The 138,396-nt window shown below is 50.5% G+C and overlaps 2 protein-coding genes across 6 annotated transcripts; both read right to left on the bottom strand.

The window, feature by feature from the left end:
* Positions 1-16,741: 16,741 nt before the first annotated feature.
* On the bottom strand, positions 16,742-87,225 carry PHKA1 (phosphorylase kinase regulatory subunit alpha 1). Of its 5 annotated transcripts, XM_038416581.2 has the most exons (33): positions 86,782-87,218; positions 80,704-80,862; positions 75,312-75,359; positions 73,636-73,804; positions 70,933-71,015; positions 68,993-69,073; positions 67,642-67,740; positions 66,255-66,401; positions 63,810-63,863; positions 61,627-61,749; positions 60,567-60,662; positions 58,128-58,235; positions 56,979-57,057; positions 55,843-55,977; positions 52,070-52,179; positions 49,616-49,760; positions 43,810-43,888; positions 41,923-42,098; positions 38,135-38,296; positions 32,747-32,841; positions 31,880-32,019; positions 30,643-30,799; positions 29,971-30,050; positions 29,485-29,563; positions 29,233-29,362; positions 26,725-26,826; positions 25,983-26,098; positions 23,911-23,949; positions 22,317-22,361; positions 21,352-21,522; positions 20,148-20,201; positions 17,651-17,851; positions 16,742-17,187 (listed from the first exon to the last, which is right to left on the bottom strand). In XM_038416581.2, the coding sequence occupies exons 1-33, from the start codon at positions 86,857-86,859 to the stop codon at positions 17,014-17,016; spliced, it is 3,714 nt and encodes a 1,237-aa protein (XP_038272509.1). In that variant the 5' UTR covers positions 86,860-87,218; the 3' UTR covers positions 16,742-17,013. The 5 variants fall into 5 exon arrangements, with proteins under 5 accessions (XP_038272509.1, XP_038272510.1, XP_043348945.1 ...); XM_038416582.2 differs by lacking the exon at positions 23,911-23,949; XM_043493010.1 differs by lacking the exon at positions 38,135-38,296.
* A 30,297-nt stretch (positions 87,226-117,522) lies between these two features.
* On the bottom strand, positions 117,523-123,795 carry BMP15 (bone morphogenetic protein 15). Its single transcript, XM_038415133.2, has 2 exons — positions 122,952-123,795; positions 117,523-120,201 (listed from the first exon to the last, which is right to left on the bottom strand). Exons 1-2 carry the CDS (start codon positions 123,295-123,297, stop codon positions 119,345-119,347), a joined length of 1,203 nt encoding a protein of 400 aa, XP_038271061.1. The 5' UTR covers positions 123,298-123,795; the 3' UTR covers positions 117,523-119,344.
* Positions 123,796-138,396: the final 14,601 nt, after the last annotated feature.

The raw sequence follows: 138,396 nt of genomic DNA, 5'->3' as shown, positions 1-138,396 counted from the left end.
TCCAACCAGAGCTTTGTCAAGCCAGGCCTTAAAAACGTATAAGGATGGAGATTCCACCACCTCCCTAGTAACCCATTCCAGTGCTTCACCACCCTCCTAGTGAAAGAGTGTTTCCTAATATACAACCTAGACCGCCCCCAATGCAACTTGAAACCATTACTCCTTGTTCTGTCATCTACCACTGAGAACAGCTGAGCTCCATCCTCTTTGGAAACCCCCTTCAGGTGGTTGAAGGCTGCTATCAAATCCCCCCTCACTTTTCTCTTCTGCAGACTAAAACAAGACCAGTTCCTTTAGCCTCTCCTCATAAGTCATGTGCCCCAGGCACCTGATCATTTTTGTTGCCCTCCACTGGACTCTCTCCAATTTGTCCGCATCCTTTCTGTAGTGGGGGACCCAAAACTGGATGCAATACTCCAGATGTGACCTCACCAGTGCCGAACAGAGTGGAACGATCACGTATCTCGATCTGTTGGCAATGCTCCTACTTATACAGCTCAATATGCTGTGAGCCTTCTTGGCAACAAGGGCACACTGCTGACTCATATCCAGTTTCTCATCCACTGTAATCCCCAGGTCCTTTTCTGCAGAACTTCTGCTTAGCCAGTCGGTCCCCAGCTTGTAGCAGTGCATGGGATTCTTCTGTCCTAAGTGCAGGACTCTGCAATTTTCCTTGTTGAACCTCATCAGATTTCTTTTGGCCCAAACCTCTAATTTATCTAGGTCACTCTGGACCCTATCCCTACCATCCAGCATATCTACCTCTCCCCCCATCTTAGTGTTATCTGCGAGCTTGCTGAGGGTGCAATCCATCCCATCATCCAGATCATTAATAAAGATGTTTAAACAAACCAGTCCCAGGACCGACGCCTGGGGCACTCCACTTGATACCGGCTGCCAACTAGATATTGAGCTGTTGATCAGTACCCGTTGAGCCCAACAATCTAGCCAGCTTTCTATCCACCTTTTAGTCCATTTATCCAATCCATATTTTTTTAACTTGCTGGCAAGAATACTGTGGGAGACTGTATCAAAAGCGTTGCTAAAGTCAAGATGTATCACTTCTCTGCTTTCCCCATATCCACAGAGCCAGTTATCTCATCATAGAACGCAATCAGGTTGGTGAGGCATGACTTTGCCTTGGTAAACAGCCATGTTGACTGTTCCTGATCACCTTTCTCTCTCCAACTGCTTCAGAATGGTTTCCTTGAGGACTTGCTCCATGAGTGATACATCTTCTGGCAGTTGCAAATTTAGGAACACCCACAGCATGAGGTTGTGTCCCCGTCCATCCTGGCTAATAGTCACTCAGTGACCTATGTTCCATGAACTTATCTACTTCTTTTTTGGCCTTCACGACATCCCCTGGCAATAAGTGCCACAGGTTGACTGTATTGTTTGAAGAAGTACTTCCTTTTGTTTTTTTTAAACTGCTATTAATTTCATTAGGTGACCCCCGGTTCCTGTGGTATGTGAAGGGATAAATAACACTTCCTTATTCACCTATTCCAAACCAGTCATGACTTTATAGACCTCTGTCATGTGCCCCCTTACTCATCTGTTTTCTAAACTGAACAATCCCAGTCTTTTAATCTCTCCTTGTATAGAAGTTGTTCCATATCTCTAACCATTTTTGTTGCCCTTCTCTGTATGTTTTCCAACTCTAATGCATCTTTTTTTATATGGGGCCACCAGAACTGCATGCAGTATTCAAGGTGTGAGCACACCAAGGATGTATATAGAGCAGTGCCCCACGTTACCCATAATGGAATCTGTCCACCCCCTGCCCCACCCCAGGAGTCAGGGCCAGGAGCGGAGCTGCGGCCAGGACTGGGGTTGGGAACTGGGGCTGGAGCCGGGGTTGGGGCCAGAGCAGTGGGTTCTGTGTCCAGGAGTGAAGCCGGAGCTGAAGCTGGGGCCAGGAGTGGGGCCAATGCCAGGTGCCCTAGAGGGAGTGAACCTAACAGGTAATGATCAAGTGATCTCTCTCCTGCCATCCATCTCCACCCTCTGACAAACAGAGGCTGGGGATACCATTCCTTACCCATCCTGGCTAATAGCCATTAATGGACTTAACCTCCATGAATTTATCTAGTTCTCTTTTAAACCCTGTTATAGTCCTAGCCTTCACAACCTCCTCAGGCAAGGAGATCCACAGGTTGACTGTGCGCTGTGTGAAGAACAACTTCCTTTTATTTGTTTTAAACCTGCTGTCCATTAATTTTATTTGGTGGCCCCTAGTTCTTATATTATGGGAACAAGTAAATAACTTTTTCTTATTCACTTTCTCCACATCACTCATGATTTTATATACCTCTATCACATTCCCTCTTAGTCTCCTCTTTTCCAAGCTGAAAAGTCCTAGTCTCTTTAATCTTTCCTCAGATGGACCCGTTCCAAACCCCTAATCATTTTAGTTGCCCTTCTCTGAACCTTTTCTAACGCTAGTATATCTTTTTTGAGATGAGGAGACCACATCTGTATGCAGTATTCAAGATGTGGGCATACCATGGATTTATATAAAGGCAATAAGATATTTTTTGTCTTATTCTCTATCCCTTTTTTTAATGATTCCTAACATCCTGTTCACTTTTTTGACTGCCCTGCACACTGCATGGACGTCTTCAGAGAACTGTCCATGATGACTCCAAGATCTTTCCTGATTAGTTTAGCTACATTAGTTCCCATCATATTGTATGTATAGTTGGGGTTATTTTTTCCAATGTGCATTACTTTACATTTATCCACATTAAATTTCATTTGCCATTTTGTTGCCTAATCACTTAGTTTTGTGAGATTTTTTGAAGTTCTTCACAGTCTGCTTTGGTCTTAACTATCTTGAGCAGTTTAGTATTGTCTGCAAACTTTGCCACCTCACTGTTTCCCCCTTTCTCCAGATCATTTATGAATAGGTTGAATAGGATTGGTCCTAGGACTGACTCTTTGAGGAACACCACTAGTTACCCCCTCCATTCTGAAAATTTACCATTTATTCCTGTCCTTTGTTCCCTGTCTTTTAACCAGTTCTCAATCCATGAAAGGATCTTCCCTCTTATCCCATGACAGCTTAATTTACATAAGAGCCTTTGGCGAGGGACCTTGTCAAAGGCTTTCTGGAAATCTAAGTACACTATGTCCACGTTTGTTGACCCCTTCAAAGAACTCTAATAGATTACAGAGTGGTAGCTGTGTTAGTCTGTATCAGCAAAAAAAACCCATGAATACTTGTGGCACCTTAGAGACTAACAAATTTATTTGGGCATAAGCTTTTATAGCCCACGAAAGCTTATGCCCAAATAAATTTGTTAATCTCTAAGTACTCCTCTTAGTACTCCTCTAATAGATTAGTAAAACATGATCTCCCTTTACAGAAACCATGTTGACTTTTGACCAACAATTTATGTTCTTCTATGTGTCTGACAATTTTATTTTTTACTATTGTTTCAACTAATTTGCCCAGTACTGACGTTAGATTTATTGGTCTGTAATTGCTGGGATCACCTCTAGAGCCCTTTTAAAATATTGGCGTTACGTTAGCAATCTTCTAGTGAGTGGGTACAGAAGCAGATTTAAAGGATAGGTTACAAATCATAGTTAATAGTTCTGCAATTTCACATTTGAGTTCTTTCAGAACTCTTGGGTGAATGCCATCTGGCCCCGGTGACTTGTTACTGTTAATTTTATCAATTAATTCCAAAACTTCCTCTAATTACCCTTGAATCTGTGACAATTCTTCAGATTTGTCAGATTCCTTGAGGACCTGCTCCATGATTTGTTTTAAACCTGCTTCCTATTGAAAAAATGGCAGATGAAATGCAATGTTGATAAATGCAAAATAATGTACATTGAAAAACATCATCCCAACTATACACCTCTACCCGAATATAATGTGGTCCTCGGGAGCCAAAAAATCTTACCGCATTATATTGAACTTGCTGTGGCCTCAAGCATTTCCGTTATTAATAGTCAGTTCCCGCCCCCTGACTGACCCCTCAGAACCTCTGACCCATCCAACCCTGTGCCCCCACTCCTTGTCCCGACTGCCCCGACTCCTATCCTGACAGGCTCTCCGGGGCTCCCAAGCCCTATCCAATGCCCCCGTCCCCTGACCACCCCGCCCCCAGAACCTCTGAACCATCCAACCCCCCCTGCTCCCTGTCCCCTGACCGCCCCCCAAGACCCTCGGCCCCTTATCCAACCCCTCGGCCCCAGCCTGGCACCCTTAACACACCGCTCAGAGCAGCATGTCGGAGCCTGATGCACTGATCCACCGGAGTGCGCAGCCCTGCCCCCCAGTGCTCTGCTTTACCGCGTTATATCCAAATTCCCGTTATATTGGGGTAGAGGTGTACATACAAAATGATGAAGTCTAAATTAGCTGCTACGACTCAAGAAAAGAGATCTTGGAGGCATTATGGAAAACATCCACTCAATGTGCAGCAGCATTAAAAAGAAAGCTAACAATGTTAGGAACCATTATGAAAGAGAGAGCCATTAAGATGGAAAATATAATGCCTCTATATCAGTGGTCCTCAAACTGTGGGACATGCCCCCCTAAGTGGTCATAGAGGAATGTTCGGGGGGTGTGGTGGGGCCCAGGCCAGCCCCCACAGGGACTGGGGAGGAAGCACCACCTAGCCTCACTCTGCCCCCAGCTCCGCTCTGGCCCCGCCTTCAGCCGCGGCCCCAGCCATGGCTCCGCTCCCAGCAGCGGCCTCAGCCACAGTTCCAGCCTCGGGCCCTGACTTTCAGACTCGGTAGACAGGATACTGGGCTGGATAGACCTTTGCTCTCACCCAGTATGGCCATTTTTTATTCTTATGAATCAGTTTTGAAGCACTTAGAGGAGAAGAAAGCGATCAGGAACAGACAGCATGGATTCACCAAGGGCAAGTCATGCCTGACTAACCTAATTGCCTTCTTGATGAGATAACTGGCTCTGTGGATGAGAAGAAAGCAGTGAACATGTTATTCCTTGACTTTAGCAAAGCTTCTGATACGGTCTCCCACAGTATTCTTGCCAGCAAGTTAAAGAAGTATGGACTGGATGAATGGACGATAAGGTGGCTAGAAAGCTGGCTAGATTGTTGGGCTCAACAGGTAGTGATCAATGGCTCCATGTCTAGTTGGCAGCCGGTATCAAGTGCAGTGCCCCAAGGATCGGTCCTGGGGCCAGTTTTGTTCAACATCTTTATTAATGATCTGGATGATGGGATAGATTGCACCCTCAGCAAGTTTGCAGATGACACTAAACTGGGAGGAGTAGATATGCTGGAGGGTAGAGATAGGATACGGAGGGACCCAGACAAATTAGAGGATTGGGCCAAAAGAAATCTGATGAGGTTCAACAAGGACAAGTGCAGACTCCTGCACTTAGGACAGAAAAATCCCATACACTGCTACAGGCTGGGGACCGACTGGCTAAGAAGTTCTGCAGAAAAGGACCTGGGGTTACAGTGGACGAGAAGCTGGATATGAGTCAACAGTGTGCCCTTGTTGCCAAGAAGAGTCATGGCATTTTGGGCTGTATAGTAGGAGCATTGCCAACAGATCAAGAGACATGATCATTCCCCTCTATTTGGCATTGGTGAGGCCTCATCTGGAGTACTGTGTCCAATTTTGGGCCCCACACTACAAGAAGGATGTGGAAAAATTGGAAAGAGTCCAGCAGAGGGCAACAAAAATGATTAGGGGGCTGGAGCACATGATTTATGAGGAGAGGCTGAGGGAACTGGGATTATTTAGTCTGCAGAAGAGAAGAATGAGAGGGGATTTGATAGATGCTTTCAACTACATGAAAGGGGCTTCCTAAGAAGCTGGATCTAGACTGTTTTCAGTGGTACCAGATGACAGAACAAGGAGTAATGGTCTCAAGTTGCAGTGGGGGAGGTAGGTTGGATATTAGGAAAAAGTTTTTCACTAGGAGGGTGGTGAAGCACAGCAATGGGTTACCTAGGGAGGTGGTGGAATCTCCTTCCTTAGAGATTTTCAAGGTCAGGCTTGACAAAGCCCTGGCTGGGATGATTTAGTTGGGGATTGGTCCTGCTTTGAGCAGGGGGTTGAACTAGGTGACCTCCTGAGGTCCCTTCCAACCATGATATTCTATAATTCTATGAAACAAAAGGAAGTATTTTTTCATATAACAGCCAACCTGTGGCACTCCTTGCCAGAGGATGCATGCAGGCCAAGACTATAGCAGGGGTAAAAAAAGAACTAGATAAATTCATGGGGGATAGGTCCATCAATGGCTATTAGCCAGGATAGGCAGGGATGGCGTCCCTAGCTTCTTTGCCAGAAGCTGGGAATGGGCAATATGGAGTGGATCACTTGATGATGACCTGTTCTGTTCATTCCCTCCAGGGCACACATACTAGATGGACCTTTGGTCTGATGCAGTATGCCATTCTTCTGTTGCCCAGTCACCCTGTTTTGTGAGATCTGAAATTCTTCGCAGTCATCTTTGGACTTAAATATCTTGAGTAATTTTGTATCATCTGAAAACTTGGCCACCTCATTGTTTACCCCTCTTTTCCAGCTCATTTATAATATGTTGAACAGCACAAGTCCTACTACAGTTCCTCAAGGGACCCCATTATTTACCTCTCTCTACTGTGAAAACTTGACAATTTATTCCTACCCTTTGTTTCCTGTCTTTTAACCAGTTACTGAGCCATGAGAGAACCTTCCTTCTTATCCCAAGACTGCTTACTTTGCTTAAGAGCTTTAGGTGAGGGACCTTGTCAAAGGCTTCCTGAAAGTCCAAGGATGCTTAAATTTCCCAACACTTCTTCTGCAGTTCTAGATTGGTGAATGAGTCCTGGCTCAGCTGGTAAATAGCCTATGTCAGCAGTATGAACATCCCATTCTCTCATTTTCACTGCTCTAACTGGTGTGACTTCATTCACTTCAATTGAGTTACAACACTGCAAGAGACAGAACTGGGTAAAGCTGTAAGTTTGGGGGTGTTTGGTTCTGCTGGATGAAAGGTGCTTCATGCACCTATCTGGTTCTGGTGCTAGTCTAATCAGGTCCTCAACTCGCTGGGACAAAGCTATTGCAGCAACTGCTTCTACATGTGCTGCTCACTTCAGTGTTGCTAACTCTCACCAGTTCAGTCAGGGTCTTATGATATTTGGTCTTTTTCTTGAAATCACAGCTTCTGGAGTCACTGAATTATGTGAAGATTCATAGATTTTAAAGCCAGAACAGAACAGCATGATCATAGAACTATAGAATATCAGGTTTGGAAGGGACCTCAGGAGGTCATCTAGTTCAACCCCCTGCTCAAAGCAGGACCAATCCCCAACTAAATCATCCCAGACAGGGCTTTGTCAAGCCTGACCTTAGAAACCTCAAAGGAAGGAGATTCCCTCACCTCCCTAGGTAACCCATTCCAGTGCTTCACCACCCTCCTAGTGAAAAAGTTTTTCCTAATATCCAACCAAAACCTCCCCCACTGCAACTTGAGACCATTACTCCTTGTTCTGTCATCTGCTACCACTGAGAACAGTCTAGATCCATCCTCTTTGGAACCCCCTTTCAGGTAGTTGAAAGCATCTATCAAATCCCCCCTCATTCTTCTCTTCTGCAGACTAAACAATCCCAGTTCCCTCAGCTTCTCCTCATAAGTCACGTGTTCCAGTCCCCTAATCATCTAGTCTGAGCCCCTGCTTACCACAGGCCAAAGAAATCCAGTCAATTCCTGCATCAAGCCCATTACTTCGGGTGGAAGTATAATTCACCCTTTACGAATGATAGCTCAGCTGGATTTAAGATAGCAGGTGATGGAGAATCCCTCATAGCTCCACCTCAGTTTTTTCTAATAGCTAAATTCCCCTTGCTCTTCAAAATATGTGCCTCTCTCAGTTTCTCATTATGCCTTTCTTTGGTGGATTGAAGAGCCCTCTACAAGCAGAAATCTCTTCACCACATTGGCACTTGTCAACTATGAACAAGTCAAGCCTTAGTTTTCAGTGGGATATATTAACTAGAGGGAGATGATGGCTTTTGTTAGAATTCAGAAAAGAACATTTCAAGCTCTCTTGCTCAAACAAGTTTGAAAATGGTTTCAGAGTGGTAGCTATGTTAGTCTTGATCAGCAAAAAGAATGAGGAGTACTTGTGGCACGTTAGAGACTAACAAATGTATTTGGGCATTAGCTTTTGTGGGCTAAAACACACTTCATCAGATGCATGCAGTGGAAAATACGGTAGGAAGATATATATATATACACACACACACACACACACACACACAAACAGAACCTGAAAAAATGGGAGTTGCTATACCAATTCTAACAAGACTACACAATTAAGGTGGGCTCTTAGCAGCAGGAGGAAAAAAAAAACTTTTGTAGTGAAGCAGGGTGGCCCATTTCAAACAGTTGACAAGGTGTGAGTAACAGTAGGGGAAAAATTAGCATGGGGAAATAGTTTTTAGTTTGTGTAATGACCCATCCACTCCCAGTCTTTATTCAAGCCTAATTTAATGGTGTCCAGTTTGCAAATTAATTCCAGCTCTGCAGTTTCTCATTGGAGTCTGTTTCTGAAGTTTTTTTGTTGAAGAATTGCAACTTTTAGGTCTGTAATTGAGTGTCCACGGAGATTGAAGTGTTCTCCGACTGGTTTTTGAATGTTATAATTCTTGATGTGTCCATTTATTCTTTTATGTAGGGACTGTCCCGTTTGGCCAATGTACATGGCAGAGGGGCAGTGCTAGCAAACTAAAAACTATTTCTCCCTGCTAATTTTCCCCCTACTATTACTCACACTTTGTCAATGGTTTTGAATGGGCCATCCTGATTATCACTACAAAAGTTTTTTCTCCTGCTAATAGCCCACCTTAATTGATTAGTCTCATTAGAGGTGGTATGGCAAGCCCTATTTTTTCATGGTGTGTGTGTGCACGCGTACGTACTGTATTTTTCACACCATGCATCGGATGAAGTGGGTTTTAGCTGACAAAAGCTTATGCCCAAATAAATTTGTTAGGCTCCAAGGTGCCCCAAGGACTCCTCATTCTTTACGTTTGAAAATATGACTCAGTCTCTACAGAGAACCACCACCATTTAAAAAAAAAAAAAAAAAAAAAGCATGTGATTTTAAAACCGAGATTGTGAATTTTGGGGCCTGACTCACTTTTAGGTCTGGCTGAAAGTGATACTGTTACACAAATTATAATCGCTCACTGTTGGCCTGCCCCCCTCCCCAACCTGTTGTCTCTTAGGGATCGACTTTTTGTCAGACTAGCATACAGCACCTGGCATAATAGGGCCCTGATCCTTGAGAAGTTCTAGGCCCTACCCCAATACAAACACTAGTAACAGGAATCTGGCTGATGAATTAGGTATGCTGCTCTTACCCTAGCTAAACTTGCCTGTGGCTACAGTGGCCTCTGGTTAAAATACACAAATATAGACATCAGAAGCCTCTACTGAGCCCATGGGGGCTGGGACGGAGTTGCACAGCACCTAGCACAAAGAAGCCCCAGTCAGACTTTCACCCTAGGCTCTTACAGTAATACACATAAACCACCCTCCACCCCTCAAAGCTGCAAACTCCCATTTGTCCCAAGCTATTACTTTTGGCCAGAGCCTGTAGCTCTACCTCAGCAGTAGCCATCCCCGCCCCCAACTCAGACTACAGGGGAGCTGTACGAGTAGGAAGCTCAGTCACTCTCCCCCATGCAGCTCGCTCACCAATGACCAGAAATGAAAACACAGGCGTGTTGAAAATGGAGGCATTTTATTCTAGCTTTTCAGACTTCAGTCAAGTTTTGCCTTTTTTTGTTTTATTAGAAAAAAAAAAAAGACTAATGTTTACGTGCATCTCAGCCCTCACACCCTGAAAACAAAGGTGAGATCTAGGAAATGGAGCTTGAAAATGTTACATGGCTAAGTAAGAGAGTGCAACTGCGTTACAGTCAGTAAATCATCGAAGTGGAGTGCAGCAAGCAACCTTGCACTGGAACACCCTATCTACCTATTCAACTGGGTATTACCTAGCCTCAGCTGGGTTTACAAGGCTTTAGCGCTTCATGCCCGCTATGGAGGTGCAGCTCAGCCCCTGCTCTCTAGGCAGGCACTCTCCAAAAGGAAATTTTAAGAGGAACCCTCCCCACCAATAAAAATGCAGCTAAACAGAAGCCCCACAGCAGGAGATCTGATTCCTGGCATCCCACAATGGGAGCCTCATTGCCAGTGTGTATTAGGTACCAAGTACCTCAAACTCTGCCTTCAGCAGTGGCTGTGCAGCACTTTCCCCTTGCAAAGGGAACACAGGGTTTTACATATACATGTTGTTCTTCAACCCCAATCTTACAGTGGGCCATTAGTTCGTCAGTCCCAGACCTTCAGTGGGCTTGGATCAGAAGCTATGAAGCCAAGATGATGGTGGTGGGATAGACAGTTCAGACCCCATCTGATTTTTGACATAGCCCCTATCAGTGATGGGGATTGAATCTAGGACCTCCAGATCTTAATGCAGGAGTGCAGCCAAGGAGCTTGTACTAGTTTCATCCCCACCCACCCACGGACAGCCAATGGTGTTCTGTCCCTTTCTACTGGTGGCCAGGCCACATTGAGTGCCTACTGGCTTATTAACTATGTGGCCTGGCCACCAGTAGAAAGGGACAGAGCACCGTTGGCTGTCCGTGGGTGGGTGGGGATGAAACTAGTACAAGCTCCTTGGCTGCACTCCTGCATAAAGATCCAGAGGTCCCAGATTCAATCCCCATCACTGATACCCCATCTGAGGCAGTCAGTGTTGTATTTGCAAATGTTAGACCACCAGTACATGGAGGGTTCCTGCTGTATTGCTAGAGGACACAGTAAGCCATGGTACTATACTGTGGTCATCCTGCATATAGAACCATTTCAAATGGGAGAGGCTCCCCCTTCTACATTCACTGTAACCTTTTATAGTGGGTAAAAATCTGACACTACGAGAAGTTGGTTTTTGATCATTACATTCTCTGATCACCCCTAGAGCAGCCTGTATAGTGCATACAACTTTGAAAGGAACTTGTCGTGCATAAAGGAGAACCAGCCATGTCTATGGCATTCAGGATCATTTTCTGACAGACAATTAGAAAGCACCAGGTAGGCTATGGCCTAAGTGTAACATAAGCTTTTACTTCCCTGTTTGAGGTTATTTTATTATGTGAAGAGGGTGGGGGGGGGGTAGGTGGTTTCTGGGCAGTGCAGATGCCCTAGCCTCCCTTTCCATGGAGCTGTAGGGAACCCCTATTGCGCACACAGCGCTAACACCCATGATCTCAGATGTTCTGACGTTATTAAGAGATCAGATGGAGTTCGTTTGTGGCTGGGGGGCTGTGGGAGGAAAGAAGTTAAGAGGGAAAAAAGAATTTGACCACCTAGGAGATTTTCCTAGTGTTGTGTCCGTGCAATGAGGACAATGCACCCAATGCCTCCAGGGAGCATACATTTTGTTAAAGGCAAAGAAATGAAGACATCAGTTACTGAACACACACAGGAAAACCATTTCACTCTATTAGCCACAATGCTGCCTTAGGAGAAGGCTCTGGTGAAGCCAGCAGAGAAATCCACACCCTGCAAGAGATGTTTATTCATGCACTGACCTGGTTTGTGCGGCACTGACCTACTTTGCAGAGGATTTAGCCTGTTAGATTAGGAAAGATCTAGTGCAGATTCATATGGTACTTTAAACTCCCAAAGAGCTCTGCAGCAGATACCATCACTAAGTGGTGAAACTCAGGATCTGGAGTCAGCAGCCAGCTCTCAGAGAGGTGAACACACCCCACCCAGGTACTGGGGATGCAAGGGAGGACCAGTGCCATCATGGTCCGCTGCAGTGACCAGGAAGCAGTTAATTTACTGCTGGTTTCACCTGCAGAGATGAAAGGGAATGGGATGGGATGGGATGCAGATCTCACACCCACCAAGAAGGTTTAGCTACAGCTGAGAGCTCTAACAGCCCCGAAGGGTTACACCTGCAGGGGGTCACACTTGGGGAAGAACCTAAAATGGGCTAATGACAGGTTTCAGAGTAGCAGCCGTGTTAGTCTGTATTTGCAAAAAGAAAAGGAGTACTTGTGGCACCTTAGAGACTAACAAATTTATTAGAGCATAAGCTTTTGTAAGCTACAGCTCACTTCATCGGATGCATCCGATGAAGTGAGCTGTAGCTCACGAAAGCTTATGCTCTAATAAATTTGTTAGTCTCTAAGGTGCCACAAGTACTCCTTTTCTTTTTGCAAAATGGGCTAAGAACTCATGCCAGGGTGGACCCTTTCTCCAGGTAGATTCCAGACTGTGGAATGTGAGGGCTGCTGAAAGCCAGGCAGGGGCTGGGCAGAAGTGGCTGGGTTTGTATTTTAGCTGGTGTTAGGTTTTGCTGAGGGGCTCCTGAGGGAAGCCCAGAGTCACTGCTCTGGAAAACGAGAGCCTGAAGAAGAGCCTGCAGGGCAGAAGACGTGTGCATTGACATTATTCTATCAGGTAAGATTTGTCTGGGACACAGATACCCCGGAAGAGGTGGAACTATAGCATGGCCTGGCCAGAGGACCACGGCCCCACTGCAACAGACCACTGAAGTCTGGGGGCGGGGAGGGGAAGAGTGAGGCCAACTCGCTGAAATGCCAGGTCACGCCACAAGGGGGTGCTCCAGGATGGTATGTCTGCAATAGAACACAGAGCATACGAGCAGCCTGATCAGCCTCTGAAATAGGGCCAGAGGGACGGCCCGGAATTTGGAAAGGGAAAGAAGAGTGGGGCTGGCACATCCGTTGGCAGTGGCCCAGCGACAGCTGCAGATGGCTGCGCTACAATCAGCAGCAATGGCACACTCAGGTGCTACTCCTACAACTAGGACAACCAGCAGGAAGCACCATTTGCCACCCAACAGCTGTGGCACGAGGCTCAATACAAGCAGCAAGAAGCAGCTGGGCCCAGGGGCTCTGGGAAGTCCAGCTGGGCCAAGGGAGCACAAGTCAGGACAGTTGGTCCTTGGTTTGATGAAGCCAGGGGAGACATTCCAGCATGGCCAGCTGGAGGGATCAGCCTGGGCAGCCCCATGATGCCCTTTGTGACAGGATTCAGAGTAGCAGCCGTGTTAGTCTGTATTCGCAAAAAGAAAAGGAGTACTTGTGGCACCTTAGAGACCAACAAATTTATTTGAGCATAAGCTTTCGTGAGCTACAGCTCACTTCATGAAGTGAGCTGTAGCTCACGAAAGCTTATGCTCAAATAAATTTGTTGGTCTCTAAGGTGCCACAAGTACTCCTTTTCTTTTTGTGACAGGAGAGGCTCAGGCTGCATACTGCGATGCAAGGCAGAACTGGCTGGCAAAGACTGCCATTTTGAACAGGCTAGGACTGACTCTAGCAGCGTATCAGCTCCAGTTCTGGAGCCAGCCCTCCCGGGGGGGGGGGGGAATCTCTGCCACAAGTAGTTGCACAACGCTTGCAGGATCTCGCATCCTGGTGGCTGTGCCTTAATCAGCTCAGTGGAAAAGAAAGAGTCATGGACCATGTGGTCCTGCAGCAATTTCTACAGCTCCTGCCCTGAGGGATCCGAAGTGGGGTAAGATGTTTCTGGCCTCTATCAGTAGGCGAGATGAGAGCAGGCCAAAGCCTAGAGTTGCCAACCTGCCAGCATTGTCCTGGAGTCACCAGGAATTAGAGATTGTCATGTGATGAAACCTCCAGAAATACATCCAATCAAAATTGGCAACCCTACCAAAGCCTGTTTTGAAGCCGAGAGGGCCAAGCCTGAACGATGAGCCAGACTAGGAGTGTCCCAACAGGGGAGACAGGTGGATGAGATGCTTCAATGGGGGAGTTACCAGGAAACTGGGGACGTTTTCTCAAGGGCACTCCAGATCTACCGGCTTTCCGGTTAGTCCCTCAGTCAAACAGAGCTCCTCTGGGGGCAGCCAAGTAAGTCAGTGCAGCAAGCCAGGATGCTTTAGGAGGGACTGACATTGATGGAGCACAGATAAATTAATTATTACACTGAAGTTTGTGGAGCAGGGTCCTCCCTGGATAAGGTTAAAAAGCTACCACACGCAGGGCTACCTAAGGAGGAGGAGTGGCAGTAGATGTCTTGGTGGGTTCAGGGTGTGGACAAACGCTGGGCTGAGGAAATGTGGACCAAACACCTGCCAGTGCACATCTCATGTCCAGGAAGACGGGAGGGGGGGATTCCCACGACCGACTAGGGCTGGAGGTACGGAGTGAGGAGTGGCATATACAGGCTGGAGCAGTCAAGACTCTTCCTCAGCCTGAGATCCTGGGGAGGGATTGGTGGGAATTCCCAACCCTGGTACAGAAGATGATGATGCAAAGGAAGGGAAGGGCTAGGGTGAATGAAGAGCTGCAGCACAGGACCGCTGAGGCTGGGGAGGACTCAAAGATTAACTGATCTTTAACTATTCATGGTTAATAGTCCCAATGGCCTGTGATGGGATGTTAGATGGGGTGGGATCTGAGTTACTACAGAGAATTCTTTCCTGGGTATCTGGCAGGTGAATCTTGTCCACATGATCAGGGATCAGCTGATCACCATATCTGGGGTCGGGAAGGAATTTTCCTCCAGGATAGATTGGCAGAGGCCCTGGGAGTTTTTCGCCTTCCTCTGCAGCATGGGGCACGGGTCACTTACTGGAGGATTCTCTGCACCTTGAAGTCTTTAAACCATGATTTGAGGACTTCAATAGCTCAGACATAGGTGAGAGGTTTATTGCAGGAGTGGGTGGGTGAGATTCTGTGGCCTGCATTGTGCAGGAGGTCAGACTAGATGATCATAATGGTCCCTTCTGACCTTAATATCTATGACTCTATGGTAGAAACCCAGCTGGAGGCTGCTGAAGGAGGCCAGCCAGCAGCCATGAGTCACCTGGAGATTCTGCCTGGCCAGCTGAAAGCCTATAAGTGACAGCTGGTGGAAACAGGCACTGCCTGGAAAGAGGCGATGGCCCAAGTGGCCAGACAAGAACCAGCCTAGGCGAAGGCAGGGGCAGAACATTGGAAGCAGCAGCAACAGCTGGGGTGGAAGCAGGTTTCCCTCTGGGCTGAGATGAGCACAAGGGAGAGGAGCCCACATGAGAGGCTGAATAGCCTGCAGCGGGGACTCTGACACTGCCTCAAATAAAATGGGGGAAGTGCTGGTGACTACCTACTCTTAGCAGCTTGCAGGGGGCTAGGTGAAAAGACTGAGGCCCTTACTGCAGAGGCACTGAACAGGACAGAGTGCAAACATATGGTCGCAGTGGCAGAGAACGTGCAAAAGAAGCTGCTGGCATCGGAGCAGGCGCTGTGAAAGGGAAAATTGCTCTGGGAAGCCTTGAAGGGTAGGGACTGTCTGCTCCTGACAACGAGTGAGTGTGAGGAGGAGCTGGACACCCTGTGTGCCCAGGTCCTGCACCTCAGAGGTGGAAACCATCTGTACCATGGTAGACACAGCCTTGAGGGGATGCATAAGCCACACCCCACTACAAAGGGGCCTCACTGTGTTACAACTGCAGGGGGGCCAGGCTGGAGGAAGAGGAGGTCAGTGCCACAGAGGGAGGGAGAGCCAGGAGAGGTTGTCTGGAGGCCCTCTCTGCAGGAGCCGGGCAGGAGTATGGGGGGGAAAGGGCCAGGAGTGGAGTTCATGCTTGTGGTGGGCCTTGGAAAGGGGGCAGGACTCCAGGGAGGCAGCCCTTGGGGGGGTTGCTGTTGGGTAGAAGAACGGAGCACCAGGGAAAACCTAACCTGGCTACAAGCTCAAGCTGGGGCTGGGCAGAAGTTGCTAGGTTTGTATGTCAGTTGGTGTTTGGGTTTTGCTGAGGGGTTCTGGGGGGAAGCCCAGAGTCATTGCTCTGGCAAACAAGTGAGACTGGAGAGGAGGCTGGGGGTGGAAGACTTGTTCATTGCCTGTATTCTGTCAGATAGGATTTATTGGTGACACCGATACCCCACATGAGGAGGAGCAACAGAGCAGCCTGGGCAGAGGGCCATGTTCCCACTGAAGTCCTGATGAGAGGAGAGAGACGGAGTCACCAAAATGCCACCCCAGGCCACAAGGGGTACTCCAGGAGGGTGAGTCGACAATAGGCCCGATTGGCAGGAACACAGCACGTCAAAGCCTGGCTGAACATGGTGTAGGATGGGGCTGGAGAGCCAGCCAAAAGTGCCTAGAATCAGCACTCTCTTTCACGGATCCCAGCTGATGGGGGAGTGGTTCAGGGTCTCAATACACCTGCCTTCTAAAGTGACTCTGCCTGGTTTATGAAAGCTTCACAGCTCTGGAGGGCAGAAGAGCAGAGAGGTCCAGACTGCACTGTGGGAAGAAGCCTGTGGGACTAACAGGGGCAGAGCACAGGGACTAGGTTTGGGTTGCTCAGCAAGTTAATGCCAGCATGGTCTGCTTGGGGCCCATGCCCCTATGACAACAGAGTAAGCTACCATTCAGTTTGTAAAACCCTCCTTCAAAATTCCACACACATTGGGGCTAGAGCAGCAAGAACCTGTTCAAAACCCAAAACACAATGGAGGGAAACCAGTGAGGTGAGACCAGCCTGAGTGCTACAGCGTGCATCTGCAGAGCCCTCCCCCATTCACCTCATGGAGTGAAACCCACCCCAAGCGCTGACTTGTAACACACATACAGATACCCCATACCCAAGCAGGGATCAGATCCCGGGACCCTCAGCAGAGGCCTCTCCCATGTGAGCCCGGTCCTGGATTCAGTGCCAGGGAAGAGCTGGGATGGCTGTATGCAAAACACAGCCATGGTTTAATCACACAAACATGCTCTCCTGAAACATCACTTGGCGTCAGCAGAGAGACACGCCCCCTGCTGAGAACAGCTATTGCAAGCAGGGTGTTTTTTTCCCCAGGGTGACGCTAGGAGATGGTAGGTTCCACCCCTGAATTCAACAAGTTGTCGTGGCATGGAGACAGTCTACCAGCAAGCCAGCTTAACGCCTGCCACTGATTCCTAAAAGGTAACCCAAGGCAGTTTGTAAACTCCAGCTGCAAGCCCAGATGGGTCTATTGCATGGTGCAGCCACTGCTGGGGAGGAACTCCTCCACATACGTTGCCACTGCTCTGGAGAGGTAGGTCATGGTGCCAAACCTGCCACTAGGGGCACTGTCATATAGCAAGGTACAGATGCCTGTCGCAGGATCCTTCTCCAGCATGTTGTCATCAGCGCCCAGTGCTTTCTGTGTGGGTGAGGAGTGGGGAAAAGGAGAGAAGGGAGTTATCAGCCACCTGTTCACCCCCAAGTGCCACATCACTTCCACCCCACACCCCCAGCCAATCCTGCCTACACTCCAGCAGCAAGCACCACCAGCACCCCCATTTCTACTGCCCAAACCCTGCCGCCGCCACCACCACCACCTCCTCCTCCTCTCCACCCTCATCACCATTGCTAGAAATATGTCCTGGATTTCGGGGAATCTGGTCACTCCTTGGAGGTGACATGTAAAATCACTCAACCATCAGGGCTTGAGTCTCAAATGGACCCTCAGCAGAAGCCTTTGACTGCACTGCTGCTGCAAGTTCTCTGTGCCATGACCCATGTGCTAAGGAATGTACGACATGCACGCTTGCCACCACAGCTCCATACAGTCCAAGGCCAGGTTCATCTCACTCATTCCCTCTGGCAGAGGGCAGGTTCCGTACCTGTTCTTCACAGAATAAGTCATTTGCTATGTGCACAATCTTTTCCACTGCAATGATGCCCCCAATGCTGTGTATTTCCACATCTGCCAGCATGGTCAGGACAAGGATGGCTTCTACCAGGAGCTGCCTGTATTCTGGCTGCGGGACACGGTTTAAGACTGACTCCACATGGACTGAAAACTTGATCTCCCCAGGAGTCATCTGTGAGAAACAAAAGCCTATTAATACACATGCAGGTGTCTCCCATGTTCCAGTGAACCCCACAATACTCACAGCACACACCCAGCCCAACACCCACAATCTAGCGCTTTGTAGCATTTCATAGCAGGCAGCAAATTGATCAGTATCCTTAGCCCCATTGTGTAGATGGATGAACAGAAGCACAGACAGAGAATGCCTTGCCCAGGGTTCCCCAGCAAGTCAGTGGGATTGAACCTAGGAGCCTGCATTCCGAGCACCTCCCTCCATAAGGGACGTGCCGGTGCAGGGGCAATGTACTGACAGAACAACTGGTTGACTGAGGCTGGTGGGGCCCTTGAGTTCAGGAGCTCTGAAGATCGTGCTTCACCGAGTACTCTTGGGGGAATACTATGTTACTGCGTGCATGCATAATTAATGAGCCATGCATATTTTTAATTTTTTGCTTAGAAAAAAGCTTCTGCTGAAATGTTGCTGCAGTTCTGCATTTTGCCCACCAGAGGACACTGTGGCAATAGAACAAAGCAGCAGCTCCCAGCCGGCAAGGGAAAGAGAGCCTTCAGTGTCTTCTTCGTGCCTGTCAGGCCAGGAGACAGGATCTATGGGGAGACAGACAGCATCGGGTGCTGGGGGCGGGGGCAGGTAGGGGCTCTTAAGGGCTAGTGATGGTGGACAGACTGAGGCAGGGGCTGAATGGGAGTGGAAGCACAGAGCCAGAGGAGGGAGGGGGGTGCAGGCCCACATGGTGATGGGAGCTGGGGTGCAGAGCTACATAGGGTCAGAGGAGTAGCTAGGAGGGGGCACAGAGATACATGGGGATGGGGTGCAGGGCCACATGAGGATGGATTGGAGTGGGTGTCTGAGTGGGGGTGGAGAGACATGTGGACAGGGGGTACAAAGATACATAAGGGTGCAGGAACACATGGGGACAGGGGCAGATGTGCCTGACCGAATGGGAGAGGCTAGGGGTCAGCCAGGGTCTGCATGAGGAAGCTCCCTAACAATCCCTCCCCACCCCCGCAAAAAACTTGTTCCATACTTTTCCCACCCATACCCAACAACCCTCCAGGCTTTTTCCCAGCAATTTACTTCCCTCTCACTCAGCTCCTCCATTACCCCTGAATCCCACAAGCCTGTCCCCTGCTTCTGAGGGGTGTGGGAAATATGGTTGTGTGTTGTAGTTTAAATGAATTACTACTCAGAATTCTGTATTAATATGCCTAGTAAGGAATCTATGTCAAAAAACACATCCTGAATCTTTTTTGTTGTCTGTATTGTTACAGACCTACTTGCTGACAGGTATTTTGAAATAAATGACCAAAAATAATTGAAACTGGTGTGATTATATTGTGTTATATTGACAAATAAAATATGCAGAATTGTGCAGAATTTTAAAATATTGTGTGCAGAATTTTAAATTTTTTGGCACAGAAGTAACAGAGCAGCCAGCCACAATGTGGGAGAAGCAGCCATCATTGCAGACTGGTCTGGCTCACGACATGGCAAAGCCACTCAACATTCTGCTCTGTACCTGAGAGCAGGTGCTTGACCAGCCCAGAGGCTCAGCACTGTTGAGAGTTGCTGGGCCTTCTTTCACCCACATGGGGAAAACAGCCATCGAGATCCTGCTGCTCCACAGTCAAGAGGGGGAAGAAGCAGCGAGACACTCTCACCAACCAGGAGGGGGAACAGTCAGAGAAGTGGGCAGGGGATCGTTTAGAGCCCCGATGATGGGATGGCAGGGGAAAGGGAGAAGAGCTGATGTGCTGGGAGAGTCAGGCCCTGTTTAGACCTCCCTGGAGATAAAAGGAGATGGGCAGGGAGGGAGAATAAGAGCTTTATTATGCAAATAGTTGCAGGGTGGGGAGATAAGTGAGAGAGAAGCAGAGTGGTAGCAACACCTATGTTACAGCTACCTGATGCTTCTCATTCTAACCATTCTCAACTGCTTTGCAAACTCTGACAAACATCATTCTCCAAGCTGACCTTTCCACGCATGTTCTCTGTCTGAGCCAGATTTATTTTGGGGGTTGGGAGGAAGAGGAGGACAATGGAGTTAGAACAAAGACAGTCTGGCTCTTTGAGAATAAGGCTGGGGAAAAGGACAGTTTTGTCAGAAGTAAAATAATCATTCTAAGTCTTTTGGTATGGGCAGCCTTAATTCTGGCACATCCTAACCTTGGAACACCTGACTGCCTGAATTTGCAATCTTAACACTTTGACACTATTTCTCACACACACTTCCCCATGGATCTACCCTCATAAGGTCAATTGATACCCCCGCCCCCAAAGCTCTTACCTCTTTGGTTGTTGAGGCTGGAAGGACAAAGCCCTCCACAGAGAGGCCATGGCACTGCAGAATAAGACCAAGGGTTAGAGGTTGCAGCCCAGACAGGCCGCTGTTCACTATCCTGGATTCCCCCTCCCTCCAACCCCCCTGAATGGCATATTTAAAATCCAGCAAGCCAATAATTGCATTTTTCATTCACCACGCAGAGCGTGCAGCCTTGAGAAATGCAGTTAGCACACAGATGTGGCAGACACATGGTAAAGTTCAGGCCTTTTCTACATGGTAAGGGGACCTGAAACAATAATTGCAGTAGTAACTCACCCCCTAGCTATTTCAGTTGAAGTCTGGACATGGGCACACACTGTGTACAAATGCCTTCATATCATCTTAGTTAAACTGGATTAGTTCTCCCAAGAAACAGGCTTTTTACTGAAGGATAAAGCCCTTTTACTGAAAGTGAGTGTCCAGACCCAGACATCCAGCAGAATGACAAAGGGGTGGATTGCAACAGTCCCTTTGCTTCCATTTACTATGTAGACAAGCCCCAAGTTTGGTGCCATATGTCTCACATCTGTGCCTTGCTGTATGACTGCACCTCTAGTTGTCAGTTTGGTACCATTACCTACCTCTCCAGACTGGCAGCTAAGTCTGTGCAGGAATTCCTCCCCAGCACCGCCTGCACCAGGCAGTAAACCCATCTGGGCTTCTAGCTGCACTTTAAAATCAGCAGAGGCGCAAATCTGGGCTGTCCTGGCTAATGCAGGGGGCCACATGTGCCCCTGCAGCCCCTGAACAAGAGAGAGTCACAAACTGCTTCCCTCTGTCAGCACAGAGATGAAATGGGCCTTTTACACCTATGCAGCCCTGGGAACAGAATTTAGCTGCAAAGCCAGCCAACAGGGTGGGGCTCCCAGCAGTAATAAAAAGCACCTTGCTTTATGGGGTCCAAACCTGGCTTTTGTCACAGAGCTCCCAAGCAAACTCTGGAAACCAGCATGGCTAGCAGCTATTGGAATAGGCCCTCCAAGGCAGAGGTAGGGTAGTTGCTCAGCTGGCTAGAACACAGAATGATGAGGTGTGTGTGCTGCTGGTGGATCGTCCCCATGATGTGAAAACACTGGCCAAGGGGAGCCAGGTGCATGCATGTGCGCTCACGCACTTACACACACAGGCGTGGAAGGGACAGCTGAATGGCAGCATGAGACCATCTCACCTTCTGCAGGATTTTCCAGACCTTCTGGTAGAACCCCACCGGGACCCTGTTGAGAGCTCCGTCCAGCCGCCTTCTCCGCTGCCACTGGCCATGGCGGCCATCTCTGGAGACCTGCTCTTCCAGCATGCTAGCAAAGGATCCTCCAGCAGGCAAGTAGGAGTTTCCAGAACTCTGAGGACAAAACAGTTACAGTGAAGGCAACAGGACCAGGATGAAGCACTAGAGAGAGCACCTCCCTAGCTTGCGGAGCTCTAACTGCAGAGAAGCACTTGGCCATGTTCCCCCTGGGCTGTAATCTCAACAGCTCTCAAGTTACACAAGAAGGATCAGGCAGGGCTAGTACCTGAAGGGAAGACCAAGGAACACAATTCAGTAGAGGACACTTCCTCTCCCAACCAGCATTAACCAATGTCCTAATATGGGCTAGGACACACAGAATGCTGTCTGATGAGACAAAGCCACAGATCCCCTGGCAATCTCTGCCCAAGTCAGGGCATTAGCCCAGGGCCCTGGGGACAATCCAGAGTGGATTACATTCCACCTTTCTAGAGCCCCTGAGTTGCATCTGGAGATGGGATTCTCCATTTCCACAGCTGGCCTTGTGGAAATGGAGAATCCCACCTTGACTTCTGTTCCACCATCAAGCTTGGGCTGGGGAGACTGACCAGACGGCACCATTTCCTCCTGGCCTGCTTCCTCAGGAGAGCTACATTAGCCCCAAGTGTCAAAGCCTGCCTTGAAAAAGTCTTCTCAAGTGGCTGTGTGCCTAACTTGTGCTTAATGCTGCTGTAGCTAGCTTCCTGTCCTAAATGGTTGTATAGCTTTCCTAGCCACTGCTAATGGGCTACTGTATTCCACTCCAGAGGTGGCTGCATTCCACCCCAGGGTGAAGAGATTCCTGCCTCTTGCTAGCAAAATGCTCTGGAACAGACACATTGCATGTGTAAACGTAAGATGCACATTACCAGAGGAGATCCTGAATCCATCTCCAGAGAGTGGAAGCCACAAGACTAGAGAGGAGAAGAGAGACAGTCAAAGCCTGATAGGATGGAGCAGGCAGCAGAAGCATTAGCAGAAGCATGCACAAAGCTTGGTGTCATTCATTCAGTGTCTATCCCAGGTGATTGTGGCTAGCCAGAGACTTTAGAGCCAGTTTAGGAAGATGCACCACAGAGTTTCACATTAAACCAAAGCCGGAAGAGAGGCAGGAACATTCCAGGGCAGGAGATTAAAGAGCCAGGTGGATGCCTGGAGAGGCTGGTTAAACAGTTTAGCATTTACAAGGTGACACACTGCACAGTGTGAAATCCAAGGAGCTGGGCTCCCCTTTCAGAATTACCGTGCCAGACTGTGGCTTTAGGACACAGTAGCTACACTGTCAGCCCCTCAGCCTGGTTAGAATCTAGTGCGGAGCGGGTGGTCCTGGAGGTTTAGATCTACTCAGGCACAGAGGCTTACAGTACCCAGCTAGAGGCCATTTAAGGTAGGGCCTGGAAAGAGCCAGTGAGCTCACCACATCAACACTGCAGCAGTAGCTAGCCCATCCCAGAGTGACAGCCCGGGAGTGGGCAGGAGGCAGCAGGGGATTCAGAGGGAGCCATGTTCCCTACTGCTCTATCAGGCAGCTGGGAAGGGAGAGCAGAAGTCAATTTGCCTGGTGGGATTATTTGACAGGAGTCCTGCAGTGTGATTAGGGGCTGTACTGCATTCTACAGCACAAGGTACAATCTGGCTGTTGGGCACAGCGCAGTTAGCTACAGGACATGCTGCCTACTTAGCTTCACTGCAGGCTCCTGACCCAGTGTGTTCTAGCAAGTTAAACATCCGTGGTTATGCAGACAGGCCCAGTCTGTCCCACAGCATGGAACAAAGCACCATCATTTGGATTCTGTTCTGTGTCTCCCCATCCCTTCTCCACCTGTGGACCAGGCCTGCGTTGCTAAAACAGCTGGTTAAGACTAGTGGTCTTCTCTAGCAAAGATTATCTCCTGGAGGGGTCCTGGGAAGAGCTTTGAGAAGAAAAGCTGGACAGAAGCCTACTGAGTGCTCCTCACCGTTGATTCTCCAGCACTGCGTACTATGGCATGTCCATTGTTCCTATTCCTCTCCCAGCCCCACCAGGACCTGAGCACACTGACCGCTGGCCAGAGAACCACAGGAGTTCCCAGACTGTGTCCCAGAATGGCAATGCTATTAGACTGGGGCAGAGAGACCCAACACTGGATCCCATCTGCTCTTCACAGCTTCCCAGGCCACAAGTCACCACCAGCCGAGGACTAGAGCTCAGGGAACACAAGACACGGTCACAACCCCACCCAAGAGCCTCTTGCTCACAGAACTGGACTGTAGTTTGCTGGTTGGTCCTTCAAGCGACCCAACTGTAGCTTACAGTTCCTCCAGCTGGAGAGCAGAGCCCCAAACCCTAAGCTGTCAGAGGGGAAGCCAGCTCACTTGCTATGGCTTGAAACAAGCCCATTAGCTCATGCATGCTCAGAAGCTTTCTGGGTGTGCAAGGTTGCCGAGTAAGCTAAGGCTTGAAGAGAACATTGGTGGTTTCACCTTACTGTCCCTCAGAGACTGCCTACGTTTATCCAGTTGCTGAAAGATAAAAAGGAGATCACGATACAGACAATGTGACTGGGGCAGCAATACAGATATGCTGCATTCCACAGCCCAAGGAAGAGTCTGGCTGGTGACCATAGTGCAGTTAGCTATATAACTTACACCTTCTGTTCCCTTTCACCTCCTTCACGCCAAGGCCTGCGTCTCTGTCTAAGGTACTTCTACGGCCCTCCTCAGAACGGCTCCATCGCTAATCACAGGGCAGGGCCATATCCCCATTGTATACGTGGGAACTGTGTGATTTGCTCTGGCAGAGCAGGGAATGGAATCTGGGTGTCCCGTGGCTCAGTGCCCTAACCACTGAACCACCCTTCCTCTTACGAGCCTAGCTTTACCGCCAGTCCTCATGGCTTTTCCACTTACACTCAAAGAGCAGACTCTTGCCTCAGAACCACCTGCATGTTTGCTCGTTTGGTTTCTCCTCTTAATCCAAGGATCTATCTGCATGGGAAAGGCCATCCAGGGGTTTGCATTGACAAGCTTATTTCAGTTTAACTTAATTCTGTTCCCAGCCAGCTTAAGCTAAACTGAAATCCACAGGTGTGTGAATGCACACACCAGTGCACTTAACATTGGTCCAGATTCACACCTCGAGCTAACCTGGCTTTCCACACAAACAAGCCCTACAACAGAGTCACCAGCAGAGCACATGTTATGTGCTGTCCCCACCCTTCGTGGCATTCTGCTCGCACAGGAGCACAGCAAGCTGCCAGGCTGCTGAGTGCAGAGTTACACAAAAGACAGATACACCACAGGTTTCACAGTGAAATATACCCCAGGATGTAGGATTCCTAGTTTTCTTTATACCTTGGATGCAATGCTGGAGCCAAGGGCCCAGGGAGACGCAGGATTAAAGAGTAGCCCTGGAAATGTCTGCTCAGTGACTCTATTACTGCCATCTCAAAGGAATCCTAAGCTTGACTCAGCAGCCCACTAGCAAGCATGCAGGGGAAGGTACAGGAGTGGGCCTGCAGAGTCAGGTGGACAAGGAGAAACCCAGACGCTTTTCTGGAGAGCTACCAGAGCACACCGGGAACAAGTGTCCGCACGATGCTACATGCTAGCTACTGGGAATTTCCTGCCAATGGTGGTGATAAAGCCCTGATCCTCTCACTACAGAAGGGTAGTCCCCACTCCTGCCAGTTGAGCTAAGAGGAGAAACTCTCAGTAGCTGTTAGCACAGAGATGAACAAACTAAGGGGCGTGGGCCACATCTGGCCCATGGATCCATCCTGCCTGGCCCTTGAGCTCCTGACCGAGGAGGATAGCCCCTGGCCCCTCCCCCGCTGTTGCCCCTCCCCTGCAGCCAAGCCGCTGTGTGGGCTGGACTCTGGGCAGCAGGGCTGCCTGCTCATGCAGGGTAGCGTGGCAGGCTCTGGCCGGGCAGCGAAGTGACCAGACATACTGCTCTGAGTGGCATGGTAAAGGGGCCGGGGTCAGGGGGTTGGATAAGGGGCAGGGGGTCCTGAGGGGCAGTCAGGGGACAGGGAACAAGGGGGCAGTTGGATAGGGCAGAGGTTCTGGGGGGGTGGTTAGGGGCAGGGGTCCCAGGAGGGGGCAGTCAGGGGACAAGGGGGGGGTTGGATGGGTTGGAAGTTTTGAGGGGGGGCAGGCAGGGGGCAGGGGCCAGGCTGTTTGGGGAGGCACAGCCTTCCCTACCCAGCCCTCCATGCAGTTTCGCACCCCGATGTGGCCCTCGGGCCAAAAAGTTTGCCCAACCCTGTGTTAGCAGGACAGGGCCCATGACAGCTGGGTAGTTCTCATCCCATCCAGCGGAGGGGTGCACACATGCTTTGCTACTATACAGCTTCTCCACCTATTGCCTTCTGAAACGCAAGCAAAATCAATATACCAATAAAATCAGTCAGCCCCTGCCCAAAGCCCATCCCACAGCTACCCACAATCAGTGTCCTCCACAGCCACACCCAGTACTCCAGCCGGCTCACACATAGCTCAATCCCAACCCCCTCAACATCCCAGCCTCTTTCCACACACCCCCCAACACACACCTGTTTGATCTCACTCTTCAACTTCACTATCCCAGCTCGCTCCGTTTTAGTCGCTCCGACGGCGCCAACCTCACGGATGGAAATAGCAGGGGTTAGGGCTGAATCAACAGAACGCACTGCAAGGGAGGAGGGGACAGGCATGGTCAGAATTCACTGCCAGGGCTCCAAGGACACAGACTCAGCGACAGTCAGGGCACCTCGTGCTCCCAAGGCACTCCTTATAGCACCTCCAGCAAGCAGGACCTGGGGTGCCCCTGCTTTAACCTTTTCAGAAGCCCAGAACTACAGGAACTATTGCCATGGAAGGAGAAGTTTCCTCTATCACCAGTAGCTGTCCTATCATCCCTGACTGACGCCCGCTCCACGCACTGGCAGGACCTGTCTGTTTCAGCACCAAATGAGGGGTGGAGTTATTTTAATACTGAATTCTGGACTGGGCTCAGACATACGCCTGTATGTGTTCAGGCAGCCCGAACTGCAATAGACAATGAGGATGAACGACCAGGATCTCTCAGGATGCCAACAGCCATGGCACTGGTGTGTGAAGGACATCGCAGCCCTGAATAAGTTATAGTAAGATGCACGTGCCTGGGACATCAGAGGAATGGACATCTCCGAGTTGCTGGAAATGAGACTAAGGCCAGACCAGAGTGTGGTTATGGTGCAGTTTCATCTCCAAGATCATTCAGCATCATTTTAGAGGCAGCCACTTCAAGATTTCAGCTTAATCAGACAGACTCACCGCTCTTCTCCACTCCAAACTCCTTGCCAGAGAGAATGTGGTGTAGAAGATTCTTCATATCTGAAGGACTGAGGTTCATCAAGCTCTCGGTAGCTTCTTCAGCTAGAGATCAGAGATTAATTGTAAGAGACATTAACAACAAGGTCACCTCCTTCCCCTCCCAATCTACATCATTAGTGGAGAAGGGAGGATTCTTAGAGGAAATTCTAGTAAGAGGTTCCTGGCTCAAGGGGCACAAGTGAATCTAGGTGTTTCCATACATTAGTTGCACACCAGGATTTATTAATGAAGCACTCGAGTTCTCATCCTGCTCTGCCTCCCCAGAAGAGAACAGATATGGCTAAGCGATACTGTCAGCCTGATAACCAGTTGATTACAGATATAGGAGGGAAGAATGGTGCAGATGCTATACTTGCCTCACAGCCCCTGTCCAAATCAAATCACTCCCCTCTCCTCCCCTCTCCCTCTCCCCCAATCACTGTGCAAAAAGTCCACAAAACCATCCGGGAAACAGACTATGCTGTGAAATGTGCACATGCTTAGAGAAACCTGTTCTTTTGGGATCAGTCTATCCAAGGTACTTATATGGCCTCCATTACCTCTGAGCACCTCATAATTTTTATTGTATTTTCCCCACAACAAACCTGTGAAGTAGACTATTTTCCCCATTCTACAGATGGGGAACTGAGGCACAGAAAGACTAAGGGCATATCTACATTACAGGGACTATAGCAGCACAGCTACAGCACTGTAGCTATGTCGGCATAAACCCATAGCATAGGCGTAATCTACAGTAAGGGAATGGCTTTTCCATGCCTGTAGGACCACCTCCTCCCCGAGTCACTAGGTGGATGGAAGCATTCTTCTGTCGACCTCGCTATATCTTTGCTGGAGGTTAGGTTGGAATCGGTATGGCACTCAGGGGGTTGGATTTTTTCACACCTCTGAATGATGTAGCTTTGTCAACCTAAAATTTAAGTGTAGATCTAGCCCAAGTGACTTGCCCAGGGTCACACACAGTCTGTGGCACAGCAGGAATTGAACCCGGTTCTCTGAAGTCCCGCACCCTGGCCTACGCTCTGGGCCAGGGGTACGTGTACCTCCGGGGGTACATAGAGTTCTTCCAGGGGGTACCTCAACTCATCTAGAGATTTTCCTAGTTTTACAACAGGCTACATAAAAAGCACTAGCGAAGTCAGTACTAACTAAAATTTCATACAGATAATGACTTGTTTATACTGCTCTATATGCTATACGCTGAAATGTAAGTACAATATTTATATTCCAATCGACTGATTTTATAATTACATGGTAAAAAATGAGAAAGTCAAATTTTTCAGTAACAATGTACTGTGACACTTTCGTATTTTTCTGTCTGATTTTGTAAGCAAGTAGATTTTAAGTGCGGTGAAACTTGGGGATACACAAGACAAATCAGACTCCTGAAGGGGGTACAGTAGTCTGGAAAGGTTGAGAGCCACTGCTCTGTGTTGTCCCTCCATTCTGGTCTTCGGCATTTCCTTGTAAACTTGCAGGGCCAATAGTTTCCTAATCCAAGCGTAACTTAGGCTGACTGAGTCCCTTCAAAGTGAGGAACAGTTTCACACCACCCCAAAAATCAAACAAAGCTGTCCTCACACCCCAATCTCTCTCAGGATCCCAACACGCTAGCTGAATGCACAGTGAGGATTTAGACCTGTTTGAGCAGGTAGCCAAGTTTTTAAAACAGAAAAGGAAAAAAAAAAAAAAAGGTAACAAAATGGCCGAGCTGGTGAGCAGGGACTTGCTATATTTTTAGTACCATCAAGCACTTAGTGACTCTACTAGCATCCGATGAAGTGAGCTGTAGCTCACGAAAGCTTATGCTCTAATAAATTTGTTAGTCTCTAAGGTGCCACAAGTACTCCTTTTCTTTTTGCGAATACAGACTAACACGGCTGCTACTCTGAAATCTACTAGCTACGCATCTCCCTTTCACATTTTCCCCAGCAGTTTTATTTTATTGGCCCCAACTATACAGAAAGTTGACTATATAACCCAGTAATGTGATTATACCAGTGATTCTCAACCAGAGCCCGTGGCCTTTAGCACACACCTGAGCTGGGCTGCAGCTGTGTACTAATTGGGCTGTGGACTCCAGTTGAGAACCACTGGTATAATCACATTACTCAGATACAAGGTTCCCACATACATGGGCCCATGGAGATTCCCCTAGATACTCCAGAGGCCTTGCAGTGAAAGCTTGAGTTTGTTATCACAGCCCTTTCCTGCCTGGGGAAGGCTTGGCTGGGGTGAGACACTAGGCTGGACACCTCACCCACGTTGTCTGTGTCAGAAAAAAGGCAGCCACTCTGCTAATCTGGCAGTTGTGAGGCAACATGCAACAAAGCCTGGGCATTCTGTATACTGGGGGCTCCCGGTCAGCCACTCACAGGCTGGGAGTTAGAGGGATGCTCCCACCCTTTCTCTGTCTCATCTGTCTTTGGACAGCGGACTCAGGCTGGGTACCTGAGCAGTGCAGGGAATGTGCCAGCTCCGTTGCCATCACCTGGATGATAAGCCCAATGCGCAGGCGGAACATCTCAGCGAAGAGGGTGGGCTGGGTACGTATGTACATGGCCAGGTAGACCATGATTTCCTGAAAGGGAAAAGCAAGGAGACACAGGTCACAAGGCAGCCGCCCAGTGGGACAGGCGCATCCTCTGGCCTGCAAGGGCACTGATAGGGTGCCCTGGAACCAGCTGGACTCAGCCCTGTCACCTGAGTCAGGATCGAGACGCTCATGTTCTTCTCACTGGCTTCGTCAATCAGGCGGGTGAGCTCCTCATATGGGACGGGGCTGAGGAGACAATGGGAATAAAGAGGAGATCCCAGTACATGCAGACATAGGGAAGGCATGATCTACAGCTCCTCAACGCAGGGCTAATGCCCCTTCACCTGACTTTAGACAGCCCCCACATACTGCCCCACCTGCTTTGAGGTCACTATGTCCAGCACGATGCGCACAGCCAGCGAGGCTCAGGGGAAAGGGAGCTCATACAGATCCAGCCTGGGAGAGCAGTGGCCTCTTCCCAATGGGCAGGCAGAGGCGGAGCCTCAGTGGTGGGCAGACCCTGGTAGAGTAGAGTACTCACCATCTGTTATGTTCTCCCTCCCCACTCCGCCCTAAAGTTGACCCCCAAATCAAGCTTACTAATGCAATGGTAGCAGCCCCCTGGGTACAGAGGCAAAAGGAGCTGAACTCACGCAGAGATCGTCTTCTCCCGAGGCTCTGGAGGCAGCCCCACTGTCAAGTGCTTCTGATGAGACAGGAGGTCAGTGCAGGCCTAGACAGAGATACCATCATGCACTTGGTTATGGATGCTTAACAGCCAAAGAGCTGCCGGGGCCTTACAGGCATGCTCCTTTCCTCCCTCCCACCGAGAGCTTCATGCACACCTCTCAGATACACAGTGTGGCTTTTGGACTATTTTCTAGAGTTCCATCTTCACTGCAGGGATGGTACTGGGCTCAGCTTGGTGTGAGATCCTATCCTCTCCCCAGCCCCCAGAGCAGGATTTTCTGTACAGTCTGCAAATCTAAACCTGCTTTTAGCAGGGCCCAGCACTCCCCATTCCAGCTGTCAGAGCCATGGACATTCAGGCCACGTACTTCTAAGTGAGCATGTAAATCAATGGCATCTCAGAAATCTAAGGGACCTTTCTACTTGCCATGAAGTGGGCAAACAATAAGAATGACAGTCTGGCATTTCAGTGGCCACCTCTCCAGACAAAAGGGTCCTTTCTAGATGCGGCGGACTCTTACGGTAAGTCGTTTCTCAGAGGTATTTGTGAAGTCAGACATTGATTTGCCCATTCGCTGCCTCTTCCCACAGGCCAGGCCAGGGATCAGAGCAAGGCCCCTGTGCCCAGTCCTCACCTCATCAAGAGCTTCCACCTTCTTTTTCAAGATCCCGGAGATGTAGCGGATCAGGGCCCATTGTCGGGTAGCTCCCACGTTGACATACAACTCAGTAAGGAGGTCCTTGACAGTAGCACCAGGTTGGCCATCGATCTCTGTGTCCCAGTCAAGCCCCCTGTGTTCAAGGAGATGACAGGTCACAGCAAAGACTATGTGAGCAGGATTATTTACCCAGCCCCCACAAACTCTATGGCAGCACCATTACATAGCAACACATGACTGTTCAGCATGAACACTACGATAACACTCCAACGGAGGGGGATGCTCTTCTGGCTAGTAAATAGTGTGCTCAGCAATGCACCAGACTGATGGAACGCAATGGAGCTACCTGTTTAGACGCACCAGCTCTTGAGAACTGTACCTAACTAATCCTTTTAGAGACAGCAAATTCTAAATCTCTTATTATATGTGCAGTGCCCAGCACAACAAGACCCAGATCTCATTAGAGGTGCTAACACAAGCACTGTACCAGGTGACCTAGGGAGATTGTGGGAACCCCATCATTGGAGGTTTCTAAGAACAGATTTGACAAACACCCTCAGGGATGGTCTAGGTCAGGGGTGGGCAAACTTTTTGGCCAGAGGACCACATCGGGGTCCCAAAACTGTATGGTGGGCTTGCATAGTATATTAAATTGCTCCACATAGGAATGTACGGTGGCGGCTCTCGCAGCTGCACTGCACAGCAGGAGCTCACAGCCCTGCCGCCCAGAGTGCTGGCAGCACAGCGAGCTGAGGCTGCGGGGGAGGGGCCAGGGGCTAGCCTCCCCGGCTGGGAGCTCAAGGACCGGGCAGGATGGTCCCACGGGCCACATGTAGCCCGCAGGCCATAATTTGCCCACCTCTGGTCTAGGTTTACGTGGTCCTGCCTCACAGCAAGGGGCTGGACTAGATGGCCTCTCAAGGTCCCTGCCAGCCCTACATTGCTGTGATCATTTTCGAAGTGGCTAAGAGGTGAGTCCATACCAAGGGCATGTTTTCAGAAACTCCCGCCAGCCTCCCATCTGGCAAACATTTCCCAGACTAGTTATAAAAGCTGAAACACAGGGAGCTACCCATCTCGCCTCTCCTGAGGGGGCAACACCTAGGCTTCTCATTGTGGGTGATAATGCCACTATCAGGAAAATAAAGCCAGGAGCAAAGCAATATAAAGGGCTTCTTGGGTAATGCAGGCTGGGGGCCGGCCACACTCCTACTTGAGGGAGTGGAGCATGTAGAGAAGGTCAGCCTGCTCCTGTAGGGTGGGGCACTCTCGCAGCTGATCCACCAGAGCCTTGCAGTGCACGTTTCCAGCCTTGTCTCGAGGGAGGTTCACCATGGTGTGGAGCGAGGGAATCTGGAGGAGGAGAGGTCACTTGGGTTCCATGTTAGAGCTCTAGCTGGTGTCCCAACCCTTCCCCTAGAATCCCAGAGCACCCCACTTGGTCCTTGGCTCTGCTCTTCCCTGGTTAATGCCTTCTGCTAAAGCTGGCTAAAGCCATGGCACCAGCCAACGTCTTTGCTGTCTCCATTAAGCAGGACCCACCCTACTGCTAGGGGCTGGGACAGCACTCTGCTTGCAAGGACCCAGCCCAGGGCTGGCTTCTGAGCCAGGATGCTCTGCTGATAAACTCCCCACCCAACCTATCCTCCTCTCTAGTGTGGGCAGATTCCTGTTCCACACCCATGCCTCGCAGATCTACCTCCACTGCCCCTCATGTTACATACCAGAGCAGCAGCACTTTCCTTCTTCCCCAGTGGGCCCTGCTCTGTCGAGGCCAGGGATTCTACCCGCTCGTCTGTTTGCTACAGTATGTCCCCTTCCCCCCTCTTGAGTTTCCTGCAGCCAGTGGGTCACAGGGCTGTGGAGAGCAGCTGGCTAATAGAACTATTCATGTCTCTAGCTGTTCCCAGGTGACATCCAGGCCACTTCCCCACTTGGATTCTGCTGCTCCACTCCAGGGCAGCAGTCTGTGTACCTTCTAGCTGGCACACTGGACACTGTTGGGAGCCAGGCAGTTGACTCTCAAGCTGGACTGCATTCAGCACCCCCAGCACCCACCCTGCTCCCAGCTCAGGGTCACCTGGCTGTGCTGTTCGGGTGTATGGGTGGAACCCAGCAAGTGCACTGAAGGCTGGGAGGCCTGGAACAGCTTGGACGGGATGTACATGTTGACATCTGCAAGAAACCAACATTTGTTCTGGAAGGCTTTAAACTACAGCACATTGCAATTTACCCAGCACAGCGTCTGGGGCTCTGCCCTGCTCAGGAGAGTTTTAAATCCTTGTTAACTCACAGCCTCCAGGGAGTGCTGCTGCCTACTGTGCTTAGAAGGGACGCACAGTCCTCTGGCTCCACCCCAGGTGAATAGACTGGAGGGGAATGGATGGCTATTTAATAGCCGCTAATCTCTCAGAAATTTGTGTAGAGGCTGCAAGGCATCAGAACCCTAACCGACTAGGGTTTACTCTTGGGAGGATATGCTGCAGCCAAGGTTAATTACATGGGCCTTCAAACACTGCAGGATTTTATAAACTAGTTAATTGCTTGATTAATCCAGCAAGAGAGACCTACTTAATGCTCCAGAGATTTCACACACACTGGAGGCCTAGCAGGGACAGAGCAGAGAGGGCAGCGCTCTGCAGCCTTTCCTATGAGTTACTACAAGTGGCTCTTTGGCAGCTTGATGAGAGAGGGTCTTCCCAGGGCAGCTTTAACAAGGGGCTAGATCAGCAGAAGAGGGCAGGAGGAGAAGAATGGCAGCTGGGGCATGCTGGCCATGACACAGAGAGGTGTTACGCTGTAGGTTTTATTAACAGCTGTGCAGCACTGGAATCCGGAACTCTCAAAGCCTGACTCTGACACTGACCCCTCTGCAGCCTTGGGGAAGTCACTTACCCTCATTTTACAGATGGGAAAGCCAAACAGTTAATACTTACCCACCTTACCTTCATGGATTAATTTCTGTAGAGCACTAATAACGCTCTAGAGGAAGATTAGCTTTACCTGCTCACTGTAGTGCCACCAGCCTTGAGAAGGGAAGTGCAAATAAGCTGTTCAGGACAATCAGGTTTCTCTGTAGATTTTTAACCTGTTGTATCTAACAGTGAGCCCTGAGCATGGACAATGCCCCATGTCTCACGCACACAGCAGTTAGTCTTTGGTCAGTTGTAATACTTGGGTTAACTCAAGAGCAAAGAGTCATGACTTGTAACTGTTGCATTTAACTCTCCCAATGGTTACAGACCAACAGGATTGGAATAGTTAAACTGTTACAGCAGCATCCTGGCAGCATGTTCTAGATCAGGAGTTCTCAAACTGGGGGTCAGGACCCTTCGGGGGTTGTGAGGGTATTATGCGGGGGGTCGCAAGTTGTCAGCCTCCACCCCAAACTCTGCTTTGCTTCCAGCATTTATAAGTGTTAAATATATAAAAAAGCATTTTGAATTTATAAGGGGGGGATCACACTCAGAAGCTTGCTGTGTGAAAGGGGTCACCAGTACAAAAGTTTGAGAATCATTGCTCTAGATCAAGGGTTCTCAAACTTCATTGCATCATGACCCCCTTCTGACAACAAAAATTACTACATGACCCAGGAGGTGGGACTGAAGCCTGAGCCCACCCGAGCCCCACCACGCTGGTCCGGGAGGGGGCACAAAGCAGAAGCCCAAGGGCTTCAGCCCCAGGCAGGGGGCCTGTAACCAGAGCCCCACCACCCCAGGCTGAAGCGCTTGGGCTTCGACCCTGGGTCCCAGCAAGTTTAAGCCAGCCCTGGTGACCCTGTTAAAATGGGGTCACGACCCACTTTGGGGTCCCGACCCACAGTTTGAGAACCACTGCTCTAGATGGTCCTCATGGACGAGTCCTCAACCTGTTCTATGCCAGGACCCTCCTGCCATTTAGCCATGTGGGAAGGGCCCAGTGGCCACAACTACAGCTGGGGCGTGGGTACAACCAATAGATGTTTTGGTTGCCATGCCTAAAACATCTGAAAAAGCTCTCTATACAGGTATGTATGTTTCAGGTCAAACAAAATGTTTCATTTCACCTGCAACAAAAAATGTCCTTGTTTTTAATTTTTTGTTTTCAGGAATTTTCCTTGGTGTTTTTTTTTTTTAAAACGTAGCTAAATTTCTAAACAAAGTTTTCAAAAATAAGTAAGTCTTCATTTTCTTTTGTTCGAAAGTATTCATAAAATTCCACCCCAATTTGTGAATAGTTTTGGTTGAGCCAAAACTGTATCTTGTAGCAAATAAATGATGCAGCCAAAAAATTTTGCCCAGCTCTGTGGCACCTGGTTGTGACCCACAGACTGAGAACCCCTTCAGATTCTCCACCTGCCTACCTAGGTATGTGGTCAGTGGACCCATCTCCACTACAGATTTCAATCCCATTGTGAACACAACCTGTCTCCTCTGTCTAGGCTGGACCCAACCCATATTATAACCATGCTATCAAAACACACAACAGCCCTGAACTTTGCAAGGCTGGCACACAACTTGGCAACAGAGTTGCACATAATTTGATCCCAGTCTCTTTGCAAATGAGAGGCGTGCTGGAAGCAGCAGTTTGTAAGGGTTCTGACAGACTTCAGAAGGCTGCCGCCAACCTCTCCTTTCTTAGAGCAGATAGAGCTGGCACCTACACTAGATGTTTTTGTACCCACTTTTTAGCAATGGTGCATCTGCAGAAATGTAAATACTAGCATCAGCTGAGGCTCACATGCATTAGCATGTACATCAGTGCTATTGGCAGTGCAGCTGCATGGATGCTGAAGAATGGGTACAACATTTCCTTAGTGCAGACAAGCTCTTTGAGTGAACTCTGTTCTACGCAAAGTCACACAGGGTATCAACAGGTGAACAGGTTCAGCGTACACAGACAAGAGGCAGTTGGTGGAGAGATGGGGATGCTTGCAACATGATAACATCTGTAGCATAGGCAGGGCTTCTGATTTGGTCAGTCTAGACTGGCAAACAGTGCTACAACCATGATAGCAACTACAGCTCTGGCAGCCGTGAGCCTTGCTGCATCGTGGCACGGATGTTACTAAGCTCTCCGCACCCCAGCCTGGGCATAGCCATACAGCACACCTCTGGCAGCGACATTCAAATAGTGGGACGACAGACAGATGCAAAGGAAGAGTCTGGAGGATGGGATGTAAAGGGGATGAGGTGTCCAGTGGCGCAGCTTCCTCTGTTAGCAGCAGAAATATTAAGTGGGGGAGGGAGGGGGGAGAGAGAAAGAGCGAGAGAAACACAACAGACCCACTCAGAGAACGGAAAAAGCCCCAACCACCTCTAAGGCAGTAACCCAAGAAACACCTTCTGAACCCGATCGGTGACCATATCAGAGACAGACAGGAGAACCCCTGCATCTGACCTACCCTGTGCCAGTCATGGAGGAACTCGAGACGGGGAAAGGGCACTGGGAGGGAAAGGGCACTGGGAGGCTGGCTCTGCTCCTGGCCTCACCCAGATTTAAATAAGGCTCTATCTACACAGGAGGAACATAGATAGAGCCCCAATTCCAGCGATTAGGGACCAGCCACCAATGCAGACAGGCAAAGCTGCTGTTTGCTCCAGTTCAGTGTACTCCTGCCTCAAGCTAGATTAAGCTGCACTGGGGTACAACGGTCTGCACCACTGCTGGCTGCAATTGTAGCAAACCCCTACAGAATCCAAGGTTCAGATGCTACATGCTCATCAGGGCAGCTGGCAGGGGATGCTGCAGAGCTCTGGGCCTAAGGAGGCTTTAGCGGCTCACAAAGGAGGTTAGGCCAGTGCAGAGGCAGGAGTGGGGCTAAGATGACAGCTCTCAATACAAACAAGAGGGCAAGGATCAACCCCAGGACACAGTGTGAGGAACATGCCCCATTAAGGGCATTTCTATGCACAATTCCAGCATCTTGCACAGCTCCGCCATGCTGTTTGTATGCTGGTGTCATCCATGGAGCACCCCTGCACTTCTGTAGCATGAGAACTCCAGAATGTGCCATAAGAGCACTGCCATTTCAGGGCGAGAACTTTCTGAACAAGCCAGAAAGTGGCAAAGACCTTTGGCTCCCCACATGAAATTTGGGTTTGCTCCAGCCAAGGCAGGATTGCTCCTTGTGACTTGTTCACCAGTGTCTGATGCAGGTACTGTTCACCCTGCCATGGGAGGCTCTGGGCTGCAAACATCCTTCCTGTCTCAGCAGTACATAACCAGCCCCGTAACGCTAAACGGACCAACGGACAGAGAAAGTCACTGCTACAGGAGAACTCAAAGCACAGGTACCATGCTCCACTCTCATCTGGACAGCGTTGCTCTGGCTGTTCAGGCTCCTCCAGTGTACACATCTTTAACTAGCTCACAGCTGTAGCTCTATGACTTATGCAGACACAGATATGGTAGAGGTTGGCCCAATGCCCTGGGCTTCTCAGGAAGGCAGGTAAAGCCAATAGCTTCCCAGCTACATTAAACTATGCTACATCAGAGAGGCTGCATGACAGACACTGGGCTGCACAGCATGGCGATGGAGGGGGCCAATGGAACACGGGGGAAAGACTGGAAAATGCAGCCGTCCCATTTTTAACTTTGAATCCATCCTGCCTGCTCACTCTTATTCACCTCTCCCCCCACCATTACATCATCTCTTCCCTGCTGCTCAGTGCCCTTTGCTCATCCTGAGTCCCAGAGCTCCTCTGCCACCTCCCCCATGCTTCTGTCAGACACTAATACTTGGTGAATATATGTAACGAGTTATGGAAATGCCAACAGCCAGATCTGCTGTGAGACGGGGAGCAGTAGCTTCCTCCTCTAATTTGGGGAAAAACAACAAGGAAGGGTAAGTATTCTGACCAAGGCCACAGAGGAAGTCAGCGTCAGAGTCAGGACTGGAAGGCAGGTGTCCACTGGACAACGCTAGCACACATATCTGAGCTGCCCCTCCTTGTGGGAGAGGCCCTAGTGGCTGCTCAGCAGAGGAGTCAGGGCCAGCCCTACCACCTGGGCTACTTCGCCCCGCCCCTGTGGGTCTCGTTCTTCCCTCCATAATCAACACGGCTGTGAAGCCTGCAGCCATTGGCCAGAGAAAGCTCTGGGTGGCTGGGAAGGGAGCCCCAGGGAGAGTTTCACATCTTCACTGCTGTCCTGTAATACAGGCCGGGCTAGAATCTTCACTTCCAGGGACACCAGGGATGAAAGATTCACCGTGGCACTGATTTTAAGGGCTGGCTCTCCCATGGCCTGCCATACCATATGGCCCCCAACATACCTTGTGCCTGAAATGCCACCCCTGCTACTCCAGAGGCTGCCAGTCGTGCCGACCTGCCCCAGAGCAAGGGGTGGGAATACCTCCATTAGTCGTAGAGGCCCCCCACCTCCCAGTGAGTCACCTGGGGTCTAGAGCTTGGTTCTGCAGAGAGGAAGCGTCCATGTACAACCCCAGCCACATGGCTGCTCCCCGGGGACAGCGCCTGTTACTCACTCTGTACTTGCAGCTCTTTGGCCTGGGACACCAGGGACATGAGATCACAAGTGGTGTGCACTGCGGCTCGGAAGCGATGCAGCCCTCCCTTCTGGGTGGCCTTGGGAGCTGTGTGCTCCAAAAGGTGATCTAAATACTGAGCCACTTCGTCACAAACGTCAGCTGGAAGAGCAGGCAGAAGAGAGGGGTTTAGTCACTTTATGCCTAGGCTCCCCTGGGTTTTCCTTGCTGTAGGGAGAACTTCTGTTGCCTCCAGTGCATTGGTAACATGGAAAAGGCGCAGTCTCCCTACACGATGCAGCAACAGCATGCCTGGCACATTCACTAGGCAGACACAGGTACAGCACCAGCAGCAGCCTTGGAGAGCAGTTCCTGTATCGGACATGGTTCCTAGTCCCTCCTCTCCACACCTTGCAATGCCTGCCATCAATCCAGTCCTCAGAAACCCAGCCTTCAACTCCAGCAGTGCTATCTGTCCCTTTGGTCCTGTTGCTGTTCTCCTTTCTGATGCGGGTCAGGGCAGTCAGCTGCAGCACACACATACCAGACTGAAATCCCTGAACTAAAATCAGTCTGGGCTTCACCAGCCCCCTCCCCTGGCTGCATGTGATCCTAGCGGGAACCCAAAGGAAGCCTAGTTTATCCATCATCTGGGAAATTAGGTGGAGCTGTTCACTGGGTTAGCCCAAGTATTTGAGGTGCATTTTTATACTATTTCTAAAAGAAAGAGCAGTATCCATTTAAAAGGCGACACCACATTAAATCAATTCACTGCATCTCAAGCACCCAGCACAATTCAACCCTAGCTGCTTCAGGAAACAGCACATTTGGAGTTACTGAGATCACAGTGGGCTTAAGTACAGTCATGACCATGGTTTCTTGGTTTCACTCCATACACTTCTCCAGCCTGGCTCTTGGTGGGCAGAGAGCTGCATTCATTAGGCTCCTGCCAGGGGTCACCATCATCATTCATATCTCCTTTCTTTATATTAAAATAAATGAACTCAAATCTGTTTGGCCCCATGGCCCCCGGCCTTCACATTTCCCATTGGTCTGAGGCATCCCCTTGGTACTACTTCTCTGCAACCAGCCTGAGCTCTTCCGAGTAGGGACAGTCTCTTCCTAGTTGAGAGAGACTCAGCACAGCAGGGCCCTGATGGGACTCAAAATGCTATTTTTTATTATGAATAAATTATTTTAATAGATAATCAAGAACTATTAGACAAAGTTTGCCTCCAAGCCATCACAGGTGAGAATGGAAATCCCTTCCCTTCATCCACCTCTTTTCTATCTTACTAGCTCTGCACTCTACCATCTCTCGCCTGGGGTCAAAACCCAGTTAGCCCTGGCACCTGCTGGCCCCATGATCTCCTCGCTGCCTGCCCACAGCCCAAGATTAGCAGTAACCAAGACATCAAACAAGTTTGGTGTAGAGTGAAAAGGGCTTATTATATGCACTTGGACTCCTGGCCAGTCCTATGCCTTCTATGATGGATAGCTGAACACCTCCTCCACCCCGGCATTACCACACTGTTAACAAAACCAGTACCACATCAAAGCCTTATTGCGTTGCACAGAGGGCCCAGAGGCTACAACACAAAGACAACTTGTGCACTGCCCCAAATGGAAGCACATTGTTGACAGGGCTCTCTCAAGAGTGCACCTCAGATATTTTCGACACACTCAAGCAACAGTGAAGCGAGCCTGAAGTGTGATTTACACCACTTGCCTACACAGTCACATGCATGCAGCCATGCTCTCTCTTGCTCTCTCTCTGTGGCAGCAATTGAACATCCTTGGATGGCAGGGTCTGGGTCTTTGCAGAAGACGAGTGACAGATTGCTAGCCCATGCAGTACCAAAGTCTGTTATTAGCCAGCCATGCAACATGGAGAACACCATACAGATTTCCAGTATAGTGCACATGCATGAATTGCAACAATCTGCCTCCTGCAGGAGAACATTTATAGTACAACATAACATAGATGGATTCTATGTAAATGCAATGCCATCAAGATGAAGGCCATGACAGTTGCATGCAAAGGTCATGCTGGGACACCCTTGCTTTAACTATGCATGAGCATGGCCACACAGCTTTCATGTGAACACTTACTCTAGAGCACACGCACTTTCATTCGATTTCCTGTACAAACTATCTAGCCAGTGTTGAGGTCTGGGCGTCCATACAGGCAGAGATTTTTCAGCATCTGCCTGGTATTCAGGTCTGAATGGGGCACTTCCCTAGTACCCTGGCTAGCAAGCATCTGGAAGGGCTTTCAGACAGGGGCTCTTTGCAATTGCCATAAGCAGAGACGCCACTCAAAGATACAGTGCAGGGGATTTTTAATCATCTTATGTGGGACTATGAGATGCTGCAGAAGGCATCTGGACTGTAGCCTTGATATCTGGGAAGCTTCAGGAGCACTCAACTGTTCTGCTGCCTCAAGAGGTTCCAGTTAAAAGAGCACATTTGGCCAGAGCAGAAGCTACAACTGCTGCATTCAGGCAGTCACAGGCACCCTAAGATGCAGACATCACAGCAAATGGAAATCTAGATTAGCAGTATGCACGCCAAAAAGATGCAAAAAGAGAATTTACAAGAAAAACCCCATGCCAAGTCCAGAGCAGGGATACCAGCTATCTGGGAGTGAGGGTGGAGATGCAATAGCAAGCTGGTTACAGGCAGTTAATGGGCTAAATGGGTTAGTGGATGAATTGAGAGAAGAGAGGAGAGTTAAGGTCAGGGATTAGGACAGACACTTGGTTATGAGAGATCTTTGGAAAAAGGAAATCAAGGACAACATCATGGGACAAGAAACAAATCACCTCAGCCAGCTACACTGGCCCAACCTGGGAGGAAGAACTGGACACTCTTTGCCTTTAGGGCCGGGGAGGTGTTTTCTGTAACAGGGCAACAGATTGCTCTGACCTGGCTCCATATCAGAAGGTACAGCCCACGAGACCAGAGCCCTGACTCAGCAAAACACTTAAGACCTAAAGTCTAACACATTTTCCCATAAAACTGGCACCTTGGACTCTACATGGAGCTAGAAAACGTTCACTTTCATCAGTTCTTAAAGCCTTCCTTCCAGACTATTTAATATAGCTAATTGAATGCAGACATGTATCATCTCTTCCTAAAGATATCCTAGGATTTTAAACAGGTCCTGTCCAGGTTCTTTCCAATTCAGATGCTAATGTGCAACGTCACCCTCTGTATTTTCCCCACACTGGGCCTACAGCAGAGTCAAATTCCTTAGCTTCCAAATAAGCACTTCCTCCCCTTGTACTTGACTTTTGTCTGTCACACCCACAAAAGCAAAGACTCAATGTCCAGGTCAGCGATCCACCCAGTCCTCAATCCTCCTAACACCACAGTCATGTTAGAGAGACATGGTTAATTGGTGGGGCGGTCAAGGGAGAACAAAACCAAGGTGGAAATCCAAGTACACTAAATAAGTTAGTGAGGCTCTCTGCTGAGAGCCTCAGAGTTAACTGGAAAAAAGAAAAGGAGTACTTGTAGCACCTTAGCGACTAAAATTTATTTGAGCATAAGCTTTCGTGAGCTACAGCTCACTTCATCGGATGCAGTGAGCTGTAGCTCACGAAAGCTTATGCTCAAATAAATTTTAGTCGCTAAGGTGCCACAAGTCCTCCTTTTCTTTTTTGCAAATACAGACTAACACGGCTGCTACTCTGAAAAGAGTTAACTGGTTTAATCGATAAGCGTGGCACTCCTGAGCACAGCCTATTCCAGCGCATCAAGGTCGCCAACCCCTTCCTCCTTACCATCATTCGCTAACTGAAAGCCATGCAGCCACTCCTCAGGATCGAGCTCACTGTAGCTGTCAAAGCTGAGCCCGTAATCATCGGCATAGAGCTTACCCTCCGGACCAGGATCCATGAAGCTGAGGTGCGTGCAACACGAAGTTGTCAGGAACTCAGACAACTTACCCGTTTGGGTCCTGGGCGAGACAGAGAGGAGAGATCAGATGAGAAGTGCTAGGGGCTTGTTCTGCTAGTTTTGCATCAGAGAGCATAAGTCAGCCTCTTTCCTTCCCTAATCTAGGGCCAATGGAACTGTAGTGTACTGGCTAACACGTGTCCACATGCACTGCCCACTACTGGCTGAAACGTCACACTGCTCAGTGAGCCCTAGTCCGCTACAGCCCTCACTGGGGATATTGTGCAATATTGTGACCATCATTAAGTGTGAACTGACCTCAGATTTCTTAAGGGCCAAACCTTTAATGGCTTTAACCTTTACTTCAGAGCTCCCTCTGCAGGCCTGGAGAAGCAATAAACAAATACCCATCCAGTGCTGCATGTTTCTTCATGACCCAGCTAAGTGAGGGGGATACAAACAAGCATAGGGAGCCATACTGACTTCTGCTGAGACATTCGGAGGCAGGAGAGGGAGAGTCAGAAGACAGACCAATGGGGAAAGATATCCACAGCCACCAAAGCAGAATGGGACAGAAATAGATGGACAATTTGGTTATTGGGAGGTCAGAACACTACACAAAAACAGATGCAGAGTTAGCTGAAAAGAGGAAGAGGCTCTCTAAACCTCTATTACATGGCACACTGCTGAGGCAGCACTTGGGCCACAGCACTCCCTTCAGCTAGGAACTGGAACTTCAGAAAGAGGGAGGAATGCCTGAGGGTCTACCTGAAATCACCTTGCAAACAAATATGAACCAGGTAATGAAATGACTCTTGGTGGGTTGTTGACAGTAGGGGTCGAACTTGGGACCTCTGGACCTAGACATACCGGCCTCTCCTGCCTGAGCTAAGAGCCAGCTCTGGTAGCTCAACAACTGTAGCAGACTTGTAAATCTCTTTGATCCAGCCACTAGAGGGAGACAAAGCACCCAGGCATGGCCAAAACTGGACTATGGGATCAGATATGGGGTGGGAACAGAGGGCAAGTCCCATAGGTCACTCGGACGAAAGGGAAAGTTTAGAGAATTTTTCTTTTGTGAAGTATATGAACCCAACCCCCGAAGCTATTCACCCCCATGCATAGTGCTTACTCCCCTATGCAGTCCCATTTATATCTACCTCGGGTATTTATAGAACGCCCACCACTGCAATATCTAAGTATTGGACACTAAGAATGGGAATAAGGGTTTGTAGGGTTAGACCATGGCACTGTGAACTGGGGGCAAGACTGCACAGTGATTTGCAGGTTCCCAGTTGATGCATTGGTCTACATCCCTGTGTAGTTTTTGTAACTGAAGGTTTAGTAAAAACACCTCCTGTTGCAAAGCACTTCAAATCCCCTTCTCTGGGACCCCTTCTGCCCATGGGTAGAGGTAGCACTCCTTCCCCCCCCCCACCGCCCCAAGCTGAACAGGGTAAAATAGGGCCCCTCTTTGAACTGAAAGGTATGCCAAACCCAAGCACTTTGCCCCTAGGGCTTTAAAGGCCTTGGATTACCCCAGAGAGCGGGGACTGAGGGACAAGGTTACTACCAATGGAATAGATTGCTAAAACACGTCACAATGAGGGGGCATTGCTGGGCATTCATTAAGCTGAGACTGCATCTCCTCAGATCAGAGCTAGCTGGCAATATTTTGCCACAGGAGCATCCTTGCAAACCCTGCTTCACATGGTCCTTGGAGCACAATCAGCCGGCGGGTACACACTATAGGAACAGCAGCTCTTGCTTACCTCGCCCCACCAAAATACCCATCCTTCAGCTTCCTCAGCATTGCCAGCACCGTCGGGTGGATGCTGGTTGCAGTTTCATCTGTCACAGAAAGAAACCAGCCATGAGAATGACTCAAGGGAGACACATTAATGCAGAATCTCACGGCAATCCAGACAGGGCATTTTTTTAAAAATATTTATTTTTTTAAATAGCGTTTATGATTCTCTCCAACCACTGGAAGGACAACTCCATGAGGATCCCTCGTGCATGCCAACACACATACACCTTCCCCTGCCTCCCTGTTATTCTAAAAAAAGGCTTCCCTGGCCACCCAAAAACCTAGCTGTTGTGTTGGGACACAGGGCATGTCTACACTATAAACTTAAATCAACCAACCTATGCTAAGTCAGATTACAGCCCAGCTCATGTCCACACTACCCTCTGTCGATCATTGTCACACATCCTCACCAGGAGGGCTTCCACCTTCTTAAGAGGGGCGGAGTGGGAGGCTGAGAGCCTGGACTCTCTGCTCTATGCACAGCTCCTCCCTGGGCAGTCCCCCCATCCGTCCCAGAGTGACAGCCCAAGAGTGAGGTGGACTTTGTCAATTTCACAACTCCAGCACAGAACCCTGAAATTGACAAGAATGACAGCCAACAGCCAAAGGAAGTAATAGTGTCCCTGTAGACACTGTCATCTTAATGACACCGACATGAGCCCTACACTACTTGTGAAGGTAGAGTTATGATGTCTGTGTAGTAGAGCACGTACATCAGCGGGAGCAAGGCTGTAGCGTGGACAATAATGTAGTTAGATCAACGTAAGCTGCTTTATGTCAACCTAACTCTAGTTTAGGCCAGGTCACAGTCTTATTTTGTAGCATAGACCAGGCCTAAAGAGGCTCCCCTTCACTCTTTAGCAGGCTGCCTTTCACAAAAGCACTGAACAATAACAAGGTCATTTAACATCCAAGACACACCCAGCCAAGACTTCTTGGAAGTCCCAGGCATAAGCAGTTGTGCTAGGACTGGCCTATACCCTCGTGTAGGGCTCAGAGTGATAGTCAATGATCTGCAGCTTACCATCCATGCCGTGGCAAGATACACAGTGAAAGAGACAGTGAGAGACAGATAGTGAGGGCAAGGAGATCAGTTCTTCTGCCCAAAAGGTAGTCTCCATAATTGAGGTATGTGATTATGAGGTGTAACTAGGTTGATTAGGTACCTCTAAAAGTGATCAGAGGTTTCCTAATCACGTGTGGAGAACAATGGTCATTTGAACTGTAACAGACAGCGTACACAGTCACTCAAAGGCTAGACACCAGCACGTGTCAGCTGGATTGACTACTGCAGTGAGGAGACATGAGAAAGTTATACAGACTTGGACAGAGATGGAAATGCTCTTAGTCACCTTTTCCCAAAGGGACAGTCAATTTAATTCAAAGGCAGCAAATTTAAGGGCAATAAAAGGAAATACCTTTTTTACACACCAGATAACATGTGGAACTCATTGCCACTAGATACAGAGGCCAAGAGTTCAGCAGGAGTCAAACAAAAGGGTTAGATATTTCCATAGATTGATGACAAGGAGATGATACCATTACATGAGTTAGAATAAAAAGATGAAGAGGGGATATAAGCCCTCATGCCTCTCAGCATTAACCAATCACTAAGGCTAGGAAGGCACTTCAGTTATGGCAGGTTATTCTATAGTTGTCTGTCAAGTTTTCTTGCACATCCTCTGAAGCAGATGGCATTGGAGCCAGGTCACTGGCCAATACATTCCTAGTTCTCAGACAGAACTACAGGCTTCCAAAGGGTTTTTTTTGGGGGGTGGGGGGACCAAGTCACCTTCCCGGCTGCTCTCCTAGAGGGACCTCCAAGAGGGCAGCCAGAAAGCCTCTCAATAAGGGACTGATTGATGGGAATGAGCTTGAACATCAATAGCAGAGAGAGAGGGAAATTAACAGAGTGTGGGTGAGAGCAAAGGTGACTCCACCCAGTCTCAGGAGATGGTTCATCCTGTCCTTAGATCAAAGGGACCCATAACCCAGTAGAACTTATCTCACCAATGCAGGATTCCTAGAGTGCATGGACTTGGGTTCTGTCCAGGCTGATTACTTAAGATGCGCCAAGCAATGGGGCTCCCTCCACTTTCCCTACAAGCCAAGAGGTCTCACTACAAAACCAAGCCAGTAACAGGCCCGGGAGGGGCAAGTTCCTCTGCCAAATATGGCAATGGAAGGGATCACACCCTGGAACAGGAAGGGCTTTTTCTTCCCTTCAGCACAGGTGAGATGTCCTCTAGCCAAATCTCAGTTGTCTCAAGGGAGTGCCTTTGTTCCAGAATTACCTTGTGATCAAACAACCTCCCTGTAATGTCACAGGCCACTTATGCACCTGACAGGCTGGAGGAAATCAGGGAGAAATGTCCATGTGGGAAGAAGCAAGAGCAGCCAATCTCCAAAAAGGAAACAGCTGCTGAGTTGGCAGGATATAAAGTCTTTCCCAGATGCCAGTCTCATAGGGGGATCCCAGCCAGACTGCCATGGGCAGGCAAAGCAAACATGTCCTAGGCACCTAGGATTTATACTGTCAGGGCCTGGGCTACAGGGCCTGGGCTGCAAGCCCAGCCAGCCCAACTCGAGGGCTTCCAGGGACAGGGCTTCCGCAGGCAGGGGAATGAAATATCATCCCCAGGTATTAGAGTGTAGGGGGACAGCAGGGAGAGCAATGGGATGCCACAGCAAGGATCACATTATAAATACCCAGAATGGGCTTAAAATAGACTGGAACACCAGTGAAAATGAGAGGGGCAGTGTGAGGAAAGTCCACTCTACCTGTAGGGCCAAAGGCAGGGCTGGCCGACCAGAGGAGAACGGTTCTGTTCCCATTTTACTGAGCTCGAATGGAGCCACCGCTCACTTTGCCAACATTTTATTGCTTCTTTTTCCTTCACAACCATTTAACAATTTTTTTCTTTTTTAAGTGATGAAGGGGAAAAATGAAAACTCAGACAGAAATTGTCACAAAAATATGTCCTGGATGAGGCAGTTTTTTTCTACAAAGAAGCATTTCATTCATAAAAATTCAATCAGCTCAAGCTAAGCGCAGAACTCTAGGCTGGCATGGACTCTGGAGATACCCACAACGCCCCAGGGCAGAGGCACATCCTACAGGCGGGGAGGGAGGCATCCAACACTATTGTTTTGCCAATATTGCACAATGCAACCTCTTTAACAAAGATCTGTATTCCGAGGCCCCAACCACAATGGTGTCCAGTCTGACCCTTCCCTCTTGATGCAGTGCCTTCCACAGCAAGGCAAGTTCTTCACAGGTGTGACATTATTGACATGAACCGTGACGGTATAGATCATTGTTGCGACCAAGATCCTATAGTTGCACCAAATCTTGTACAAAGGAGGTCAAGTAAGGTGTCTATGAAAAGATTATGATTTGCTGGTTATGATTATGCTATCTGTATGCATGTATCATTTTTGTATTTAAAGTATTGGCCGTATACCTGTTTCAAATGTTGGCAACTAGGGTAACGCCCACAAAGTAATCATGGAATATTAGGGTTGGAAGAGACCTCAGTAGGTCTCAGTAGGACCAACACCAACTAAATCATCCCAGCCAGGGCTTCGTCAAGCTGGGCCTTAAAAACCGCTAAGAATGGACATTCCAGCTCCTCCCTAGGTAACCCATTCCAGTGCTTCACCACCCTCCTAGTGATATAGTGTTTCCTAATATCTAACCTAGACCTCCCGCACTGCAACTTGAGACTATTGCTCCTGTTCTGTCATCTGCCACCACTGAGAACAGCCTAGCTCTATCCTCTTTGGAACCCCCTTCAGGTAGTTGAAGGCTGCTATCAAATCCCCCCCTCGCTCTCCTCTTCTGCAGACTAAACAAGCCCAGTTCCCTCAGCCTTTCCTCATAAGTCATGTGCCCCAGCCCCCTAATCATTTTCATTGCCCTCCCCTAGACTCTCTCCAATTTGTCCACATCCCTTCTGTAGTGGAGGGACCAAAACTGGACCCAATACTTCAGGTGTGGCCTCACCAGTGCCAAATAGAAGGAAATAATCACTTCCCTTGATCTGCTACCAGTGCTCCCAATAATACAGCCCAATATGCCGTTAACCTTTTTGGCAACAAGGGCATACTGCTGACTCATATCCAGCTTCTCATCCACTGCAATCCCCAGGTCCATAATCAGACAGATATGCCATGTAAGACGTATGCAAAAATTTTATAAATTTGCCAGATATGATCATCTTGTTTATATGTTTCTATCACCTCTGTATTAGGAGTTATAGATATGTACGCCTGTCTGTATTTCAAACTTGTGCTATGCTTCTGGGTAACACCCCAGACAGTTTTGGCATCAGCACTGCCTGCCTGATGGCCCGTTAAGAACCATCAGCTCTAAAACTGAGCCACTGAGAGAAGGCAGATACAACCTATAACTCAGCAAGGCATGCAGGGGCATACCTATGGAGAGAACTCTCAGGCTTCCAAGCCATGTGCTGGGCAGCTTGTGTTTGGAACAAAGGAAGCGCAGGCCGCATGGCAAGAGACTAGAAAAGGCAGCTGCATCTTCCCAGTTTTGTCTTCAATCCTGCTTCTGACCTCTGGAGGAACTGTACTTGAAACTGAAACTCTGAATAACCCACCCAAGCTGGGACATTTGTACTCCAGACACTCAATTGGTTTAAAATTAGCAGTAATCCCATCAACCCTGAAACAAGCCTGAACTAAGAACTTCGCAATTGTTGTATGTATTTGATTCCATTTAACCAATTTTAACTCATCTATATTTCTTTCTTTTTATGAATAAACCTTTAGATTCCAAAGCAGGGATTGCCAACCCGTGGCTCCAGAGCCACATGCAGCTCTTTAGAAGTTAATATGCAGCTCCTTGCATAGGTACCGACTCCGGGGCTGGAGCTACAGGCGTCAACTTTCCAATGTGCTGAGGGGTGCTCATTGCTCAACCCCTGGCTCTGCCACAGGCCCTGCCCCCACTCCACCCCTTTCCACCCCCTCCCCTGAGCCTGCCATGCCCTCACTCCTCCCTCCCACCCCCTCCAGAGCCTCCTGCACGCTGTTCGGGATGCGCGGGGAGGGAGGGGAAGGCGCCAAGCAGCAGGGTTGCTGGTGGGCGGGAGGTGGGCTGATGGGGGGCTGCTGAGGTATTACTGGGCTCTTTGGCAATGTTCATTGGTAAATTCTGGCTCCTTCTCATGTTCAGGTTAGCCACCCCATTCTAAAGGATTGGCAACAGCGTGATTTGTGGGCACGATCTGACTGGTATATTGACCTGGGTCTGGGGCTTGGTCCTTTGGACTTGGGAGAACTTTTCTTTGTTTACTGAGGTATTGGTTTTCATAACCGTTCATCTCTATAAGGAGTGGCACTGGTGGTGATCCTGGGAAACTGAAGTGTCTGAGGGAATTGCTTGTATGACTTCTGGTTAGCTAGTGAGGTAAAAGCAAAGTCCTCTCTGTTTGGCTGGTTTAGTGCGTCTTAGTAGAAAAGAACCCTAGTCTTGGGCTATGACTGCCATGCTCTAAGCAATTTGTCCTGAATTGATACTCTCAGTAGTGTCCCGCCAAAGGCTGCTTTGTTACAACGGGTCAGAGCAGGACAGCACAGCTCTGCCGCCTTCCCATTGGTCAGCTGGGGCCTTTGGACCAGCTCCACAGAACTTCCTAGTGCACATCTTCTAGGGGATGGGGCTAAGAGACTACGCTGTGCTTAAGGGCTGCACTGACTTTGCCTTTCTGGATACCCGTCGAGAGACAGGCCAGAGGGCCCTTTACCAAGCATGGTTTGCGAGATGGGGAAGGTGATTGTCGGCCGTCCAGTCATCCTCCAGCAGCTGCATAGGTAGGAGAGGTCTGTCCGCAGCATCTCCACGATCATCTTGTTGTCCAAGGCCAAATAGAACTGCTGCTGATCGATGAACTGCAGGGGATGCAGGAGCAGAGGTGAGTGTGGGAGGCTGAAAGCCACGAGGACTCAGACTGCTGCTGCAGCACAGGGAGAGGTGGGCTGTGGACCATTCATTAGACAAAGGAGCAAAACTAGAAAGGGCTTAATGGCACAGCAAGTGGGTCAGTCCATTGCCATGGATTGGTTCTGGGCATCTGCAGGATTTAGGGTCTTACAGGTGGCATGTTCTGTAGGCTGCATGAGTGCAAGACAGGCAATACTGAACAGTCACAGAGGCTGTATGGGAGAAACTAATTCTTGGCTGCTAGGAAATCCTTTCTATATAACCTGCCTGGAGACTGACAACCCCAGATTCAAGACTCCTGCTTTAGGCACGGCTGCCAGCTCTCCAGCTGATAGGCAGGTGTGGGAAGATGCTAATGCTGTCATACAGGGATGGGAACCTGCTGGCTGCCACAGAGTAATTAACCAGAATCCGTGGCAGTGACACTTCTGGAGAGAAGAGCAATGGGCACTGCTGAGCAGCATCCTGCTGTGAGGGGAAGTGCCCTTCCACTGCATTTCTAGCAGCTACCATAGTGACAAAGCATGTCAATACAGAGACAGACCAGATTTCAACAGCTCTGTAGCAATTGCTGTTAGATGAATGCCCTCATGGAAGCAGCAAGGGGGGGGTCCACTTATTTCCTACACAGTCTGCTTCTCTCATTTACCCTCCTACCACCCATACACAAGTCATTAACCCAAGAGAGACAAGCATGGCTGCTGTATCATCTTGGTGACGGGAGCTCTGATTGCTCTGTGCTCTCCTGACAGCCTGTGGACTTTAGGCTGGGCTGACACCCTCCGTTTGTCTACAGAGCTGCAGATGGTGCAGGCTTCACAGCCTTTCCAGTGTGCATAGGCCTGATGCAGAGAAATCACCTGCTGCAGCAAGAGGATGACCTGCCTCTGTGCCCACGCAACCCTCAGGCTCTCTGCCACGCCTGCCAGCCTGAGGACCAGTTGGCAGGAGATTTTAATTCCTCAACTACTCTCTGCACATAGGAGCCATAGAATCATAGAATATCAAGGTTGAAAGGGACCTTAGGAGGTCATCTAGTCCAACCCCCTGCTCAAAGTAATGGGGCAGCCTGATGCACCCTGGCTTTTGATTGTTGCACCCCTAGGCTGGGCTGGAACCAGAGACCTAGAAGGTGGAAATCTCCCTGCTCTATTACCAGTCCTCTTGGTGTTCTTAAAAACGAGGAAACCAAGAGATTTTAGTGTTTTCTTTGGTTTTTTTTGTTTTTGTTTGGGTTTTTTTTCTTTTAAAAGAAAATCAGGTTTTACGGCTTTTCCTAATTTCTCCTTATTCACAGCAGCCGCTAGTGGGCTTCCCTGTTTGTAAAAAGAAAAGGAGAACTTGTGGCACCTTAGAGACTAACAAATTTATTAGAGCATAAGCTTTCGTGAGCTACAGCTCACTTCATCGGAATGCATCCGATGAAGTGAGCTGTAGCTCACGAAAGCTTATGCTCTAATAAATTTGTTAGTCTCTAAGGTGCCACAAGTTCTCCTTTTCTTTTTGCGAATACAGACTAACACGGCTGCTACTCTGAAACCTGTTTGTAAAGGAAAGGAAGAATTGCTTAAAGGAGCACTTTCTACCCACACTCTTGGTGCCTCCCCAACCAGGAGGCTCTGGCTGTTCCCCTTTCCCTTCTTGCGAGGCTTTCTCCACAAAACTGCTTTGTTGCTATGCCCAGCTGCAGAGCCTTGATCACCATGGAATCATGTGGTACTGTGGGCAGCCATACTGTTCCCAGGATTGGCTGAGCAAAGAGACATTTCCTTCCATTGCATGCACACACTGCTCTTATGGTAGGGTCCACCCAGGGGCTGGACTGCTGCCATGGATCACTTCCTTTAAAAAACAGCATTGAAGCACCTGCTATGGAGAAACTGACAGAGGTTTCTGTGGACTGGGAGGGCCCCAATTCTGATTTCATGCCTCTGAGAGGCAAGGTAGGTGGACCAGCCTCTGTTGGTGAGAGAGGCTAAGAAGAAGAGCACTGTGTTGCTTGAAACAGTGTCTCTCTCACCAACAGAAGCTGGTCCAGTAAAAGACATTCCCTCCCCCAACCTTGTCTTTCTAATACCCTAGGCTCCACATGGCTACAACTACACTTAGCAGTCTGCAGCATCCTTTAAAAGGAAGCCTGTCCTTTGAGCCCTAAAGGCCATGCACCTACCTGGTTGGAGCTGCACCGCTTATACAGTATGGTTAATACACATTACTACCATGACACACACTCAGCTGCCACACTGCCCCCATTTACCTGGGGTGTAAAGGTGAAGATGTTCTTTCTGATGTCATAGAGCTTGGATGTGCCCAGGACTCCCATATAACGGAAGGGTCGTCCACTCAGGTTCATTTGCTTGTTGCGACCTGTGAGAAGTGGGAAGAGGAGAGGTCAATGCCTCTGTTACTGAAATGCTCCGAGAGGAGACCCAAGACAGGACATTTGGGCAAACAGTCTCAGGCTCAAAGGCTGTCCACTTGCAAAGAAACTCATTTGATCCAAGACGCATCTGGAGCAAGAGAGTTTCCAATAGTGATGCTTTGTCCGAAAGTGACAAGATTTTTGGTCAGAGGACAGCTCCCCACTCTGGATGAGCTATAGAATCATAGAATCTCAGGGTTGGAAGGGACCTCATGAGGTCATCTAGTCCAACCCTCTGCTCAAAGCAGGACCAATCCCCAATTTTTGCCCCAGATCCCTAAATGGCCCCCTCAAGGATTGAACTCACAACCCTGGGTTTAGCAGGCCAATGCTCAAACCACTGAGCTATCCCTCCCCACAATGCTGCACCTTAGGCATTATAGCCCATCTGAGCACTAGACGGGGACTCTGGAGATTTGGGTTCTATTCCTGCATCTGGACGGCTGGAAGGTCTTGGGCAAGTCACTTGGCTGCTCTATGCCTGTTTCTCCATCTGTAAAATTGGGACAATACTGCTATGAAGAGTGCTAGATAAGAGCTAGGGACTCATTATTACGCCCTGCTCCAACATGCTTCTTGCACTGGAGAGGAGTTAATGTTTACAGCCCTTCCACTGGGTCAGGCTCCATTGTTATCCTTGCAGGGGAAACTGAGGATTGGTAGCTTAATTGAAATCCAGCTGCTAGGACTGCCATATGCTCCCTACTTACACTGAGTCCAGCCTCCCATCGCAAGCGATGCTGAGATCTTTTGAACTCTTAGGTCCCACACTGCTTGTACCAGGATGTTTGTCTAGCCCCTTGTTAATATATTGGCAACACTGGATAAGGGTTTCCTCACCAGCATGCAGCAAATCCCAGGAGTGGGGTACAGAGATATGCTCCCACCTCCCTGAGCAGACACATGCAGTGGGGAAGCTATTCACTGTTTAAATGAAGATGTGCTCTCAAAATGGAAGAAGGAGGCAGTGTGATGTTGCACTCCATATGTTTTATGGAAATATGCTTCTGAGTGTAAATATGATATAACTGGAATATGCTTTATGCAAAAGGTCTCTTGTAAGGTATCATAACAAAGGTTATAACCTACTGAATATATTCCTCCTATTTGTATGCATGTATCATTCTTGTATCTGAAGCTAGAAATACGAGTATAACTCTGGAGGTCCTTTTGTAATTATGCAAAGTGTGGGCCATTAATGGTGGTTTAGAATCTTGATGGCTCCCACTGACTAGGACAATTGGTTGTAAATGGTTTATTTACCTGCATGCCTTCCTGTATACGTGTGGGCCATCACAGGAAGAATGGAGACTAGGGGATCTTACAGTGACATGTGACCATGTCACATGATACTGGAATCAATCTTAATCCTTGTACTTTTCCACTGAAGAGGAAGAGGTGGGGACAAAGCAGAGACAAGATTCCCACCTTGTGCCGAAACTTGGGGGGCGGATGGGGGGGGGGGAGAGGAGAGAAGAGCAGAGCAGGACAAAAGAGGCTGCCCATCATGAGAAACCCTCTTCTTACCACCTGAGATGTCTGCTGGAAGTAACAAGGTAGTAACAAGTACTGCAAGTCACAAGGACTGTATAGGGGAAAGGACTTGGCCCAGACTAGGAAGGAGTCTAGTCCGTGAAAGAAGCTTATTGGAACCCCTCTGAGGGTGAGACATTACTTGTAAACAGATTCTTAAAGTATTAAGCTTAGATTTGCATGTTTTTGCTTGGTGACTTACTTTGTTCTGTCTATTACTTGAAACCACTTAAATCCTACTTTTTTATTAATAAACCCAGAATAAGTGATTAATATCTGGGGGAGCAAACAGCTGTGCACCTCTCTCTATCAGTGTTATAGAGGGCAGACAATTTATGAGTTTACCCTGTATAAGCTCTATACACGGTAAAATGGATTTATTTGTGGTTTGGATCCCATTGGGAACTGAGTGTCTGGGTGCTGGAGACAGGTAACCTGCTGAGCTTTTTCTCAGTTTAGTCTGTAGCTTTGGGGGCATGGACCAGACCCTGGGTCTGTGTTGCAGCAGGTTAGCATGTCTGGCTCAATAAGACAGGGTTCTGGAAGTCCCCAGATGGCAGGGAAAATGGGCTCAGAGGTAATTTCAGCACGTCAGGCAACAATCCCAAGGGGATCTCTGTGACCGAACCCATCACAGGCAGATTTCCAGGAAGCTGAAGCCTGTGCTAGCAACGTGCTCCACAGGGCTTTCAGGGGCAGCATTGGCTGGAGCTACACAAAGCAGGGGTTGGGATACAACTTAGAGGTCTCCCGTCCCCAGGCCATCCCTTGACAACACCCAGCATCTGGTGCAAAACAGATCCCTTCTAGGGATCAAGCAAGCAACACAAGAGGGGACTGCTAAAGAGTGAGCAGTCTCCAAAGAGGGAGGGAGGGGATGGAAGGACTGTCAGTATTAATTCAGACTTCCCTCGCCTGAATTCAACTGGCCATAGGGAGAGAGGACAGGTCAAGGGCTTGGGATGACAACAGGGCTCCTGTCTTTTTGAAATGTTTCCTTATCTCAGTGGATCTCAACCTTTCCAGATGACTGTACCCTTTTCAGGAGTCTGTCTTATGTACCCCAAGTTTCATGTCACTTAAAAACTACTTGCTTACAAAAATGAGACCTAAAATACAAAACTGTCTCAGCACAGTGTGACTGACAAACTGCTAACTCTCATTTTTATCATATAATTATAAAATAAATCAATTGGAATATAAATATTGTACTTACATTTTAGTGTAAACTATATAAAGAAGCATTAAAAAGTCATTCTTATTAAATGTTAGTTTGTACTGACTTTGCTAGTGCTTTTTCTGTAGCTTGTTGTAAAACTAGACAAATAGCTAGAGGAGTTTATGTACCTCCCGGCAGAGCTCTGCGTATCCCCAAGGATACACGTACCTCTGGTTGGGAACCACTGCCTTATCTAAATGGCAAGGGAATTCAGACTCCAATTGACCTTTCACCCTCCATGCCCTTGTCAGATTTTCGCCCCATGAAAGCTGCCAGGACAGTCGGAGGACCGCGTGCAGGAGCCCATCACCTGGGCTGCAGGCTCTGCACGGGAGGTTGGAAATGGTTTTCCTCTCATTAAAAACCTCACATCTATCTCTGGCTCTGCCGAAGCTTGTTATAACAAGATCTAGATTTGGAAGTGAGCTTGACCAACATGGCCATATTGATTGCAGCCTGGGCTTACAGTCAGCAGGTTGGAGACCGATGCTGAAAGAGGGATTCTGGGGAATGGGTGATGACAGGGGGTGGGGAGTTCTCCCAGGAGCCCTTTGCCTGCTAAAGGAGCGGTGTTAGAAGGTGTGCAGAGACGGTTTGAGAAAACACACACCTGTGTTCAGTCAGGAAAGGGTTACTGTCAGCCTCAGGACATTCTCCAACAAGAAATGAGGGTGGAAGGTGACGGTGTTTCAGCCATGGCAGTGTCCATGACACACCGCTCCACTGGCCATTAGTGCACATTGGAAAGTCAGACACAGGGAGGATCGAGTTGTTTCCCAAGCAGCCTCTCCCTGGCCCATCCAGATATTCTATCACCCCCTGACCCAGATGCCTAGGCAAAGCTCCGGCCACTCACCCAGTCTGGCATAGATGTGGCTGAGGATCCGGGCTGGCTGCACTCTGATGGGGTACACGTCAGCCACTGTCTCCACCTCGATGCCCTGCTTTTTCAGAATGGCCTTGATGCAGTCTGTCTCAGCTAGGATGCACACTGGGCAAGGGTGGAGAGGGTAGTATCAGCAGCTGGAGATCTCAGGCCAGGAATTTCAAAAAAGGGGAATGGCCATTGGGCAGTGGAGGTTGCTCAGAGACTGGGTGCAAGTTGCTTGGCAATGACTGCTTGGGTTCCCTCATAGTTAGGATCTGCACCCATCCAGCTAACCTGCCACCCTAGAGGACAACTGGGCCCTCCGCCACGAGGGGTGGGGGTCTGAGAGCCATCCCCCTGGCAGCAACAATTGCCACGTGGAAGCTTAAATTGCCCAGTGGACTGGACAAGAGGTCCAGGTTAGCAGGTGACAGAGGCGAGAGCAAGACTCATCAGTATATGTGGTCATGGTTTAAAGGAGCATTTAAATTTCTACAGCACCTTCTATCCTGAAGGACCCTTAAGAGCTTTACATACTTAAACAGATTCCTTTATATAGCTCCCATGTCACTTCAGCCACTGCTGAAATGTAGCCACCTCTGTGGAACAACATAGCAGCTGTTTAACTGAAGGGAGACAAGGAATCTTTAAATCAGAGTCCCGGCCCCTTCACTCTCAGAGGGTCATCCAAAAGAACAGCATCTCAAACAGCAAACCAGGCTGGGGCATTAGCTCAGCACTGACTCAGAGGGGAGAGTCCCCACAACAGATACAGACACCTGAGAGGTCTTCCAATCAAGTATTGATCTGAATCGACCCTGCTTAGCTTGAGTGATCTCACAGGATCAGAGAAACTGTAAGGGGGAAAGGTTACTTTTGCCATGGCACTGCTCACCACCTGTATGAAGCCTTTCAACCCCCTGGAAGGGCGACCAGCTGCACCACCCATTACCAGACACAAATGACATCTGCCAAATCAAATCAGCTACAGATCCAGTGCAGTGAAGCAGCCAGCCCTGCTGGTGGGCAGGAAGCCATCCTGCGTTTTGCAGCTGGAGACTGTTTCCATCCCCTCTTGTGTAGCATACCTACAGCAACCTGTAACATCAGACTGCCATGCTCACCTTGGACTACCACATCTGGCTTCGGGACAGTAGCAAACCTGCGATTCAGGGGATCAATTTCACCTGGAGCCAGAAATCCCTGTGTGAAGAAATAACCAGAGAGAGAGGAATTGCCCTCACAGAGAAGACAAGCTGCTTACAGAGACCCCTGCTAACATTATCCTAGCAGCAGAACACATCAGCAACACAGATCACACACACTGAGGACTGGATTAGGTGGGGAACCCCCATCTGTCAGGTTCAGTTGATCAGCATTACAATGGGCTTCTAAAGCCTACGGGAAAAAGATAGTTTAGAAAAACCTCTTCCACTTTCTGGTACTCATGGATGAGCCCATTCGGAGCCAGGAGTGGCAGATCCTTCTTCACCCAGAGTTATTTTGCTTCCTCGGAGGGGCTCTGAGTAATGAACACACTCTGGCCAGAAAAAATATTTAACTCTTTAATCCCACCTTCTCCAGGTCTCAGCTCTTCTGAAAGTAGAAGACAATAGTGCAGAGAAAGCTAGCAGCATAAGAGCTCACCCAGACAGTGTAATAAAAGCAGGCCTGGAAGATGAGTGAAGTAGCCACTAGCTGCAGTCGTCATAGTACAGAGCACTGCTGTGTTGAATAGCGGCCTCTGGATGCTCACAAGAGATTTTGCTATCCTGGTGGAGGGTTGTTTTACTGCAGAGGGGATGGTGTGGTAGATGATGTTACTTAGACAAGTCTCCAGACACTCATAGGAGCATATTTCAGAAAAGGCTGCTCACCCAACGCACCAGCCAGCAAGTGGCACAGGCAGAGTGCAGTGACCAGAAAAAGAAAAGATGGAAATAAGGCCTTGGGTAGAATGCAAGCATGTGTTTGTGGACAAGTGCTACTCAGAGGCAGATGCAGATGCAGAGAACGCCTAGGAGTAGGGCGCTACAAGGGAAAGCCACAGATTCCATGAAGTTATGGGCAGTTCTAGCAAATTTAAAAATCTACCGGGCCTGGTGCCAAGCTCTCCCAGCTCCCACTGACCATGGTGGAGGCAAGAGTGCTCAGCACCTCAATGTTGAATGCAACAGGAACGAAGACTGACTCCTGAGCAGACAAATACCTCAGAGATCAGAGCTGCTAAGCTTGGACTAACCGGCAGCCCAGAGTGACAGGTGTGATCTCACCTCTGCCATCAGGCACCCCAGAATGTAGAGAGACTGGCCCCACATGTGAGGCAGCTTGCCCATAGGGACCCGGTCGACAGTGTGGGGATTCATATACTCCTCATCCACCTGGAAGAAGAGGGGGGGGGGGGGGAAAGAAGGAGAGATCAGGCATCCGACAGTGCCTACAGCCTAGGAGATGCTGCCAGGCACCAACCCACCACCCAGCAGGGAACGTTTTCAGTACTGCCACCACATACGCAGGGGGCCCTCTCCTATCGGGCTGGGGTGTTACCCAGGCAAGCTTCCCCTCCCATGCTCTAATGGGAGACCCCTCACCCCTTCCCAGTTAACTAGGGGAGGCCAATACCACACATTCAGGGCCTCCCAATGCAAATCTCTTGGAAGCAGCTAGAGTTTCCACACAACATTGTAGCAACAGTCCCACGGATCTTCCTGGTTTAGCGCAGCAGAGTTCTTAGGCTACCAGAGGATCCCCCATTTGGCTGTGGCATCCTCTCACTCTTGGCAGCTGGATGCTGACTTTAAAGGCAACTGATGCATTTTAAAGTACCCACCCCCCAGGAAATCATAGCTGTCCCCTGCATGCCCCTTCCTCCCTGGCTGCTTTCAGACATTTGGTTCATCAGGGTCAGGCAGTCAGACCTAAAGACTGACAGAGGGGGGCAAAGGGCAGCCAGCAGAGCTTAGCACCCTGCTAAAGTACTGCCTGGCAGGGCAGGTGTCTCAGCAGCGAGCGACGCCCCTTGGAACTAGTGGCACGCATACCATGAGCACTGCAATGAGCTGAAGGGCGTGGAGGTGGAAGGAGTTGCGCTTCCCAGCTGGACATGCTAGCTGCATCCACACTGCAGCTGGGGGAGAGCCTGCCAGGCCATGTAGACAGATTCATGCTCAGCTGCAGCACAGATGTACCCACTCCATCCTGAGGAGAGCAGGCCTGGGATTGGGGGGTGTTGGAGCCAGCTGTTTTGACCTCAGAGGGAAGGGAGCACACAGCCCCTCCCCCTCAAGTGCCTCTCACACTGGTTGGAAAGGGGGCAGCATTAACCCAGAGAACTGGCATGCCCTCAACCCACAGGGCAGCAGTCACAGCAACCTCCAGCTTCTGCCCAGTCTTAGCCCTGACCAGGAATAGAGCACGCTGTAGACGAGATCCAGCAAGCCACGCTCACCCCACCCAGCCCATGCAGAAGGGGGAGGGGAAAGTCAGCAGGGGGATTCCTGCAGGGATCAACCACAGCTCTTCTGAGCCTACAGCAGAGGTGCCCAGCTTCACCCCACATTGCCCCTGGCCAGGCAGGTGGGCAGCAGTGCACAGGTGACTTGGGTAATAGCTGTCATCAACCCCCCACCCCACTTTGGGCACTGGTAGAGGGAGCATCTATGGGGGGGGGGCAGCAAGACCATGAGGCAGGGGAAGGGAGATTGGATCCCTTTTGATTCCTGCTACCTCTAATGTTTTAAGCAAGAGCCTGGGCCCTGGGCATAAGGTGCAGCCCCCCATTAGCCATTGGCTCATTTAAGAGGGAGCAGGGCCCAGTGACTGTGACAGGGCAGCTGATGCCCAACAGGGCTTAACAGAAGGCACCTGGGCCGTATACACAGAACAAAATAAAAAAAAAGACTGGGTAAGTCAGAGATACCTGAAGCCAGGCAACTGGCAGAAGGAGTAGGGAGTTGCCTGAGGGAAAGAGCTACAGGAGACCCACCGGAAGAAGACTGTTGGGAGCACTGGCTAGAGCTGGGGGACCATACCAAGGGGCCAGAAAGCTTGTTGCAGAGCCAGCTTGGTCAGTGCAAGCTGGGCCCAGAAGCAAGGGATTAATTCAGGAGGATGGATCCCAGGAGCAGAGGATGCCTCACAGATGGGGAGGCCTAGAAGACTAACACTGCAGGGCGCCTTTTGGCAGAAGACCCGAATGGAGGGAGGGCTGTGGAAGGAGCCCAGCAGCAAGGGGTTGGCCCTGGAGAGAGGTTCCCCTGAGCTGGGTGAGGCACCCAGGTGAGGAGCCCTGGGGCAGTGGAACCCCTCTCACAGGAGACCTCACTTGGGTCTACAGGAGAAGGTTGAGCCCCAAGGCTTCAAGGGAGAGCAAGGCTTTATGGCTCATGGGAGAGCAGCAGGTCTGGGAACTCTCAGGTGGAGGCCTGGAGAGCGGGTCCCTGGGACAGGGGAATGGTCCTGGGACCAAGCAGTTAATGACTCGGGTGGGCGATCTCGGAACGGGATTGAAGAGCTGCTGTGCTATGACTGTGTTTGGGGAGAAGCTGCCTTTTACAATGAGGGATCTGCAGACTGTGGCTCTTCACATGAATAAAAGGGTCTGAATTTGCCGCCGAGAAACAGACTGCGAAGGGGAAACGGAGGCAGGTGTGTCATGCCACAGCCTGCCGTTAGGGAAGTGCTCAAGATGGAGGTTACCCTGCTACACTCACCTTATTGGGAGGGACACTGTACAGCTCCGGTACCATGCGAACTCCATCCTTCCCCTTGATGAGCACGCCTTCAAGGGCCTCCCTGTACTCCTGGACCTGAGGGGGAAGCACCACAGGGAATCAGCTCCCAACACAGCATCCCCAAGGGCAGAGCCCCAGATCAGTGCTCCCTTAATTTTTCCCCATGCACGTGCAGAATGAATTTTGTTATGTGCACCAATACGGAGGTGATGTATGACACATCACTTCCATATTGGTGCACATAAAATTCATGTGGCAGGGTGGGGCCGAGGGGTTCAGAGTGTCGGAAGGAACTCACAGCTGAGGCGGAGGGTTGGGGGTGCGAGGGCTCCGGTTGAGGGTGCGGGCTCTGGGGTGGGGCCTGGAATGAGATGCAGGCTGCCCCAGGGCTACAAGGGGGGGGGGGGGAGAAGAGAAGAGAGAATGAACTCCACACAGTGCGTGCCCCTCCTCCTCTCCCCCGGGGCCAGGGTGCCCCTCCCCCAGCTGCAGCAGGTCCCAGCCAGGCGGGTTCCCTGAGCGCCTGTGCAGTGCTTAATAGCCTGCTGCACGGCCACCTGGTTTACAGGGAACTTAGTCCCAGACCCGTCCCCTACCAGATCAACTGGGATTAGGAATGTGCATGTAAGCGTTAAATAGCAACAGGTAGCACCCATGTGCTCACTCTATGCACACAGGAGAGCACAGAGCCTGGCCCCACTCCCCCACCCGCCATGCCAGCAGTTCAGAGTGTTTATTCCCTTGTAAACCACTTTGGGCAGGGGCTGTCTTTCTGTTCGGTTTGTACAGGGCCTAGCATAATGGGGGGCCTGGCCCATGACTGGGCTCCTAGGCACTACAGTAAAAACGAACACAAAGACAGCCCAGCAGTTCTGAGATCCTAGGATAGCAAAGCAGGGTGTACCTGTAGAGGAGGAGACAGAGACTGACAAGGGCACCCCAGGGGACTGTGTTTAACAAGCAAGCAATCGGCTTATTTTTCCCCTTAAAGCCAGACTCCCCTCCCCAACCCAGGTGCCCCCTCCAACCCACACCTTACCTGCTCTACATTGCCGCTGAAGATCCCGTCGATAATGAAGTAGGTCCAGAACAAAGGCCACTCACACTCAATGTTCTCAAAGAGCTTCAGCTCAGCAGGCTCGTAATAGAGGCGATTTGGGTCCTGTGCAGAGATGCATTAGGTCAAGTCATGCAAAGCTATAGCTGGAGGCTTGTTCCGGCCCAGTGACCCAGTCCCTCTCTCCCTTCTGAGTCATCCTCTCCTGACTCCTTCAGCAGCTGGGTGCTCACATGGTGACCATCTGGCCATGAACTGCTCCAGCCCTGGGAACTGCATCCAAAGGCAGGGGGTAGCTGTCCATCATGTATGACTGCATAACCCAGGTTTCTAGAGCAGCATGTGATGGTGGGGGAGGGGGGGGGGAAGAGACATGGATTTGTGGTTGAATCCTGTGTCTGCACATGACCAGAGAGAAAGGCAGGGCAGCTAAGAGAGCCAGAGATGTGGCAATTACTGGACATGCTCAGTAGCAGTTTATGATGCTACATGGAAAGTTTCCATTAAGGGCAAGGAGTCTTACAGCCCCACACATTCACCATCTGAGATTGATGCCCAACAGAATTCAGCATATGTTAGAAATATAAGTGATCCAGGCACAGTGAGAGGAGAGTTTGTAAATTTTCCATCTGATTTAGCTGGGCTTCTGTGGAAAAAAGTGCCCCCCAGAGCGAGAGCCTCAGGGAAGTTCAAGGGGTGCTTATTTTACGTACTGACCAACACCTGTATCATTTTGGATACAGGCTACAGCTTTCCTATCTCACCAGAAACTGAGACCAGTCAATATCTAGGTCATACATAGCCATATATACTGCTATTATATAGTGATTACTACAGCTTACGTCATTATTAACCCAAGGACCAGAATGCTGCTAGCTGGAAGGATCCCCAGACTGCTATTTGCTGACAGAGCTCTGAAGCGCTTTCTTCTCAAGCTGGGAAGAATCCAGGTGACACAGGCTACATTTTATGGCTATGCTATAAAGCATGAGAACTCAGCTCTGAAAGATCAGTAGGGAACATGCCTGCTAAAAAGTGTAGAGCTCACCCTGAAATATACGTGACAGCAGCAGAGTGGTGAAAGTCAGTGCAAGGAACACCAGTAGATTTACTACCCAATAACTTCTGTTTAAAATGTGTAAGTATTCAAATACTATTTACAATGTGTGTATTAAATGTTTACTTAGAAACCATAGGATTCCCTCTCCTTGCAGCTGACTGGTAGCTGTCATTAACACCAAAGCTCAAGGTTTTGCATGCAATGGCTGTGAGCCTCACTCTATAAAATGTGTTCCCACAAGGCCCAGAAAAGACATCTCTGGCCTGTCTTCAGCCGAGTTAAGCTGAGGTGCAGAAATGCGGAGTATAGCAGAGTTGTACATAATTTACCCCCAGCATGTGTTACATAAATGGCACCATTAGGGTGAGGAGGATGGTGAGGAGCAGGGTTCCATCTTTCACAAGCATTCAGTTGTGTGACAGCAGAATGGGGGTGCTAGGGAGGAAGAGGAGGAAATGGGCTTCTCCCAAGCAACTCTCCCCCTCCTGGAAGGTCATATTTCCAGGGGCAAGGGTCTTCCCAGATGCAGATCAATATGGAGCTCAGTGTTGGTCACTGACTTCTCCCAGGAGGCCCATCTGCTGTCCAAGTGCTGCTAATTTCGCCCAAGCAGAGCAGAGCAGTGGGAGGGGGCCGAAGGCCCTGACTATGCAGGACTCCTTCAAGAGATGGCAGGTCCCCTCTGCCTCCCCTGGAGACATTAACCCAAGAAATATGCCCCATCCCCACCGCAGGCCCCAGCACCAGGGTGGATAGATATCATCCCCTAGCAGCACTGAAAAGCCAACACTCCTCCTCTCCTTCCAAAGCCCTCAACCACCAGGGTTCCCTCTGTGACCCAACACTGCTTCTCCATTGGCCACTGCACACTGGCTTTCTTGGCTGTGCTACTATGTGGAAACTTTAGTGATTCCTGAATTAAAAGGGACCCTCCATCTTCCCCTCCTTTGCCAGACAGCCTTAGATGGACTTCCATTAACCTAAACCATCTCAGGGCTGATGTTTTAAATGTAGTAAAAGGAACTCAAGACACCCCCACATCAATCAGGCAGCTGCTTGGTGCAAAGCAAAGGAAAATCCAGCCAGCAAACCCCACAATACACACCTCTCTAGGGGTCCTGTACCCATCTCTGAGAAACCGGCAGCAGCCATAACGCCCCTGGAAAAGAAAGGGGAATTCACTTTGGGACAGGGATCTGTTCCTTGTTGCTGGATACAATGTAGTTACAGTAACTACAACTTTAAGCAAGAGGAGTTATGTTCCTGAAAAATGATACTTTAAGTGAAATGATGTTAAGCCAATCCAATTTCCCCCCATACGAATTAATGTAAATGGGGGAGGGGGCTGTTAGGTTCCAGACTTAATTTTTTTTTTTGGCCAGAGAAAAGACTTATTATATAAAAAATGTATATTGTATATTTATTTTATATAAAAATAATTTAAAAATCACACACACACACACACACACACACACACTATAAGTTTTAAACAATTTAATACTGTACACAGCAATGATGATTGTGAAGCTTGGTTGAGGTGGTGGAGTCAGAGGCTGGAATATTTCCCAAGAAATGCCTTAGTGCTAAATGATGAACCAGCACTTGGCTGAGCCCTCAGGGGTTAACAATTAACAACAATGTAGCCTCACACTCTGCAAGGCAGCAGGAATGGAGGGAGGGTACACAGCATGACAGAGACATACACTGTATGTATGAGAGACAGTGCACATTGCCCCTTTAAGTATGCTGACCCTACTCTAAGTACACTGCCCTTTTAAGTACATCAGCAAATTGAGACAGCAGCTGCTGCCAGCAAGCTCCCTTTGTCCTGAGCCCCGTCATGTCCGTCTGTGCCCTCATCCCCACTCTATGGAGATGGGGTAAGCAGGTGGGCAGGAGTGGGGGGAGGGGGACACCCTGACATTAGCACCCTTCTTTCCCCTGCACCGCCACCACAGCCAGCAGGAGGCTCCCGGGTGCAGCTCCAAGGCAGAGGGCAGAAGCAGCACATGGCAGTGGTGGGAGGGACAGCTGAACTGCTGGCAATTGATAGCCTGCTGGGCAGCTGCCGCACAGGGAACTTAGGGGAGCTGCCGGTCCTCCCTGGTTCCAAGCCCCCACCAGCTTGCTGCAACGGGCTGCTCTTCCTGCAAGCAGTAGACAAAACAGGCGGCTGCCAAACCACGTTATAAGAGCATTGCACAACTTTAAACGGTCATGTTCCCGCAACATAACAAAACAACGTTAACCGGGAAGAATTTAAGTGAGGAGTTCCTATATAGCAGAGAGTTATGCCCAACATACAGCCCATGATTGCTTTCAGGCCCTCCTTCTCACCTATCCCACCCCCACTTTCACTGTCCTCTTTCCTTAGCTGTGCACCAGCCAAGGTGGCTCACCTCAGTTTGTGTGTCAGTATGGGGCTGGGATTACTTCCCTTACCCCACCTCCATTGTCTAGCTGGCCAGGCTACAGTAGCAGAGCTCAATGACCTGTAAGTCCTAGGAGAAGGGATAGATCTCAGGGAGGTTGTGATAAATGAAGGGCAGGGTAGCTCCCTTTTAGGGACAGCCAGCCATAAAGTCCCTCTTGGTGGCTGTTTTCTACTTGCTTTACTTGTAAAGCATTAACAAAAGTCCCCCAGGTAAAGGAAAAGGTGTGGTCACCTGACCAAAAGAGCCAATGGGAGGGCTAGAACTTTTTAAAATTGGGAAAAAACTTGGCTCTCTCCCAGAGAACAACACACAGAGCAGCAATGCTGTAAGCAGCTTTAAGCCAGATATGATCATAGATCATCAATTCATACCTTGAACCTACTTATCTGAAGCCTCAGATATGTAAGTAAATTAGGGAATGTCTAGAAAGACGCGATTAGGGTTATTTCTTATTGGCTTGTGGACTCCTCTGTGCTAACCCCAGATGCTATTGTTTTGCTTGTAACCTTTAAGCTGAACCTCAGGAGAGCTATCTTGATGTTTAATTTTTGTAATTGTTTCTTTTAAGATCTAGCAAAAAGCCTAAGTTCCAAATGTATTTCCTTTCGGGTTTAATAAAATTTAGTTTTTTTAAGAACAGGATTGGATTTGTGTGTCCCTAAGAGGTTTGTGCATGTTGTTTAATTAGCTGGGGGGGAACAGCTAATTTCATTTGTTTTCCTTCTCAACTCTTCCCCAGAGGGGAGGTGAAAGGGCTTGAAGTTATCCCACAGGAAGGAACTCCCAAGTGTGCCTTCCTGGGTTCCAAGGGGTTTGCCATTGGGTGGTGGCAGCATTTACCAAGCCAAGGTCAGAGAAAAGCTGTATCCCTGGGAGTTTAATACAAGTCTGGAGTGGCAAGTATTAATTTTTAAAATACTTGCGGGCCCCCACCTTCTGCACTCAAAGTGCCAGAGTGAGGATTTGGCCTTGACAGAGGTGTTTGTTCCTCTGTGATTTCTCTGTTGGGGGTAGAGCCCTAGCGGCTATTCCCTGCGCCACTGAAGATTAGTAGGGCAGACAGTTATGGACAGCTCTCCTTGAAAGGGCCAAGAGCAGCCTAGAGAGACGCTTACCTGCAGCTTTGTAATGATTTCTTGCTTTGTTATCTCCACCAGCTCACTGTCCTCCACAGCAAAGGCGGGGTATGAGATGACCGAGAGGAGGCTGGCATCAATCTCCTTGGAAGTCGAAGCCCTTGGCAGCATGGAATGGAGAATAGACTAGGAAGAAGGAGAAACTCCAATACCAAACACTGGTCTCTGCACATTTAATAGTGCCGAGGCAATGGGGTCAGTGCTTCCACGGGCCACAGCATTACCAAGGGAAAGCACTGTTATGGCAGTGGAGTATGCCAAGGGAATCACAGGGCAGTTCTGGGCAGAGGGAAGAGCTAGGGTTATTCTAGAGACAGGCCTGGGCCAGGAGGCTCAGATCCAAACTTTAAGAGAGTTCAGGGTGCTTGGACTGGAACCATCTCTAATTTATAAAGAGCTGTGACCTGGGGGAGCCCAATGGTGCTGGAAGGACTGCAACAGTGTGTAGGGGGTGGGGAGAAGCAACCAAAATGGGCCAAGATTTAATTGGTGTGGTGACCACGTGAGCCAGGCTGCTACACCAACCACTCATATTTGGCCTGGCAGCCCATCTGTCATGCTTGCAGAGAAGGGGCTCTACCATTATGCCACTCATCTCCAGTCAAGGGCCAAGGGGAGGACTGGGTTCCCCCTTGTTGCACCTCTGCCAACTTGATTCATAAAAGTGGGGGTATGGTCCTCCCCCCCCAGCACTCCTGGGGGAGCCACATGCCATGAGCTACTGCTTCCTACAGCATCAACATTCTGCCTCAGCAGAGCACCAAGTTGGAGGGATCCTACAGGATGGAGATGAATTACTGGAATGAGAGACCTATTGGATCATCCACTCCACCCCTCCCAGTGCAGGGTTGTGCCCTAAGACATCTCCCTCTCAATCAACTGCAGGCAGCAGAGGCTTGTCTACATTACCCGCTGGATCGACAGGCAGCAATCGATCGGGGGGAAGAGGGGGGCGCATGGGGAGGTTGTCGATTTATCGCATCTAGACTAGATGTAATAAATCAACCGCTGAGTGCTCTCCCATCAACTCCGGTACTCCACCAGAGTGAGAGGCGCAGGTGGAGCTGATGGAAGAGTGGCAGCAGTTGACTCACCGCAGTAAAGACACCGCAGTGCGTAGATCTAAGTACATTTACTTCAGCTATGTTATTCACGTAGCTGAAGTTGCATAACTTAGATTGATTCACCCCCAGTGTAGACCAGACCCGAGACAAGAGCAGCATAGTCTGGAATCAAGCCTCTCTAAACCTGGAGGAGTAAAGTCGTCAGACAGCTCTTCCTCTCTGTGGAACAGCAGCAAGACTCCAGGCTGCTGGACTGGCGGGAGGAAGCACTCCTTGCTGGACCATCAGCACAGCATTCATACCTGGCAATGCTGCACCTCGTCCGTCAGGACATGGATCACTGACTGAGGGCCTCCTTTGGCACCAAAGAGATCAAGTTCATCCAGGGCTTCGAGGGCTGCCTGTGACCAGGGATAAAGGGAGGAAGCCAGGCAGAGAACAGAACACATGAAGACAGCTGCTGATGCTGCAGCACCACACAGTAGCTCTAGTATGACAGCTACAGATCCTGAAACCCGAGCATTCCTCCCAGCCTCTACCAGCGTAAGGAACATAAAGACAAGATTTGAGAGGTGACCACAGGAAAGCCAGGGGCTGGATTTGGGTTTGGACTGTGGAACTCCGTCCCTGCCCCCTCCCACCTCCATTACCTCAGGCCCTCTCTCTTAGGGTCTCACCCAAGAGACAGACTCTAGTAGCAGAGGGCATTTTGAAATAACAGTGGCCAGAAAGCTAGGCACTCCACCACTCGACTTTAAAGGACAATTTTACAGCAGTTGAACACGTTTGTAGGCTAGTGCATCACCCGACTGCAGTCAGGGTGCCCTTGAATAGGCAGCTTTACAAAACATGTGAACCCCATTTTGCAGATGGGGAAAACTGAGGCACAGAAAGACAACAGCTTGCTCAAGGCCACACAGAAAAATTCCACTACAGGAGTAGAACCTGCTGGGCTGGGCTGCCCCCCAGGCTTGGCAGTCTAAGGCTACAGAGCACATATGATATCGCCACTATTACAAACAGAGAAGCCCACCAGCCCACGTCAAAGAAAGATCAAATCTTGGAAACCCTTTTCCCTTTAAGATGAATTAACCAAAATAATACAAGGAGAGGAAACTCTGGCCAAGCATGAAGAGGTTCTAATGCAGACCCTTCCGTGAGACTGATGGGCTACAACAGAGACTTCTCTGTCTCTACAAGCAGGCATATAGGTGCTTTCTGTCTATGAAACTAACCTACTGTACAAAGGACCTCCCTTTGCCAATCTAGTGATCTTGGTCTGACAAATTTGCAAAGAAAAATAGGCTACGATAACCTAGGGAAAGATCCATATCTCACCTTATACACTCCAAATAGAGATAGGCCTACACACACCAAATGGAGATGGGCTTAACTCTTTCTTGAGACTTGGGTTTTCATGAATAGCTGCTATTTAGCAGCTGCCAAGCCTGGCTAACAACTTGGGTGCTGCAACTGGTGGGTGTTTTATGCTCCTCTCTCACAAGCAATAAGTAGCTGCATCAGACAGGCTAAAGAGCATAGCTTGTCAATGTATCTGGGAGGAGTTTTATTTCATCCTCCTCCAAAATCCATCTTGGGTGACGAACTGCTGAAGATCACCAGATGTCCCCCCAGCACCATCTTCAGGCTTACCTTAGCCATGCCGATTGAGCTCACGTTCAGCTCCGTGATTCCTTGGTTCGTCTTGTCTCCACGTTCCCATATCCCGAAGTCCTGCCATGAATCAACATCACCATATCAGTGCAGCAGGTGAAACAGCAGTGATACAGCACAGTCAGCATCTAGATCACATCAGGGAGTCACTGCACAAGGGAATGCCCTGGCAACTCACACGGCAGAGTCACAGACCAGCTTGAGAGGAGAAAGAAATCCACTTGGTCCACACTAAATAGAATGGAAGTAACAAATCTCTATATAACACAGTCACACAAGGCAGAGAGAATTCTGCAGGATCCCAGACACCTAAAAACACCTTTATAATAGTCCCTAGCTCTTACTTACTAATTTTCATCACTAGATCTCAAAGCGCTTCATCTTTAGAGATTTTATCCTCACACCCCCTGGGAGTCAGGGCATGGCTGTTACCTCATTGTACAGGTGGAATGAGGCCCAGACAGTAACTAAGGCCACACAGGGAGTCTGTGACGGAGCAGGGAATCGAACCTGGGCCTCCCAAGGCCTAGGCTAATGCCTAATCACTAGGCCATCCTTCCTCTAACAGGGACAGGCAGCTGGTCTCAAGTATTGTTTTCAGTATTTGGTCTTATTCAAATATTAATTTTGTCCATTTAAAAAAAAAAACCCAACTCCGGCCCCTCCCGGAAAAAAAACAAACCCACATGGCTGGAGGTTGCTGTGCTGACTGGAGCAGCCACCCTCGGGAGGGACAACAATTAAAGCTCAGTTCTATGGGAATTAGAAGACTGCCAGATTTTATTCTTTTTAAAGTGACCGCATCCTAAATCTGAAACAAGCACTTACCTGGGACTTTTCACCTATAGATCTCAGATTGATGGATGCACATAATCCTATTTTACAGGTGGGGAAACCAAGGCACAGAAAAACAGCGACATGCCCAAAGTCATTCAGTAATACCGGCAGTAGAACCAGACACAGGACTCTGGAATCCTGACTCACACTCCAGTGCCCCTAGCCATTGGGCCATGGAAGGCTTCCATTTCAATCATTTCACCCTCCAGCCAAAAATGGGTGAAAAACATTTCAAAATCCTCAACTGATGCTGACAAAATGTATGAAGTTTAAAGAAAAATTAGATGATCACTTGAGTGCTAGTAAGCATCCCAGGGTAACAGGCAAAATGCATGTTTAAAAATAACTGGAGGATAGGAATGTGCATTTGGGTTACATTAGTAAAGGCTCAAGGGGGCAGACACTCAGGGTTGGGCTTACTTTCCATGCAGGGTGCTTGAAAGGAAAATCTGACTGTATCCTAACAGCCATTGTTCTTTGAAGTAATATCCGGGGTTTCATTGCTGCTAGCACAAAAGTTTAAGTAAAAAAATTTCAGAATAAATCATTTCCCTTTAGTGGGTGCGACGAGAACTCCCCTGCTGTGTCACAGAAGCCATCACACCAACAGTGATTCTCCTTTGGCTCACATGGGTCATGCTTTAAGCAGGATCAGAAGGAGGGAGTGGAGCACAATATCCCTGCACAGAGCCACTGGCAGCTGAAAGGTTCCTCTGGTGCTAATGTCCCTGACACACACACAGACAGCAGCTCTTCCACCCCCAGTGCCCTGGCATGGAAACAGGACAGCAAAGAGCTGCTCAATACATTTCCTTTTGCTGTTTGACCAGCTCCAGCAGCAAGTTCCATGCACTGGCCGGAAATCAGATCTTCATTGTAGCAGCACAGGCATGTCACACCAGGGGTAGGAAGAGACCAGTAAGATTTTCATGCTACGCCTATGGCCCTAAAAAAGTGCAAACCAACTCCCCCAACACACACGCCCCAGAGGCCAAACCACCTTACCAGCCAGCAACAGATGCAGAAAAACCAGGAACAATCTGGTTACTAAGCCAAGGCCTATTTGTGGAAGGGCTACTCACTGCAGTTTTATACGCTGCTTCGATGTAAAACACAACGTTCTGTATGAAATTGACTTCGTCCAGACTGTAGATAATGTGAAGCCCTGAAACAGAAAAATCTATGAACACATTGGCTGACTGCCTAGCCAATCAGTTGTTAGAAGTCCATTACTCTTACCCATTTATCTTATTAAAATACATACACACTAAAGCCTCCGGATTACACACTTAGATAAGAATTCAATCAGCATGTCACTCATCTCTTCCCCACCCCCAGCCTTGGTTGTGTTCTTCACAGCCCCCCACCTCCCTTGCTGTGTGTCATCCCTGTAGAGACCTCAAGCCTGCAATTAACTCCACACAAGAAAAGCATGAGGCATCCCACAGACTTCCATGTGGGTCCTCCCCTGTGGAGTAGCTTGCAGGCTCAAGGCCATGGACCGTAAGCAATTTTGTCACAGTAGCTCCTTTCCCTGCGTTTGTATGTTTCACAGATGCCAGTCATGCGTTGCACTTGTAGGACAACGGATTAGAGGCTGCGGAAACTTCATACAGATACAGGAAACTAGTGTGCAGCAAAGTGCCGTTATCTGATCTGTCAGTGTTCAGAGTGCACCATGAAGATACACAGAAGCTACAAGCCAGGCACTGAGCCTGCCTGGAGCCTGTGGGCACTACAGACAACATCCACTGGAGAGTGAAGCAGGGGGTTGTTTTCCTCTAACATTCCCCAGCATCCTGTACCTCACAGAGAAGGTGACAGCTGAGATGCCACTTCAGTCCCAAATGAGGGTTACTTGTACACATGGAGCCTAGTCTATGTCAAGGAGTTCCACCGGTTTAACTAGTGGGACTGCCCGTGTGGGTGCTCTCATGGCAGCTAAACCTAGTGTATTATTTAGCATCACCCTTTTAGTTTAATCTATGCAGCTTCTGTGTTTAGACCCACCTTAGACAAGAATGGGGAGTCTGAGCCATTTAAAAACAAAGCAAGTTTCACCCTAGTGAAGGCACCAACTTGAGACCTCTGGAGACCAGATACCTCCATCCACCCACCCATCCCCAGAACAGGTACAGACCAGGCTGAAGCAACAGAAGCTGCCTCCACACACTTGCCCCTGCCAACAAGCTTCAGCCCAGACCCAGGCAACCTGGGCTCCGTGGCACACTCAGTCCTAGGTCCATCTTCTGAGGCTGCCAATTGTACTGGTGTCTTTTGGGCACCTGTCTCCTAGGAACTGATCTGAGGCCAAATCAGCCACCACCAAAAAGCCATCAGAACAGCCAGAGCTCAATCTGAACCAGACCCCTCTGTCCCCAGCACCCATCCATCTGAACTGCCGCATTATGGGACCTGCTAGCCAAGTCTAGCCCTGGGATAAGCAGGCACAGCTATGCTGGCTTCAGCCCTGTTGCATCCACTTATTCTAGGGCTGAATTTGAACCTGTGTTGCCTGCAGCTGCCAGTCACATGCCATACTTGTAGGACAGCAGATTAAAGGCGGTAGGGACTTCATATAGATACAGGAAACCAGTGCACAGCTAAATGCGGTCTGATCAGCAAGCGTTCAGAAAACAGTGGGGGATACGCAGTAGTTGCAGACTGGGCACTTGTCAGCTCAAGAGCCTATGTTCTCTGTTAACACTGTCAGTTCCTCCTGATTTCCCTTCACCTGCATGCATTGCCTTTGGAGGTCCTGCACCAACCAGTGTATCCCGGCCACCTCCGAACAGTGGCTCGGCATGCTGAGCTCACTCTGCCGTGAAGCCTATGAAGGAGGATAGTATGTGTTGGGAGTGTGCCCTAAAGTAAGTGCTCCTCCACCTTCCTTACAAAGTCACCTCTAGGCCAGCACGAGCTGGTTTGCCGAGCAGTCAGGTAAGTTTCACTGTTGCTCAAGAGACATGCATTCTGGTAAGGCTGGGGTTGAGAACTTAGGGCTCCAAGACATCCTTTGGGGACCCAGCACTGTACACACCAGAAACATGCTTCAAGGGGCAGAGGGTGAATTACCTAAGTGCAGGAACAGCATATGACTGCTGGAAGCTGTCCCCTCCTCCCTGGCTGTGCCCTCTGTGCTGTTCCCCCAAGAGGCACAGCTCAGAATCTCAGCCATGATTCTGGGTTTCTCTGTATAGGCGATAAGACAGCTGGTGGTGCTGGATAATACTTAGGCCTGCTTCAGTGCCTTCTAGTGGAGCAGCTCAAAGCTCTTTACACTTAGTCATTCATGAATCCTCCCAAACCCTCCAAGGTAGGTCAGCATTACTACCTCCACTTTATAGATGGGGAAACTGAGGCACAGATGTGCGACACGAGTTGCCCAGGGCTGCACAATAAATCTTAGCAAAGCCAGGGACAGATACCATATCTCCTGTATTCTAGGCTTTACTTTAAGCACTAGATCACATTGATGGTAACGCGTTCATAAACCCAGGAGCAGAGGAATTTTGTCAGGCTCAGGAGTAGTAGTTCACAGTTATGGACAGGGCACAGGACGGGAATTCAGTAGATCTGTGTCCACTTCTCAGCTCTGACACCAACCCCCTTATGGCCTTGGGCAAATCAATTCTCTCCCCACACCTCAGTTTCCCCACCTGTACCCCAGGGATAATACTACTTTCCCTGGTTCTCAGGGAGCAGAGAGGCTGAATTCATTAGCACACCAACTTGCTGCAATACCACAGCAATTAGCATCAGAGATGCCTAGATGCAAGTATTACCAGAGGCTGTCATTTGCGCCAACATGAGCAGGTAAATTGATGTGGCGTCTAACTGCAAGTGACCCCACTGGTCATCTCCAATTACAGTGGCACAGGTGTGGGTGTTGTACTTGGCATGGAAACAGTCCTTGGGGCTCTGGCTGTACTTGAATGCCTCCACCTTATCCACCTGCAGCATTAAGTTAGAAAAAGAACAGACAGTTAGCTTCCCCAGTGCCATGCTCACAGCTGTGGCTGTGGGGCAGGCCAGGGGTACAGGAGGGCTCTAGCAGGGTGTCCTAGCCAAGCCCTCTATGGAGCCCTGTAGGCAGGTAATGAGAAACTGCAGAGTAAACAGCTTCAAGTTACAGGTTTCTTGGAACTGCTGCCTGCTAAGAACTGCCGGGGAGCGGGAGGAGAGAGAGACTTCACCCTGTTAGCAGGGGAGGAAGAGGCTCCTCAGGAACCCAAGACCTTGAGTATCCACCCAGTCCCCACAGCCTGGAGGAGGATTCTTTCACCCCCTGCCGAGGTCACAGCAAGTCCCCAGTACCCGTTTTTGGGGACGGACAGCATTCTAGGTTCGCATGTCCACAAGCCAAGCAGCACAGACACTCCAGGTCACGTATGCCCACTCCAGCCACTGGTTGGATGGCAGCAAGGAAAGCAGGCAGACATTTGGTGGTTCACACAAGCGGTAACCGTTTGCGGGACACAAACATTCTATTCCACTTCTTATGCCACCCCAACATCATAGTAACTGATCCAGCGGATAACACGGATAGCACTGGGAGACACTGCAGCATTTTGTACTTGAATGCCAGAAAGCAACAAAAAAATATCACTCTGGGCCATGTATGTTCTGAGAACGAAGGGGTTCTGAGCTCTGGCACAGCAGGTACAAGCCCAAGCAAAAGGAGAAGTCATATTAAAGCTAGGTATTATTATTAGTCTGGTGTCTATCTGGGGCTTGGCACAGTTGGCATTAGTACTGAATGGAGAAGATCCACCTGGAGGGATTAGACTGTGGGTAGCAGCCTTTCAGTCTCCCCACCTGGTGCTGTGGGGACTACTCCGTTAGGAGGCAGCTTGCTGGAACACACTGGGGCCCAAAGGGTACACAGGAGTTGGGATTCAGAGATGGGGTGGGGGGCAGTAAAAGGGAAACAATGATTCAGAGAAGGACAAGAGCACAGAATGGCAGCAACAGAGACCAGGGGACCTTATGGGAACAGAGTTGGGATTCATTCACACTTGGTATCATTATCAGGGCAGAAAGGCTGAGATTTTAATCCCATTTGAGACAGGAAATTCCAAGCCCATGGTACTTTACTTTCATGCCTCAACAGGCTACAGGGCCACACAAAACTCCACTGCCACAAGGGGAGGAGTTTTGGCCACAGGGGGAACCTTTACCAAGGTGTGTTTGAATCATGAAGCACACCTAGAAAAAGGGGTCACTTTGATGGTATGAACGCAAAGCAATTGACGGAGGCAATGCCAACGGGGCAATGGGATTGGCAGCCTGTTGGGGAAAGGATTCCTTTAGGACACTAGGCTAGTGCAGGTAACCCTTGTGTCTGTGCCAGGACTGCTTTTTTGCTATCAGTTTGATGGTAGATCTCTGCTGAGTCAGTGTGTTACAACAGGAGAATTTCAGCTCTACAGGGGATGGGGTGGCACCACCTGTACCATACCTGTCTCATCATGCACTGCAGCAATCCCCGCATCAGTTTCACTACACTCTGCAGAAAGGAACGAAAAACAGGCCTGTTAAACACATCCCTGGATGGGAAGAGCACTAACTCAGCAATGGCATCTGGCCCGTGACCTTTCAAGAGCCCTGCGGCCTGTAATTATACCCGCAGCTCTCATTCTCCATGGCATTTACTTTCAGGGTAAGAGTCAGAGAGGAGCTGCTGGGGCAGAGCAGATCATGAGGGACAACCTGATCTGCTGCTGCGGGAGGAGAAAATCCCTAGGACTGCATCAGCCTCAAGTCAGTTAAGGCAAAGGACTAAGTTAGGACATTTACACCTACAGAAAGGGACTCTGGACTGGGGGGGAGGGGGAGAAAGAGAGAGAGAGAGGGGTCAGCTGTTATGCGTGGAGCCAGTCTGTCCCGCACTGCACAGCAGACCTCTGCTTTTACCTGCGGGACCCCAGAAGGGAGTGGGAGACACCGATCTGACAGCTCCCCAGGGATCAGGACCCCTACACCTCTCCTCCCTCCTCAGTAGCCCAACCCCAACAAGAGCAAATTCAGATGTTGCTGAGACATGTACTGCTCATGTCCAGTGCCATATGGTGCTGCCAGAGCCCCAGAAAGTAACCCTTGGATCTCCCTGGGGAATCAGGGCATCTTTGCCTAGATGGTGGCCCAGACTGGGCAATGGCCACCCCTCCCTTAACAGAAGACAAAAAAGGCTGCACACTGCACATTGGGTACTATAGCCAGGGAGCCCCCAGCTGATCAGCCAGTCTGGGTCCCCATGCAAAGCCTGGAGCAGGCCTGCTGAGGATCCAGAAGGCAGAGCATGAGCAGGGATGCTTCACTGAAAGCAGACCTTACCCATGGGCACTAGGCTTGCAGCATCATCAACAGGTCCCACCACATCACACTCAGCACAAACACCACATTCTGATTTAAAAATACAAGTAATTTAGCTGTGCTAGCTAGTCATATCCCTCAGACAGACAGACAGACACTAACCCCTTCATCGGGAAAAGAAATCCAGCTCTTTGGCACTCATCAGTTTAATTTATAACATAACATTGATGGAAGAACGTGCCTTATTGTAGTGGACTCTCTGTCGTCCTACGACTGCAGATCTCTGGAATAAACCTGGTAGGGTTCAGGGAGCCTATCATTTGTACTCTGAGAAAGGCCCACGCCTCAGGATTCCCAGCAGGATATCTGAATCCAGTGGTTAAGTTTGGCCAGCTGTGAAGTTAGTGTCTAGAGTCAGATGCCCCCAACACATGTGGTGGAGGTTTGGTCCAGCCCTCCTCCTCAATACAGCAATGACAGACATTCAGCATCCAAGCTACTCACCAGCCCAAGTAACACTGGCGTTAGCTTCTGGTATCACCTGAATGATTCCCTACCCGACACAATCCCACTCAGGTCTGTATCTCCAGCCAGGTCCATTCTGTTAACAATTCCAGCTCTGCGTCCCACCTGTCATCTCCGCCCACTCCCACCCCTGTGCCTTTTCCAAACTGCCCCTGCATCGGGTCTGCAATTATACTCTCATCTTGCCAGTAGCAGATCCCCACCATGCTGCCTCAAACCCTTGCCATATTCAAGGCCCTCTTAATGTTCAATTCTTCTGTGTCATCCACAAGAGGTGAATAATCCAACCATAATTCAGATCCTTGCCCACTGCATGGAGAACTTCAGCTATAACATCCCACTGCCCTGTGCCACTGAAACTGGGTAGTTAGTTATTCTCTCTCCCCCCTAGTCAGTACTCTGTTTTTTCATGTTGCCCAAGATATCCCACACAATAGAGTGTGCAGAAATACCTTAAGCGTCTCTCTCTCTAGAGGTGCTAGCATTGAGCTGTAAACATTCCAATCATGCAGTTTTAATGCACCTATCCCTGTAATGCAAGCTTTACACTGCCACAAAAGACACTATTCCTGGTCCTACCCTCCATTCCTCACTAGGCTGAAATAATTGATTCCAGAGCTGGGCTGGCACAGGATCAGGGAGTTGCCCGATTCTCTCCCCACCCCACTGAAGGGAGCATAGAGTCCTACATTCCTGCCCAAAGGAGTCAACTATCTACGAGCCAAGACATACAAGGGAAATTGAAACCACCCACCAGGGACGTGTAGGTGATGCACATCACGGGAGGAGAGGGTCTGAAATGCCATGCTGCCAAGGCAATCAGTTTCCCCATCAGACTATATTTTCCATGCGTTTTTCTGGTTGCAAGGCTCCGCATTGAGTGGATTTAACCTGAAGCCAGTGGTTAGCATGCTATGAGAAATAACCCTGGCTCTAAAATGTTTGAGTCATCAAGTGTTTCTCTGATGGTTTAGATGATACAAATACAGATTCCCCAGAGTTCTAAGCAGCTCTGCTTTAGACACACACACGAGCTGTTCGCACTCCAGAGTTCTCCTCTGATACTAGTGAGATTTACTCAGGGAACTCCCGGGGCTCACTTGGAATTTTTCAGCAAGATCCAGGTCAGAGAACAAACCTTTTGGGTTTGGCTACACTTACATTTTATAGAGCTCTAACTTGCTGGCTCAGGGGTGTGAAAAATCACCCCCCTGAACGCAGCAAGTCAGAGTGTAGAACTGATCAATGAAATTGGTTTTAATTGTTCACAGAACTTCATAAGCAACGTTTTATGAACGAAACATTCATTCACAAAACCGGTTATCTCAATAACTGACTAATTGAGCTTCACCTTCAATCTAATTGCTGCTTAAATCGCTGAAACTTGCACTGTTTCAACATTGTAACTTCTGTTCACTGTTTGCCATTCCTTACACTTGTCCATATTGTAACTCAAACTCCATTTTAAAATGCTCACTTCATTTTGTAAAAGCTTGCTGCAACCTTCATTTTTGCAAAACTCTGCTGTAATATTAGTTTAGATGTGTGAATGAGGTATGGATGGATGATGGAATCAACCTCCGGCACCAGCCTGTCCGGATGAAATAAAGTGTAAACACTCAACAGCTGAAGATGCAGCCAACAGCCCTGACAAAGTAAGAGGAGTCCACCCTCAAAAGAAAAGAACAAAAGTACAATTGAAGAAACATCAAAGCCAGGTCCTAGGCTGAAAGTCATGTCTGCAATTGACGGGTGATCAATCACACCGGACCCAGAAGCAGCGTGACACAGCAAGACCTATAGACTCTGGATTCAAACTAAAGCCTACAAAAAGGATGGGCGAGATGGAAGATTTTGAAGGATAACATTCTGCTGCCAACATGGAAGGGCATCGGTGCATGCCCAACAGAGACCCAGCTCTTCCTTGTGCCCAGCTTTCCTGGCCAGTTAGCCGCCACAAGCTACAAACCCAAGCCACGAACTCAAGCTACATTCAGGACTGGTAACAGGACTGGTATACAGCACCTGCAGAACCTGTGTGTGTGTATGAATGAATGTGTGAATGAATGTGAAACTGAATGAAATGTTATAGCTATAACTGACTTCCTACTATGATTGTTTTTGTATTCACAATAAATGTGACATTTTGTCTTATCCCCTTTAATAAGATCCTGCTGGTTTTTATTTTATTGGTATAACAAGAGCGCTTTAAAGCGCTCTTGTTATAACAGGCTCCAAGCGCTGGGAGCTGTGTTCCCAGCGCTCAGAGCTAATCCCCTCGTGGAGGTGAATTACCAGGAGTGCTGGGAGAGCTCTCTCCCAGCGCTCGTACACGACCACACTCGCACTTCAAAGCGCTGACACGGGAGTGCTCCCATGACAGCGCTTTGAAGTTTCCAGCGTAACCATGCCCTTTGGCCGAGAACAGCTTTTAGATCCCTGACTTTCCCCATCTGGGGCCTTAAGATGCTATCAGCAGCTTGAAGAGCACCAGTCAAGAATGGATCCACATTTCCTTTGGATATTTCTGAGGTTAATTCTGAATGATAAGGATTAACAGACTCCTTCCCTCAATCTTCTATCGAAGGTACTTCTATGGTCCACCCCCCAATACCAAAGTATTGAGAACCTCACAATCCTTAATAAATTCATCCTCATAACGCTCCATGAGGCAGAGCATTGTTATCATCCCCATTGTACAGGTGGGGAATGGAGGCCCAGAGAGGCAGAATGATTTATTCAAGGTCACACAGTGTCTGTGTTAGAGCAGAGAATTGAAAGTTGGGGCTACCAAGTCATAGGCTAGCACCCTAATCACTGGACCATTCTGCCTCTCTTCTTACGGCCGACCTCCATGAAAGAGAGCGAGAACAACATTGGAAATATGGCATGGAATTTTAACAGATACACAGCCCATCCATCACATTCGGATCTCCCCAGAGAGGGATTTGTTACAGCATAGTTTAAAGGGCAAGTGACAGCTTAAATTCAGGCAAATCAAATATCTGTAGGTTTTTTTAATCCCAGAAGGCTAGGTGCAAGGAGAGAGATTATGTGGTGCTGGGGGCCTGTGACATACAAGAGGACAGACTAGATGATCTGGCCTTAAACTCCATGGGTCTGTTACTATGCTCTTGCTGTATCTCCAATGTCGGACCCTTTTGGGGTTTGTTCATTTTATGTTAGCCTGACAAACAAGACCCCATGGCAAGTGAACTAGATTCTACTCCCACATTGCAGAGTAAAGAATCTTCAGCAGCTTTAAAGGAACAAAGACAGAGGGAGAGCAAATTTTATTTAATTAAATATGAAAGTGATTAAGACATTCAGCACAGAATTCCTTTTCCATCTGTCTAGTTATGATTCTTAGCACAATGACAGGCACTGGTGTATCGGACCCCCAATTGTGTAATTCAATACTAAATTCACTAGTGCCCCTACATTTCCACTGTGCTGCAAAATTCTCTAGTGGAAAAAGCCATGTAGGAGGTTCTGTGGATTGTGGGAGGAGAGGTGGGGAGATTGGAGGTTTCAGCAGCTGGGACTTCTGGCTCCAAGGAAGAGTTTGGGGATTGTAGGATAGATACTGTAAATAGAAGCTTCACTCAAATAGAGAGCAGTCCTGTTAACTCCGAAGCCTAATGGTGACAAACACCATGGTGAGTAGAACTGGAGAAGTTCACTCCTCTCAGAGCTATTGTTTCAGGCTGTCGGCAGACAAACAGACTTTGGGTGTACCTGTTAACCTTAAGTGTCAGAGCCAACTACAAGGGCTAGAAGGCTTAATCTTGAAAGAAAAATCAACAGTTATTCTGGTGCACTGTTTTGTGAGTAAAGTGGGATTCCACAGCAAATTCCTCTACTACTGTGTGATGAAATTCAAGGGGCCCTGCTTACAAGAAGAGTTTAATCTTTAGTTCAGTCTCCAGTGTATAGAGGGTTTGAGTTGCATGCAAGTCTCGGGACATCAGCTGTGAGCTTTCCAAGCCATCCCTCCCATAGGTTTCTCATACCTGCTCCAGTTCGTATGCCTTTGCCTTGTCCTCATCACGGTCTGCATTTTTGCGGTACGCCAAGCCCAGGCCCCACATGGACAACACACTGTAGACGTTATCCCGGACCCAGGCATCTTTATGATCACAGCTGGCTGGGAGCAATCCTGTCACCGGGTCCTGCAGCATGAGGGAAAGTCAGGCAAGGGAGGAAAAGAGACAAAAATCAGCTTTCCAGCCCTGAAAACTTGTGGGAAGGCTGGCCGTTAGGTAGATAAACAGGTTGTGAGTGGGAGAAAACCAGAGAGTCTTGTTTATCCACGAGGAAAACATAATAAAAGGGACAACAAGGGCTCAGTGTTATAGCCAAGGCATCATCAGCTTACTTATCTCATTACCCATCTGGCCCCCCATTACCATGAGGTCTTTATCTTACCCCCCCGAAGTAGGAAAGTGCTACTGTCCCCATTTTACAGATGGGGAAGCTGAAGCACAGAGTCTCAGTAACTTGGCCAAAGTCACACAAGGAGCTATGGAAGTGTGGGGAGAACTGGACCTTGATTTCCCAAGTCCTGTGCTGGTGTCCTAGCCACTGGACATTCCTTCCTCCCTAGAATCTCAAATTCTCTGAGGCTTAAGACATCTCATTTTTGAAAAGCTACAAACCCACAGTCGCCACCACAGATCACAACACTGCAAAGGCAGATGCTTCACAAGGGACAGCCAGAAATGTAGCAGACACCTTAAGAATGCAGAGCTCTTAGGACCTACTTTGAGAACTTCTGCCTAAGAGATCTAACCCTTTCTCTGGAAGCACCACATTCTATAGGAGGTGACAGGTAACTGCCAACTTCCCCAGGGTCTCCCCCCAAAGTGACTTGTGGGCAGGTGCATGTTGTGATGTGAGCACAAGGGACTGGGTTTCATACACTGCAGGACTCAGGCTTGAAGTTTGGAAGAAGAATGTCAAAGCTTAAGACTCTTTGCTCCAAAGTCCATCAGGCCACTGCATTCCTCTGTGCAGCCAAATGCTCCCAAGGGGCCCAGCAATCCGCCAAGGTTGTTCCATCATGCATGTACATCCCAACAGCAGCAGGACATGACCCCGGGGTTCTACAAAACTCAGTAGATGTTAATTACAGCCTGAATCATCTCAGTCATTCCTACAGCACAGCCAACCAATGGGGTCAAGCCAGACAGTCAAATTCCAGAATAAGCCTGTCAAGGTTCTTTCCCCACTCTGAACTCTAGGGTACAGATGTGGGGACCTGCATGAAAAACCCCCTAAGCTTATTTTTACCAGCTTAGGTTAAAACTTCCCCAACGTACAAACTATTTTACATTTTGCCCTTGGACTTTATTGCTGCCACCACCAAGCGTCTAACAAATATATAACAGGGAAAGAGCCCGCTTGGAAAAGTCTTTCCCCCGCAAAATCCTCCCAAACCCTACACCCCCTTTCCTGGGGAAGGCTTGACAAAAATCCTCACCAATTTGTATAGGTGAACACAGATCCAAACCCTTGGATCTTAAGAACAATGAAAAAGCAATCAGGTTCTTAAAAGAAGAATTTTAATGGGAGAAAAAGTAAAAGAATCACCTCTGTAAAATCAGGTTGGTAAATACCTTACAGGGTAATCAGATTCAAAACAGAGAATCCCTCTAGGCAAAACCTTAAGTTACAAAAAGACACAAACACAGGAATATACATTCCATTCAGCACAACTTATTTTATCAGCCATTTAAACAAAACAGAATCTAACGCATATCTAGCTAGCTTACTTACTAAGTTCTAAGACTCCATTCCTTTTCTGTCCTGGCACAAAAAAAACACACAACACCAACACAGACAGAGAGAACCTTTGTTTCTCCCCCCTCCAGCTTTGAAAGTTTCTTGTCTCTTCATTGGTCATTTTGGTCAGGTGCCAGTGAGGTTATCCTAGCTTCTTAACCCTTTACAGGCGAAAGGGTTTTTTCCTTTGGCCAGGAGGGATTTTAAAGGTGTTCACCCTTCCCTTTATATTTATGACAGCCATTACACCAGATCAGTGCACTGATCCTCTCTGCCGAGTCCAATCCAGCCAGCCATCCACCAGCCACACACCAAGGGTTTGCCCAGCACAGGAGCACCACCCTTTCCTCTCACACATTTTTGAACTCCCTGGGTCCTTATCACCCGCTCTGCTCAGGAATCTGCCATAGGCAACTAACCCAAATATTACTGCATTACAATGAGAATCTAGGAACGCCACTAATTGCCAGAGCGTTGTTTGGAGTCTGAGCAGGAGCAAGGCTCCTCCTCCAAGAGGACAGCTAATGTGTCATGCAGGCATTGCAGCACCATGCAGCCTGGCATTTGCAAAGATCATGACTGACATGTAAACAGACACCACTGCATTTGTACCAAGTTCCTGCCAAACTCCCTCTACCAGTCCTATGATCTCAGTTCACCCGGCCTAGTTTTAAAACTCCATTCACTAGATCAGTCGCTCCAGTGTAACACAAACACTCATTGTTTGGGACCCCTTTCAAGGGCCTGGCGGGGAGGGTGCTCTCTCAACTGAAGAGGGCAGGCTATACACAGTGGAAAAGGCTTTCCCACGACTACAGCTAGAACAACTAATCTCAGTTAGCTTCAGAGCTTTCCATGGCTGAATCACAAGTGGTCAGAAAGGCAGAGGAATACTTTAAACAATGGGATACTCTTTATTTGACATTAGGTACCTCTATCCCCCCCCCCTCAGTACACAGGCCCCGCCCACATCACATTGTTTGCAGCGTGCTGCACCCTGGGAGGAGGAAATGAACCAGTAGGACATCTTCAGAGAAGAGATGGAGTACTTGTGGCACCTTAGAGACTAACAAATTTATTTGAGCATAAGCTTTCATGAACTACAGCTCACTTCATCCAATGTAGCTCACGAAAGCTTATGCTCAAATAAATTTGTTAGTCTCTAAGGTGCCACAAGTCCTCCTTTTCTTTTTGCAAATACAGACTAACACGGCTGCTACTCTGAAACCAGAGAAGAGAGAGTTACTCCCCTGTAAATCTGCTTCTCTGAAGCCCCCACATGACTCGATTCCCCGCCACTCAGCTGCCTTCTCTCAGAAGCGGGCATTTCCCTCACCCCCACTCTACCCCCCACCACACTGATGGCCTCATCCTGTTATATCCAGATTCTTCGGGGATCTAGGACACTTTGAATTTGTGGGAGTTAGCCACTCAAAAGTCTGAAATTGAATGCTCTAGAAGGACTGCCAGGCCTGGCAATTGGTCTCCAGATGCAGATGAATGGCCTGTGGCTCAGAAGGTCATGAATTTGAGAGCTCTGGGAGCTCCAGCCTGTCATGCACTAGGGAGCTGAAAAACAAGGAAGCAAGATCTGTTTCCATGTTAAAATTACCTCCACCCCCACCCGTGCACACATACATTATTGTGGTGTTAACCCTGGGTGCTGGCAGGTTTGCAATAAGCACTTAGACTAGAGGCTGAAGAGTTTGTGAGGACACCTACCAGGTAGAGGACGATCCAAAAGAGAAGGGCACCATGCCCAGACACTCCTCTCCCGCCAATCACACAGATCTGCCCTGGTGAGAAGCACAGCTCCCTGTTCCTGGGATTCCAAACATGGCACTGCCTTTGGACCCTCACTGGGGGCTCCATCCTTCATAGCAACCTCTGCACAGTAGATGTTAGAAAATTGAAGCCTCCTATCCCATAGTCTCCCTAGGCCAAGGCTTTCTGACTTGTAGTGAGGATCTCCATAACCCACCCCCTCCACCATGCCTCTTAGTGTATGTCTATGTTGGCACTGTAGATGTAATTTCCAGCTGGGGTAGACATATCCATGCAAACTCTAAGCCAGACCAAATACAATCCCTTCTGAGACCCTAGACACATACTTGGGTGGCTAGCTGTCCCACCACTTGCACTTCTACAACTACACTGTAGTCCTAACATGCTAGTTCAATCAGAGCTAGAGCAGGTATGTCTTTCAATACTAGCAATCACACCTTCCAGCTCCAGCTTAGTCATACCCTTAGCATCTGATCTGAGGGGGGAGGGGTTCTCCCCCCCCACTGCTCTACCCCACCCCTAACCTCTACTTTTTAAATCCTCCCCTGGGGAAAGCTCCAGGCCCTACCTCAGCTACTGCTCATACCTCTCCAAATCAGATACAAGGTGAAATCAACAAAATGCTCAGTCTTTTCACTGCCGCCCACCAGACTCTGAATATCAGCAAGGGGAACTGACCAGGCAAGTTAATTTCACTCTGCAATAGCCTGGGGCAAAATAAGAGCAGCAGCACTGGAGAAGTCTGTCTGCAGATTCAGAAAGACAGTGCTGTATGGTGACAGCTGGAAAGTTTTCTTTATCAAACAAAAACAAAACCCCCTGAGTTTTGGTACAATTTTACATGAAGATTTACATCCTGCAGGAGATGATGGCCTTCAAGTTCACAGCTCTCAGGAAATATTTCCTATTCACTAATGATGAGTATACTTTTTTAAAAACCTGACATATAATGTTTTAGAGACACAAGGTGGATGAGAACTTTTATTGGACCAACTTCTGTTGGTGAGAGAGACAAGCTTTTCAAGCCACACAGAGCTCTTCTTCTGCTCTTTGAAAGCTCATCTCTCTCACCAACAGAAGTTGGTCCAATAAGAGATATTACTGCACCCACATTGTCTCTCTAATATTCTGGGGCTGACACCACTACAACTACACTGCACACATATAATGCTTTACATTTTCAAAGTGATGTGTAATTAATCCTCTTAATAGCCCTCAGGCAGGTATTATCCCATATTACAGAGCAGGAAAGGAGGAGACAAACTTTGTTTAAAGCCACAAAGTCAATGGCACAGCCTGATTAGAACTCAGTTCTTTGCTCTGGTCTCCAGCTCCAATCTTTAACCAGGATGCGATCTGCAGAGAATGAATCACATGGATTTAAGAGGAATAAGAAGGGTACGTAGAAGTTTGGGCCTGAACAACCTTGACAGCTTCTTTAGTTTTTCAAGGGTCTATTCAACAAGTATAACTGCATTAAATAGACCAAACATGTGGATCAGCTCCTGGTTTCTTCTTGTTCTAGGATAGTGAAGAGTGCACCCGCATTTTATGTGACATAAGGTTTAGTGCATACATGTTCTCTACATAGAGATTCATTTTACTGAAGATTAGCAGTGTTTCTGCTCTCATCCATATGGTTTGATGGCATGCTCTCCATGTTTGGCCTGTGCATTTACAAACTGTATGTGCTTACTCTGCTCTCTGGATTCGAATCAAATGATCCAAGACCCTTAAAGAAAATCCATGATATAAAACATTTCCCAAAATACAACTCAAGACATCCACCTAGTGATAGGGAAAGTGAAAAGCTGTCACTTGGATTGAAAGGAAAACTGAACAGTGAACACAACATTCACAGAAAGGCAAGGCAACACAGTGGTTTGAACGCAGGACTGTAAACCATGGGATGCCAATTTCTTTCCTCCCAGAGAGGAAGGCTGGTCCAGTGCTAGCCTGGACTCAAGAGCCATAATCTTAATTCCTTCTTGTGTGACCTTGTGAAAGTCACTTAGGCCCAGACCCTCACAAGTATTTAGGCACCTAACTTCCATTGATTTCAGTGGGAATTAAGCATCAAATACCGTTGAGGACCTGGCTGTAGCATCATTGTCCTTGGTGCCCCAGCAGTACAGTGGGGCTAGCAGCACTGCCCTACCTCACAGGGTGTTGTGAGGCTATACATTAGAGATTACAGGGTGCTGTCGGATACTACCAGAGAGAGTTAGACAAGTACCAAAGATAGCTAGATAATCCAAGCTCCAACACAGACGTGACATGTGGACTTGAAGCAGCTCTCTACCTCAGTTTCCCCATTTCCAACCTTGGATGACCCTATGCATCGGTGGGTTGCAGTGATCTGGCAGAGTCTGCCAAGTATCACGAGAATGGAGCCGCACACTATCAACGCCAAGTGCCACCCCAATGCAAAGCACTGAGCCGAGCTACCAGCCTCCAAGTCACCGGGGCGCCCACCTCCCCTTGGCCGCCAGCAGCCGCCCTGATAGCTCAGCCCCCCTCACCTGGTGGCAGAGGATGGTCTGCTGCAGCAGCCTGGCATAGCCATCCAGCCTCACCCCGGAGTTACTCCTGCTCCTCATGGCTGGACAAAGGGGGCCCAGACCTCACTGACCAGCAGCGTCAAACCCGCCAGCAACTACAAGCAACACACCACTGCTCCAGCCGCGAAAGCGGCGCCGCTGAGCTGGAGCCGGGCAGCGCGCTCTGGGCAGCCCCGAACGCGCCGAGGCGCCAGCTCCAACGAGTCGCACCCCCGCCAAGCGGAGCCCCTCAGAGCCGGCGGGCGGGGTCCTGCTGCTGCCCGCAGACGCAGCTCGCCAGGGCCCTTCACAGGCGGCGGGACGGGATCACGGCGGGGGAGCGCTCGCTCGGTCCCGCGCCAGACTCGGCCCAGCCCGAGAGACTAAACCCGCCCGATTCCCCACTCCTTCCCGACAGCGCGCGCCGCTACCCCTGGCTAGCCACCCCCGTACACTCTGATTGGCTGAGGAAAGAGGGGGCGGGACCTCAGACCCCCAGGTCTTGGCAGCACCATAGCTGCCCAGAGAGTTTGTTGAAGGATGTTTTTCCACCAAATGCATCCGATGAAGTGAGCTGTAGCTCACGAAAGCTTATGCTCAGATAAATCTGTTAGTCTCCAAGGTGCCACAAGTCCCCCTTTTCTTTTTGCGAATACAGACTAACACGGCTGCTACTCTGAAACCTATCAGAGGCTCGTTCACCTGCGCATCTACCAATGTGATAGATGCCATCATGTGCCAGCAATGCCCCTCTGCCATGTACATTGGCCAACCTGGACAGTCTCTACGTAAAAGAATGAATGGACATAAATCAGACGTCAAGAATTATAACATTCAAAAACCAGTCAGAGAACACTTCAATCTCTCCGGTCACTCGATTACAGACCTGAGGGTGGCTATCCTTCAACAAAAAAACTTCAAAAACAGACTCCAACGAGAGACTGCTGAATTGGAATTAATTTGCAAACTGGATACAATTAACTTAGGCTTGAATAGAGACTGGGAATGGATGAGTCATTACACAAAGTAAAACTATTTCCCCATGGTATTTCTCCCCCCCACCCCACCCCCCACTGTTCCTCTGATATTCTTGTTAACTGCTGGAATTAGCCTACCTGCTTGTCACCATGGAAGGTTTTCCTCCTTCCCCCCCCTGCTGTGGGTGATGGCTTATCTTAAGTGATCACTCTCCTTACAGTGTGTATGATAAACCCATTGTTTCATGTTCTCTGTGTGTGTGTATATAAATCTCTCCTCTGTTTTTTCCACCAAATGCATCCGATGAAGTGAGCTGTAGCTCACGAAAGCTTATGCTCTAATAAATTTGTTAGTCTCTAAGGTGCCACAAGTACTCCTTTTCTTTTTGAGCCTCTGATAGTGTGGCTGATGTGATTAGGCCCTATGATGGTATCCCCTGAATAGAGCAAGGCAGAGTGTATACAGCCGGACCGAGCCAAGCCAACAAGGACCGGGCGCGACGTCTCTGTTTCCCAGAGCGACTGGAACGCCGCCGTCAGGACCCCATGAGCTACTGAGCTGCCAGGACCCAGCAGAGGCAACGTCTCTGTCGGAAGTTGACTTGTGTTTGGTTTGAGAGTAGCCGCCGTGTCCGGCTGTGTCGGCAGAGAGAGCGGGAGGACTTGCGGCGCCTTGGAGACTGACACATTTATTAGGGCATAAGCTTTGGTGAGCTACAGCTCACTTCATCGGATGCATTTGGTGGAAAAACATCCTTTAACAGGTAATGCATCCGATGAAGTGAGCTGTAGCTCACCAAAGCTTATGCTCAAATAAATTTGTTAGTCTCTAAGGTGCCACAAGTCCTCCTTTTCTTTTTGCGAATACAGACTAACACGGCTGCTTCTCTGAAACCTGCCATTTATTAGGGCATAAGCTTTCCTGAGCTACAGCTCACTTCACGGTGTTTCATGTTCTCTGTGTATATCAATCTCCCCACTGTATTTTCCACCGAATGCATCCGATGAAGTGAGCTGTAGCTCACAAAAGCTTATGCTCAGATAAATTTGTTGGTCTCTAAGGTGCCACAAGTACTCCTTTTCTTTTATTCAAAACAGGCTTGTTTGACCAGTTGGCGCTACATGAGTTTTGAACATCATACAGGAAAATTTTATGACTTCACATTTACAATGTTGCCAACTTGCCAACTGTATTTGTTGTCTCCCCCTGCCTGAGGGAGCATGGACAATCCCCCGACTGTCTCCCCCTGCCTGAGAGGAGCGTGGATGTTCCCTTGATTGTCTCCCCCTTGCCTGAGGGAAGCACGGGTGGTCCCCTGACTGTCTCCCCCACCCTGAGACTGTACATCCTCGCCTGAGGGAACTGCGGGCGATCCCCTGCCTGTCTGCCCCTGCCTGAGGGGAGTCTGGGTGATCCCCTGTTTGTTCCCCATCTCTGAGGGGGTTAAGAGGTGTCTTGATGATGGTTTCTAAGTACCTAGGCATCTGGAGGAGGAGGGGAATATTTTGTAATAGAGGGTTCTTTAATCTAACAGACAAAGGCAGATTGCAATGGCTGGAGGCTATAGCTATACAAATTCAGGCTAGCATTAAAGTCAACACAGCCTTGGCACTAAAAGCTGCGTGGTGTAGACAAGCCCTTAGGTTCACTACAGCTTGGCTGACTAGAATAGATTATGCTTTAACCTTTGTTCCTCTGTGCTAACCTAAGGATTTCCTGTGCCATGTGCCAGTTGCTAATAACCCTGACTGTTTTGACAGTGCTTCTCCAGTGTCACAGCTAATACTGGGTGCAGTGCATTAATCCCTGCAGGATGTACATGTCTCTACCAGGAGTGAGTCTATTTCAGTTGGACATGCTGGGCCAAGTTCACAGTATGAAGCAGAAGGGTTGGAGCCCAGAGATTCAGTCTCAGGAGGAGATGAGGCCATGTGGCCTACCCTGAAGGAAGAGTGGGACCTCTGGGGGGATCAGGCACCATCAAAGGAGGACTCACTTCCACAGCTGGGGGCATAGCACTGATCCTATGGATCCGTGGCAGGGGGTAATTAACTACTGGAACAATTTACCCAGGGTGAGAGTGGCTTCTCCATCCCTGAAGTCTTTTTATACAAATGTTTTATATAACAAGGTCAGCTCACAGACTACTGCACTGGGCAGCACAGCATGGGGAAGAGGTGACCAGCCCTCTGTGGAGAAAGAAGTGGTTTGGGACTATTTAGAAAAGCTGGACGAGCACAAGTTCCATGGGGCTGGATATGCTGCATCCAGGAGTGCTAAAGGAGTTGGCGGATGTGATTGCAGAGCCATTGGCCATTATCTTTGAAAACTCATGGTGATTGGGGGAGGCCCCGGACAACTAGAAAAAGGCTAATGTAGTGCTCATCTTTAAAAAAGGGAAGAAGGAGGATCCGGGGAACTACATGCCAGCCTCACCTCAGTCCCTGGAAAAATCATGGAGCAGGTCCTCAAGGAATCAATTCTGAAGCCCTTAGAGGAGAGGAAAGTGATCAGGAAGAGTCAGCATGGATTCACCAAGGGCAAGTTATGCCTGAGTAATCTAATTGTCTTCTATGAGGAGATAACTGGCTCTATGGATGAGGGGAAAGTGTTGTTCCTTGACTTTAGCAAAACTTTTGACACAGTCTCCCACAGTATTCTTGCCAGCAAGTTAAAGAAGTATGGGCTGGATGAATGGACTATAAGGTGGATAGAAAGCTGGCTAGATTGTCGGGCTCAACGGGTAGTGATCAATGGCTCCATGTTTAGTTGGCAGTAGTGCCCCAAGGGTCAGTCCTCGGGCTGGTTTTGTTCAATATCTTCATTATTGATCTGGAGGATGGCGTGGATTGCACCCTCAGCAAATTTGCAGATGACACTAAACTGGGAGGAGAGGTAGATACGCTGGAGGGTAGGGATAGGATACAGAGGGCCCTAGACAAATTAGAGGATTGGGCCAAAAGAAATCTGATGAGGTTCAACAAGGACAAGTGCAGAGTCCTGCACTTAGGATGGAAGAATCCCATGCACCGCTACAGACTAGGGACCGAATGGCTAGCCAGCAGTTCTGCAGAATAGGACCTAAGGGGTTACAGTGGACGAGAAGCTAGATATGAGTCAACAGTGTGCCCTTATTGCCAAGAAGGCCAATGGCATTGTGGGATGTATAAGGAGGGGCATTGCCAACAGATCGAGGGACATGATCGTTCCCCTCTATTCGGTATTGGTAAGGCCTCATCTGGAGTACTGTGTCCAGTTTTGGGCCCCACACTACAAGAAGGATGTGGAAAAATTAGAAAACATCCAGCGGAAGGCAACAAAAATGATTAGAGGACTGGAACACATGATTTATGAGGAAAGGCTGAGGGAAGTGGGGTTATTTAGTCTGCGGAAGAGAAGAATGAGGGGGGATTTGATAGCTGCTTTCAACTACCTGAAAGGGGGTTCCAAAAGGATGGGTCTAGACTGTTCTCAGTGGTAGCAGATGACAGAAGCAGGAGTAATGGTCTCAAGTTACAGTGGGGGAGGTTTAGGTTGGATGTTAGGAAAAACTTTTTCACTAGGAGGGTGGTGAAACACTGGAATGTGTTAGCTAGGGAGGTGGTGGAATCTCCTTCCTTGGAAGTTTTTAAGGTCAGGCTTGACAAAGCCCTGTCTGGGATGATTTAGTTGGGGATTGGTCCTGCTTTGAGCAGGTGGTTGGACTAGATGACCTCCTGAGGTCCCTTCCAACCCTGATATTCTATGATTCTATGATTCTAGCTCAACCAGAAGCTATGGGCTTGATGAGAAATCAGTGTAGTTCCCTGGCCTGAGTTAGACAGGAGTGTGATGTTGTACTCCATAATGTTTTATGGAAATATGCTTATGAGTGTGAATATGATGTAACTGGAATATGCTTCATGCGAAAGGTCTCTTGTAAGGTATCATAATAAAGGTTATAACTTACTGAATATATTCCTCTATTTGTATGTATGTATCATTCTTGTATCTGAAACTAGGAATATAAAGTATAACTCGGAGGTCCTATTGTAATTATGCAAAGTGTGGGCGATTAATGGTGGTTTGGAAGCTTGATGGCTCTCATTGACTAGGACAAATGGTTGTAAATGGTCTGTTTACTTGCAAACCTTCCTGGGTGCCTGTGGGCCAGCCCTGGAAGAATGGTGGCTGGGGTCTCACAGGACATGTGACCATGTCACCTGATACTGGAATCCATCTTAAACCTGGTGCTTTTCCATTTAGAAGGCGGGGTGGGGACATAGAGAGACAAAAGATTCCCGCCTTGTGCCAAAGCTATAAAAGGGGGTGGAACAGAACAAAGGGGGCTGCCAGTCATGACAACACCCCTGGTTTCCACCTAAGAGGTCTGCTGGAACTAACAAGGACTATACCGGGGAAAGGACTTGGCCCAGACTAGGAAGTGTTAGAGAGCTTATGCCTTCACTCTCCCACTTCCCTGATCCTTCTCGCATGAACAGAAAGCAACAATACCTGAAGTCCAAAGGTGCAAAATGTTTATTGGGGTGAACGTTCAGCAAGCTTAAATCCAAGTTCTTTTTTCCTTATTTTCAAATCCCAAGTTACTTCCTGTGTGCCCCTAATTTAGATAGTAATATTCTGAGCTATACCTTAACCAATCATTCTACTGAAATTTACCTAACCAATCCTAACACAGTGTAACATTATTAGCTAACCAATTATATTCCACCACCTTAATTAATTTACACCCAGCAAAATTAATTATACAGCAGACAGAAACAATCACAGAACCAGACAGAGACCATGCAAATAAATAATAGTAAAGGGGGAACTATAATGATAAAACAATATAGAAGTGAGGATTTTACAACTACATCTATAAAGACATAAAGGTTTTCCAGCTGTGTCTATTGATAAGTGAGTTCTTACCAAACAGAAAACTATCAAACTACATTTTCTTTTACATCTTGAATCTAGGCTCTTCCCTTTCTTAGGAGGTGATAGATCGGATCACCTTCCTAACAGCCCCAGATTGCCTTATTTCAATGTGTCTAGTTTGGAATGTGAGGATGTGACCGGTTGCTTCCCAGTTTATGGCTGTCCCTGCTGCTTGGCCAAAGGCATTAGCCTAAGAACAGAGCTTCAGACTGTCACAGTGAGAGAATTCTTTCTTTTATACTTCTATAACTAGCTAAATGATAAACATATACATAAATTCTTAAAGTATAGGCCTTTACAGGCAGGCCTGAATATATATAATATATATCCAAACAGGAAGGAGTCTAGTCTGTGAAAGAAGCTTATTGGAAAAAGAAAAGGAGTACTTGTGGTACCTTAGAGACTAACAAATTTATTTGAGCATAAGCTTTCGTGAGATACAGCTCACTTCACAAGTACTCCTTTTCTTTTTGCGGATACAGACTAACACAGCTGCTACTTTGAAGCTTATTGGAACATCTGTGAGGGTGAGATTTTACCTGTAAACAGTTTCTTAATGTATTAGGCTTAGACTTGCATGTTTTTGCTTTATTATCCTTGGCAACTTACTTTGTTCTGTCTGTTATTACTTGAAACCACTTAAATCCTACTTTTTATATTTAATAAAATCACTTTTGTTTATTAGTAAACCCAGAGTAAGTGATTAATACCTGGGGGAGCAAACAATTGTGCATATCTCCCTATCAGTGTTGAAGGGCGGACTGTTTATCAGTTTACCTGTGTAAGCTTTATACAGTAAAATGGATTTATTTGGGATTTGGATCCCATTGGGAGCTGGGTGTCTGGGTGCTGGAGATAGGTGACCTGCTGAGCAGTTGTTGGTTAAAGTCTGCAGCTTTGGGGGCGTGGACCAGACCTGGATCTGTATGGCAGCAGGCTAGCAAGTCTGGCTCAACAAGACAGGGTTCAGGAAGTCCCAAGATGGCAGGGAAAATGGGCTCAGAGGTAATCTCAGCACGTCAGGTGACAGGCCCAAGGGGGTCTCTGTGGCCGAACTTGTCACAAGGAGGTCAGACTAGATTATCACAATGGCTCCTCTTGACCTTAGACTCTATGAATCTCTATGTTGTGGATGGAGCAGCCTTGCTCAGCACCAAGAAATTCACAACCCAGTGACTGCACAAACCATACCTAGGGAGTTTATAGATTAGAGCTGAACCTGCTGAGATCAGCCACCAGGTGGCAGTGTGAGTACAGCAAACACAGTTCTAGCACTGGAGCCAGGCAAATGGGAAGTTACAGGTTGGCGTCCTGGGCCCTGTTTTGTGCCAACCTGCACAAGTAGGGTTGCCAACTTTCTAATCACACAAAATCAAACATCCCTGCCCTGCCCCTTCTCAGAGGTCCCGCCCCCACTCGCTCCATCCCCCACTCTCACTCACTTTCACTGGGCTGGGGCAGGGGGTTGGGGTGCAGGAGGGAGAGGGTTCTGGCTGTGGGTGTGGGCTCTAGGGTGAAGCCAAGGATGAGGCGTTTGGGGTGCAGGAGAGAGATCAGGGCTGGGGCAGAGGGTTGGGGTGTGTGGGGTATGGTCTTTGAGCTGGAGGTGCGGGCTCTGGTTGGGGCCAGAAATAAGGGGTTCAGGGTGCGGGAGACGGCTCCAGGCTGGGGTGCAGGAGGGGGATGAGGACTCTGGCTGGGAATGCAGGCTCTGGGATGGGGGCAGAGATGAGTGATTTGGTGTGCAGGAGGGGGCTGGGACAGGGTGTTGGGGGAGTGTGGGCTCTGGGAAGGAGTTTGGGTGTGGGAGGGGACCCTGGGGTAGGGCAGGGGGTTGGGGCGTGGGAGAGGGCATGGGGTCCCAGCAGCTCTTACCACAGCTCCTGGGAAGTGGCTGCCAGGTCCCTGCAGCTCCTAGATGCACTGGCAGCCAGGGAGGCTCCACATGCTGCTCTCATGCCCGCAGGCGCCACCCCTGTAACTCCCATTGGTCGCGGTTCCTGGCCAATGGGAGCCAGCCTTTGGGGCGTGGGCAGCGTGCTGAGCCTCCCTGGTCTCCCATGCATCTAGGGGCTGCAGAGACCTGGCGGCCGCTTCCAGGAACTGCGTGGAGCTAGGGTTGGCAGGGAGCCTACCTTAGCCCCAGGCCCCTGCTGCGCCGCCAACTGGACTTTTAATGGCCCGGTCGGCAAACCAGATGCCTTGACACCCTGCTGCCAAGTGATGGGAGCAGACTTATGGCAGCATCTGTTCTGGGCTGGGGGCCATCCATACTGAATGCGGGGATCACCCCCTACCAGGATCCTTTCAGAGTAGCAGCCGTGTTAGTCTGTATTCGCAAAAAGAAAAGGAGTACTTATGGCACCTTAGAGACTAACAAATTTATTAGAGCATAAGCTTTCATCTGAAGTGAGCTGTAGCTCACGAAAGCTTATGCTCTAATAAATTTGTTAGGCTCTAAGGTGCCACAAGTACTCCTTTTCTTTTTACCAGGCTCCCGTATCCGAATTTTGTGGGGGGCTTGGGACGGGTGTTGGAACCTGGGACATGTATTGAGACCCAAAGCAGGAGTCCAAGTCCCATGTAGGGCAGAATCTCTGCAATGGAAAGCCATGCAAAGCATGTTAGAGGATCAGGGACGGGCGCAGCTACACAGCAGGATCACTTACAGTAACAGCACCCCCTCAGGTCAGCCTTTCCCTAGGGCTGGGCAGGCACATCCCCAGCATGTGGCTGTACTTTACAGTGCAAAATGCTTTGCACACTACCGCTGTCCTAAGCTTCCAGGGACCCCAAGGTGGGATGCTTTCTTGGCTTGGCAGGAAGGCACAGAAAGGATCCCTCTGCTGGGTAGGGCTGTGGGAGCATTTCCTTTGGGCTGGCTCTGAGGAGGGATTTCAGCCCCTATAGAATATCAGAGTTGGAAAGGACTTCATCTAGTCCAACCCCCTGCTCAAAGCAAAACCAATCCCCAATTTTTGCCCTGGATCCCTAAATGGCCCCCTCTAGGATTGAGCTCACAACCCTGGGTTTAGCAGGCCAATGCTCAAACCACTGAGCTATCCTTCCCCCCCATAGAGTGGCAACAGCTTGCAAATGTGGCTCCTTTAAGAGCCCCAGTTTTCCTTGCACAGAGCAATGCTGGGGCCAGGAGGGGTCTGGTCTCCCAGCTCTTGTTGGGGTCATCCCTGCATTCTCAGCCCCCATTCAATATCAGAAGCAACAGCAGTCCCTGCGAGCAGCTTGGGTCTGTGCAGGCTTCGCTGTGGGAGCCCTCCAGATGGCTGCTGCTGGGGGGGTGCTGGGTCAGGCTTGGAATTCGCCCCCGCTGGGATTATGAATACTTTCCCCTTCACCGAGAGCGCACGTGAGGGGACTGGGACACACTCCCACCTGTGTGGGGAGGCTGGAGCCCTCTGGGTCATGTGTCTCACAGTCCCACCCCAGGGGCAAGTATTGATGGCCTCCAGTCTGCAGATGCTCTGATCCTGGGGGTAGATGGGGAGCATTGTCTCCAGCCGGGATTGCATCAGCTTCCAGCTTTCAGCACTCATACTGTGGGGGAGCACAGTGCCCATTCCTGGGGAAGCAAAGCAGCCATGAGCCTAGGGGGAGCGCACATTACCCCATACCCTGGGCAGCAGGCTCTCCTGATTGCATGCCCCCATCCTGCTCCCCAATTCATCTCCATCCCCTGCACACCCACCATCAGTTCCCCCCACCTCAACAGGGTGAACTGTAGAAACAGGCCCAAACCCAGTCCCCAGCTCCAACCACCCGCAAGTCAGGACGGGGGCAGGGTGGAGGGCCCTCAGGACTAAAGGGCACCAGCAGAGCTGTGTGTGGGGAGCCCAGGGCTGGAATAGCAGGGGGCTGTGGGTCAGGACTGAGGGACACCAGCAGAACTGTGCATTTGGGAAACCCATGGCTGGGTTAGCAGGGGCTGCAGGTTGGGATTGAGGGGCACCTGCAGAGTTGGAGTGGAAAGCCCAGGGCTTGATTAGCAGGGGAGTGCAGGTTAGGATGAGGGGTACCAGCAGAGAGGGGTGGAAAGCCCAGGGCTGGAATAGTAGCTCTCCCCCGGCACTCCAGACTCACCTGCACATCTTGGTGCTGCATTCCAGGCCGTGCCGGCAATAGGCTCCCAGTGGTTTGCTGCCCACCATCCTCCAGAAGGGCGTCATCCTGACTGCTCGGTGGTGTGCGGGTCCCCCATCAGGGCCTGACTTGAGAATGGCAGGTGGGGAGGAGACCTGGCTGGCTGTAGCGCTGAGCAACATCCTGCTCCCGGCAAGGCCTGATGTTCCCTAGAGTGACAGGAGAGGGCTGGAAGGAGAAGCATGGGCCTGGCCCAGTCAGCCCCACAGAGGGAGTTGCTAGGGCTCACCTCCGTCCCAGTGCACAGCACTTCTGGCCCCCAACTCCTCTGGGGCTGGCATCAGGTCAGCAATACACTCCACAATGGGGCAGGCCAGTCACAGCATGGGCTTTGTGATCCAGAGGCCCTGGGACAAGGAGAACTGGAATGGGAGAAGCACCAACATGAGAGGTGGCCACCTGGCATTCCAAGGCCCAGGTTGGGATGGGGCAAGGGGAGCTCTGGGCTGGGTCTGGGAGAAGCTCGGGAGGGCACAGCCCCATGCCCCCCCAGCTCAGTGCCCCCTCCTCCTCAGTCATCACCTTTCCTCTAACGCCCAGCCTGGTGAGCAGACCCCAATGGCCATTGTGGGGATCTAACATCAAGACAGCTGGATCAGGCCCTGACTGTGGTGTGGAGAGAGCCAGCAGATGGAGCATGCAGGGAGTTCCCTCTCTGAAAGACCCAGGGTCAGCCCCAGCCAACTGGAGGCTAGTTATGATGGGCAGTCCATGATGATGGTGAGGCAGTACAGGGCTCTCCAGGGGAAGCACTTGGCTCTGGCATCTCAGAGAGCCTCACATATTGGTGCCCAAAGCCCTGCCCCCATGCCCATCACCCTGTGTAACTGAGGCACAGAGGGATCAAAGCCACTCGCGTAGGGACACACACGGAAGCAGTGTCAGGGCCATGAATAGAACCCAGAAGTCCTCTCCTTCTCTGCTCTACTAGATGGCAATGCCTCTTGACTGGGTGAGAGCTCCCCCTGGAGCTGCAGAGGAGTATGTATTGTGTGCCTGTTAAGCCCACAGATCAGTGTCACCCCAGCCACAGGACTAGGACATGCGGGCTGGGCTCCAGCAGCATGGTAGAAGATAGGGTGACCAGATAGCAAGTGTGAAAAATCAGGACAGGGGGTGGTGGGTAATTGGCACCTATATAAGAAAAAGCCCCAAATATCAGGACTGTCCTTATATACTTGGGACATCTGGTCACCCTAGTAGAGGAAGAGATCCCGGGTGGCAGTAAGAAGCAGGTGGGAGGGACCATGTTGGTCATAACCGTGCAGTGCAGCTCTGTCCCTGTGCCTGGGGTCACCATCCAACAGCCCCAGCTGTGTGAGTCCCACTGATGCTGGTGGGATGGGCCAGATCTCCCTGTGGCCTCACAGTCAGAGAGGGAGGGAGCAAGATGATCCCAGCATAGGCAGGAGTGGGCTCCAGCATTGTGCACTTGGCTGGGATTTCTGGCTATGGTCCCTACACCGAGCAAAGGGTGAGAATCATAGAATCATAGGTCTAGAAGGGACCCCGAGAGGTCATCTAGTCCATCCCCCAGCACTGGGGCAGGACAAAGTGAACCTAGACCATCCCTGGCAGTGTTTGTCCAGCCTGCTCTTAAACACCTCTAGTCACGAGTGCTGGCTGTAGCACCCTAGTCACTTAGGCAACTGCCTAACAGAGATTGCAGACTTAATTGGGTCAATTAGCCCGTTATGGTGGGGATTGTTGACACCTGGGGGCAATGGTGAGACAAATGATGTAATTAGCTCAATAAGGAAAAGATCTATAATGTGGAAAACAGCAAGTGAAGTGGGAGAGTGCAGAGAGGGAGCTGGGTGTGGAGAGAAACTGGGTGGGAGGCTGCTCCCGACATGCCTGTACTGTTGTAATGCTTGGAATCTAAAGATTAAAGATACCCAAAGCAATGGCCACTGCATCTGCTGTAAGTAAGAGGCCACTCTAATGGGCTAGGCAGTGAGCACAAGCTGAGGGTGCATTCTGTGGCATGGGGATCCCACAACCTCCCTTGGAAGCCAATTTCACAGTTTAACTACCCTGAAAGTTAGAAAGTTTTTCCTAATATCTAACCTAATCTCCCTTGCCTCAGATTAAGCCCATTACTGCTTGTCCTAACTTTAGTGGACACGGAAAACAATTGATCCCTGTCCTCTTTAGAACAGTCCTGAACATATCTGAAGACTGTGATCAGGTTCCCCCTCAGTCTTCTTTTCTCAAGACTAAACATGCCTGGGTTTTTAACCTTTCCACGTAGGTCAGGTGTTCTGAAGCTTTTATCATTTTGGTTGCTCTCCTCTGGACTCTCTCCAGTTTCTCCTGGACAATTTATACTGGACACAGTACAGCTAAGGCCTCACTAGTGCCAAGTGGAATAGGACAATTACCTCCCATATCTTACATAAGACACTCCTGTTAATACACCCCAGAATATTGGCCTTCTTCACAGCTGTATCACTTCATTGTCTCATATTCAATTTGTGATCCAGTATAAGGGCCAGATCCTTTTCAGCGGTACTTCTATTCCCTATGTTGTAGTAGTGAATTTGATTTTTCCTACTTGTAGTACTTTGCACTTGTCTTTATTGAATTTCATCTGTTGAATTCAGACCAATTCTCCAATTTGTCAAGATCATTTTGAATTCTAATCCTGTTCTCCAAATACTTGCAAACCCTCACCCCAGCTTGGTGTCAGCTACATATTTTATAAGCATACTATCCACCCTATTACTGGAAATATTGAATAGCACTGGACCCAGGACTGACTCCTGTGGGACCTCACTAGATACACCATCCCAGTGCAACTGCTATCCATTCATAACTAGTCTCTGAGTAGTCTCTCAATCAATTACCTTACAGTAATTTCATCTAGACCAAATCTCCCTAATTTGCTTATGAGAATATCATGTGGGACTTATCAAAAGCCTTAATAATGTCAAGATATATCACATCTACTGGTTCCCCTATCCATTACACCAGTGATCCTGTCAAAGAAGGAAATTAGGTTATTTTGGAGTAATTTGTTCTAGACCAATCCATGGTGGCTATTCCTTATAACCCTATTATCCTCCTGGTGCTTACAAACTGATTGTTTAATAATTTGTTCCAATATCTTTCAGGTACTGATGTTAAATTGACTTGTCTATAATTCCCCAGTTCCTCTTTGTTCCCCTTTTTAAAGGCAGATACAGGTATATTTGCCCTTCTCCAGTCTCTTGGGACCTCAAAGATAACTGCTAGTGGTTCCAAGATTGCTTCAGCTAGTTCCTTAAGTACCCCAGGATGAATTTCATCAGGCCTTGTCGACATTAATACATTTAACTTATTCAAATATTCTTTAACCCATTCTTCCCCTATTTGACTTGCATTCCTTCCCCCTTGTTAATATTAATTATGTTGAGCATCTGTTCATCATTACACTTTTTAGTGAAGATTGAAGCAAAATAGGCATTAAACAGCTCAGCTTCATTGATGTCAGTTATTAAATCTCCTTCCCTGCCTAGTAAAGGATCTACATTTTCCTTCATCTTTCTCCTGTCCCTAATGTGGGGTGGGAAACTACGACTCTCCTGCCCAGCAGACCTTTTTACCTGGCCCACAAGCTCCTGCCAGGGAGTGGGGTTGGGGGCTTGCTCCACTCCACCCGGCACGCCAGCCAGGGAATGGGTCAGGGGCTTGCTCGCTCCGCTCATCCCGGAGCTCCGGTCGAGGAGAGAAGTGGGGGGCTTGTTCCACTCCACCCAGTGTGCCGGCCGGGTAGCCAGGTTTGGGGGCTTGCTCTGCTCTGCCTGGCACTCCCCAGCCCCCGACTCACAATTCTACTATCTTTCTGCACCCACAGAACCATGCTGCAGGTGCGACTTCATCACACTGCTTCAAATATGCCATTTTTGACGGAGAGGGGGGCATAAAGTTATAGGTGAGTTTACACCTGTCTTTGCCTCTTCTTGTCCATATGGGCTTGGGCTAGAGTGCCATGGCTCAAAATTGTCAGGGGTACTGACGCTCAACAAATCCAGGCTATAGAGAGGGCCCAGTTTTTTCATAGTGCGTGCAATCTTGTAAAACAGCAGTTTGAAATAAGAGCAGCAGTCAGGGGAGCATTACGGTATTCAAGGAATACAATTTGAGTTGCCATTTTTCAACAAAACATCCTAATGTATCTTTACTAAATAGAAATAAACTCTGCATCACTGAATTATTAATTTTGTGAGCATTCATGGCCCTCCATACAATTTCCGTATCCATATGCGGCCCTCATGCCAAAAAGTTTACCCACCCCTGCTCTAATGTAGTTAAAGAGCCTCTCCTTATTGCCTTATATGTCCCTTGCTAAGTGTAACTCATTTTGTGCCTTAGCCTTTCTGATTTTTTTCCTACATATTTTGTTTCTCCTTAGCAATTTGTCCATGTTTCCACTTTTTGTAGGATTCCTTTTTGATTTTCAGGTCATGAAAGAGCTGATGGAACCATATTGACCGCTTCATATTCTTCCCATCTTTCCTTCACATTGGGATAGTTTGCAATTGTGCCTTTAATACTGTCTCCTTGAGAAACTGGCAGCTCTGCTGAATTCTGTTTTCCCTTAGATTTTTTTCTCACAGGACCTTACCTGCCAGTTCTCTGAGTTTGTTAAAGTCTGCTTTTTGAAGTCCAATGTCCTTATTCTGCTGCTCTCATGCTCAGGATTGCCAATTTTGGTTGGACGTATTCCTGGAGGTTTCACCACATGACATAATCTCTAATTAAAGATTAATTTCTGGTGACTCCAGGACAACTCTGAAGGGTTGGCGACCCTACTCATGCTTTCTTTCCTTAGAATCATGAAATCTATCATTTCATGATCACTTTTACACAAATTGCCTTCCACCTTAAGATTCGCTACCAATTCCTCCCTGTTGGGCAGAATCAGGTCTCAAACAGCTGTCTCCCTGGTTATTTCCTCCACTTTCTGAAACAAGACGTCATCTCTAACACACTCCAAGAACTTATTGGAAATTTGTTGTTTTGCCATATTTCTTTTCCTATAGATGTCTGCATTGTTAAAATCTCCCATTACTACCAGGGTTTGTGTGCTGGATATTGTGTTATTTGTTCTAGAAATGTCTCATCCACTTCCTCTTCCTGATTTGGTGGTCTGTAGCAGACCCCTACCATGATGTAATTCCTGTTTTTCACCCTATTTATCTTTACCCCAAGCCTCTTAACTGGTCTGTTTCTCACCTCCTTCTTGACCTCAAAACAAGTGTATATATTCTTGATGTATAATGCAACCCCTCCTCCCTTTTTATCCTGTCTGTCCTCTCTGAAAAGGCTGTACCCCTCTATACCAATACTTCTGTCATGAGATTATCCCCCCAAGTCTCTGTGGTGCCTATTAAGGAATAATTTAGCTTATAAATTAATACTTCCAATTCTTCCTGTTTATTCCCCATACGCCTTTCATTTGTGTACAAACATCTAAGATGTCAAGCAGATTTCCCCACTCTTTTCCCTCTTGTTTTTATGACCTTGTTGTAATTTTCCATGTTTCCCCGAAATCTAACCCTCTGTTAAGGTGGGTACTGACCTGTGAGTTTTTATCACCTGCCCCTTTACAGCCTCATTTAAAACCCTCCTCCCTAGAGTGGCAAACTGGTGCACGAAGTTGCTCTTCCCCTTCTCGGTCAGGTGGAACCATCTCTTCTCAAGGATGGGGAGTTGTGTCTCTGCGGGGACCTTTGGCCAGAAGGCCATTCACAGTGGTAGGGAAGTGGTTCACTCACCATTTCAAGGTGCCTGGCATTGGGGGTTTGGGCATGGACCTGTCCTGTGTGGGGAGACCCTGGCATGTGGTGCTGATCCATACACATGCACCCAGAGCCTCAAAGGGAGTTTGGAAAGTTAGTCATCTAAATACTGGCATTGAGGATGTGGCCTCAGCATGGAGTCACTCAGCAGGAGGAAAGGCAGATAGGTCAGAGTGGAATGGGGGAATAGTCTGGACAAACTGGGCTATGAGCTTTTCTTAGTTAAGTTCTGTTGCAGGAGCAGCTCCCATTCCTGTCCCATTCTCCCCCATCTGCATGGCTTCTCAGGCTTTCTAAACTCTGAGCTCCATGTCCCATTTCAGGACAGGATGGAGGGACAGTCAACATGGATTCACCAAGGGCAAGTCATGCCTGACCAACCTGATTGCCTTCTATGATGAGATAACTGGCTCTGTGGATATGGGGAAAGCAGTGGACATGATCTATCTTGACTTCAGCAAAGCTTTTGATACGATCAAAAGTATCACCACAGTATTCTTGCCAGCAAGTTAAAAAAGTATGAATTGGCTGAATGGACTATAAGGTGGACAGAAAGCCTGACAATCTATCCAGCTCAATGGGTAGTAATCAACGGCTCACTGTCTAGTTGGCAGCCGGTATCAAGCGGAGTGCCCCAGGGACCTGTCCTGGGGCCGGTTTTGTTCAACATCTTTATTAATGATCTGGATGATGGGATAGATTGCATCCTCAGCAAGTTCGCAGATGACACTAAGCTGTGGGGAGAGGTAGATATGCTGGAGGGTAGGGATAGGGTCCAGAGTGACCTAGACAAATTGGAGGATTGGGCCAAAAGAAATCTGATGAGATTCAACAAGGACAAGTGCAGAGTCCTGAATTTAGGACCAAAGAATCCTATGTATTGCTATAGGCTGGGAACAGACTGGCTAAGCAGCAGTTCTGCAGAAAAGGACCTGGGGATTACAGTGGATGAGAAGCTGGATATGAGTCAGCAGTGTGCCCTTGTTGCCAAGAAGGCTAATGGCATATTGGGCTGCCTTAATAGGAGCATTGCCAGCAGATCGAGGGAAGTGATTATTCCCCTCTCTTCAGTACTGGCCACATCTGGAGTATTGTGACTAGTTTTGTGCCCCCCACTACAGAAAGGACGTGGACAAATTGGAGAGAGTCCAGTGGAGGGCAACGAAAATGATCAGGGGGCTGGGGCACATGACTTACGAGGAAGAACTGGGCTTGTTTAGTCTGCAGAAGAGAAGAGTGAGGGGGGATTTGATAGCAGCCTTTCACTACCTGCAAAGAGGATGGAGCTCGGCTGTTCTCAGCGGTGGCAGATGACGGAACAAGGAGCAATGGTCTCAAATTGCTGTGGGGAGGTCTAGGCTGGATATCAGGAAACACTGTTTCACGAGGAGGGTGGTGAAGCACTGGAATGGGTTACCTGGGGAGGTGGTGGAATCTCCATCCTTAGAGGTTTTTAAGGCCCAGCTTGACAAAGCCCTGGCTGGGATGATTTAGTTAGTGTTGGTCCTGCTTTGAGTAGGGGGTTGGGCTAGATGACCTCCTGAGGTCTCTTCCAACCCTAATCTTCTATGATTCTATGACATCAGCGGAGATGGGCGAGAAGATCAGGTCTGGAATAGCAGGGGGCTGTAGGTTGGGATTGAGGGGCACCGGCAGAGTCTGTGTCTGCCAGAAGCATAGGGCTGGGATAGCAGGGGGCTGTGGGTTGGGATTGAAAGGCACTGGCAGAACTGTGTGTGGAAAGCCCATAAAGTACGGTCTCTCACAGGCACAGGTAGGATCCAATAGTGCCCTGTGGGAGAAGCAGTCTGGGAAAAGGAGCTGGGTTCACAGCACCAGACCCTCATGCAACATCTTTGCAGGCAGTCAAAAACCCCTGGGTCCTGCTGCCATGACTTGGAACCCCATGAGAACCCCTGGCCCCCGGCTGAGTGAGGCTGCCAGGACTTCCTGATTCTGTTTGTCAGTCCCAGGGAAAGCAGAGGGAGCCTTAAGGAGCTGTCTGAGTTTTGTGCTGCTGTTTGCTGAGGATCCCTGGGTAAAACTGCAGCCAGACTGGGGGAGCGCATGCCTGGTTACCCAGGTCCCTGTGTGAGCCTGCCTGGATGGTCTGTGCTTAGAGCAGGTGCTGGGAGTTCTGGATTCAACCCCTGCCGCAGTCTCAAACTCCCTAGGTGGCCCAGCAAGTCCCCTTCCCAATCCGTGCCTCAGTTTTCACTGTAACATGGGGCTAACAACAGTACTGCCCTCCCTTGAGGGGTGTGGGGCTGTGCAGCACTGGGACTCTCTGTAGAAATGCCTGTAAATAAATATCTGAGTGGGCCCCCTCCTGCTCTCAGTGGCACTGGTGTAAATCCAGAGGAGTTCAGCATTTGTGGAGCTCCAGCTTCTCCATTCTGGCAACAGTTTCCTCAGTTCCAGTTCCTGCTGTGTGGCCCCCTCTCCCCCATGCCCTGCTGTTGAAGGGCGCTGGAGCCACATGCTGAGAATCCCTAACTTGGGGAGAGCATCCCTCCTTGCACTGCGGTTCGCCCATGCATTGTCCCCACCCTGACAGCAGAGGAATCGTCCCTTTAAGCAGTGCCCAGGCCTATAGCACCCTGTGCCCACCTCATCCACCAAGGCTCTGGCTCTCTGTGTGGGTCTAAGCCTCTGACCACGCTCTGGGCTTGAGGCAGGTGGCGATGCTCTCCCTTGGCAGTCACCCACCGCACACATTGATATTAATATCTGGTGACCCCTTTCCAGGGCAGCCTGCTCCACTGCAGAGCCAGAGTGGCTGCAGATTCACGCTGGTGTCCCCTGAGCAACACTCAGCCCTTAATCCCCCATGCTCTGTGCAAACAGACCAGACTCACCTGCCAGGAGCTGAGCAGCAGCAGCACGACACAGATGAGCAGTACCCTCCTGGTGCCTGCACCCCAGAGCACAGAGGGGAGCCTGCTGGCCATGCTGCCTCTGTTCACGGCTGGGGAAGGGGGCACGTGTACTTACAGCCCTGGTGCTGCCCACCGAGCACACACCAGCCACTAGCCCTGGGCTCCTATGTGCTTCCTCCGTCCCCCTGGGTTTTCTGGCACCCGTCTCTCCTGTGATCAAATATTTGACAGGTGCCTGCTGTTTGGTAACTGCCTTGCCCCTGCCTTTTATCCAGCCTCTCTGCTGTCCCTCCCCCTATGCCAAATCCACAAGGCTCCAGGCCAGCTCCCCAGTCAGCCCCTTGCGATCCAGAGAGATGAGGATCCACGGGGGGCACACAGCTGAGTGACCCAGCAGGGCAAGGGAGACTTGGCCCCCAGCACACAGCCCAAGTGCTCCTGGACTCCATACCACTGAGCATACCTGCCCCCTCAGCCACTGGGCCTGGCCCTGTTTTCCCAGTGCAGGGCCAATGCCCACATCAGGCCGGGGAGTCTGGGGAGCAGCGCTTTGGTGACTGCAGTAGGATCAGGCTCTGCATGCTCTCCAGGCTATAACAGAACCAGTGTGGCCTAGCAGAGCAGGTACTGGGCCAGGCGCCTAGACAGCTGGATTCTAATCCCAGCTCTGCTGCTGGGTGACCTCAGGCAAGTCCTGTAGTTCTCTGTGCCTCACTTTCCCCTCCCGCCCCTTGTCTACTTAGCCCATGAGCTCTTGGGGCAGGGTCTGTCTCTCACTAGCTGTGTGTGCAGCTCCCAGCACAACAGCCACTGGGCCAACTTGGGGTGATTGTCACACGAAGAGGAATTATAGACAATGGTGGAAGCTGGTGTGATTCGTAGGGCATTACTTAGTGCCAGGGGCACAAGGGGTTAACCTAAGCTTTGCATCCCCCTCCACTTGCACAGAGGCTCACAAAAGGCTGCTGGGTGGGGTAGAGTTCATAGATTGTAAGTCCATACTGGACCCTTGTGATCATCTGTCTGACCTGCAGAACACAGGACAGAGATCTGACCTGGGTTTGGTTTGCCACGTTAACTGACTTTGATCAGCCAGTTTCCAAGCTGGAATTAATCAGTGCAATTAAGCTAACAACATGGAGGTTGATGCTGGGTGAAAGGCCAAACATGGCTTAAAAGCTCCAAACGTTCCTCAGCGAAGCCTGTGGAATCCCTGGGCCAGGGCAGCATGCTGGGCCCTGAGTGCTACAGGGGTAGCTGTGGACTGAGCTGGCATTTCCAGCAGCTCATCTGAGAGCCCAACTGGGGGAGTTGCCACCACCCATTCCAGTTCAGGAGGCCAAAGAGTATTGGCCATTGGGAGGCAACTGGAATTTCTAGAGTGAGCTGCTAATTTAGCAGCACATTGGTGCTAATCCAGAAGCCCACCCACCTACCTGCTGCCTGTGGGCCACAAACCAGACCCCAGGGTGCAGCTAAAAGGGGTAGAGTCCAGCCAGGGGCTTCAGAGAGCCATTTAAAGTTGGGGGCCATCAGTTCCCCCCAACTCTCCTCTTCCCCTCTCAAGAGTTGCTGCCTCTGCCCCAGCAGCTTGAACTTGTGAGCCCCTATGTCCATCCCATCCAAATCTGCGAGTGGCTGTGTGACCCTGCATGCAGGGTTGCAACACCACCTAGGTTTGGCCTGGCCCAAAAGTGGTCCTGCCATGGCCTGGGACAGGGGGCCCTCCAGCTCTGCAGCTGAGTGTCCCAGCTGATCCGGAACATCTGCCACTGGGCATCCCTCTCTGGGTCAAGGTAACGTGGTTTGGAGGAGCTTTGTTGCTGCTCCAGCCACGCAGCCCCAGAGGGCAGGTAGTGCTGGAACTGAACTCCCATGACCTCTGCGCATGGCGATGCCCACCTGCCCTGCTAAGCTGGGCCCTCAGTGCTGACTAGCAGCCTCCTGAGGAAAAATTATTTTGTAGAGACGCAATATCACCACACGATGCTGAGTCATGACCTAGCAGCCCAAGACCCCTCAGGAAATCCAGAACCCAGTCCCGCTCAGTGTGTCCCTGCCTGTCCTCCCCTAGTCAGGGATACAGGACCCAATGGCCTGGAAAAAACAGCAAGTTGAAGGCCATTTCACCCATCTACAAGACAGATGGTTGGGTGGCTGGGCCCCATATGATGCCTGATCTCCAGGTGCTCCATCCCAAGGGCCCATGATGCCATTCTCACTGCAGTGCAGGAGTTTGCTGTGCTGCCCCAGCATGGCATTTCCTGGCAGCATGTTCCTTACCCCAGAGAGCAGAGTGTGCCACCTGCAGCTCTGCTTTCTCCCCATGGCCATATCCCTGCTCTTTCCCCATTTAACATACCCAGTACAGACCTAGCATTGCACAGAGCTCCACTCCTGGATGTGAAAGGACCCAACTGGCCTTTGCATTGACGCAGCTCAGGGCCAGACTCTGCTATGTAGCATCAGTTGCTCAGGATTTGCAGCTATGTCACTGAGGGCAGAATCTGGCCCTGGGACTGTGGTCTCCCATTCCTGTCATTAGCTGAGGGCTGGCTGACCCTCAGAGAGGTGCCCTGGCAGCTTTCAGGAGTGATACGATCACCAAGGCCTTCGCACCCAACATCCGACACCAGGACAGCAATGACACAGCCCTCCTGAAACGCTCCGCAGGTCAGGCTGGAGTCTGTCCTTGATGACAGCCAGAGAGCCTGCTCACCTTCTGATGGTGCTCCCTGGGCAATGCCATGGGCTTCACGGACAAGGCTCACCAGCTGCCCCGAGGTTACAATCTCCCCCCACACTTGGAACCTATCCAGGTGATTTATGTAATGAAGGTGATGGTGAGCCAGGCTAGACTCTGGCTCCCTGGCACTAGCTGTGCTGACTGTGCCGGGTTGACAGCTACAGGGAGCAGCCCTGCCTCTGCCACACATTGGGACAGAGCTGTGAAGGAGCTGTTTCTACAGTCGCTTTCCAGAGGAGAAGCTGCCAACAACACAGAAGAGAGATGAAGTGAATGCATCCGATGAAGTGAGCTGTAGCTCACGAAAGCTTATGCTCAAATAAATTTGTTAGTCGCTAAGGTGCCACAAGTACTCCTTTTCTTTTTGCGAATACAGACGAACACAGCTGCTACTCTGAAACAGAAGAGAGTGTGTCCTTAAGGAAGGGTCCTTGCCTTAGCTGGGGACCCACTGTGGGGACAGGGTTGGAGGGTGGGGGGCATAGATCAAGCCTTTCTTTCCCATGCCTATGGCTTGCATTTGAAAAGGCCAAGCCCAGAGCCCACTGGACCAACTCTCCAGCACACACCAGAGCTGGGCTTGGAGCTGGGACTGAATATACCCAGTACATTGCACCATCTCTGGTCAAAATGATTCAATATGCTGTGTTTAATAATTGACCAGGCCAATTCCCAGCCTGTGCCCTCACCAGCTATCAGGACAGGTTTATTTACCACTGAGAGATCACTGGAGCTAAAAAAAAACCCCTAATCTGCTTCCCCTGCTCTGACCCGAGGCCATATGACTGGGATGGGGCAAGGGTTTGGGCTTTTGGCTGCTGGACTAACTCTCAAAGAGCCACAGGAAGCTGAGACCACATCACTCTGAGTCTGGATAGCTGTAAATAGCCAGGCAATGAGCATGCATGGGGCCCTGGGATAGCACTCAAGTGAACAGCTGGAGCCTAGATGGGGGTTTTGCAGGCCCAGCAAAGCGTGTTGATGAGTATCGCTAAGGCATTCCCACTCTTTGGCCTCCCACATCACTAACAGCACAAACCCACACAGCTTGTCAAGGGGGACATCTGCTCACCGGGAGCCAGGACCAGATCAAACCCTCAATCAGAGCTGAGGCCTCCTGGGAGTCCAAGCAATTTAGAGTAGGGCACCCCTGAGCCACTCCCAGACACCCAAACTGGGAATCAGAAGAAAGAAAGAGCCAGATCCTGCCCCCACTCTGGCTGCGCTGGGCTACTCTGACTTAACAGGCTGATCTGTGATCTGCCCAGCCCAGAGGAATCCTCGGGCTCTGTGAACACAGGAGTGCAGCCAGTGAAAGTACCATGGCCAGAACGCTGCTGTTCTTCAGTGATCTCCAGCTGACAGAATGGCGGCAGAGACATAAGTCAGAACAGCCCTGAGGCTGCTCTACGTTGTGCCAGGGCTGGACTGTCCCCTCATTGCCCGAGGATCTAGGCATAAATCCACCTTTGCCCTGTCCCTCCACTGATCAAAGCAGAGCTCAGCTGAGGACTGAGCCCACATCTAGTTCGGGGGTGGTCCTGGCCCTTCCTTGACCCAGGTCTCCAGACTATGCCTCTGTTTCCATTTCTCTGGGCCTGATGGATAACACATGTGCCAGGCTATTGCCATAGACTTTGCCCACTCACCTCCTATATGTGACAGTCCACAGACCCATCTCCTTCCCAGCTGGCTCCATCTCCTTCCCTTTCCCCCATAGCACCCAGCCCCTTCCCTGCTGAGAAACACAGACCTCAGACAGGCCCTGTCATGCCTGTCCCTTCCCTTGTACTTCCTTCCCCATGAGCTACCAAACAGTCATCAGCTGGTAGCAACCATCAGTCATTAGTAACCAGGATAAGCAACTAACACTCAGCTTCAGGCCCCCCTAGGGCTGTTTTTGCAGCTGGGAATAGCCTGACTGTGGCATGCTCCTGTCATGCCCCTTCTCCTGGGCCATGCCTCTACGCTGGGCAGATGTGAGGGGTGCACAACCGTCTTCCTGCTCTATTCCACCCAAGGAAGCTGACATCTTTCCCAGTGGCCAGTTAAGTCAGCTTTAGATGTTGTTGTGTTATTGGTCAAAGCCAGCCCCTCAGTGAGTGTCTGGGAAGTGTAGGAGAGGCCCCCTGCTCCTGCTCCTGCAAGCCCTTTAATGTGGGAGGTGAGTAGCCATCACTGTATCCTGTAAGCCCCTGAGCTCATTACAGACACAAGGCTGACCTCTCACTGGAGGTCAACATATGGAGGCACCAGAGAGCACAGTGCAGGTGGCACCTCTGCTGGATGCCCAAAAAGCAGGATGACTGATAAAGAGATGCCTCCACTAAGGCATTTCTCTGAGCCCATCACCATGATGTCTGGCTGCAGTGCTGACTCATGGGAGGGATGGAAGGGCAGCCCTTTCCAGTAAGACTGTAGAGCAGGCTGGGCAGTAACACAGAAACCCAGTTGGCAGGAGAACGAGAGCATGAGTGAGGAGCATCAATCTATTTGGCAGCTGAATCTGGTGCAGAACATGATGGCAGCCTGTCTGCTAAAGGGAACGCCCCACTGCCAGCCTGCTCATGAGCTGCACTGGCTGCTGCAGGAGCAGTATTTAAGGTGTTGGTTTTATTCTAGAAAGCCCACAGAGTTAGAATCTATATTTCTGAGACCATGCTCCCCTTTCCCTCCGGCTCAGGACCTTCCCCCTAATATTATTATGTTAGAAGGTGTCAACTACTACCTTGATCTATAGACAATATCAGACCTGGTTAAAAGTGATGGGTGTGCTAACCATCCTTCATTCAAGCTGAATGGAAGGAGCAATTAAATGCCCCTTTATGGAATGAGATAGCTGGAGACAATAGAAGCGACTGCCCATGGCAATTGGCTGCACGACACAGCCTGAGCAGGACTAAGCCATGCGGTCTGAAGGGTATCCCCAGACTGGCTGCAAATGCAGGAACTAGCAGGGGACTGCTTGGCAAGCTAGCTGTGTGTGAGAGGTAGAAAGCCAGACAGAGATGCAGTCATGAGCATGGCCCTGAGAGAAAGCTAGGAGACAGAGCTCCTTGGGCACAGGACTAGATGGAAAGGCAGACTTTGAAATTGTGAGCAAGGAAACTGCCTGCTGCTGTTTGTTCCTGCTGTGTTCAGGGAACCAGGACTGCATAAACGACCAGTGTAAATAAACAGGATTGCACACAAAATACCCACCTCCTCTCACTGATTTCTGCTCCTACTGAAAACAATCTGGCAAGGCCTAAATATTGGCAAACCGCTCAGGCCAAGAGGCAACAATCTAGAAGACTGGGGGCTGCTGTCAGGGCATTCTCCTCAAGGGCCCCTCACATTAGGATTCTCCCTGAGGGCCTCTTACTTCCCTCCTGTCTACAATAGCCCAAATCTGTCAGTCTTCAAGACAGGCATGTGTCTAGGAGAAGGCTGCTGTGGAGTGAATATCACCTTGAGGGAGTGCTGGGGAGTTGGTTTGTCCCTGCTTTGCTGCATGGCGATTTGCAGGATTATCAGACCCTTTGCAGGGTTGCCCTTCAGCCTTCCCTGGGACGGAGCAATCAATTCTCACACTGGAGCCCAGCAGGATGGGGGAGCCACCTCCCCCTAATGCCAAACAAAGCCATGAACTAAACATGTTGGTTTCCAGGGGAGGGTCAGGATAGCTGCAGGCAGCTGTCCCTCTGGCAGAGAGTGACTGGGTGTGGTACCCTGCAGGGAGCTGCTGCTAGTGATTTCAGACTGAAGTGCCTGGGTCCAGCCCCAGTTAACCGTAATGACCATTAGCATTTCTCTCTGCTGCTATGGCCTTCTCCTTTCTGCTCCACTCCTCTGAGCACTGCTACATAGTCTTGACTGTAACCCCACAGGTACTACAACATTATCCCTATTTTACAGATGGGAAAACTGAGGCACAGAACGAGTTAAGGGCTGGATTCACTGTTGCCCTAGAGCCCATTTGCACCAGCTGCACTGGCACAAAGGGGCCAGAGGGGAGGCATGGGCCCCCTCAGTGAAGGATCCTAGCATGGGCCTGCACACAGCTCTGCTGGAGCAGCCCTGGCATTGGAGGGCACGCTGGGGTGGGCCAGGGCACTCAGTGATTCTCAGCCCCTGCAGCCGCCCGTTGGCAAACTACCTCCCTGTGGCTGCATGCTGGGACGAACTAGTCCTCATGTGAGTTGGTCAAGATCACACTGAGCTTGTGGCAGGGCCAAGGCTTGATTCCAGATTTCCTGAGTCCCAGCCCAGTGCACCATTCACAGGCTCTTGCTTCCTACAGCACTTCCCTGCTATAGAGGAGGCCATGGCCAGCTCTACATTTGTGCAGGGATGGAAGGGCACCGGCTCCTCGACCTCATTGAATATCAGTGGGCAGCTCCCTGGCATATCTGGCTGGCAGTGGCAGGATCTCAGCATCCACTGATGGCACTTTCCCTGTGTCCCTGAAACCAGCACCCTTTGCAGACTGCCCCCTCTCCATCCACCCACATGCTAGTTAAACTGTTGGCAAGGTGGGACAGCCCCAGTCCGAAAGCTCCATGGCCCCCCTTTCCTGACCATGCCCTTGGATCCTCCCATGGTTTTCTGGCCCTATAGGAGCAGGACAAACTTACCAGCCTCCCACCAACTCATCTAAACCATAGATCCAACCATTCAGCTGCCACAGATATGGCCAGCTGCAGCAATATTGCCCTTCCACTCTCCCTTGACAGCCCCACGCAGCTGCCAGCCAAGGCCAGTGAACTGTGGACCAGTGGCTAGGGCCCTGCACTGGCAGCCAGGAGACAGTGGGGAAGTCACTCCACCCAGATCCGTGGAAGTTAGGAGGCTCAATATCTCTGTAGAACTGGGCCTGCCCCTCTCTGTGCATCACTTTCCTCTCCCACCCTTTCTCTGCTTTACCAGTTTTGGCTGTAAACCCTTTGTGGGCAGGGACCGTCTCTTCCAAGGTGTTCATGCAGTACCAGACTGTCTGGGCACTGAATAAAGCCGAAATAGAGCAACGAGAAGCCAGTTTTAATGCTGTGCTAATGTTTTCCAAACAGTTTTCCCAGCATGCAAAGATTTCCAGTGGGAAGTTAGCACATGGATTTTCAACATGACCGTCCTCACACAATATGTGGGCTTGCACACCCACCCTCCTCTGAGCAGGCAGGGGGCAGATAAGCTGCCATACATATATTTTCTTTGGATCCAAACCCCTTGATCCCATTGGATAATAGCTCAGAAAAACTCTGCAGCAATCAGCATGATGAAAGCCTATGGCACTACCTCATAGCCTCTAGAAAATGCATCACCAAGCCATGACTCACAAGAGATACATCCATGTTGGAGATAAGACTATGTAAATATCTCTGCAAGTGCAGGCTAAGCAACAAAATGCAGCTCGACACAAGCAATCTCAGGGCCCATTCAATGACAGAAGGTAAGGCAACCAGATGTCCCAATTTTATAGGGACAGTCCCAATTTTGGGGCCTTTTTCTTATATAGGCTCCTATTACCCCCACCCCATCCCAATATTTCACACTTGCTGTTTGGTCACCCTAACAGAGGGGTAGTGGCAAACCATTACTTAGGAGAACAACAGTCAAGGGGCTTAAACCCTGTGCCCGAACACTTCTACAATGGACTCAGTTACACATGGAAATTGTAGGCCATACTCTGGACAGGTAACTTTTATGCACCTGAAGGAAGCTGCAACTTGCTGTGCACCTTTGAATCTCTGACTATACCTGAATCGAACATTCACCTGTAGAACTTCCTAGATACCTATGTAACTGGCATGTGTAGCTGTGATCTTGTCTACTCAATTATCTAAACAATCCTTTCAAACCTGTCCATTTGTGTTTCAAAGATCTCAGTGCACTTTACCAAAGTGGATACCAATCATTATCCCCATTTCTACAGAAGAGGAAACTGAGGCAAAGGGAGGGGAAGCAAGAAGTTCACATTGTGAGTCAGTGGCAGGATCCCTGACATCCACTCTGGTGCCCTGTCCTTGACCAAGGGGTCCCATATGACAGATGCTTGGGGGGCCTCTTGGCAATGAGTCATAGACTCAGTACCATTCCTAGTGGTGTGGTTTTTGTCTGTAATTGCCCATGCGGGCCCTGCGTCCTAGGTCTGCGCAGGGCCATACCACCAATAGCACGCTACAGATAATCTCAGCATGGGCTGGGTAGCTTGCTCGGCTCTGGTCCATTATGTACCTATTCTGAGGACGCAGGACTTCAGCTACCAGCACTCTCAACCCAGCATCTTTCACCCAGACTCCCAGCTCTTTCTAAACAGTTAGTCACCACCCAGTTCATGTGAAACACACAGAGTGCCTGTACAAACCCAGGACAGGCTAACCACAGTCCCTCCAGACCAGTATGGGGCTCCAGCAGTTGCCTAGACCAGCTGCTTCACAGGAAGGTGCAAGAATCCCCATTTTGGATCAGATGACACCAGAATAACCTGACCCTAAGGGAAGTTCCTTCTCTACCATTAGTAGCTGGCTGAGGCCCTGGAACATGGTCATTAATTTCTTCTGGATTTCACTGTGGATTTTCCCACCATTCAGGGAGAGGGTTGCCTGTCTTTAGCCATTTTCACAGTGGGAAAACAGTCCTCCCTCCCCCCTGGAAAAGCCACTTGGCCTTGTAAGTTACGGTCCTAGAACACACCAGCATCCTTTTCTCATATTTATCGATTTCACCAGCATAATTGGGGCCATGAGAACTGTGACATCCCCTATTGGCAGAAGGTTGGGGTGACACCTACAGCATACACAGCTCAGCTTCTGTTAAATGGGGCACTTCCCCATTTAACCCTGTCCATGAGGATCTTGTATAATGCAAGAGATAGTGCTCCCTCTCAGCTGGAGACTTTGTATTCATTCTTTCTTTTTCCATTTTCCCTAATATAGCATAGAAACCACCTTGATGGAAAATGCCTGCTTTGTGACTGGAAAGCAACAGTCTGCCACCTCTGTATAAGGATGCTATAGCATATGGATCTTTATTATTATTTATATTACCGTAGCAGCAAAGAGCCTCCATCACGGCCCAGAATTCTGTTGTGCAAGGTGCTGTACAAAGACATGTTCCAAAGAGCTTGCAATCTAACTATATGACGAGATGACTACAATGAAAAACCTGACATCTAAATAGAGCAGATAGGTGAAGGAGGGGGAGAACACAGCAGCAAGTGACCAACGTGATGGCAGCAAAGGGTAGGTTAGTTCCATAGTGGGGTTTTTTGTATTTTTTTTTTTTTTGGTAGGGATAAGCTACATAGAACAAAGAGAAGAGGAGAGAGATGGGCAGAATGAGGCTAAGGTGAAGGAACCGAGGGGGAATATGGAGCAGACAACAGATCAGCACAGGGCAGAAGCAATCCAAACTTGCTGCTTTTGAGTGCGTGCCCCCAGCTCCCTGCACTGGCTGTGCCTCTGCTTGCTAGGTTGAGCCTCTGGCTGGCTGCTCTGAAGTTTTCCCCTCTAAGACCACATGGCAAATGGGAGGAGAGACATGACACCCCCTCCACCACAGACTCTGGGGGACACTAGGGGCAGGTTCATTGAAGTTAGGAGCCTAAATACCTTTGAGCATCTGGGCGCTAGTGTCAGGGCGTTTCCCCAAAATCACCAGCCTGGCCAGTGGGAAAGAGAAGAATGTGCTGTTCAAGAAGATCCCCTTCTCTTCCCCTACACACACTTTAGCACACAAGATTCCCTGAAGCAGAGCTGGTATTTGTGATACTCTTTTGCCCAGCTGCACTGCCCTGCCCCTGCTGATCAATTTTGCTGCTCCAAAGTCCCCTGACTGAGCCCTGCCAGCCAGGACCCATGCCAGCCTGACAGACAGAGCTCAGCAACACACCTCTGCATTAATACGAATTTGTTGAATATCTTCTAAAATTAAATGATTCATTTGATAGCTGCCTAAAACTAGACACCTCTGGGAAATCTGGGATGACTTTACACACAACCTCTGGGTTATGAAAACCCATTGATCCACAGGTACTGAACTTCCACCTGGGGAGGCACAGCCCTGTGCAAGCCAGCTACCCCCCAACCTGCAGCCAGAGGCTGGGGCCATGGCCAGGGCCTCCTGAGCAGCAACTCCCCTTTCAGCCTCAGCCCAGGTATTGCCACATCTAGTCAAGCAGCCAGTCTCCTCCCACACCGGCTGGGGCATTTAATGCAGCTCAGAGGGGCCCAGGACAGAGCAGGCCCTGGAGGCTGAACTCTGCTCACAGCTGCATGCGTGCAGCTGAGGGAAAGCCTGCCAAACAGAATGGGGCACAGGGATACTTCACTGCTGCCTCTGCTCGGAGAGGCAGACAACTGCAGGCTCCAGGGCTGGCAGCTTAGGGCCAAGCACCACTTTACATTGTACACTGTCTGTTTAGCCTCTTCTGTAGTGCCACTGAGGTGGCCAAGGGTTGGCACTAGAGATCATCCTGGGCACGTGAGATAAGAAGGAATCCGAGTCCTTCTCAGCAAATCAAGTCACCCTACTCAGACTCACAGGTTAGCTCTGCAATTGTCCATCTCCTGACTCTTCACAGTTGCCCCTCCCCCCCCCCGCTGGGGAGAGGCTGTGGGCAGGTTCAGAGTCCCCATCTTGCCCTCAGCACCGCCATTGATCCAGATTGTCCTTTGGCATAGCCCAGCTTTGGATCTGAGCTTTGAAGCTTGGGCATCAGTCTGTGGGTAGCTACCATCGTTTCTTGGGTACTGCATAAGAAGGGCACCCCACTGCTCCAGCTGCTGGGTATGTTACTGCACCTGGTCTCTGCACTAGCTGCCAGGCCTTCCTAGCTATCCCAGGAGTAAATCCCCTCACTTGCAAAGGGGCTGTGTTGTAGGGATCTTTGCCATAGCATGACCTTGAGACAGTGGTCAAGAGTCCACATTCCAATGACCTCCAGGGAGAAGAAACAGTGCCACCCAAATCACCTTCCACTTCCAGAAACAAAGTTCAGCAGACCCTCTGCCAGTAAAGCAGTCACCAGCCCTGGAACATGCTGAAAGGGGAAGACTAGACAGGGGCCTGGACTCAGCCAGTAGGAGCTGCATAGCAAGTTGGGGTCTATTTAACAGGATCAAGATAGAGCCTTGTTTGCCTGAAGTTGGCTGCCCTCAGACTTGGATTCTTAACCCACTCCTTGCCCAGTGGAAATCTGCCACATTAGGGATGGTTAGAAAGACCTGCCAGTAGAGGAGGATAGGTCCCTCCCACCCAAGAATAGGCTAGGATTCTCTTTAGCAAAACAAGCCAATTTATTTACATAACACTTAAATACAGCATATAATAAATAGAAAAGATCCAGGCTGTAACAGGAATTCATTAGATTATGGCAGGCTACAATCCATTCACAGAAAGGAAAGAAATGAAAGCCAAGCAACATTGTAACCAGGGTTCAGTGGAACTGGGGGATACTCAGGTTGGTGCAGCAATAGGTAAAGAGGAAAGACTAGGAGAAAGGTCTCTGGACTCTGCTTCTAAGGTGCTTTGAACCAAAGGGAAAGAAAAGAAAAAAAGGTTGCATTAAAGACTAAAATCTCATCCAAGTTGATCTGGGGGAGTGATGGGTTTCAGGTAGTTCCAAGAGAGTAAAACACAAGCGTCTAGTAAAGGTGGACAATTTACTAGAGATCACAGCTAGAGGAGATTAGCCAGAACTTGCCCAGTCACACAAGGCCTCCAGCCCTAGTGCTAAGAGATGAGTTGCATCTCAATGCCATCGAGCCCTGCAGGGGGTTGCCTTTTTAAGATTAAAAAAAAGTTTAGTGCTTCACTTGAAGTGTGTTCTTTTCAGTTCCTAGAGAAGGACTTTTAAAAACTGCTCTTCCCTCTCCCCTGAAGCCATGGCCCAGAAGGACACAGGGCTTTGAGAAAGTGACTCTCCAGATCCTGCACTCCCCTCTCACCATGCATTGTCTCTAGAGCCCTCTGGCCAGCCCCTAGCTCACAGCCCAACAAGCTACTGATGCAGACTACAAAGGTATTTATTTGGACAGGTCAAGCGTACATGTGATCTACTGGGATTAGTGGCCAATGCCAGAGCTGGACAGCAGATACAGAAGTCACAGGACAGTACCAGCCTAAACTCAAATTAAGTATATGGAAGCCCTTAAAGTGAAGGACCCACACAGAACCCAACAGACAATGGCGAGAGGGAGACATTGACCCACAGGGGGAAGCCTTTGAGCATTAGAACCAATTGGCATCATCGCTCCCTGCTCCAGACTCATTTTAGGTTCCATTTGCCTGCAGAAAATTTAGCTTCCCTGCACCAAAAATCTTCAGTAGAAGATGCCCAAGCTCCAGGCATCTCACCCACAACTCCAGCCTAGCTACTATTCATCTAGAGAGTTCTGACAAGCACCTTGCCACCTTCTCCATGGCCCCTTGGTGCATTGGAGCCATGCCCAGTTCCCACCTGGCCACGCAACTGTTCTCGAACACAGATGGAACAGTCTCTTCATACAAGATGGACCAATTCTACTTCACAAGAGGAAGCTCAAAGAGCATCAGACAAAACCCAGATGGCATGACAGTTAGTATATTCTCCAGACGTCAGTCCATCTCACCTTCCTGCCAATGGCTGAGCCATTTGACTAGTCATGCTTCCACCTAGTCCCATAAAGCTCCCTAGCAGGAAGAAGAGTGCCCCGAGGAGAAGATACAGAGTGGCAGTCCTTTAATACAAGGCACAGCAAACTCTTCCCTTTAAAAACTGCTATTCCACAACATTTGCATAAAAATCCATTTGTAAAACATCCCAGCAGAGCCCAGTGTCCGTTGTGCAATGGAGGCAGAGGACCAAGCAAAAAAAAAAAAAAAAATTGGACAAACTTTCTTAAAAACCCAGATCCATGTGTATGTGTGTGTGTGTGTATAGAGGGGGCTGTCAAAAATGCAAAAAATTAAATGCACATTAAGCAAACTAATTCAGAGAGCTGGGCATCTGGTTCACCATAGACTGAGTTGATGTAGGGAGGCCAGGTGAAGGATCACCATGTCTTCATGCAAGCTCTGATGGTTGTTAGACATGGTGAATGGTTCCAGTGGGGAGGGCTTTATCTACAGGTGCAGGACTCTGCTATCATGTCTTCATACTCTTTATAGAGGATGCTGCCACTTGGCTCAATCATCAACACACTGATGGGGCTGTACTTGTAGGGCACACAGGAGGGTCGGGGGACACTCTGGTCCACCAGCTGGTTGATGAAGTTCTGCACAATGGCATGGTTGGGGGAGTTGTAGCCATAGCGCAGGATGCGGGGGCATGTGCCCTTGCAGTACTTGGGGTTGTACCGGTGGGGGGCTATGATCCAATGGTCCCAGCCCAGCTGGTTGAAGCTGACCCGAAAGGAGTGGAGAGCACACTCGTCCTTCTCAGCGCTGGTCTTCTGAGAGTAGCTGGGGAGATCCAGGATGAGGTTGCCTGCCTGGCGAGCTTTGCGACTCAGCACTGGCCCATCAGGAGTCTCCTTCAAGCCAGCTTTCCCTGTCTTGGCCCGGAGGCCTTTCTGAGTGTCATTGAGGTAGAGCAACAGGAAAGGGTCATTCATGGAAGCAGTCTCCTCCCAGCCAACTTCAGGCTCTGAGCCATCAGCTGGTCCCAGCCGGATACACACATGACTAAGGCGGAGCAGCTGGCTCTTCTTGGAGTCCCAGGCCCATGGCAAAGAGTGGGAAGTTATGTCCCTCTCCTCCCAGCTGTCTACCCTAGAGGAGACAAGGGCATTCCTCTTGCCTCTTTGAGGGAGTGAGAGATTTGGAACCCCAGCCTCCCCAGCCAGCTGAACCACACAAGAGAGCTGGGCATGAGCCAGTAGCAGAGTCTTAGAATAAACCACAGTGGCTCTCACTAGATGTTCAATTCCTGGCTGGACGTTCAGGTGGTAGTCGAGAGTCTGCATGTACCAGGGACCTGTGGGGGGAGGGAGGAGATGGAGTTAGTGTTCCCAAAAGCAAGACAGAACAGCCTCAAACTTACATACAAGCCACTTTGGGGAGTTTGTGCCTATGCTCCTGGAACAGCCAGAGCCCCCTTTCACCCCCTCCTCCTGGAACTGCCTACACCCACCTAGGAGGTAGCTCAAACGCTCCCATGCATCTCCTGAAGGCCTCAAAGGGGCACTAAGAATGACCTGGATAGACAAGGCTTTTCTGTCCAGTTTGCTTTTTTAGAAAAAATGCCACATAGGATTTTTTTTTTTTTTAAATTAAAGTAGTTTTGTCCCTCAAGTCAGAAATTCAGGTAATTTCGACCTGGTTTTTCCTAGAAGGCTTTATGGACAGCTAGAGATGTTTACATCATTACAGAAATCAAGGAAGTGAAACTTGATTGAGAGGGGAAGCTGTTTTGGTTAATTTAACTCAGGTGTCCAACAAACTGTTGGAGGAATGCTCTGTATCAAGTCTGCAGGCTGCTCCCACAGGTGCCCCAGAGAGATCTCTAGCAAGAGAGCCATATTCCTGATCTTCTGAAAGAGATCTTATACCTTCTAAATTGTTCAGGCATTTTATGCATCAGAGAGAGCACGAAAGATTTCCTCCTCCACCCCCAATTTGGAAAGCATCAAGGTCACATGGAAGGCATTAGAGAAGACCAGAAGGTACAAAGCCCCAGCCAGGAAGGTGCTAGAACCAGATTAGTGTATCAGCATCTTGCATTGCTGCCTGAAGGAGCAGAGACGGATGGGGAGGGAAGGAGCATGCCTGCCGGCACAAGACAAGGCCATGTCAGAGCTGGGAAGAACCTCGGCCCTCACCAAGGAGGGCAAGAGTTTTCCTTGAGCCAGTGCTGAGGCACCATCTCACATGGCCTCTGGCTGAGCCCGAGCCCCCCTTGCATGTGAACACCTGCTATGGCAAGAGTCGTATGCCATTATCCACTTGAGGCAGCAGGGCATAGTGGTTAGGACAGGAGTCAGGAGACCTTGGTTTCATTCTTTAACATGCCACGGTCTGGTTGTGTGACCTTGAGAGAATTATTTCATTCCTGGGCCTCGTTGCCCCCCCGGACACAGGGCTATCCCAGGAGCACCTCACCGGGGTGGGGGGCAGAAGAGGAGCCTGCTCACTGCAAAGCGTGGCCGGACTGATCACATCCCCTTTATTAGAGGCCTGGGAAACAGCTGAGCTTTCCTGGCTCTCCATGGCCTCCTTGGCAATGGGAGCAGCAGGCGCTCTGCTTGACGCATTGAGACAGTAGCCAGACTCACTCTCCTGCCACAGACCAGCAGGGATGCAGAGCTGTGACTAGGCTGGGCTCCAGCCCTTGAGGAAGGGGGCAGCACCCAGCCCACACCCAAAAATCTTTTTATGGCTCCCAATTAGAGAAGCACCAGAAGCCCAGACTCTGGGTTTGTCCCTAGAAATAGCTGAATGAAGGAAACAAGTCTGCTCTGGGCCTCTCCGCAGCAGACAGCAGAACACACCCCCTTCCCGCGGCTCCATTTGACATAACAGACTGGACAGTCTTAGTATGAAGGGTTACGCTTGGCTGCTACTTGCATGACTTGTAGCTGAGCGCTCCTGCAAACAGCCAGAAGCAGATGCCAGGGGAGGTCAAGGCCAGCTGGTTGTGGCTGAGGGTAGATTGCCGAGTGCCTGGGAGGGGAATACACCTTGGTCAGCTCTCTGGGCATGCAGGTCCCCCCTACCACCCAGAAGCCCGTGAGAACCAGAGTCCCAAGGTAACCAGGGTCCCTGAGCACCGTGCAGCCAGAGAGCAGGAGGGGTGGAAACAAACAGCAGTTGTGTGCAGGGAGGAGTGAGATTGGCAGCAGAGAGGGGACAAGGCAAAGTCAAGAGTTCACCTCCTTGACCAAGAGATCAGTACAGTTCCCATCACGCACAAGACCCACCCCCATGCTTCTCTGTGGGACGCTGCCTTAGCCCTGTGTGTCACTAGCTTGCCTAGCTCCAGGCACCAGGGAGCACAGGCAGATGCTTTGGGCTGGAGAGGGCCAATATGCTGCAGTAACTAACATGGCTGTTTGTGCCAGTGTACGGAGCAGAGCATCCCTGGAGTGGGGAGACCCCCTGCATCCAGCCTGCTCCCAGCCGGGGGAGGCTCACTAGCTGGGATCCTGATCTAAAGAACCCACATGGGGGCCAGTTCTGCACAACAAGGCCTGGAGCAACAAGACTCTGCAAGGCCACCTGAAGATCAGCTCTCCTGTTCTAGTGCCAGTGGACCAGAGCAGGAGGGAGCTAAAGGCAGCATGGAGGAGGAGGGACTGAGGATGAGGAGCTCTGGCAAAGAAGCAGAATCTTCCTGACTAGTGACTTTACAGGCACAGTCAGGGTTACGGTAGCAGGGTTCCCAGCTCCCTACAGCTGCCCTTCCCGCTGCCATCTCCTTCAAGACCTGGGCACTATGCATCTAGTGCCCCCCATTCAAACACCAGCCCCCTGGGAACTGAACCATTTCCAGAAAGGCACCAGCTCGATCGTCTCCCCACCCCAGGAGACCCACCTGCCCATTGCCAGGTGGCTCACCCACCCCAGGAGACCCACCTGCCCATTGCCAGGTGGCTCACCCACCCCAGGAGACCCACCTGCCCATTGCCAGGTGGCTCACCCACCCCAGGAGACCCACCTGCCCATTGCCAGGTGGCTCACCCACCCCAGGAGACCCACCTGCCTACCCCCCTATGCCTAGTGACTCACCTGCCACAGGCTGCCTCATCTTGGCAAGGGGCCTGACCAGGCGCACAGCATTGGTGCCCAGCTTACGGTTCTGGCGGGGTCTTCCAGACCGGTCTGCCACATTCTGGTACAGGTTGAGCATGTAACGCAGCGGCTGCCCACTGACCAGCTGCTTCCGGCGGCAGCAGGGCCAGACACTGGGTACCTGCTCCAGCAGCATCTGGATGAGGGGCAAGGAGGACACCCCAGCCAGGGCACTTAGGGTAGCTGGCTCCTTCTCTTCCTCCCCCATACTTAGCTCCAGGGGGAGCAGTGCAGCCAAGAGGAACAAGCTCCAAAGAGAGCAGAAAGGGCCCCCTCCAAACATGACTAAAGGGTGGGTAGCAGGCTGTGGTTACAGGGATGGGCAGGGAGCTCTAGAGGACTGGTGCTATGGAAGCCACAGAGAAGGGGGAAGCATTCTTCTCCCCCTCCCCAAAGGCAAGTGCTTTCTCCCTAGAAAGGGCAGGGTCCTAGGGCTCTCCTGCTTTCACTCAGCTGTTTCCACACTGGGCCTTTAGGCAGCTTCCTTGGGGATGTGGGAAGTTTTGAGGCAGAATCAGACAATTTCTGCTCCCTGCTCTATTGCTCTCCCTTGAGCGCAAACCCTTCAGGATTAAAACTAGCCCCCAGGGACCTGGCACAAAGGGGTTCCTCTGAATGCAGTTTAAAAACCCCACTGGCCTGGGGTGGGGTGGGCCAAGAAGGTCAGCAGGACCAGCGCTCAGCAGGGGGGAAGGTTAAAATCCTTGGGACCCAGACTAGCTCCAACCCTTCCTCTCTGACCCAGTCCACTGGGTTAAGAAGGGCTTAACCCTCACATCCATTTTAAAGGCCCAGTGTTAATCAGGATTTAAAGGGCCAGGAGCTGTTCTCCACCTGCTCCCCATGCTCTGCTCTGCTGGGGTGGGTCAGGGACAGACAGATCTAGATTACAACACTAGGTGTCAGGCAGGGGAGAATAGGCCTCCGGGACTCTGACTAGCCAGAGCTCCCCACTGCTCTGCCACTATAGGAGCTGCCAGGGGAGTTGGTACAATGGGGGCAGCCATCTGCAGATTGTCCCATAGGCACACTAGGGCCAGTGACAGTTCAGGAGACGGCCTAGTTACCAATAATTGACTCCTCTCCATAGGGCTGCCCTACAGGGTCTCCCAGCTCTTCAGCACCTGGGGGAGGATTCTTAGAGGCTAAGGCCTGGGTAGGGAGACCTCAGTGCTCTTCCGCACCTGCCACAGGATTCCTGGGCTACTGTCAGTGAGCCACTCACCTCCCTGCTCTGTGCCTCAGTTTCCCCATCTGGAACATGGGTTTGAGGATCATGAGCCACCTCACAAGGGGTCAGGAGGGTTGATGGGCCAATGCCTGTAACATGCTTGGAGATCCTTGAAGGGGGAGTGCTGTGTGGCCTTATTGGCCTTCTAGAGGGGAAGTGACTTGCCCAAGCCACTCAGTGGGTCAGTGGCAGAGCTGAGAAAAGAACCCAGTTCACTTGAGTCCTGGTTCCCTGCTCCAGAAACAGCAAAGCTGCCAGCCCTGTCCCCACTCCCACTGATGCAGTGTGCATGGGTACAGCGTTCCCACAAGGATCCCAACTGCCTGTAAGTTTGGTGCTGCATATCCCGTGCTGGTGCCAGGGCTGATGCCAAATGCATGGAGAAGGAGGGGTGGCAGGGTTTGCTCCCAAAGGTCCACTGCCGCTGTTGTGTCACCAGACCCCATCCTAGCAGCAATTGCCTCTCTGAGGCGTCACACACTGTTTGCTTTCCTCCCCACACAGACCCCCCTCTCTGCATCCTTCCAGCTTCACAGTGGGGGATCAAGGCGTCCGTGGGAGGACTGACAAGGACAGCATGAACCAGTGGTTAGAGCACTACACTGGGAGTCTGGACTGCTGGATTCTATTCCCAGCGCTCCACTCACTCTCTGTGTCAGCCTGGGCAAATGCTGTGCCTAAGTTTCCCCTGCTGTGCAACGGGGTCTGTAGGACATGCCCCTCAGGTGAAGGTGACATGCAGATTATTATCTGTGCTGCCATCAGCTGCCTGGAGAACACAAGTCTCCTTCCCCCAGCCCTAGGCATTGAGGACAATGCCACAGGCCTCTCATGCCAGGGGAAAGGGCCATGGAAGGGGATGAAGGAAGGGCTGGGGACTGGTCCCCACCGACTCAGGGAGGATTTTCCCAGCACAGTTCATCTCCTCTCAAACAAGCATCTGAGGCCCCGTAGCCTTCACCTGGGGCTGTCAGTTCTTCTCAACTCACTGTCTCTAGCCACGGTCTGAGGGCATCGCAGTCTTGCTGCCACTAGGTGGGAGATGCCCATGCAAGCCACCCTGTTCTGACTGGGACAGTGCTGCCTTCCCATCAGCAGCCACCTGAATCCTGGATACTGCTCCCAGCCCCTGAGTATGTCACGCCAGGGGCTGCCCGCAGAGTGGTGGGTCCCACATGCTCTGAGCCAGTCTAAGGGTTGGAGTCAGTGCTTCCTGCAGCCAGGGCACAGGCCAGCCTAAGCGTTAAGGCCTGTCCCAACCACAGCCCAGCAGCAGCAGCCACTAGCTCCAAGCTTGGAGGTGGGAGATTGTCTTCCCCTCCAGGATATTTGAGTGTTGAATCCGTCTCCATGTGGCTGCAGTTGACCTGATTCTCCAGCAGAGGTCACTGTAAGCCTTTTCAGTGATGCGGTGGGAGGAGATGGGGATTTTGCTATTGGTATTCCATGACTTTGTGGTGGAAGTTCTCTGCCCCAGTCGATGAGCCCTGGAGATGATGGAAATTGCTCTGAAAATGCATCTTACGAGAGTTAGAACCTCATGAGTTTGGGGGGTGCTGAGGGGAGCCTACTCCAGCCCGCTCAGAGCTTTGTGGCTAGCTGGCATGTGGCTTTAGCTCTGGCTGCAATGTTTCCTGCATGCACAGACTTCCATTGGATTAGCAGGGGTTCTCAAACTTCATTGCACCGCAACCCCCTTCCCACAACAAAAATTACTACACGACCCCAGGAGGGGGGACTGAAGCCTGAGCCCATCCGAGCCCTGTTGCCCTGGGCTGGAGGGGGACCGAAATCGAAGCCTGAGGGCTTCAGCCCCGGGCACGGGAAGCTGTAATCTGAGCCCGGCAGCCCAGGGCTCAGACTTGGGCTCGGGCTCAGGTCCCAGCAAGTCTAATGCCAGCTCTGGTGACCCCATTACAACAGGGTCATGACCCACTTTGGGGTCCCAACCCACAGTTTGAGAACCACTGGATTAGAGCAAAGGAAGAAAGAACAAATATAAAATCCCCTCCTCCCCAAGGTGAGGGCAGAGTGTGCACCTCCTCCAAGTCAGGAGGTCTCCCATGTGGCATTGCCCAGTAGCCCCGCCCTCTCCCCACAGCGGCACCTGGCACATGGGATCCTGACACCTCTGTGGGCTCGCATGTCTCTGCAGGTTCTGTTCCCTTCTGCAGTGGTGGTGCCAGCCCCCGGCGGATGCAGTTGAGCTGTCCTCGAGCAGCAGTGCAGAGAGGTCGGAGTGAAGACCTTGGCTTCCAAGTGTTGGCGTCTCTCTTCAAAAGAGGACAGGGACACCCTGTGTGACTCTCTGTGCTCCAGGCGGCTTGCGCCTGCCAGCCAGCGACTGGCCTCCTGGGCAGACTTACCTCTGGAGCAGAGTTCCCCTGGCAGGCAGGTGGCCGCTATGCCAGCCACAGCTCATGTTGGGGTGTCCTGGCCGACAGGCAGCCTTTCTGCCAAGGGAGCTATCAGGCAGCTCCCCACTCCGTGAGCTGGGCCTTGCTTCTTCCAGAGCCTGGGACCCCAGTTGGTTGAGCCAAAGCCCACTGGAATCAATGGGAGTCTTTCCACTGTTTTAGCAGGTGTTGGGGCAACCCCAAAAGCATCAGCCCACTTGGAGGCAGAGATAAACAGGCCAGGAATGAGAGAATTCACTGGCCAGAAACCTATGGGCCACATTCCCAGCCGCCTGCACAATCCCACTGACTTTATGCCCATTAAATCTTTTCTCCTCATTACAAAAGCAAAGGGCCAGGGTCCCTTTTGTGCTCTGCCCCTCTGCATTCAGGGCCTGATATTCCAGAGAGCTATGGGCCAGCTCTCCCGTCTGGACTCCAGGTGGAGGAGGAGCATCACTCTTTGTCAGTGCAGCAGGGCTCTCAGAGAGCACAGAGATGAATAGACCGGTTGGGACTTTTGTGCTCAAATGCTGTAAAACCAAACTGACTCTGCCCTGAATGCCACCAGCTTTGGTTCCATTTCACAGGTGGGGAAACTGAGGCATGGAGTGGGTCAGGGCAGCATTTTCAAGTGGTCAGGAGCACTTTGTGTTTGGGACCCCGAGAGTGTAACCCTCCTCTGCTGCACCAGGATATGCGGTGTGAATCGATGGACTGGGCGGTGAAACCGCAGCATGAAGGGTGCAGCGGAGATGAGCTCCCCCAGCTCCCATCGACGTTGCTTCAGCACCTCTGGAGACCATGCCCTGGGTCTCAGGCTGGGCTTCCAAAACCACTGAACATGCTGGACTTGGGGACTTGCCTGAGCTCAGGCAACGAGTGAGTGATAGCGTTGGGAATGGAACCCAGATGTCCTGGCTCCAAGGTCTGTTTGTGACTAGGCCACTCGTAGCTTTTAGGGCTGGAAGGGAGCATAGTGATTGTCCTGTCAGATTCCCTAGCTAATGCACGCCAGCTATTCCAAGGCAGGGATTCCTGCCTCCAGCCATTGCTCCTGGGTGAGTGAGAGCGCCATTTCAGGCTGGCCTCCACTCCAAGTGATGGATCCATATCCCTAGGCGAGCTGTTCCCCAGGTTGGATCCCCTGCCCTTTAAAAATGCCTGTCTTATTTCTAGCCTGAATGGATCCCACATCAGTTGCTGTGCTCCTGCCCTACTAAGATGGGCCTGCTGGGTTTGCCCATCCTGGGGAAAAGGCACAGCTGGCCCCAGCGGTTAGGAGCGATTGCAAGAGAGAGCATTGCAGGGGCCACACCACCCCGTCTGTCTCCCGCACCCGCCCTTCTCGTTCCAGGGGGCTCCCCCCAGCACGCAGGGCTCAGCCCTGCTGGAGTTAATGGCAGTGCTCCCAGTCCCAGCAGGGCTGTGCTTGGCTCCAGCTCTGGGCACTCCCTGGATCAGGGGGTGGGCTGTCACTCCCGAACTGGCTTAGAAAGCAGAGGGAACTGCATGGTCAGTCGCTCTCTCCCAAGCCTCCCGAGTGGTGTGGGGAGCTTACTGTCTGGGCCTATGCAGGGAGCCAGGTCGAGGGCTGTAGTTGGGGGCCCCAGCTCTGAGGTGCTGGGTGACTCATTGCTTAGGCTGCAGTACCAAGGGGATGTGGGGCCTCTGGACAGCTAGGGCAGAGCACTGGGATCCCATGGCCTGGTGGATGATTAACCAGCTCTGGATTCCCCTAGCAGAGTTTCTGCAGACACTGCCCCCTTTTCACTGAATGATGTGTGAATGATGTAACTCATAGGAGGGAGCAGCTGGTCTTACAGGCTTGAGCTGGTACAGTGGGTGAATGATGGGGCAGATCACCCAGCTCTGTCAGTGCCCCACAATCCTGCCTTGTGCTTTCCCAGCCTGAGGCCAGAGCCACAATGAAGGATCTGCCAAGGATCTGCAGCATGCCCTGCAATTCCAGTCTGGAGCTTCCCACACGCCCGGCACACACCTGCCACCACTTGAATGCTATACATAGGGAGACATGGGGCGGAAGAGGAACACACCTTTCATTTTCGGTGAAAGCCTTCAGGCTGAGAGCTTTGCACAGAGCCAGGTTCGCAAATGCTTCCAGAAAAAGTAGGGACTGGGCCTCTGAAATAGGGATAGTTGGCTGTCACGGAGTCCCCAGGCGATGCTCTGAAACTGCTCCCTATGAAGCCAGTCAGGACTCTGGAGAAGTCTCCTCTCTGTGAGCAGACTGTCTTCAGGACACACAGCTCACACAACTTCCATCTTCCTGGGACTGACCTCGGAGCATTCAGCATCGTCTGCCCCTCCGTGTGCTTCCCACAGCGAGTCCGCCCAGGCGGGGTCCTGGGGAAGACAGAGGGTCCTGCCCCCCAACTTCGCAGTCAGACGTGACTCTCAGCCAGCCAGTAAAACAGAAGATTTATTAGACAACAGGAACATGGTCTAACACAGAGCTTGTAGGTACAGAGAACAAGACCCCTCAGCTGGGTCCATTTTGGGGGGCAGTGAGCCAGACAACAACGTCTGTACTTCACTCCTCATCCCAAGCCAGCCCCAACTGAAACTCTCTCCAGCCTCTCCTCCTCTTTGTTCCTTTCCTGGGCCAGGTGGTCACCTGATTCCTTTGTTCTCCAACCCGTTAGCTCTCACCTTGCAGGGCAGAAGGGCCAGGCCATCAGTTGCCAGGAAACAGGGGGTTGGCCATTCTCAGTGTCCAGACCCCTGCACACACCTGCCCTCTAGGGCTCTGCAATGATCATACACCCTTATCCCACCTCCTAGATACTTAAGAACTGCATAGGGGAAACTGAGGCACCCCCACACTATTCAGAGGAAACATTAAGAACAGTCCCGCTTCGTCACATTGGCATCTTATGAACTCTGTCAGTGCCCCTCAGTCCCGACCTGCAGCCCCCTGCTGAGCCAGCCCTGGGCTTCCCACACACAGAGAGCTTTGTCAGTGCCCCTCAGTCCCAACCTGCAGCCCCCGCAGCTAACCCAGCCCTGGGCTTCCCTCCCTGCCCCAGCTCTGCTGGTGTCCCTCAATTCTGACTGCAGCTGGCCCCATTCTTCAAGCCCTGGAGCTCTTTGAAGCAGACTCAATGCTGAAGAAGGGCCTGGTGGCTCTGTCATGTAGAGAAATGCTCTGGTGAGCGCACCCTTCACACTAAGCTGCCTGTCTAATGCTGCCTGCACCCTGGGAGGGCCTTTGGCAGCAGGGATTGAATGTGGGACCTCTGCATTTTAAAGCATGAGTGTCCTCTGAGTGAGTGAAAAGACCTCACTCTGCTGGCTCATCAGCCTGGGTTGGTATCCCCCCCACACACACACACCGGAAAGGGGACAGAGCACCATGCGCAGTGAGTGTGGCATGAACCAGTCAGGTGGCCTCGACTTGGGTCCTTAGGGAGCCCTTGCCAGTGGCTAAAGCAACAGGGAATGGTAGTAGAGCGGCATCCCGTCCTCCGTCCTCCTCACCTGGTGCCATGGGAGCTCCCCCTGCCCCTAACCCAGGCTGTGTCTGTGGCTGGCCACCGGGGGCTCTGTAGAGGCACATGGGCCTGGCAGCAAAGGCTGAGGATGGGGACTGAACTAGAGGCGTCTGCATGATATTGTGGATGCTGCCCCTACCCTGCTGGGCTGGCTTTGACCCCTGGGAGGAGGGGGCATAAATGACCAGAGTGGGGCACCAGGCCCAGGGCTGCTGCCAGGGAGCCCAGAGGCAAAGCTCCTGTGGGCCCTGCTGGGAGCAGGATGTGCTGGAGGCAAGGGGGGCAATCCATGGGGTGAGTGTGGCAAGGCTCAGAGACTGGCCAGTGCATAGATCTGGCCCAAGGTTATGTGTGTCTGTGGGGGGATGGGGGCTTTGCACACATCTGTGTGTCTGCAGGTATGAGCAATGCTTGGTGCACCTTTGCATGGCGTGGGGAGAACTGTGCCCAGTGGGTGTCTCTGGGTGTGTGGGGACGTGTAATTGTGCATTGGTATTGTGTAACGGTGGGTGTGATTGTGCTGGGTTGTAGAAGGAGGTGTGTTTGGGGGTGGTGCAAGGTGTGTGTGTGTGAAGGGTGTGCATATGTGTGTAGTTGTGCAGGGAGGGTGATGTGTTAGTGCTCACATGGCACTGGGAATTTGGGGGCCATGGTATTTGGGGGATAAGCAGCTGAACATGAGCTCCCAATGTGACATTGTGGCCAAAAGTGCTAATGTGGCCCTGGGATGCATCAACAGGGGAATCTCCAGCAGGAACAGAGAGGGTATTTTACCCCTGTATTTGGCACTGGTGTGACCACTGCTGGAATCCTGTGTCTAGTTCTTGGTCCCACAATTCAAGAAGGATGGTGATAAACTGGAGAGGGTGCAGAGAAGAGCTGCGAGAATGATTAAGGGGTTAGAAAACCTGTCTTATAATAAGAGACTCAACTTGCTCGGTCGATTTAACACAGAGAAGGTGAAGGGGTGACTTGATCAGTCTATATCTATGTGGGGAACAAATATTTAATCATGGGCTCTTTGAAATGGGGCATACATTTTTTAACAGTGAGAGTAATTAGCCTCTGGAACAACTTTCCAAGGGGTATGATAGATTCTCCATCACTGGGTATTTTTAAATCCAGACAGGCTGTTTTCCTACAAGATCTGCGCTCGGAATTGTTGGGGGGCAGTTCCCTGGCCTGTGTTGTACAGGGGACTCTAGTCCTATGGCCTTGGAATGGGTGAATTAGCCCACCGAGTCCTTTCTACAGTGTTTGCCCAGCTGGACCCAGCCCCTGGGGCTGGGTTCACATCTCCCTGCTGGTGCTGATAGGATGAGGGCTGCTTTGCTGGACTGAGCTCCGGTGTTCCTTGTTTCGGACAATGCTGCCAGGCCTGACCTGTGCAAATGGGAAGGCCATGCTGGAGTGCTGTGTGCTGCTTAACACGGCCATAAACACGGCAGCAGAGCCATAAACCATGGCAGAGCTGGGGCAGGCCCTGCAACTGCTCTCCCCAGGGTTACTGGCTGGGCTCTCCCAGCGGCCTCTCAAAGGGTGAACCGGGCATACACAACTCCTCTCTGCCACCATAAGCCACGGAGTTGGCAGGAACAATAACAGAGATAGGCTGACCCACAGCTTCCCACCCCCCTGAGCTTCGGGCTGATCAGGCTTGGATCTGGGGTCTGGGCTCAGGTCCCTCGTGCATGTACACCTGCAAACACATTCCAGGGTCCCCAACCCCACTCAGCATCACCAGCGTATTCTCCAGAGCGGGAAACTGAGGCACAGAGAGAGAGGGGAGCTGCTCACCAGTGGCACTGCTGGGTGGATGAGAACCCAGGTGTCTTGGCGTGGAGTCCTGCCCATCACATATCAATCATGCTCCCACCAGCAGTGGTTCTCCTCCTTCCAAATGAACCTGGGCAAATTGTCTGGGGCTGTGCTAGTCCTCAGTGCCACTGGCCACATCTAGCAGTGAATGGCTATCTAAATGCCTGCACTTAACCCCTGGGTGCCCATCCGCATTAATGCCCAATGTGCCCACACAGCTACTCTACCCAGAGGCATAGTCACATGGCCAGTGGTTCTGTGCCAGCCCTAGAGGCAACACCCTCAACACTCAGCAGTTGCAGAAATGGGGTGGGTAAAACTGGGGTGCCCTAAACCACTCCCAGACTCTCCCTGCTTGATACTGGGCCTGAAGCTGCACAGCTCTGTCCAGGATGGCCACTCGGGCATTTCCATGGAGATGGGCTGCTGGTAGGGTGGCCAGGTGTCTGGTTTTTGACAGGAACACCCAGCTGAAAAGGGACCCTGGGAGCTCTGCTCAACACCGCTGACTGGGCCATTAAAAGTCTGGTCGGCAGTGCAGCGGGGCTAAGGCAGGCTTCCTGCCTGCCCTGGCTCTGCACGGTTCCCAGAAGTGGCTGGTATGTCTCTGCAGCCAGTAGGTGCAGGGGCAGCCACGGGTGCTCTGCACACTGTCCCTGCCCTGAGCGCTGGCTCCACAGCTCCCATTGGCCAGGAACCATGACCAACGGGAGCTTCAGGCCTGAGGGTGCAGGCAGTGCGTGGAGCCTCCTGGCTGCCCCGAGCCGTAGCTGGCCATGCCAGCCACGTCCCGGGAGCCACCTGAGGTAAGCATCGCGTGGAGCCTTTACCCCAAACTACCTCCTGCACCACAAACCCTTCTTCCCCAGCCCCACCCAAGAGCCCGCACCCAGCCGGAGCCCTCACGCCCCCACACCCCAACCCCCTGCCCCAGCCCTGAGGCCCCTCCTGCACCCAAACTTCCTCCCAGAGTTCGCACCCCACACACCCCAGTCCTCTGCCACAGCCTGGAGCCCCCTCCTGCACTCTGAACCCTTCATTTCTGGCCCCACCCCAGAGGCCACACCCCCAGCCAGAGTCTGCACTCCAATTCCCTACCCCAGCCCTGAGCCCCCTCCCGCACCCAAACTCCCTTCTGGAGCTTGCACCCCGCCCCCCCAACCCCCTGCCCCAGCCCTGAGGCCCCTCCTGCACCCAAACTTCCTCCCAGAGCTCGCACCCCACACACCCCAGTCCTCTGCCACAGCCCAGATCCCCCTCCTGCACCTTGAACCCCTCATTTCTGGCCTCACCCTGGAGCCCACACACCAGAGCCTTCATCCCCCCCACCCCAACCCCGTGCCCCAGCCCTGAACCCTCTCTCATACCAAACTCCCTCCCAGAGCCCCCTCCCGCACTCCAACCCCTTGCCCCAGTAAAAACAAGCGAGTGAGTGAGGGTTGGGGAGAGTGCATGAGGGAGAGAGAGGGGATGGAGTGAGCAAGGCAAGGCCTCGGATAAAGGGCGGGGCAAAGGTATTCGGCTTTGTGTTGGCAACTCTAGCCTGCTGGGCTGGGCAGTGCAGACCTGTAACCTGTCTCATCTGACACTTGGGCAGGGCTTGCTGTGCAGAGGGCAACAGGGACTTGGGCCTGTTCAAGTCAAGAGGCGTTTCCCCAGATTTTACTCTAAGGGTCTGGAGGGGTTGCTCTGAGCTGAGCAGAGCAGCTGAGACTGGGGGGAAACTTCAGTCTGCACCCCTAAACTCTCCAGCACCAGAGCTAGTGGCAGCACAGAGAGCCAGTGAAAGCCCAACAAGCTGTCTTTGGAGGGGACACTGTTATCTAGCGACACCATGGTCATAGGTGCCGACTAAAGCCCTGGAGCACCCACAGGGAAAAATTAGTGGGTGCTCTGCACCCACTGGCAGCCAAGCTCCCCTCACCTCCTGCCCCCATCTCACCTCCTTCCCCCCCACCACTGAGCATGCTGTGTGCCTGCTTTTCTGCCTACCTCCCAGTGCTTCCTGCCCAACCGCCACCAAACAGCTGTTTGGCAGCTTTAGCATGTTCTGGGAGGGAGGGGGAGGAGCGGGAACATTGATCACTCAGGGTAGGAGGCGGGGAAGAGGCAGGGCCGGGGCAGGGATTTGGGGAAGGAGTTGGAATAAGGGCAGGGAGGGGGCGGAGTTGGGGTGGGGACTTTGGGGAAGGGGCAGGGCAGGGACGGGGGCCGAGTGGGGGTCGAGCACCCACAGCAAAGAGGCGACATTGGCACCTATGCTGTGGTTCCTGGGCTGGCACGCTCCATGGGGTTGGAGGGAAGCAAAGCACGGAGGGCCCTAGTTGCAAGTGAGATCACCACTCATCACTTGAGGGCAGTGAAACGCACTCTGTCCAGTCATTCCAGCTACAGAAACACCTGGCACTGTGCAGCTGGGCAGAGCCTGCTTCCCAGGCCTTTGGGGCCAGAAATCCAGCCTGCCCAAGTGACAGGTACTCGCTGACAGAGCAATGACTGGCTGAGCCCTGACAGTCCCATGCTGGCCGCCTCTGCCCTGCCCCCGCCCTGTGCTGGCTGCATCTGGTGCTGCTGCTGAGCTGCACGTTGCTTTGCCTGTGGCTAGTGCTAGAGTGTCATTAGCCTGCAGGACTCCTGGGGTCCAGTCCTGGCTCTGACTCATGAGGTGACTTGGGGTAGAATCATAGAAGATTAGGATTGGAAGAGACCCCAGGAGGTCATCTAATCCAACCCCCTGCTCAAAGCAGGACCAAGACCAACTAAATCAGGTAGGTCCATTCCTCAGTTTCCCCACCTGTGGGAGGGAGCTATTGATCCTCCCCAACATAAGTGCTCTGAGATCTGTGGGCGAGCAGCCCAGTGGCCAGTGGGGCTTTGTGTCTGTTCTCTTCTGGACACCATGATTCTGAATTTCACTGCGGCTCCAAAGAGCTGCAGTGAGGTGGCCCAGACTGTGTGGGGAGATTAGAGGGGGTGGCTGGGATGAGCTGCTCAACTCACATCCCCAGGAATTTAAGGGGTGCTGATGCCAGAATAAAAACTGCTTGATCTCTGGGTTATTGTTTAGGATGGGCCTAGAACCATCCTCCCCCACAACTCTAGACTGGACCTGTGCTCTGGCTGGGGCTCCCCATTACTCTGTGCCTCCCCTCTCTCTCCGCCCCCTGCACTGTGCTCTGTAGCTCCTCCAATCCAGCATTGTCTCTTTGGCCTAAACCCCTGCCTTGCAGCCAGGGCCTGGACCAGATCCCAGCTCATCAGTGAGGCTTTGATGGACAGTGATCCTGCTCCTCTTTTGCTACTGGTAACAAAGACACAAGTCCCTGTCCTGCCCTGCATGGCTGTCCAAGGGACGGTTGCTCGGGCCCATCTGCACTTGGGACAGAGCTGGGATGAGAGCCAATGAGCCAGCCTCCTTTTCCCCAGCCATCGGCTAAGAACTGTCCACTAGGAAGCAGTGGAAGGGCTGGTGTGGCTGGCTGGGGGCTGGGGCACCTCAAGTGAGACATGGCGAGATGTGCTACAGCCCATGCTGCTCACCAGACTGGCTCCATTCTCAGCAGGGTTGTTTCTCCAGCTAGCAATGGAGCAGCAATGAGTGCCGGTCAGCTGCTTGCCTTGAGCTGGGCCCTGGCTTGCGAGGAGCTGGGAGCGGGCCTTGGGACATGTCAGGGTGTCCCTCAGAACCTGGCATCTGGGCTCCCTTTGCTCCTCTGGCTGAATTACAAAGCCCCGGCCTGGCTGGGTGCTGTCTGTGCGTGGTGCCAGGCCTGCTTCTGGGGGCAGAAAAGGAATCTGGGCCTGGTTCAACTCTGTCCATGTAGCAACAGGATTCTGTGTGGCCTCTGCTACAGGGACACACCTGGGGAAGGTCCTGCCCAGCTCCCTTGTTCTCAACAGGCTGGCAGAGTCTGGAAGGGTGGCAGGCTGCTGCCACCAGGCACTGGGCTGGGAACAATGGGGTTTGTTTGTTAGCTCTGGGATGAGCTCCCAGGCCCCTGGCTTGGTAAATGACCTGGGACCGAGGGCAGATCACTCGGACTGGAGGATGCAAATATAGGAACTTACATGGTGAGATGGGCACATGCACATGGAGCTCCAGCCCAGCCTTAGCACACATCTGCTGCAGCACCATCACCAGAGTGCAGGGTACTGGAGCTCCATGGGTAGAAGGGGCTGTATGGAATACGGGATGGCCAGGATGACATGCTGGTGTGGAATATGTGGTGTTTGGAGCACATGGGAACTGGAGCCCTGGCAGCTGGCACCCATGGGAATCGGGGCCCCGGGCATGTGCATATGGAGCCCAGGAGAATCGGGGCTCCAGGCCATGTGTACATGGAGCCCAGGGGAATCGGGGCCCCGGGGCACATGCACATGGAGCCCAAGGGAATCAGGGCCCTGGGCCATGAGCACATGGAGCCCAGGGGAATCGGGGCCCCGGTACACATGTACATGGAGCCCATGGGAATCAGGGCCCCGGGGCACATGCACATAGAGCCCAAGGGAACTGGGGCCCTGGGGCACTGGCCTCTGTCACTGGAACATGGTAACGCCAAACACCAGGTCCCTGGAGCCCTTTGTTATATGTGGGTGATTGGTGTCCCCAAGGGGCGGATGCTGTGTTTCATGGTTGGCACCTGATTTGCTCAAGGGCTCCTTGCAGTGCACAGCCTGGAGTCGCTAACCGTGAAGCAGGTTCCCAGGTGGGGCTCAGGACAGTGCTGCCCTATGGCCATCTCCAACCCACAGAAGCGGTTGTAGGGGTTTCAACTCTTCCATGGCTAAGGATCAGCAGAGAGGATCTGAGCCCTAATAATGCCAGCTCCTGGGGACTCCCCATCCTGTGAGTGGGAGAGAGGTGACTTTGGCTGAGCTTTGGGCAGGGAGACAGACTAGAATAACTGAGATGCTGCAAAGGGACATGGACAGAGCTGTGTGAGGATGCAAAGCAGGGGGTTGCGGGTCGGGATTGAGGGGAATTGACAGAGCTGGGTGGGGGAGCCCAGGGCTGGGATAGGGATAGCAAGGGGCTGCAGTTTGGGATTGAGGGGAATTGACAGAGCTGGGGGGGAGCCCAGGGCTGGGATAGGGATAGCAAGGGGCTGCAGTTTGGGATTGAGGGGAATTGACAGAGCTGGGGGGGAGCCCAGGGCTAGGATAGGGATAGCAGGGGGCTGCAGGTTGGGTTTGAGGGGAATTGACTGAGCCGGGGGCAGGGAGAAGCCCCTGGCTGTGGTAGGATGGCTGCTATGGGCCAGCACTGAGGTGAATCAGCAGAGCTATTTGGGGGAATTCATGCAGCCCCAACTACTCGCCTTGGGCCTGTGTTGCCAGCCCCTCCCCCTCAGCGGGGTTGCCTGCTGCTCAGCGTACAAATGTTTAACAGAGGCAAAGCTTGCCCACAGCCTCTCCGTCCCTTGGGGTTGCTGGCTGCGTTACCTGCCTCCTGCCATGTGCTGGCACATGCTGGCTGGAGCACTGCAAGGGCGGGGCAGCCGTGCCATAGACCAGGGCAATCCCCGGGTTGGACTGGGCCTTGTGGCTGGAAAGCCACAGCACCTGGACTCCCTGGCAGGTTAATGATTAGCCTGGTCTCATGAGCTGGGGAGGGGTCTGCAGGTGGCTGGCAGTTAATGGGGTGTGTGTGTGTGACAGTGGTGCTAGTGGGGGAAAGGGGCTCCATGTGGGAGCCCCTGGCCTCTCCTCTCCTGCTTGACAGGCAGTGGGGCAAGGAGCTGAGGGCGCTGTCACCCCTGGCTGGGCAGCGCATAGTTATTAATGAGTGTCTAGGACCAACTGGGAGCAGTTATAAAACTGCCCTTGTTGTTGATCCTTTGCAAACCTGGGGAAAGTCCAACTCCCTGGGACGCAGGGGGATAATTAACAGAGGGGGCAGGACACAGGCATCTCCAAGGAGCAGTGTGGTGCTGGGAAGAGGCTGACAGTGTCAGGAATTTGCTCCCCTGGACAGTGGTGCCCTGCAATGCCCCAGAGGGTTTGGTGTCAGACAGCCAAGCCTTGGGCTCCGTGCTGCGGCCCCTGCCTGGTAGGCTGCATGCTCTGCTCTCCTTGAAGCAGGCTCCAGAGATTAGCGGGATGGGCAGGGAAAGCAGAGCTTTGTGCTAGAGGCATCCCCAAGAGGGACCAGGAAAGGGCCTCAGGGGAGAGCTCAGAGCCCATGGCAAGAAGGATTCAACAACCTTACAGTAACAAACCCACCTTCCTGGGCAGCCCTATGGTGACAAACCTGGTGGCCTGACAACAACACGCCTGCCTTCCCCTGCAGCCCTACAGTAAGAAAGCTGCCCCATGGAGCAGCCCTATAATAACACACCTGGCCACCCTACCATAACACACCTGCCCCACGAGGAGTCCTACAATAACAAACCTGCCTTCCCCTGCAGCCCTACAATAACAAA

The sequence above is a fragment of the Dermochelys coriacea genome, chromosome 9, assembly GCF_009764565.3.
Source record: "Dermochelys coriacea isolate rDerCor1 chromosome 9, rDerCor1.pri.v4, whole genome shotgun sequence".
Taxonomy (NCBI): domain Eukaryota; kingdom Metazoa; phylum Chordata; order Testudines; family Dermochelyidae; genus Dermochelys; species Dermochelys coriacea.
The sequence above is the reverse complement of the archived record's forward strand: the minus strand, read 5'-3'. Positions and strand labels throughout refer to the sequence as shown.

Bases quoted from the DNA above. Each gene is read 5' to 3' on its own strand.
- BMP15 (XM_038415133.2), bottom strand. From the start codon at position 123,297: ATGTTTGGAGGGGGCCCTTTCTGCTCTCTTTGGAGCTTGTTCCTCTTG. The intron at 120,202-122,951 runs GTGAGTCACTAG...CTCCCCCCACAG, and splicing joins GATGAGGCAGCCTGTGGCAG to GTCCCTGGTACATGCAGACT.
- PHKA1 (XM_038416581.2), bottom strand. From the start codon at position 86,859: ATGAGGAGCAGGAGTAACTCCGGGGTGAGGCTGGATGGCTATGCCAGG. The intron at 63,864-66,254 runs GTAAGCGTCTCT...TTTCTTTTCCAG, and splicing joins AAATCATTACAAAGCTGCAG to GGGCGTTATGGCTGCTGCCG. The intron at 30,800-31,879 runs GTAGGAGTGTGG...CCTTGAACACAG, and splicing joins TACATGCTCCACTCCCTCAA to GGGGCTTGACTGGGACACAG.